General features: G+C 38.0%; 2 protein-coding genes across 5 annotated transcripts in view; both read left to right on the forward strand.

Annotated features, from left to right (window-relative positions):
- The first annotated feature begins 38,017 nt into the window (after positions 1-38,017).
- On the forward strand, positions 38,018-101,698 carry POT1 (protection of telomeres 1). Of its 4 annotated transcripts, XM_085218383.1 has the most exons (21): positions 38,018-38,285; positions 44,262-44,393; positions 50,258-50,330; positions 51,730-51,815; positions 55,484-55,594; positions 56,425-56,472; positions 57,688-57,802; positions 67,961-68,091; positions 73,153-73,443; positions 76,411-76,566; positions 85,469-85,632; positions 86,280-86,368; positions 87,338-87,445; positions 87,860-88,016; positions 92,297-92,502; positions 94,457-94,592; positions 96,288-96,382; positions 96,814-96,905; positions 98,897-99,002; positions 100,019-100,159; positions 100,314-101,698. In XM_085218383.1, exons 2-20 carry the CDS (start codon positions 44,271-44,273, stop codon positions 100,129-100,131), a joined length of 2,400 nt encoding a protein of 799 aa, XP_085074509.1. In that variant the 5' UTR covers positions 38,018-38,285; positions 44,262-44,270; the 3' UTR covers positions 100,132-100,159; positions 100,314-101,698. The 4 variants fall into 4 exon arrangements, with proteins under 4 accessions (XP_085074509.1, XP_085074500.1, XP_010704553.1 ...); XM_085218374.1 differs by having other exon boundaries at positions 100,019-101,698; XM_010706251.4 differs by having other exon boundaries at positions 38,019-38,285; positions 87,401-87,445; positions 100,019-101,698.
- Positions 101,699-141,705: 40,007 nt separating this feature from the next.
- GPR37 (G protein-coupled receptor 37) overlaps positions 141,706-144,179 on the forward strand; it is a 14,016-nt gene continuing 11,542 nt past the window's right edge. The window contains exon 1 of the mRNA XM_019611166.2: positions 141,706-142,332. Coding sequence (XP_019466711.2) covers positions 141,706-142,332 — 627 coding nt within the window. The remainder of the gene's footprint in view (positions 142,333-144,179) is intronic.

A 144,179-nucleotide genomic window follows, 5' to 3' on the forward strand; every position in this document is an offset into this window, starting at 1 on the left:
CTTTTTAAAGATCAATTCAATTAAAGATTAGAAATCAAAATTTTTCTTTTATGTGTGATGAGTGATATACTGTATTATGAGTTAATTTAGATAAAAGCAAAAAAGAGTTAACTTCCAATACTGTTTTATTAACAAGGCTATGCAGCAGACAGTAAAAGAGGACTTACTTCCTCTGCTTGCTCAGTTTCCATGCTAAACTCCTTCATACTTCGTTTAAGGAGCTACAGTATTTGAGTCAAATAAGGAGACCATCATGTAGCACTAATCTCCATGTTAGCTGAGTACCACAAAGGTAATTAGAAGGCCAATTACCAACACTCTGTGCCAGAAGAGAATGTCCAGTTGATTTCTCTGCAAGTGAAATCAAAACCGAACGTGTATATTGATTTTCTAACACATTTTGCAGCTCCCTCAGACACAAGAAGAAATAAATGTCTGATAAGTATAACATGCTACATGGCATATATTTGAGCTAAGTCAGGTTAGTGATTGAATTTGTTGGAAAAAGATCCATTAAAAAATATATTCACAACTGAAGTTGTTAATCTCACAGTGAAACTACTGCAGCTGGCATATTTCCTTCTAGTATTAAGGCCAAAATTCTAATAAAACTTTACTGTCATATTAACTTTAAATGTAGGGAATCATACACAATTTTTTCTTCACCACTAGGCTTTTGACTAGAATAATCAATTTACGGTAACACAGCTTTTTGTAGCGCCTGATAAGAAAAATGTGTCATGGTTATTATAAGTCAAATAATGGACCACTGTTCTCATCTGTGTATTAGCCTATGCTAACTTTATATAAAGTTCTTATTAGCTTTGTGAGTTAAGAGTAGGCTTTGATCTGCTGACTTCATAATGGTTACTTTGGTTTTTTATTTTTTATTTTTTCCTCCTTAAATTACCACTGCATCATTGAGAAGGCTATTTTACAACAACACCTTTCTGATAAATCAGCACATGATGAGCAACCATTTCAGTACAAAGAAGATGCTGAAGATGCAGTAAATGAAGTGAAAGTGTTTGTCGTTTACTTAGCTGGATGTAGAAAACAAATTTGATGGCCTTCCCTTTCACTGTTATATCTTTATTACCTGTTCTAGAGTTTCTTTTTTTTTTTTTTTAATTCTATTTTGAATGAAGATACTTTTGGAAATAATCATACAAAAGTCATTTACTCTGGCTTTTGTGCATGATGTGTTTGCATACTTGTTTCAGAACTTTCCCGCATTCCCGGAGCCTTCTCTCTTGAATTTGTAAGCAACAGTCAAGCCTTGAGATGTAGTAAAAGAGAGACTGAAATACTCAAACATGGTCTTTATCTATAAAAAAAAGATAAGGCAATCTGTCCCAGGGAAGACAATGCAACCTACCTGCCATACAAACTACGGAAACAAGACTTAGACTCTGGGAGAAGCAAACTCCAGCGTTCTTCTGATGAAATATTAGTTTCCAGTTCTAGCTCTGAAAATAAGCTATTTGAGGGATGTTTTAATCAAGGGCATTTTTGATTCTTTGCTGCACTGGCCTCCCTAATGGTATGAAATATCCTCAGAAGCTCTGGATCAGTTGTTTCCTAGCACTATGTGTAGTGTTCCTCTTCGTAGCACCTCTTATCCTTCTAGAATCCACAGGCTGCCTTCTACTGCCACCAGCCCATTTGAGTGTGAATCTGGCTTCTGATTTTCTATGTCTGTAATACATGAAAATGTAACAGGGTTAAGTTCTGGCCCTAAAGTATTTTCTATGGTCTTCTCATCCACAAGTGCACAAATAAACAGCATAGAGACTTCCCTTCTGCATGTCTCTGCAGTCTCCTGTTCTTCCTTTATGATTCATCAGTATTCCAGTCTGTTCACATTTAATATATTCATCCAGCCATTGTTGAACTTCTCTTCATATAAAATGCTGCCAATCTTCATTCAACGGTGAACCAAATCTTGCACTGATCTACTTCTGTCCATTTAAAGTACCTTTTTAGGACACTAATCACATTTGTTGGTCTTGGGAGTAGTTTTTAGGCACCTTCTATTCTAAACCCTTCTGCTAACTGTGCTGTTTGATATTGCACACTTATCAGATTGTATGATGACCCTTTAAAATGTCACAAGTTAAATAAGGTCATATTAAATGACAAAACTCTAGAAAGGCTGAGTATTGGAGAAATACTGCTTGTATTTAGTGAATGTTATTTATCGCTAAAATGTATTGCTAAACAAGCTTTTCAGATAAAAAAGGAGCCAGGAAAGGAAGGGATTATAGTGATGTTTGAACAGGCTGCCGAGAGAAGTTGTGGATGCCCCGTCCCTGGAGGTGTTCAAGGCCAGGTTGGATGGGGCCCTAGGCAGCCTGGTCTAGTATTAAATGGGGAAATTCATGATCCTTTGTCCCTTCCAACCCGGGACATTCTGTGATTCTGTCATTTGTAGTTAGTTGGAAGCTACTGGTGCTTCCAGTCTGTCTACCTACACTTTTCAAACATAGATGCCTTTATTCATTCCATAGTGGTCTGGTTTCCTTTTACATACTGTCTAGTTCCTCTGGTGACTGCCACTTGATATTAATTTAGAGCAAAATTGCACATCACTCTACTGCCTGCTCTTAGCTGCTCTAAGCCAGTCTGAATATGGTTGTATTCCTGTGGTGGGTGAATAAATCCTACTTACCTACATCTCCATGGATTTGTAACACCTAATTTTTGCTTGAAAAGCTCTCTGAGATCATTGATTGAAGGAAAAAAAGCCCTTCAGCCATCCCAAGAATCATAATGCAGTACTCCTAATAGTGAAAAGAACTGCAAAAGAAATGTTTTCACCATTCTAGCTTTCTTTTTTTTTAATCATCTAGATCAGTCAATTCAACTATCATAGCAAAATATCTATATATCAGACCAACCCAAAACACAGGTTAACACTCCAGAAGTGTTGTCTTCCACATAGAAGATTCAGTCATCTTTAGAGCACAAATTCAGTTCCCATCACCTCCTATCAAGATTAAAATAGATCTTTGACAGAAACCTTGTATTATGGAGTGTACAGATGGACTGCAGAAACTCCATAACTAGAGATAGGTGTTTGTATTACTTATTATAGTTGTTTTGCATACTGAAATGTCACTGCAACTGGGACTCACAAAAGACAATCATAAATTAACTCAAACTACAAGGAAATTCAAGATTAGATTTTGGATCTAAAGCTTTAACATTACTCCAGCTTTAGACATCATAGGCCAAAGAAGTGATTGCTTCCCAAGATTTCTACTGAGATGCTGGAGAAAGAATAAGGGGAGAGAGAAGGAAAGCAAGAAAAAAGGATATCTTTTCACTTCTTGAGGAAAAATTATACTTTTTGAGGACAGTCAGAATAACATGCATTGTCATCCAAACAAAATAATGCTTTATATCTCTCAAAAACCCTGCATGGGGAGAAGCTAAGTCACTGAGGTGTAATTTTGGCAACGGTGGCACTATAAAAACTACAAACATCCTCACATTGTAGAAATCTTTAGCTGGTCTGTAAGTAGATTTTTCTTTTTTTTTCTTTCCAAATCCATCAAGTCCTTAACTGCTATTTCTTAGAAGCAAACACAGTTGTACTTCATGCCCTTCCAGCTCCACCAGCAGCAGGTGTCTTTTATATAGCTCCAGAATCATAAACGGTCATAAACTTTATTAAAAAATCAGTTTGTTCCCATAACTTGCCATACTGGGGTATCATAATTACCCTAGGTAATTATGATCTTTAGCTTAATGTCTCACATAATTAGAAACAGAATGCAGATATTTGTTAGTACAGCTGTCACCTGTCACTATTTAACAGCCCAATCCATGACTTATTAAAGAAATTGACTACTCATCTCCAAAAATTTTCAGCCAGAAATCTTAATATGAAGATATTTTTCCCCTAAAACATTCAAAAAAAACTATCCTAGATTCTTGTCCTACATGAAAGTTGACTTCAATCATAGCGGGTTAAAAGAGGATATTGTTTTCTCAAAATCAATGCCTGTAATCAGTTCTCCTAACTATACAGATCTGTATATACCAAGTTATTATCTCACAAGTTTAGTCACAAAAAAATGAAATTGGTGAGCTGTCTGTCTCTTCTGCTGCACTTCTTTATCAGAAGCATCAGGTAGCCTTTCTCAAAGATACCTCCTGGTGCTGGAGGGCTGCCACCCTCAGGAATTTCTCACACTGTCCAATTGCTCTGCCTATTATGGACATTTTCTTATCATCTAACTTAGCTTTTTCTTTCTTAGCTTCAGGCTATTGCTTATTGTCATGCCACCTTCTGACACAATGTAATTCATTTAATTCATATTATTGTTACTTTGATGGTATTTACAGATTGTGATCATGTTCCTCCTGAGCCTTCCCTCTCCTAGACTAAAAAATGTTATTTTTTCCCTGCACTTACCCTTGAATTGGATTATTTGTACTGAATCTCATAGAGCTTTGTGACTCCTACTCTTCAGTATCAGAGGTGCCTCCAATTTGTGAAGCAAAACACCCAGTGACCCACTGATACATCCAGCTCCTTCAAATCCTTGTGGTGAATCACAAGTATGCATGAGCTCCTTGCTTCATAAAAAAAAAAAAAAGCCCAAACCTCTTTATGTTTATCTAAGTAATGTTATATTTTATTCTCACTTCCATCTCTCAGGCAGACAAGGCAGGACCTTGCTCTATGGCCCATTTTGTGGTGAGATGAGGTCTATCTGCTGAGTTCTGCCCTTAGTATTCCCAGCCAGGAGCAGAGGATATAGCAAAGGACGGCCCCTGGGCATTGGCCACCTCCCTGGGGGAAGGGATGGGCCCTGAAAGATGTGTGCTTCTTATCCTCTTGCCCTAGTCTTAATTAATTTATAATTTTTGGCCACAGATTTCATACAACTTTTAGTCTATTGATATAGCCGGGTCAATCTGGAATAGGTTTTTGCATCTAAATGACCTTCTTACCCAGTCAAAGTTAGCCTTTAAAGAATCTTTCAGTTTTGATGGAAACAAGGCAGAAGATTGGGGTAAGAAACAAAGTACTGAACCGTGTTGGGCTGGGAATCTCAGTTTCTCAAACCAAAGGAAGTATTTCCAAAATATTAATGTGTTATAAAAAGAATTGAAATATCAGATTAAAATATAGGACTGATAACTTCAAACATCTTTCTTTTTTTTTTTTCTTTTTTTTCTTTTTTTTTTCTTTTTCAAAAGCTCTTCTTGTATAAAATTACCTCCTTCCAAGGAAAAACAATTCAACTGGCAAAAAAAAAAAAATATTTGTTCCATTTCGGAGTGATGAAACGCTAGAAAAAGATACAGAAAGTACGGGTTAATGATGAAATAAGCCTCAAACAGTTTCACTTGGCTACGTCTCTCTGATTTCATTGTTGTCAGGCTGCAGCACGCTACTGCAATCTAAAGTAATTTGAGAAAAAAAGCATCCTTATGAAGAAGCAAATCAGCACTGGGAAATAATAACAAAGTTAAGCAAGAAGTGGTCATGCTTCTGAGCTCTGTGTTTTCTTTGCACAATAAATGCAATCGGCAAACGTTGTCATGATTTAAGTTACATTTATTCTACCAAAGTGAAATTCATTTCTTTTTAATAATCCCATTCCCATTTCTAATCTTGAGAGGTTCTCCAGTTTATTATTTCTCCATCTGATAGAGAAATATATACTCAAATCCATGCTACAGCATTTTCATTCAGCTGTGATACATCATACAGTATTCCATTCTACAATTGATAGATAGAATTCACTTACTGAACTCATTTTATCAGATATTGAGGGCAAGGGATTCGTTTCATTTGAGAAAGTCTCCTTAGCAAACCTACCTAGCTTATTAGCTACCAAGGGCCATTTTCCAAAAGTAGTTTAGACAAGTGGTCACGTCCTGGGCTGTAAGGCAGTGATGCAAAGCCCAGTGCATACATGCCTATACAGCCATACAGTACCAGTGGCATATTCACAGAACCTTCCCACCTTCTCAACATCCTTCCTTTTTTTTTTTTTTTTCCCCCCCTCTTTTTTTCTCTCCTATATAACCCATTGGTAAGGGTAACCCAGAAAACAGAGAAATCATAGATTTGTGTAAACAGAACAGAAGATTAAGCTGATCTTTCTTTACGTTTACATGTGTGGGTGCCATATTAAAGGCAGATTTACTGTAGGAAGGAGAAACATAAAGGTCAGCAACCATATCACCATATCCAGAAAAGGATGAAATTCAGCAGTGTGTGTATGTGTACATTTGTTCACTTCTGTTTTCATCTTAAAATTAGCTTATTGGAATTGAGTTATACTGACCTTTCTCAATGTCCTTTCTGACTCTCCTCAGTATGAAATATGTGTATACATGCAAGCATATATATAAATATATATATATTTCAAATATAATAGGTTAACTAAAAGAAAATAATAGAGTAATGGTTACACAATTCCATTCCATGCCTGTCATTTCAGAAATACAAACAGTACATGACTTTTTTTTTTTGTTTGTTCTCTTTTTCCTCTGCTGGAATATGAAACAGGGCAGAGGAATTCAGATTCCCACACTGCCAAACATTGGTTAGGTTGCTAGGTCAGTTATTAGCCAGACTACATCTTCAATGTGTATGACAGGCTACTGGGATAGTTAGTTGATTGCCAGAGGAATCACAGTGAGAGTTCAAACACTGCTCTATTACACAAGATGAGCATTCAACATGACTCCACTTACTTGACATCAAAAAGTAAAGCCACTGCTACAAAATTACAGCATTCTGTAGAACAAAATATAATCACTGAGCAGATGATCTCTCTTTAATAGATACACACCCAAATAAAATGTTCAAGCAAAGACTCTGATCTTCAGTCAGGTTATGCTGGCTCCAGTGCCCACTGAAGTCCATAACTGAAGTACAACTAGAAACCAGCCTATATCCTCTCTGCTCCCTGCTCCATTTTATGCTGAACACATTCACTATTTCAATGACTGGTTTTACAAATAGTTTCTCCAGTGTTGTAATGAAAGATGAAGTAGGAACAAAGTCACTGTATAGTTGTTGAATGAAAGAAAGTGGATCATATAAAGAAAGCTGCAGGGCAGAGTCCCAGAAATGCTCTCTTAGCTCTAATGTCTTTCCTCTGTTCAAAAGTTTTTGGTGTTATTTTAAACATAAATAAGTTTGAAAGTTCTCTCTTCAGTAAATACATTAGTCTAAAACAACAGCAAAACCAGTCCACTATGTTATCTTGTATTTCTTGTACTGTTTTACATTTATGGTCCATTTTCCTTCCATTCTGACATTTGTCCCCAGTGCTGCTTCCAACTTGTTATTATGTGCAAACATCAACAACTCTGTGGGACAGTGTTTTAACAAGGATGCAGATATTTCATTTAAAAGATCAGGAAGAGAACGGAAGGGAAAGTATTAGCATTACATTTTTTTTCTAAAGTTCATCCTCTGTCAATCAAAGGAAATCCACCATTGTTACTTTTTGTTCTAAAAGTGTATAATAAAAATTAGCTGTAAGTAATTTTTACAAAGGAATGCTCAATGGATTTAATTATGAGGAAAGACTGTGACACATATGGAATAAATATGCATTATATTCAAATCTTTTATGTACCCTTCACCCACCAGAGATTACAGAGTTGACCCCTCTGCAGCTGAGGAGTCAGCAGTTTGATTTTTAATATCATAATCAGAACAATTAGTACATAGCGTCTGGATTTTGACACATCACAGCATAGGCAGAAGAGGATGAAAATACATGGCCTAGAAAAACAAACCAAAATAAGATAGATAATAATAAGATAAGATAGATTGATAATAGATAGATAGATAGATAGATAGATAGATAGATAGATAGGTAGATAGATACATAGATAGGTAGATAGATAGATAGATAGATAGACAGACAGACAGATAGGTAGATAGGTAGGTAGGTAGGTAGATAGGTAGATAGGTAGATAGATAGATAGAACAACCAATCAATCAACCAACCAAGCAAACAAAGAGAATTAGAGCAATGCTGCAGAACTGATTCCACAAATACAGATGGATCAAGTGGCTCAGCTTCATATCCTGTAGCATAATTTCTGGGTGACATATACCAGGTTTATTAATTTTTTAACAGCTTTTCTACATGCTGAGTTACTTCATATTTGTTATAAACCCAAAGAACAGATTTGGAGGGCAACAGAAAATTATTTGCATGGTTTCTCCATGGGAGTACAGGACTACTGAGCAGTCTTCCATTCTTGCCATCTCTTTGATTTATCCTTTTCTCCACCTGATGAAGCATACATATTCTTATTCGTGGAAAAGGCCACTGCTTGACTTAGTATAACATCTGTAATAGGATGAGAGACTTCTTATCTCAACAACTGATAATATTCAGTGGTATATCATACACGATTAGCCAATCCTACTCAATGTTGTTATTTTGAATAATGGAGCTCTTTGCACAGCAAGTGTGTATTATAAATACATATAAAGTAATTCAAATTATTTCAGTTAAAGGGAAATGGTAGCAAATGTGGATAAATGGATACAATGCTGATGTAATCACAATTAACGTAGTCTACATAGGCTTCAAAAAAGCTTTTGACTCTGTCTCCCACAGTATTCCGCTGGAGAACCCAGGGGATTGAACAGGTATACTCTTTGCTGGATAAAGAACTGGATGGAGAGCTAGGCCCAGAGAATGGTGGTGAATGGAGTTAAATCCAGCTGGTGACTGGTCACAAATGGTGTTCCCTGGACTCATTCCTGTTTAATATCTTTATTGACAACCTGGATGAGGGGATTGAGTGAACCCTCAAATATTTTGCAGATGACAAAAAGCAGAGAGGAAGTATTGATCTGCCTGGGGGATGGAAAGACCCTACAGAGGAATTTGGACAGGCTGGATTGCTGGGATGAGGCCAATGGGATGAAGTTCAATAACACTAAGTGCTGGGTCCTACACCTTGGTCTTAACAACCCCAGGGAACTCTACAGGTACAGGCTGAGGAATCAATGAGAGGCAATCAGATCGTTCAGCTTTCCTTCTTCGTCTTCTTCTGGATATAAGGGAGACAGAGGACCAAGAGTCTTGAAACCATGTTGCAAGTCATTATTCAGGATATCTTTTCAATTCTCATCTTTCAAAGCACTGTTGCTGTTTCCGCTGCTGCTTCTCACTGAGAAAGGACTGAATATAATTTGACATTATTAAGGTATATTTTGACAGGCTTCTTTTGTCTGAGATGGAAAGTGGAGATAACAGAGCGGCCTCCATGGCTAAAACGTTATCTGCTTTTAAGTTAATGGAACTAGATCTCATCATGATAGTAGTGAGTGGGAATATGCTAATCAACACGCACTAGTGCAGAAGTTACATAACTTCACTGCTGAGCAGTTTCAGTTCAAAGCAGTTGTGGGTCCGATTTTTTATTCAACAGAAGAACTGAATTTCATTTTCAGTGGTCATTAAATACATATTCTCAAAATTATTTCAATAAGTGGTTATGTGAACAAATATCTCAGGACAATATATATATCCAAAGTAATTGGAGGAGGGAGGTCAGTTGACTAAGTTGAAATTTCATCTTCCCCTTTAAATTGACCTAATGTGAGTTTCACTCATTTAATAGCAGGATTTATTTCACTTAACTAGATGCTTAGACTGGGCTTGTCATTGTTCTCTAACTTGTGGAGAGAAATGAGCACAGCCAGAGAGAATCTGTATTGGAGATCTATTTTTGGCTATTATGACACACTCTCAGAGCCATCTAGACAAGCATCTAGACATGTAATTTTCAGGTAACTGAGGTCAGATGAGACATATCCTATTAAGCTGTCAATGAAGTTATCTTCATACCATTTTCCATTCTAATAGCAAATAGTTATCCACAAAATTCACATGTACAAGTCTGTATTAGAAATGAATGACATGTTTTAAATCAACGTTTTCGATGTTTTTCAAGGAAGTAGCAAGTTTCATGCAAGCAGCTATTTTGGAAGTCTGGAGTCCCCTGTGAATACTGGCCTCTGCTTTGTGCTTCAAGAAAATCTGTAAATTTTACTCTTCTGGATTCTTATAGTGTAACCCTTGTTTCCGTGAACACCTGAATCCTTGAAGGAGAGTAGAGGTGGTGTTTTCATACCAACGGGCAGCTGCCTGCTCACTCCACCTCCTCAAAGAGGGGGAGCAAATAGACTGAAAAAGGGATCAAGGGCTGAAATGAGGACAGGGAGATCACTCACCAGTTACTGACACAGGTAAAAGAGATTCAGCATTTTGCATTAGTAATGCATTGCCTATAACTAAAAGACTAATGCAGGGATAACTAAAAGCGAATAAAACACCTTCACCCCTTCCACCTTCTACAGCCTGCCCTCAAGCAGCTCAGGAGAACGAGGAATGGAGGCTGCGGTCTGTCCCTAATGCTTTGTCTCTGTTGCTCCTTCATCTTCACTCCCTGTCCTTGCTCCACGCGGGGTCTCTGTGCGGAACTTCCCACGGGCTGCAGCTCTCCTAGCATTGCCGTAACCCTTCAGGCCACAACCACTGCCGCACCACGGGCCTCTCCGTGGCTGCACGCAGGGATCTGCTTGGCCGCAGGGGACGGCCTGCTCCTCCATGGGCCTGTCCCAGGCTGCATGGAGCTGCTGGAGCACCTCCTGTCCTCCTCCTGCCCTGAGCTTGGTGCCTGCAGGGCCGCTGCTCTCTCGTTTCTCCCCTCTTTCTCCCAGCTGTGCAGCGGTTGTTCCCAGCGGGGCCCTGCTGGAGCTGCTGGGCCTGCTCTGCTCTGACACGGGGCACTGCGGGCTCTGCTCACAGAGGTCACTTCTGAAGCCCCCTGTTACCATCACCTTGCTGCATAAGCCCAATACAGCAGGTAAGATATTTTGTTGTTAAAAGTGGACCTTATTAACTTATTGGGAGTCCTTTTGTGTAGGCATTATGGACAAAGGCTAAAATACTTGCTTTTAGAAATGTAAGCAGGGCAAAATTAAACCCCTAAATTCCCCCTTTTTTCACCTTAGTATTTGTAGGAGTTTAAAGTGTAACACAAATCTGTTGGCTGTACATTAATCTTCTTCTTGCTGCCACTAAATCCTCCAAGTAACGCGCAGTAATTTCTGGCTGTGAAGACAATCTACAGACATCTTTTTTAAGTGTTACGGATTTCTGTATGCAAGCAGCATGCAGTGGTAGTGAAAGGTACTTTGTTCTTACTGCCAAATACAGAACAAGCTTCTTACATTTTCTCTAACCTGGTTTTATAAAGAATATCCTCTTAAGTGTAACTAATACTACCTCAGACATATATTTACATTTATACTGGGAGATTAAAGATGGAATTTGTAAGTCAAAAGATTTTTTGAAATTATCTCAGATGGTGTTTTCCAAAACCAGAAACATTATGATGCTATTTTTACACCAGCCCCTCTGTCAAATCATTTGTGCTGTCATCAGGAGATGTGCTGTCAGAAAGGAAGGCGGCAGAATACAGTACTTATTTTGTACGTGACAGCCACGTCTTAAACCTGCTCCTTACCTACAAAATGTGAAATGTTCGTCATGTTATTGGCACAAATACACCAGTCAACACAGCTCTGCAAAGATGATGACACAGGCTATGAATAACTCCTTTTTCTGTTATGTTTTCTTTTTACCCAGTAGGCTATGTATGCTAGATATTGCTTTCTTTGCCTGATCTACATAATATTTGGATTTGTTAGTCCTGAAGTTAAGATCAAGTTTTCTGATTCACGATCACAAACCTGGAAATCCAGTTTAGTTTTAGTGCATCGCAGAGTCCTTGCTCTGTCAGTACTGGGGAAGAAGAACAAGAGCAGAGGCTTTGAAAGGCCTAGGATGGCATTTTGCAAGGAGAGGGTTGTTTTTTCCCCTAGTGTTCTGAAGATGCGAAAACACTTGTTAAGAGTGTTATTGTATATGTAAGCCCTTTCTGTGCCTACTTGCACACTATGTGTAAAAGACCTACTACTGTAAGAGACTTTGCCAAGAGCTGTAAAACATTTTTTTTAACCCGATGTACCTGCTAAAATAGTCATTATGTTCATTTGAGAAGCCTGAAGACTCTCAAAAGAATGGTCATGCATATTTCAAGCCCGGTGCTGTCAAGAGGTGCTTCCTATCTTATGAAATTGCATCTCCCTTGAGCTACAGAAGTGCAATTTCCATTTAGTTCATCTGTGGCATGTCAAAGCAATATAATACTATATACTGCAAAACTGGCATGCACCATTTTCATTTATTCTTCCTTCTCATAGAAAAAGAATACACAGTAAATGTTTATGTGTTGTCTTGGGATAATGGGAGCATACTAGATGGCATACAGACCGACAGCATCATACATAGATGAAACTGAAAGCAGTTTTTTCAATCAGCTATTTCCCTTTTATTTCCTGCTCCATAAGCAAGGAGCAGACAAGCCACACTAAAGACTGCATGTGTGAATGCATATATTACTGTTTTGCTCTGAGTACATCCCAAAATATTGATTTGCCAAAATTATCAGTGCATAATGTAAATCAGTTTAACAAACTAAAATCTCGCAGAACTTGACTTAAAATCCTATTCTATGATCTGGGAAAACACAAAGACAAGCTTTCTATTACTAAATTACAGAACAAATTCATAAAAAATCTTGTAGTGTCACTTCCTGATTTGAATACAAAGGAGATGGAAAACTAGGCAGTCAAAGACACAGTGAAGAGAAAGACTTCAAAAGGAGGAAAACTGGTAGAGCTACAAGAAAAAAGGCATAGTGTAGAAACACAGTCATTCACAGAAGGTATCCTAATGTGTTTGGAAAATTTGGTGTGGGCAGTAAAAAGCTAAGAAAGCTTGTGCAGTGTTGAGAGGAACAAAACAGAAGGATCTGAATTACATCCGTAGAACATAAAAGTATATATTTTACAAGCAGTGGACAGGCAAGAATAATAAAACATAGTTTCTGAAAGATATCTATTATTAAAGATGGCTAGAAATAAAAGTGCTGAGGAAACACTAAGTAAATAATGCTACAGGGAGAAGTGATAGAGCAAATAAAACTGAGTCAAGGGCTGGAAAACAGAATCGAGGAATCTGTATCAAGATCCAGAATCAGCTTTAAATACAGAGACTGTCTGAAATCCAATGACTATTCATTTATTTTTATTAGGCAGAAGATTGAAATAATCCTGAGAACTCAGACTGGAGCCAGTGCTTTTTATGCAGCATTTTGGTGTTCAGTTCTGTCTCATTCTTTTTTTTTGGGGGGGGAGGGGGAGGAGAAGGAGAAGGAGGGGGGAGGATTTGTTTTGCTCTGAGCCTCTCTGCTGACTGTTAATCTGGAGATTCCAGAGCTAGGCACTTGTTTCCCCCAGACTGGACTGCATCTATGCATAAATATGAGACTGAGTTCAAAATGATGACTTCAAATTAAGTGACTATTCACGGGGAATAAACTTTCTTAATACTTGTGTTGTATGTTCCAGCAACATGTCCATATTCCACCAAATAATAAAGTTTTTGGTTGCCAAAGAAGGCCATCTGAATCTCATCCATCCTCAGCAAGGTTTAAAAGACAGAGGTTGTTAAGACCTTCACTTTCACAAAACTCTTTTTATCATAGCACCAACATTTCTTTTGGGTTTAGATCATCTACTCTTACTTGTTCCCCTAAGCTCATCTGCACTGCTTGTGGAGACGTGTTTGAGGCAGAAGCAAGACAGAACAAATCAAATGAATGGTAGCACATTTTATTTGAAAAGTCAAAGACAGATTAAGAAAATGGGCCATGCTCTCAAAAAAAAAAAAAAACCAAAAAAAAACAGCTTTTTACCCCTGGCCAATTGCTGATGCAATTCTTTCATTATTTTTCAAACCAGAGATAAGGAAGGTATACACTTATGAATGTGGTGTTCCCTTCTAAATTTCTTTACAAGTGTGTCTATACAAATTTGCCAATATGTAAACAACTGCATGTTTACCTGAGGTGAATCTAATAAATGTTTAATGCATTCCAAAGGAAAATAACCTTTTCAAGCCAGTGCCACAGCTGAGTCTAATGCTTGCTGACAGACTATTTTGGCAATTATTTTTAAAGGTCTGTTTCTCTTCATTTTATTAGTGCATGATAAAGTCAAGCCCTAAGGCATCCGATTTCTGAGGTAAGTGATGAAATGCAGTAGTTACTGAAGAGGACTAAATTAAAAAGATAGAAATGATATTACATTTTAAAAAAAGATCTTCATGCAAAGTGAGTTTTCAGAAACTTGGTATCTTACAAACTGTAGCTAGTATAAGGGGACAGTACTTTATTGACAACCCATTCTTTATACTTAAGTTTGTATGTCTTCCTGTTGTACCAGGCTATAAGGTACATGTTGCTGAATGCAAGGGAGAAAATTAACTCCTCTGACTTTTGGAGATAATTGTTAACTGACTTGGTAGAAAAGGTATTGACAAAACTAGTAAGAAGGGCAGAAAGCTCGCAAACCATCAGCATCTATTCTGCAAGCTATTGATGATAAACCTCTTCATTTTGGAATTGCAATGACAGACATAGTATTCTGGGCAGAAAAACTGTCTATCATTTCAGGACATGTCTTCTTGTCCAATAAAAAGACAGGTTTCACTAATTATCTACATGTTTCTAACACCAGGAGAAAAGGATTTATAGCAGAATGCTGTTTCATCTTCCTAGGACTACTTATTTACATTGTATGGAAAAGTCTTAAGACTAAATAATGTTATGAAATATATTAATTTAAAGGGAGCTTGACTGTTTTTTGGATGCATAAAAAATACTAAAGCGTCAGTAGAAAACTGATCAATACATATAAAGATCTTTTGAATGTAGATGTGATGGAAAAGCTTGTGAGATCAGCAATAATCCTTGCTTATATTAATCAAACTAAATGGCATTTAGTAATAGCACAGCAACAGTGTTTCTAAATGACCTATGAGTCATAGTATCAGAATCATTTAGGTTGGAACTAAATGATCTTAAAGGTCCCTTCCAGCCCAAACCATTCTATGATTTCCTGTGTTTGTTGCCCTGGACTTGCCTCCAGCTGGGGCCTCATGAGAGCAGAATAGAGGGAGACAACCCTTGCCCTGCTGGCCACCCCTCTTCTGATGGAACCGAGGATACCATTGGCCTTCCAACCTGCAAGCGCACGCTGCTGGCTTAATTTCATTGCATTGCATCATTTCCCACTCAAGAACAGTGACCAAAACACTCCTCACTGCAACTTCTTTTCAAGTAACTGTAGAGAGCAAGGAAACCTCCTTTCAGAGATTTCTCCCTTTTTTCCAGACTAAATAGCTCCAATTCATTCAGTCTTTCCTCATAATCACTGTTTTCTAATGCCTGCCTCAGCTTCATTGCTCTTCTATGCACACACTTCAGCAACTCCATATTTTTCTTGTAGTGTGGGGACCAAAGCTGAACACAGTACTAGATACAGTACTAGATGTGAGGTCTCACCATTGCCACATAAAAGGGGACAATTTTCATACTGACTGGAATGGTGCTGTCTTTTGGATTTAGGAGAAAAACAAAACTGATAACACACTGATGTTTTAGTACTAGCTGAGCAATGCTTATAGTCAAGGACTCTACAGCTTCTCCTGCTTCCCTTTCAGTAAAGAGGCTGTGGTACATAAAAAACTGGGAGGGCACACAGTCTGGACAGTGGATTGTGGTATGTATCATGGTAGAGTTCTTATCTTAAAATAAACTGGATCAAATATTACTGCTTTTCCCTTTGATGGTGTGGGATATATGCTGTGAACATCTCAATCATAAATGTATCCAAAGAGAATATGATGAATTCCAACTCCAAATACAATAGAATCGAGTGGCCTGTGTACATATCCATGTCCAAGAAAGCAAGAAATGAAAAACCATACCTATTTTAGGAAGCACGCACTTTCACCACATGAACACCTCTTCAACTTGAGTGAATGGCTTTCTGCAGTTCCATTAGTAGGAATGTATTTTTAAAAAGCTTCTTCTACCTCACTGACAAGTTCTAACATCTCTTTTTCAAGTAAACAGAATTATGACTTCCAAAATACGCAAACCAAGCCAGTGAATTTTGTTCAGTTATGGTACGAATTCAGCCATAGTCAGATGTTCCGATCCGAGTATTGTTCTCCAAGAAAGACGCAGACCAAATGAAAAGGTGAGAGGAGAATAACGAAAATATATAGAAGCATGCCACATAAGGTAAAGCCTGAAGAAATAGGATTGCTTGCAGTCTTTAAATATATGACTGTTGAGAAAGGAAGTAAATTGTTCATAGCTTCTGTAGAGGATAGGAATAATGTGTTTCAGTTTTGCCAAAACACATTTAGACAGTAGGCAGTAGGGAAATATTTCATAAAATCAAATGATTAAACACTGCCAGTGTAAGCTAGGTTGTTTTTGCCACTACAGGTTTTTAATTGGTCAATCAATTCCTCATCAGAAATTATTTACTTCTAGTTTATCTTCTGTTGAAGATAGAAACAAATGGATTACACGGCCTTGATCCTTTCAGGTATATCATCTGTTAGGCATATTTGCTAGACTTGAAATTCTTCCCAGAATCTAGGAGAATTTACCATTCAGAAAAGGCTCATTATTCTCTACATTCTGATCTCCCAGCAATTAAATGTCCTCAGCAAAGACAGACTGTGAATGCACTTACTCCAACAAAAATAAACAAATCTACTTGAAGAAAGAGGACTTGACTCACCAATAATGTATTCGTAATTCAGGTTCAAAAGGAACTTTAGATATCATGTAGTCCATTCACTTCCTCCAGGCAGCTACCTAAGCGCACCAACAGGGTTCAATTGCCCTGACCACTCTGTAAATCACATTCTATGTAATCTCTTTGCCAAGGATTTGCTGCCCGTGTCAGTCAGCTATGATGTGGCACAGCTGCAAAATCCTGGTTCAGACTTCTGTGAAGACAAACTGTGATAAAGAGCAGTGAGAAGCTTTATATGGTTTTTCTAATCATGCGCACTGTGCACATTGGACCCTAAACTGCACGTGACCTAAGGCTCTTGCTTTTCATCTCTGATTGAGCTATAATGTATATGTGTGCTTTATATGTTGTTAATCCTGGCCTTGTTGACTTGAGTTTCTGGCTTGACCTCAAGCATGCCTTGTCACCACAGAGATCTCTGCTGATCAATGGACTGTTGGATGAACCTGCCACTATAAGGTCTACTCTCCTATTCTCTTTAGGGTACTGTGAGACTGTATCCCACATCTGCAAGGGAACAATTGCAGTCTGCAAAAAGCGATTTGTGCCTGTTGCTTCTTGTCCTACCTGTGATCACAACAGAAAACAGTATGGCTCCATCTTTTCATTCTCTTCCATTAGGTTTTTACAAACATTGATAAGATTCCCCTGAGACTTCTCCAGGCTGAATAGTCCCAGCTCTCTTAGCCTCTTCACGTGTAAGAGATCCTTTAGTCATCTTCTTGGCCCTATAATGGATTGTTCCAATATTTCCTTCTCTTATACTGGGGAGTCCAGAACTGCACATCATACTCCAGCTTTGACCTTACTAGTGCTTAATAGATTGGAAAGTCCCTCTGACTGACAGTACTACTGTCTGGCATATCAACCACTCTTCCCACTGTATCATATTAACTTGTATCATATTAAACTTGCTGACAGTATACTTTGTCCACTGTCCAGGTCACTAATAAAGAAGTTAATTTGTGATGTTCCCAGGATTGAATCATGAGATATTCCACAAGTGATTTTTACACCAATGATCACAATTATCTGGGCCAGTTGCTTAATCAGTCTTCAATCTAGCTCATTGTCAGCTTATCTAACCTATATTTTGGCATCTAATCTGTGAGGATGTTATGGAAGACTGTGTGAAAGCCTTACTAAAGTATTGTAAAAGACTATCAGGTTGGTAAAGCATGATTTTCCTTTTGTACATCTATGCTGACAACTCCTGATCACCTTTTTCTGCTTTTCATCATGCATCTCCAAGTAGAGTCTAGCTCAACCTTCCTTATTTCAGCCTTAGCCTAAACAAATTCAGCTTTGCAGTCTCTATATCTGAATTATACGCTAACGTCCATCAGCACCTCAGTAGCCCCCCACTGGATCCTTTCCAGTTTGCTGACATTCATCTTCTACTCAGGTAGCCAAATAGGGTGATTTATCCCGGCAGATAAGGGAATGGTTGTTGACTGTAGTCTACCTAGACTTCAACAAAGCCTTTGACACTGTCTCCCACAGTATTCCCCTGGAGAAGCTGTTAGCCCATGGATTGGACAGATACACTCTTTGCTGGATAAAGAACTGGATGGTGGGCCAAGCCCAGAGAGTGGTGGTGAATGGAGTTAAATCCAGCTTCCGGCTGGTCACGAGTGGTGTTCTCCTGGGGTGAATATTGGGTCCAATTCTGTTTAATATCTTTATTAATGACCTGGATGAGGGAATTGAGTGCACCCTCAATAAGTTTGCAGATGACAAAAAGCTGAGAAGTGTTGATCTGCCTGGGGGATGGAAAGACCCTACAGAGGGATCTGGACAGGCTGGATTGCTGAGATGAAGCCAGTGGGATAAAGTTCAATAACACCAAGTGCTGGGTCCTACACTTTGGTCACAACAACCCCAGGTAATGGTACAGACCTGGGACAGAGGGGCTGGAAGACTGTGTAGATGAAACGGACCTGCGCGTGTTGACTGAGGATTGTCTGAACATGAGCCAACAGTGTGCCCAGGTGGCTGAGAAGGCCAAAGGCATTCTGGCTTGTATCAGAAGTAGTGTTGCCAGCAGGAACAGGGAGGTGACCTTCCATCTATAAGGGCAATGAAGCTGGTGAGGAGTCTGGAGCACAAGCCTAATGAAGAGTGGCTGCAGGAACCAGGATTATCTTGTCTGGAGATGAGGAGGTTCAGGTCAGACCTTACTGCTCTCTGCAACTACCTGAAGGGAGGTTGTGGAGTGGTGGAGAGTTGGCCTCTTCCATGTAACTAGCAGTGAGACTAGATGAAATGGCCTCCAGTTGCATCAGGGGAAATTCATGTTGGATGTTAGGAAAAAAATTCTTGTCCGAGTGAGTGGTCAGGCAGTGGAACAGGCTGCCCAGGGCTGTGGCAGAGTCACTGTGTCCCTGGAGATGTTCAAGAAATGTTTACATCTACTGAGAGATGTGGGTTAGTGGGAAATATTGGTGATAGATGGACAGTTGGACTGAGTGATCTTTGGAAGTCTTTTCCAACCTTGGTGATTCTATGGTTTTATGATTCTATGCTTAGTTAATAAGACATACAAAAAAATAATATAAACTATCTATTCCTTCTCACTGGTGTTTCTCATTTCCATAACAATGTGATGAGGTGGAATGGGATGGACATTCAACAAATAACAGAAACAGGGAAACTGAAATTAGAGTAAGGCAAAACTGAGATGTTTTGCTTTTTTGAATATACTTTCTGTTCCTCAGAAAGTGAAATCCTTGTGCATTTGCTTTTGTTTATTCTTTCCTTTCCAGCAACAAAAGAAAGAAGAAAAGGTCTTCAATTATAAGATTTTTCAAGATGCTTTCAGTCAGTGTCATAGGAGTCAGAGCTTTTATCACTATCAAGAAAAAAAAAAAAAACAGAAAATAAAACCAATAATTTTATACAATCTTGTTTTAATAAGTTCCATGTGAAAAATGGGACTGAAAATTTCAGGCCAATTGCTGAAACTCATAAAAAAGAACCAGGAACAAATTAAAAAAAGAAAAAATAAATAACACATCATAATAAGGAAAACAAAACTTACAGCATTTATTTGTAAAAAAATGACTGACAGCATTATTGATAATGTTCTAAAATATAATAAAAACTAAGTGAAGTGATAAAAATATATGTCTAATAAACATTTAAAACATTAGCTAGCCCTCATAAGCCATATGCTGCAAGGTCGTACATATTTTCTTTCTACATTTTACTACAGTATTTCCAAAAGCAACATTTTAGGGTTTAATAGACATAATCTACAATAAAATGGTTAAAGCAGGTAGTTTAAAATGCAAATTGTGTATTCTCATGCTTTGTGTGAAGTGGGCCCGTATGTGCAATATGGTTATGGTGAGAGTTTCCTGACAGCAAGAAAGATTTGCCCATTTTTTCAGAGGTAGTTAAGAAATAAAGCAGCAATCAAACAACATTAGCATCATGCAACATTTCCAGCCCCTAGTTTGAGGAGAGCTACTACTCTCAAGTTACAATTATTATTTCTGATTAATTTTTATCTCATACAATCTGTCTGAGATCATTGATTTTCTACAGAACTTTTCAGATTATTGTCTCAGAGGAGTACATTTAAGCTAACAGCACACTAGACTGATGCTGTGATAAAACTGGTGCCAAAGTGTTTTAAGCAGAACAACAAAAAAAGAATCAAAACAAAAGGACAATGTGCAAAATTTACATCTTTGTTCTTGCTTTTCAACAAAGAAATGCAATAAAACACCTGTCTTAGAGTCTGTTTGCTCCTTTCACTATCTTTGCCCCTTTGTCTTTTAAAAATAACTCTGCTGAATGACTCTATGCTTTGCTTTCACACTGAGCTCCTTTTTAGTTTCTTATTGTGGCACGTAGACAGCTTGGTTAAAAAATACATGTACTCATGCAAGCTCACACTTATTCCAACCAAATTAAAGTTCTCCTTTAGACTCAGGGTGGATTATTAAGAAAGCTCTGTTTAAAGCCTCTCTGCTTCCACTGCCATCTGGTTGATCATTTAAGCTAACAGATTACATGACTGCTAGTGCAGATTAAGTCTTTAAAAGCATAAAAAATTTTTGCCTCTGCTTCCATTGAAACAATAGGGATTTATTACTGAAATTAGAGGGTGCTAACTTTATATATATGCTATTTTTTCTGAGGCATTTAAAGATTAGGATAAATAATTTTGTAATGATAAATCACAGGAATAGTAGGTCATTGGAATAGATTTCAGCTTTTTTTTTAAGGCTTTCATCTTAAAATGAAATCACAGAAGGTGGGATTTGGGTGGCATTCCAGTCCAAATCAGCCTCGATGATGTGGTTGAACTGTGCACCAGGGACTCAGCTGCTCTGGGGATAGAAGTAGATCTCCCACAATTCTGTAGATCATCTGTCCTGTTGAATTTAGCTATACAAGCAAGAAACAACCACTGGATTAACAAAAGATCCCAAGACAAACCCCATTCCTTATCAAAACTACTGCTGTGGAGCAGAAAGGGGCAACTTACTTCACAAGGAGGGGAAGCCACAGGTGAGGTTAGCTAAGCAAAGGCATCACAGTCTCTATCAGTGCACAGACCCATGGTATCTGAGCAGGGTGAGCATAGCAGAGATGTCTACTGAGGGTCCAGTTAAGCAGACAAACCACAGGAAACAAATCAGGCATAGCAGCCATCCAGAAAATCAAATCAACAGCTCAGGAATGGCACTGGACAGTAATGGTAACAGGTAGCTGTACAGTGTAGCAGTGATGAGGACAAGGGGTCCAGGATTTAGGTGAAATGGGGTTCGTGGCTGCGGACAGGTTGTGTGGTTGGGGGACCCAGGCGTGGCACTAAGGTCTCTCAATGTCCTCAGGGTCCTGTCAGCTATTTCACGTAGGAGTTCAGGAGCCAGGAGCCTCAGCAGATGATATTTTCACTGCTAGTAAGAGGAAAATGTTCTCAGCAGGGCCTCTAAGTTGTCCCCCTACTTCTGTAGCAAAATATCCCAGTCTCATTAAAGTTAGAATTACCCTGGGTAACAGACTGTGAAGGAAAAGTAAATGACTGTAGATAGACCCATAAAACCAAAGAAATAATTAAATAGGTCCTTGTGGATAAGTAGCATTCCAGAAAACACAGCAATGGTTCAGCCTATTTATTATTTGGTAGATGGTGTTCTGACTTTATGGGAAAGTGCTTATTACTTCTCCCATTTTCAGTATTGATCCTGGTATTGTAAAAAATAGTACTTGGATTACAATGCCAGCTGGTTCCTGGAAAGATAAAGTACACAAACACATACCATCCTGGTCATTTCATCCATGATTAAAGTTAGTTAAATTTAGAAAGAATAAAAACCTAGAAATACAGATCAAAAGAGATATTCCTTTTCAGCAACTCTAGACTCTTGCTTTCGATTCCATTATTTAATTCATAAGCTTGGCATCTGAAGTATTGGTGTTTTTGCCATCACTGTTTTTCCATTTGTTTGTTTTTTGTTTGCCTTTTGGAAGGGTACTACAGGCTACTTCTTTGCATACACGTAGTCAGGATGATCAAGTGCCAGCACTTGCGTCTAAGAATAAAACTTTCCTAACGGATTTTAAAAAGAAATGATTAGTTATATGACTGGCAGTAACAAGCTATGAAAAAAAAAAACACCAAATAAGTAAATGGTCAATTCTTATTCTTCATTGAATCTGTGAATGCAAAAGGATAGAACATTACACAATTGATAAGTAAACAGTGTCACATGCAGTGGGGCAGGAGTGCATCAGTGCACTGTCCTCAGAAGCATCACTGATTCACTCGAAATGGTGTTTATCAAACAAGTTAAATAAATGTTCTGACCAGGATTAACAGCTCCATTTGATATCCAGATAGCACTGAAGTTTGCAAATAACTGTGGTAGAGGGACTCTTCAGCTGACAAAAATTCAAGACAGTACAAGCTATCAAGTGAGATTATTTTGTTTTATCAATTTTGATTCACTCTCTTTGTCCTCCTCCAACTTTTCTCTAGTCTGGGGCAGAGGTATGCTAAGAGTTGCCCCACAATGGATTAACATTTAGAAGCATTTGCTTTCCTCCAATTCATAGTTAGTTCAACTATTGCACTCTGTGTTTATATTATATTTATTTTATATTTAAACTACCATGGCTACATCACCACCACCAACAGTGAAAGGTCACTAGCAGCAGCATTAGGACTGGCAAAACAGTTTGAGTGCTGGAGTAATAGATTGCTGTGCAAATTTGGATAACCTCAAGCTAGTCTTAATCATAAGAGAAAATAAACTGGCCTCTGGCTTTCTAGGATCATAGAAACATAAATTTACCTTTGAGCATTTTTCAAGGGAAATAGTCTAATACAGCTACTCATTAGTTTTGTGCAATGTCTGATAATTTTTTAATACAGTTATAAGGAGATTTATAAAAAGTAAACATCCCAAGAAAAAATGCTAGTTTCTTCCATTTGAATTGCCAGCTGCCACTCTGAATGTTGTGAGCTGGATTCATAACTTTGTGAGCAACTGCCAATATTTTTGAGGAGGGAAATCTGATCTAGGACAAAACGAAGAAAACACAAGGCTAATCAGAAGGGCTTGTAATAACTTACCTCAGCTACTTAATAAAATTATGATGGTTTCCTTTGAGGGAAATCACATTTTTACAGCATTAGAATCCATAAATTACATTTTTTAAGCCTGAAGTAAAATTTCTGAGGGATAATTCTTTTCTTTCTTAAACAAACTTCCACTAGAAGAGAGAAGCAAGATGGTATGCATTATATATACACTGATTATACAATTTATGTATATATATACACATATTGCATCATATTATATAATATCATATAGAATCATGTAATCGTTTGAATTCGAAGGGACCATTAAAAGTCATCTAGTCCAACTTCCTAGCAGCAAACTGGGACACCTACAACTAGATCTCATTGCTCAAAGAGTGCAATTTTTTCTGCATGGAAGAATTCAATGACACATCTTTGCTTCATATGCACTTTCATGTCAGACGCCATTTTGTCAGACTGCCCCTCTGCTGCCATCTCTCACCCAGTAACAAAGTAATGGAATACTGGCAGGAAGGTGCAACCACTACTGCCATACCGCCACCAACCGCCTCATTTCATGGGCCCAAATAATGCAATAGGAGACATTAATTTTGGAGCAGCCCTTGTAAATATATTTTATGCAATTCTAATACTAGAGACGCACTGCTGGCTCTTTATGTATGTAGTGCTTTTCCTGCGTTGTGGAACTTAACTGCCTGTGCTGGCAAGATTTTGGGGGGTTTTCTGCAAGATTTTGTCATATGCCATCTGTAATTCATCCAAAGACTTCCTGGGTGTGTTACTGGAGTTAGAAAATTCCAGTGAAGGCTTCCAAAAAGTAGTTTTCATGTAGCCAGTGTATTTCCCAGGATAACAATGATTAGGAGCGGGTTTTTCTGTATCAGCTGGTGGCAGGATCCAGAAATAATCTCAGTAGGTTTAATTTACTAGCATAATTCTCAAGTTCTCATCTTCCCTTAGTTTTTACCTGATCTCTGTAAAACTCCCTCTGATCTCCTACAACCCAGAATTAGTAATACTGTGTTCAGATAAAATAAGTTGGATTTTTCAAACTTCTTTTTAGTAACAGAAAATAGAAAAGGGAATGCTATGGCTCTTGTTGGCAAAAACTAGCAATGATCATTTCCTGTAGCTGTTTTCAAGTGATGAGCAGAGTGAACAGAGTACTCACATACAGGAAATCATTGAAGGCTTTGTGAACAATCTGCTTCACAAATTGCAAGCTGGAACAAGTATCTGGGACCCAAAGAAAGTAAAAAATTCATCCTTATATTATGCAGCATTTTTCATCTCAAACAACATCATGCTTTGGGAATTTACAAGCCTGCCAGGTGAAACAGTCAAATTGATTTCCTGAAAAGTGTTTTGAGAAGAGTGGTTCAATTTGTCAAATTTGGTAGTTCTCTTTGCTGACAGAGAAATGTCTGGTGTAGTAGCATAAATCAAACTACCTCCAGTAATGTTTGCATGCATGTAGCAAGAACAAAAGGATTTTGTTATTACCCTGGGCTCTCTGACACAGCAGAGCCAAGCATGCAGGTTAGTGCCAAGGCTATGAGGCAAAAGCAATTCTATAAAAGATTGAAAGACACATTTCTAGTCCTATTTGTGACATAAATCCTTCAAGGACTTTTGTGACTTTGTGAATATCAATTACACATCTCTGCCCACACATCCAAGTAGTCTCAAGCTCATGCTTCTGCTTACAACTGAAAAGAGTCCTGCTGATTTGGTCAGCACTGAAAGATCACTTACAGACCTTCTGAAGCAACACCATGTACGTTGCTCAGCTAAACAACAAATTTGCTTTGTCTCTGTTCAGAGCCCGCTACTGTTAGTCAAAAAAGCCAATGCAGTTCTCAAAAAACTGACCTAATCACTTCATGCAAGAGACCACCAAAAGAATACAGAAAACATTAAAAAAAAAGAAAAAGTTGGCATTCCTCCAAATTTCTACATCATAACATGCAACGCAATGTACTGTCAATAGGTTATATTATTTGATGAAGTTTAATGATCTCAGTGAAACTTAATTCTACCTTGGAACTCCATAGATTCAGACTTGTTATATGTGTTTAATTTTTTATTTTGCCTTTTCACTCTTTTTAGATAATTTTGCTTCTTACAGCTATTGGTAACTGTTAAAACATTGACAAAATCAATTTGAAAAAAAAAACAACAAAACACAAATCTTATATAAATAGAAAGCAGGAGAGAAAACCTACCTTTTTTTTTTATTATTTACTGCTGTATATGTTCCAATAGTTTAATACCCTTCTCTGCAAAAGGGAAATAAAAATAATGAAAACTATTAAGTTGAAAACTTTGCAAACACAAAAGGATAAAAATATTTGAGTAATGCAAGACTGAAATTGTTTATCCAGTCAGCAAAATAAGTGGTTTTTTTATTGCCTGTTGAAGTGCTTGAAGTTAAAAGCTGTATTCTCCTCATTTTTTGAACACACATGCCAAGAACTTACAGATATGGACCAAATTCTTCCTCAAGGAAAGTTTGTTGAAGCACTGTTTTGTTTTTTTTTTTCCTAGATCAGCGAGATTTTCTGAGGTAAGTCTGCTGCATGGCAACGGTTGTTAGATAATTTTTAATGAAGCCTTCCTATCACCTTCCAGATTCCTTTCTTTTGTTGAGATTTAAAAATAGCTTCCACTATTTCTGAATTAGTCACATTTGAAGCCAACACTGGAGGTTTCCTTGCAGGTCTCTCAGAATTGTTTGCTGCACAGAAATGTTGACTTCATGAACTGTGAAGAGACGGAAGAAACTGACAAATTTTTCGGGCTTGAATTGGAACATAAAGACAGATTTCTTCATGAAATAAATCAATTTCCAAGGAGACATCAGACAAGCTGTCAAGATATTGGCTGGACAAGCATTGGGTAGCACTACACAGGAGTGAGACGGTGACAACAGTGAGGAAACATCATTTCAGCTCTGTGTTCTATTTCTTGAGAACCAGATGTCTTTGGAGAGAAATCATTCTTCCTGTCAGATTGATTTTATGTACTAGAACTCTACAAGCTGACCATTTCAAGATGCACATTCACAAAGTGTAAATTTTGAGTCTGAAGTATGCGGATTCCCTTCACAACCAATGGTGAGACACACACAGGTGATTACTTTCATGAGTTCACTCATCTCTTGGGTTCTTGTTGGATCTGTCAAGATCCCTCTGAAGGAGAGACAACACACAACCACTCCTCCCAATTTTTTATTATATCCAAACTTAATGAGGGTACATTCTGTTATCCTGGTGCTGTTATCCTGGCCATTAAGGAAGATGTTACATTGCACTGGACCCATGATTAACTCCTACATCTCTATCAACTGTCCTCCTACACGATTTTATCCTGCTGATTGCAATTCTTTTAAACCAGCTCAGCCAGTCTTTATTCCAGCTGTCAATTGTCTCTGAATATATAAGAAATAGAGTTGATAACTCTACTAAAGTCAAGATAAACTAAAGTCAAGTCTCCACAAGCAAGCTTGTCACCCCACCATAAAGGGTTATCGTATTGGTTAAGTATGATTTTCCACTTCAGAAATGCATGCTGACTATTCTCTACAACCTTTTTGTCCCTTATATGTTTGTAAAAGGTACCCAGGAGGATTTGCTCCATCTTCATCCTACTTCAACATTCACAGGTTCATCTACCAAAGCATGTGTTCAACAGTACTCCTTCACTAAAGGCAAGTCTTACTTCCTCCAGATTTTCCCATTGGTTTTACCACCTGGAATTCTTCTTACCAATAAAGACAGGCAAAGGGGGCATTGACTAACTCAGCCATCTCTATGTCTACTGTCACCACGTCTTTTGTCATTGTGCCTTTTGTCACCCCATCCCAATCAGCAACATGCATTTTCCTTAGTCTTCCTTCTGCTGCTGATACATCCAGAGGTCCTTCTTGTTGCCTCTCATGGCCCTTGCCAGGTTCAATTCCAAGTGGGCTTTAGCTGTCCTCCCTTTCAGTGACTATTTTTATTCAGGAGGATTGAACTGTCAAAGAGAAACATCAAACCAGGATATATCAGCTGTATGTCAACAGGGCTTCCTTTTCCAGGAAATTTCCCAGGAAATATTTTGGCCAACTTTCTGCCATAGCAGCAGTAAAAGTTGTTCAGAACTGAGGTCAACATCTAAATTCATAATTTAAGTTTCTAAGTTCAATATTCAACATTCCTGGAAGCAAATAAGAACAGTTAAGTGTTGCTAACCTTCATTAGAAATCTCCCTGAGAATGAATAGTTTACAAGCGTCACCTTTCCTTCCTTTCCATGTCTGTTTGAAAAAAATGCCAAATTAGGACACAGACAAGCATGCATGTACATGGCAGGCTTTATTGCGCATGTTACATCTCTTGCACTTTAAAATCCTGATGAAAAATCATGAACACTTTACCAACAGTATTAAAGAGTATCATTATTTTTCCACTGATTTAAAGGAAAGGTATTATGTTAATCAGAATCATGGCCTCACCTGATGAGCTCTGACGTCTCGCAAGACCCACCTTTACTTAACATCCTTGGGTTTTTATAAGAGCCTTATAAAATAAATTCTATGGGGGGACTCTTCTGCTTAAGTAATCAATAAACCTCAGACCTAATTGTCAGTCTCCTCTTTCTTGAAGTTCTTAATCATCTGTGCCCTAAGGAATATTGTATTTGTATTTTTTAAACATCTTGCTTGCGAGGAAAATGTTAAATGTCTCTTTTACCGTTTCTCATAGTCATCTTTTTCTCGTCGTATTCACTTTCTACTTCACTTTCCATTTCATTTTTTCATATTGCTTTTGTTTGGACTTCTACATAGACATGCCTATGACAGTTAAATAATTCATATCAGGACTGCTTATGACTTTCCATAAATATCCATTAATTTCTGATATCTCACTTTGAATAGAGGTCCCGAATCAATTCTCAGGGGATAACAGGCAACACCTATTGATGTTGGTAGAAGCTGTGCTCTATCATACGTTATCATCTTAAGTGGTACTTAAAATGTACTCCAAAAAAATGTTTTCTGACATCCATACAAGAAATGAAGACTTTTAATATTCCAAGCAGTGTGTGATACTTTCTTTTGCAAGTAGACTGTGTGGGGAAATCACTCCATGTTTCAGTGATTATTATGTTATGAGTAAAATTATGGTAGTAAACAGACTACCAATTAATCAATGTCTAACCCTAACCCTACCAAATCATCATTGTATTACTACTGTCTTGCCTGGATCTTCATGATTGTCATCTCTGCATCTTCCACAGTACGAATGCCCTGAGAATACTCTGCAGAAAACCTTCTCCATAGAGGCCACAACACTGACCCTCAGATTACAGGAACTCTTGCCTTCTTGTGTTCTTTCTCAGATACCAAGAGTTTCATGAAACTTCAATGAAGAAGGCTAGGTGAGTTAAAAGGCAGAATTAATAGGCAGGGATGGTATTTTCAGTGTTTAAAGACATTTACAAAGTAATTATCCTTAATCACTATTGCATTCTTTTCCTGAAATGATCTCATTTTGTGATTTCCAATATCATTTAACCAAATACACTAGCTGCAGGGTATTTGAATCCTCTGAAATGGTTATTGGATATTGCTCCAATGAAGTTAATGACCTACACTTTTTTTTTTAATTTTGTCCAGCACAGTTCATGCCTTCTGGCTTTTTTTCCCTCCTAACTTCTTCTCATATGTGGAGACTAGTTTGTGTCAGACTAACAGGAAAATGGACAGATAACTCACTTAGAAATTTGACTGGTGATGCTGCCATTGTTCAATTTGCTGCTATTTTAAAGTTATGTCTCATCAGGCTGACCACATTACCTCACTGCCCTTCTTCCTCTCCCAGTGTTTTTCTCTCGTCTTCTGGCTGAAAGAACTGTCAGTAGGTGTTGCTCCCTTTACTGTAATTTGGTTTTAGTTCTTATTTTCTACTGTAATCAAAATAATGAATAATAATCAAATTTGTCCACTCAGAGAGAGATTTAGAGCAGAATGTCAAAAGAAATGATAAATTATTTTTTTCTATCACATAGCAATGTCTGTTGAATATCAGGTAATCTCTTCAGTACAGTGTGGTTTTTGTTCTCATTTTCTACTGTAATAAAGATAATAATCAAATTTGTCCACTCGGAGAGAGATTTAGAATTGGATGTCAAAAGAAATGATAAATTATCTTTTCTAGTACACAGCAATGACTGTTGAATATAAGGTAGATCAGACCAATAAAACACATATCTTATATATAATTTATTTAAATTAAAATCCACAGGCTGAAGCTGAGCCCATCAATGAACCTGTTGGCACCTCTGTGAATGCGTATTTAAGAAAGAAAAGTAAATGCTGGCTAAAGGAGGAGAGAACAAGGGGATAATTAGGGAACAGAGATGGAAACAGAAAGAAAACACCAAGGTAGGAGGGGCAAAAGTGGTGCAGATGTTGCTGAAGGGCTGGGACGCCCAGGAGACCCACAGCAGAAGAAAAGAGCAAAAAGGAATGGGCGACAAACAGAAATGTCTATGACATGACTACCACTTTCTCTGAGCCCTTCATGTTCTCAGTGCATATACCTGGGAAAAGGAGGGATTGGATCTCACTCCCATTCTTTCTATTTGGCCTCCAGTTAATTGAGGGTCAGGAAAATGAATGAGGCAAGGTGCGTGCTTGGCTGTCAGCCAGGGCCATCTCATCCCAGTCTTTTCAGAACTACTTTTTTTTCTATTGTTGCTGACCTCTTCACCAGTCCCTACCCTTAAAATGAAATTAACTTCCATTGAAGAATCTACCTATATAAGTCAGAGTAGCAAAAACTCACACAATCCTCACTGTTATAAGTATTTTAGAAATAGCCTGACATTTGATAAGACATATTTAGACGTGGTGTGTTTGATCAATTATGATGTTGTTCTGTGAACAGAATCACAGAAAAAAATAGTCATATTAAAATAGCAAATAAATCCTCAAATGCACTGAGGTTAAGAAAAACGTGACTACATGAGTGTTCCTGAAGAAATGTCTTGTTTTCTTAAAGTATACCTAGATCCCTCTGAACCCCATCTCTACAGCTATAAGTGATATCAACATTAATAATAATATGCAAACAAATATATCTTCTCCTCTAAGAAAAGACTGTTGTCAAGCATTGCAAGCTCCAAATTTGGTGTTCTTTTTTGCTCCTTTAGGCTTGACTACTGTCTTAAAGACAATGAAATCAGAATCAGGAAGCCTTGTCCATATTCGTTGCAAATTCAGCATCCAACTACAATTTCTCAAAATAATGAGATGCTTGGCTGAACACCTAAGTTTAGTCAGTACAGAAATTATGACACATCAGAAAACATTGCTTACAATGTTTATTGCTTTATACTACTAATCAAATTATCAAATAAATTAATTTTTAAATATTTTAAAACCACAGTTTTATCTTCCTGGGATATATAAAAGATGACAGTTAAGCCAGTAACACTAAAGCACTCAAGGCACAAAACTGAATGACACCGTCAATAGACAAAAAAGAAAGAACAAAGAAGTGTTGTGGCATGAAAATGTGACAATGAACAATGATGGAAGACTGTGTAAAATTAAACTAAATGATAGTTTCTAAGCATTTATTAACCACATTCAAACAGATGCAATGAACAAATACTAAGCCACAAAAAGCTACATATTCTAAATAGCTATTTCATGGTCTGCACAGGAAAAGACTCCCTGACTAGTTCCTGACTACTGGTTTATTTCAGGCAAACAGCTTTGAATAATGCTATCTGAGAAAAATACAGCTTTAGCAAATGAAGAAACTTGAATTAGATAAATGTTTTATATAAAATCTTAAAGAATCATAAAAAAAAAAAATGAGTTGATCATCAAAAAATGAGTTGAAGTTGAATCATCCAAAAATGAGTTGAAGTGACCTTAAGAGGATACCTCACCCATCCATCTACTCTGAGACAGATCAGCTAGTTAAACTAAATCTTCTATTAATCTGGTCCAAAAAAATCCACACATCAATACAAATTTGGGGAAAATTATTCCACACATCAACACTTTATTTTTTGCCAGAAAGTCTACCTAATGTGAATCATTCATTTTGGAATTTAAGCTCATTAACTTCCTTTTTTATATACCATGGACACAGAGAAACAATTATTTCTTCTTTAGTTCCATTTTTGTTGTAACCTACATAACTCCACATGAGAAAAAATACCCTTGTCTTCAAACTAAATAACACCAGGTCTCTCCATCCATCTTTGGAGGTCAGGTTTTCTAAGCCTCTCATCATTCTCACTGGGATCCTTTCAACTTTCTCCAACTGACCTATGTTTCTCTTGAAGTTTTATGACAGAAATTGAACACATTACTTCAGCTTATGAAAGGCCTTGGACAGGAAGGTTACTTTATGTCTCTTACAGGTTGTATATGTCATTTGTTCTTCAGAACAGAATGACATGGCTGACTCACATTCAGCTTGTGAATCAGTCCTTATTTTTTCTCTAAATGGGTTGCCATTTAGCTGGCCCTTTATCTCTACATGTTCATGCAGTCAATTATTTTTGCTTAAGTGTAGTATGTTTTGCTTGTCTCTCTTGACTGCATATTATTTTTTTTAATAGATTTCTTCAATTTGTCAAAATGCTTTTGTATTACAACAAGGAATCAACATCCTCAGTACACAACATTTTTTGAGAGCTTTTCTTCAGATTACCATGCTTTCTAGGTGTGCTGAATTTTGGAGACCACAGAAACAGCTCTGTTGCCAAAGACATCCGATCATACAGGTGTATTCTTATAATTCTGGAGGTCCTGAATGTCTGTTTTGACAGCATTATGGAAACTGAGCCTGTTAGCTCTCAGTTAAAGCTGAGTAGTTTATTAAATGAACTCTTAACACAGCTAAAAACCCTCACTTTTGCAAAATTTCAGGTGGATTTAAGTCCCACCAAGTCCACTTTACAAAATGAGGACCACACTGGTTCACTTAAAAAACTGGCCAGTAATGGATGAACTCACAAGCACTCTTAAGCAAACACCAGAAGTAAAGATGAGTGCATCATCACTAAACTGTTTTAACTGATGTTATCTTAAAGATCAGAAAAGTCTTTCCTCTTCATTCAGTTGTTGATGGACACTTATTCATTTCATCTGAGGTCAAAACTGCGAAGGTATACTTTAATATTTAGGAGATAAATAAATAAATAAATAAATAAATAAATAAATAAATAAATAAATGGTGTTTACTATGTTTTGGAAAATGCTGTTTCTCTTAGCCTAACAAAATACACTGATTAAATAACTGGAAGATTAAAGACAAGCATATTTATAAAAGTATTTTAAAGTAAGGAGGTCGGTCAGTCATCAGAGATCAAGCTCTCTTCAGTTTTTCTTAGAACACTTAAGTTAAAGAGGTTAAAAGCAAAGGATGTTTTCATTTCAACATAAGTGTTTCACTGCATTATAGATTAACTCCAGTTCTAGTGGTCCTACCTAGTGTACTTTGACTGTAAACCTAGTGGGGTGGAGACTGGCTTTTTTGTTCTCTATTAGACTGTTAAACACTAAAGGATTCTACTTCATCGAATTCCACAGTGAGGACAGTGATGCTTGTGATAATAATCAGACATTCATTCCTGAAAGAGAATATTTTCAAAACAAACTGGTTCATAAAGAAAAATGATAATAATAATTCTCAGACTTTAGTACATATCAGAGGAAAGCAATTGCATCAGTTAATGAAAATAACAGAGCAAGAAACAATTATTTTGCAGGTAATACTTGAATGGCTCTTGCAGAAATAATTCTATTTATCTGTGCTCACACAATTGGACCCTTTAATAAGTTCTCTAATGACTTTGTTGAAAATATAAGCCTAGTTTCCTATCTGCTGTTGTATACACCTGAAGCTGATTTACCAAAATTCACACACAATAAATGACATAAAAAAATTTCTCTGATATGAAGCACAAGCACTTAAAAAAATCAAACAGTTCAATGCTACCATATTCATTTTAACTATCTTCTATGTATGAACACTGCATATTATCTTTTTGTTGTTTTATTCTGTTGAACAGATATTCTTGGTTTTATTCCTGTGTTTGAAATGAAAGAAAAGATCAATACGTCAAAAATGTTGGGGTTTTCTTTCATTATCCTACTCCCAAGACATGCATCACACTAGCAGGTCAAGTTAGAGAGAAATAAGCCTTTAAGCATCAGTGAAGAAAGTACTAACCTCTACAGCTGGTCAGACAGGTGAGGTGTTAAGGTAAAATACAATCTTTTCACATTCTTAAAGCTAAGGAGTATTTCATGTAATGAAATTTAATGAAAAACAGCTACAAGTACCCATTATTTCTCATTTCTACAGAAAGTTGTTGGATGGCTGCCTCACCAGAAAATGAAATCCTATTGCTAAGCAAATTACCTAAGAACACAATCACTAAGCAAGCATACTTAATGAGTGTATTGAATTTAGAAAAGAAAAATGTCTCAGATTTAACAATAGTAAACAAAAGTCTAATTTTCAGTATCTCTAATGATTCAACGGATAGAAAAGCTTTGAAAACAATGGAAAAACTTACAGTGACTTTCAATAGCTTTGGGTCAGGCTTCAAACTTTATACCAATTACAATAACTCTTCATATGCTATTAATGTTTATTTTAATGCTCAAAACCCCTGTAAGTTTTGAAGCGGCCAGCAGGCACAAAAGACTCCATATAGCATATAAAACCCTCCTTACAGGAAAACTTGGAGATTTTCAGACTTTTTTTTAAAGCTGCTGAACTACAGAACCGCCACAAACAGAGATATCTCCAGAATCATAACAGTAGAGACCTTCCTTCTTCACACCACTGCCAATATTCAGCCTCTTACTTTTTCCTTGATCATCTCCTATTTCGTTTACTTATCTTGTAGGAATGGGAGAAAATTGTTTCCTGCCCTGAATCTTTCTTCACCCACTGCTTCATTCATGAGTTATCTGAAGCTGGCTTCTTCTGGCCAGGGTGCCAGTTACGATTCTGCAATGTGAGCCAGCTACTGAAACACCAGCAATAGTCTGTGAAAGTGTTTCATTGCTATTATACAGCATATACAACCCCTACCCTATGCAATTTGGCCTAATAAAAGGCATTATCCTTCTTTGCAAAATCTTGTTTCTTAAATTATAATAATTTATCCATTAAATACCCATTAAATGTATGCTCTTTTTTTCACATCCATATAAGCTATAACATAAGTGAACTCAAATTACGCAGAACAGTATTGTAAAACAAACAATGAAGAATTAATTATTTGTACTTCTTGTACACTTATTTCAGAAGACTCTCTTATCCTTGGTCTTTGCATTTCAGGCTTGCCAGCAGTGATAACAAAAACTTACAGATGTGACTATCTTTTAGAGAAGGAAAAACATTTAAGCACAACACTTTGTAGGCAGAAGTATGATATAGTCATATGATTCCTTATTGATTCATTGGACACAAACTATATTTATAGAGATGCAATTAATCAAAGTGTTTTCTAGGAAATCATTAAAATTAACTAAATACTTACACAGCCATCATCTTAGTCATTTTAATAAATTTGAACTAGTGTCTATTAGTCTATCAGTTCTTTTAATATATAATTCTAGATGTACTGCAAAGGATCTCTGCCCAATAATTGATTGAACTTGGCTTGTGTCCATAAAGATCTACTAAAAAATCAAGTGCTGCAAACAAAAGCAAGCATTAAAGGAGCTGAAATGGACTGTGTTTAGGTATGGAAGCAGTTAGAAATAGTTTTGATTATTTTACTCTTTTACAGTAGCTCTAAAATGAAATCAAAGCTGACCCTTTTTGAGATCTGCATTATTTCTCATCTGTGTATTTCACATTTAACATTGTATCAGCAGCCTATAAAATGTCTCATGTTCAACATAGAAAACATATACAGAGACAACTGCTATTAGACAATTCTGCTACTATTTAATAAGATATTGGAATAAAATAAAGTTAGGCAGCATTTTCAATATTGCTTATGGACTTGACTGTCACTACAACGTGTTTTTTTTAAAACACATTTGGAAATCATAGAATAACAGAATTGTCTGAGTTGGAAGCAATCTTCAAAGTTTATCTAGTCCTACTCCTTGCAATAAATAGGAACACCTGGACACGGCTACATCATGTTGCTCAGAGCCTCCTCCAGCCTGACATTGAATGTCTCCAAGGATACGGCATCCACCACCTCTCTGGGCAAGCTGTTCCAGTGCCACCCCACCCTTATAAAAACATTCTTTCCTTATATCCAACCTCTCAAATCTCCCCTCTTTTACTTTGTAATCATTTCCCCTTGTCCTATCACAACAAGCCCTGCTGAAAAGTCTGTCCCCTTCCTTCTTACATTCTCCCTTTCAATTCTGAAAGACTGCTCTCAAATCTCCCTGGAGCCTTCTCATCGCCAGGCTGAACAGTCCTAGCTCTCTCAGCCTGTCCCTGTAACGATGGTATTCTACCTCTTGGATCATTTTTGTGGCCCTCCTGAGCTTGCTTCAATATGTCCATGTCTCTCCTGTACTGAGGACTCCACACCTCAGGTGAAGTCTCACCAGCGCAGAGTAAAGGGGCACAGTCACCGCTCACACCCTGCTGAACACTATTCTCTTGATGCAGCCCAGGATCCAGTTGCCTTTCTGGGCTGCAAGAGCGTATTGCTGGCTCATGTCCAGCTTGCTATCCACCAGTACCACCAGGTCTTTTAGCAAGCCCGTGCTCCATCTTTTCATTCCCCAGCTTGATTTGATAGTGGAAGTTGCCACAACCTAGGTGTATGTCTTTGCATTTGGATTTTTTTAACCTCATGAGGTTCATATGGTCCACTGCTCAAGCTTGTCTAGGTCTCTCTGGATGTCATCCCATCACTCAGGCCTTTCAGCTGCACACATAGCTTAGTGTCATCCACAAATGTCATAGTTTCCTCATCTAGGCCCGTTTCCTTGCCTTTTCCCTTCTCCTCCCATCTCCCCGGGGCATGGATCTGTGGGTCCCTTCACCCCCTTGTCACGGAAACCAGGCCAACCATGACAAACAGTTTGCTAAGGAAGCACTCAATCCTACTGTCAGTGTCACTGATGAAGACATTAAAGAGCATCAGTCCCAGAACTAAACTATGAGGAACACTACTGATTTCCATCTGGACACTGACACATTGATCACCACTCTCTGTGTACAATCTTGCAACCACTTCCTCATCCATCAAACAGTCTGCCCATCAAATCCATATCTTTCCAAACTGGACAGAAGGATGCTGCAGATTCAAAAACAGAGGTCATAGGACAGAAAGTACTCCACTAGAATTTCACAGCATTTCATAGTAAAGTATGATTAAATTGATTTCTCCACAACTTTTAAGAAAAGCAAAGGATGTGGGCAAGAGATACCAATTTTCTCAGCCTACCTACTCTGCTGCGTCTGGATTTTCAGATGGCCAGATCATTTGCCCTCCTGGCAATCAGATGTGCTTAAATTTTCCATTACTTGTAAGATTCCAGTTACTTCAGCTTCAGCTCATCAGGCAAAGAAGCTGAGAATCTACTTTGGGATCTACCACAGTTTTTATTAAAAAGTTGAAATTTTTGGCCTTCCATATCTGAATAGGGACATAAAAACATGCATGGAAATTATTCATCCAGTCAGCTCTAATTTGCTGTATGCAGATAGCAAAAAGTATTTTCACATGAACTTGATGAAATCAGAGGACTACACTGATGATCTCCAGAGGTGCTTTCCAACCTTGCAGGTTCTATATGTAGCCAAGAAAGGCTTGGTAACATTAAATACACTATTTTTTCCACATTGCAAAAAAAAGCAATGACAATTTTTTTCTATTTTTTTTTTTTTTTTTAATACAGTGGGCTTTTTCGAACCTCTCCTGTGATAGCAAGGTCTAAATAGCATTTTTGCTTCTAAACAAGCACACTACATTAATGTCCAGTGGAAGCTACAGGATTAATCATAGAATATCCTTAGCTGGAAGGGACCACAAGGATCAACTCCTGTCCCCACATAAGACCAACCAAAAATCAGACCGTATGCCTGAGAGCACTGTCTGAACAAGTGCTACTTGACCTTTGGCATCTTGATATCATGACCACTGCCCTAGCAGCCTGTTCCAGTGCCCAGTGAAGAACTTTTTCCTGATATCCAATGTGACTGTTCCCTGGTTCAGGCTGGAGAACAGTGAAGAATATGGAGAACAGTGATGATCAAGGAACAGGAATCTGTTTCAGGAAAGGCATTGAAGATTGGTACAGAACATAAACTGGTTACAAACCCCTTGCTAGAAATTTCCTGAACATGAACTGACAGAAGAAGTTCCAATTTTTGAACCACCTTTTAAAGTGATCAGCAACTTAACTAAATGAATTCCAAAAGAGCATGGAGAGGGGATTGTAGTAGAAGAATAGCACAGGTAGGAAAAGGAGAAAATGATTTCCTGTGGGATTTCTGGCGAGGAGAAGCAAACAAAAGAAACGAGAGCCAAGCTCCCAGGACTACAGAGATGAGAAGCTACAAAGGAACGCCACATCCCGCCGCTACTACTCACTTCCCTCCCGCCCACCCAAGACCGCCCCGCCCGCCCTCCCGCCCCCTCTCGGGCCGCGGCTGAGGGCAGCGCTTTCCTGCCTTCTCACAGCGCATGCTCTTACTACCCATCGGCAGTACGCATGCGCGGGCAGCGGGCGGAAGCGGGAAGGCGGTGGGCCGTTCCTTGCCGCCCTCTCGAGCAGGTAGCGGCGGGACGCGGAGCGCTGTCCTCACCGAGGGCTGAGGGGAAGAGTGCAGCTGCCCTGTGCTGCCCGGACTAGGTTCTGCTTTCAGCGTGAGCCCTTGCACTTCTCTTCTGCCTGAACTGCCCCGCAGCCGTTATCTATGGAGACCGAGTCCCCGCTGTGACATACAGTGTTATAACGGTTAGAAGTATCCATATGCTATTATTTCTTTTCTCCTAATCCTGTTTAAGCCAGTTTGGCCCTCAGTACTCAAAAGGAAAACGTTTATATCATCAATACTAATAACCTTGTAGTCCTAATACTAAAGTAGCGCATCCAGGCCGTTGGTGTTAAACATCGTGGTTTCTGGCAGTCGTTGCTTAATGGTCCTCACAGTTGGTGCATCGAGCTTCCTCTCTCTGCCTTCACAAGATGCGTGCGTAGTGCAGTTCTGCTGCTTCTCAGGGCTGAAGTGCTGCTGAGATAAATGGCAGTAACAGAACATTTTCCAGCAGAAATGCATAGATTTGGCCTCTGTTAAGCTGTATAATTAGTAGATTACAAATTGAAATGAACAAATGAGTTTGTATTAATTTGTAAGAATTCTAATTGTATGCTAGTAGTCAGCTGTGTTAGAGCAAAAATGGGCTGAACTTACTACTTTTCATGTGCTTCTGAAGACTTGTGCCAGCACGTGCTAAAGCCCAGCAGCTAAGGGAGCGAGGTGTCACGCTGCTCTCTTGGCTTTTCCTTCTGTTTAGTTAGCTGATGTCGTGTTTTCTCAGGTTACAACATGAGGGGAAAAAAACTTCCAGAGATCTTTCTTCTTAAGTTGTCCTCTTGGTTGTATTAAAACTGCAGTACAACAAAAGATTGCTCCTATGAATGATGGGAGGACCCACCCAAATTGTAGGAGTTCTGTTTGTTTGTGGCTTTTATGAGAAAACTGAACAGAAACTCTGAGACTACATTACTGTCTCTACATATGTGTTTGTGTTAAAGGTGGACCATTGCCTTCTTCAAACTTGTTTTAGATCTTGCAGGGTGATCCCAGATATTGTGCTGACTCCTTTGTGTGTTTATAGGGGCTTCAGAAATCTACCATTTTGGCTCACCCCATCAGTTACATGCTGATGTTTTTGGCTGTTTGTTCATTCTTCATGGCATTTTGGTGAGATTTCCTCCAAGTCCACAAAATCATGTGTTTATTCTCTGATTTGGAGAATGACTTAAAGCACTTCTCTGCAAGTAGCATCTGCTTTGATAGATAAGGAATTTCCTTGTGCCTTAAACTGCTACAGCTTCCTTGTCCCAAAATGACATTAATCCTCTTTATGGTATTTTCAGTGAAATGTTTCTTAGTTACAGAGAAAAAAAAAGTAATCTTTCCAGTTTATCTATTGCTTCTTGAGATTTCTTTATTTTTCTGCTCAAGAGTTAATCTCATTTCTGGAAAGAGAGTACAGAGGAACAATCCATTGGTTGTAGTAATGCCTAAAAACAGGACCCAGTAGTGCATGCGCACATCTGACTTGAACAAAAGCTAATATGTTGGATGGGTCTGTGTAATCCAGGTAGAAATGTAGTCCTTTTCTATCCTGTGCTGGATAATCTATCCTGGATTAATGTACTGGATACAACTTCGGTTTCCTTCTGCTTGAACTTAATTCTAGAGTCAAGATGAAGAATATCAATGGATTTATTTTTCAGTGTTGTTCTTTTCATGATTAAGAGCAGTTGCATTATTCACACTTGCAGTGTCTGCAAGCTACTTCTATTGTCACTAGTATGTATTTCATATTCTGACTATTTTAATATAAGCAGTAAGCGGTAAAGGTTTTCTTACATCTGAGGATTGTATTATGAGCTCTTGTTTTTTTGTTTGTTTTGAAATGTCTTTTGACTCCCCTTCTGAAGGTAATAACAGAATTGTGTTTCAGAGAACTAGACATGGAAGACAAAAGTGATGGACCCATTCAACAAATAAATGCAGCATGTATTTCTTCCTTTGTAATCTCTTTGTCATATTTTTGAGTAAATGCTTGTTTCCCTTGATCTGGAGTGGGGAAAAAAGTAGGACATTAACTATGATTGTCTTTACATTATTTTCTTTATATTACTGGTTCCTCATATTTACTCAGAGGTATAAGGTTTTTTGAGTGATAATTCCATTATTGGTAAACTGAGTTATTTATAATTTGCTATGATTGTAAAAATTCAATTGATCTTCATTGCATCCTAGAGATTCCCAAAAAGCATTTTCTAAAAGAATTCAGCAACCTTTATATCCAGAATGTATGTGAAGTGATTCTTGATCCTAACAGGAGGTTGACTTGACCTATCCGTCATGGCTGATGTGTTTTCAACTGCAAGAATGTCCTCTGTTGGTATATTTACTTTAACATCAGCAGTATATGAGACTGTTTTTGTGTACCAAGCTTGCAACCTGCAGTTTTCTGTGTTGAAATACTGTAGAAAATTTTTACTCCTTTACTATGCTAGCTGAAGTGTAAGATTTGCTGTTTTGTCTTTCTTAGAGATATGTGGAGGAAGATTAGAAGTAGTGATTAATTCTTTTGATGATAAGAACAAATTTATATTTCTTCTGTACGTTTCTTCTTACGTTTTTCTTAGTAAGAAAAATATTGCTTACTTTTCATTTGTTACTCTCTCTCATTCATGCTGTGATACTGTTCAGATCAACAGTTTTGTTTGTGACTGTGTGGTGTTAACTGCATTTGCCACTGCAGCTTGTGTTGTCTTAATGATTTGCAGTGTGCATTAAAGGATTATAGAATTGATCTGAGAGTTCAACTTCTGGTGTTTTTCTTTTTTTTTTTTCCCAAGCACATTTAAGATCTTTCTCTTTTAGATGTAACAAAAGTTTAAAAAGCCTGCAGGGGATTAAAAAAAAAGAATATGACTTTCACAAAAGGACTTCAATGCTCAGGCTCTGCCTAGCACCCTATTTTGCAGTGTTCAGTTCAAAAATTACAGTCTTTAAACCACATCTAAGCTACTGCTTGATTCTGTAAGCGCATAGGCTTTTGGTTATATACTTTAACACTAAAGTTACCAGGCTCTCAAAGCTTGTTTCTGAGGTGTGTTGCAAGTAAAACGAAAAGCTACTTATTTTGCCTTCTGTCTGAATTGATGGAAAGGCTGTGAGCCTGACAGCTTTTCTTGTGCCTGCACCCCAGACAGCTTCTTAGCTCCCTAAATCTGAGATTGTTTAAGTTAAGCTGCAAGAGAAAGGAATCAGGTGGAGTCCTCTTTATTAAAACTTACTATTTTATTGTAGCATATTGTTTTCTTTCTGAACCTTGAGATGGAGACGTCCTATGATTGCATTATCTTGGTGGAATATGTCTCAATGCATCCAAAAGAACAAATTCTAAAATTACTGCTTATTTTTGTTGAAGGTTAAACCTTTGTTTAAAGCTTTTTCTACTAGGCAATTGTTCTCTGGTGTACTGTGGTTTAAGATTTTTTTATGTGCTTTTGGAACATATCTTAATATTCCCTAGACAATTAAGATAGAACTATTGGATTATAGTAGACTGTTCCACTATCAGAAATATAAAAGCTAGAAAATCATTCGGTAGAAACAGTTATGGGGTAGAGCAAGAATGTGAGAAGTTCAGCCTATAGCTATCTTCAAAGTTACATTTCACTTAGTAAGGAAGTGATGATCTCTTTTTCTCTCTCTTCTGAATTCACATGCAAGATGAAATCATTTACATAATTGTTTGATTGCTGAAATTATTAAGTCTTTACAGAGGCTGATCTGTGTATTTGTCACTTTTAGCTTTTGGAAGGCAATAGAGGTTTTTAGTTCATTGCCTTTTTTCTTTCTGCTGTGTGTGTTTTGAACCCATCCCCTTTTTCTGCTGTTCAAGGAGCGCCCCATGATGCTTTCTACCTATCACAGCCTAATGAGTGACTGTGCACGTGCCACTTAGAGAATTCTACAGCAGCAGACTCAGATTTGAAGGGATGCTTGTCAATGCTACGCAGTTAGCCTTTTGAGAACAAGAGACACCTGGCAGACTTATTTTCACTCAGCTGCTGTTAACACCGAGGAGAGCACTACAGGCATCTGCATCTAGATTTGGGATGCCAGTGCTGTATCAAATTGATCTCAAAAATGTAGCTCTTAGAACTACAGCGTATACATGTGTGCACGCATCCACACTAATGTCTTTGTGTTTTAATTGCAGAGAACAAAAACCTGGGAGTGTCAGTGATTATTAGTTAAAATACAGGAACTGATTTTTACATGTACAGAAACTTAAGATTTAAAAAAAAAAAAACACCACAAACCATCCTTGTTTTCAACTTGTATATTATTTACATAAATTACCTAAATTGTAGGAGTAAACATGAAGTAGTGGAAATAATATGGCTATGTCCCACTGCATCAATTGACATATGGCTTCTTTTCATAAATTTTCCTTTCTAACCACAGAGACGCTTGCAGAATATTTGTCCAATTGACATAAATGGCAAAATCTTCTGTTTCAAAGAAAGCAAGGGGGCTGCAAAATTTGAAGGAGGTTTTTAAACCTGAATTTCTTTCTTTGTTTTGATTTAACAGCCATCTTTGAACTGTAACAAAATGCATCTTGCTGTTACACATCTCTGGGAAAAACAAACATCTCTGTAATTGCTCAAGTACCATAACTGCAAGAAATTTAAGAAGTGTTAATTCATTATGTTGTACATCTTCCTAGCTCATTATAGTGCTGCTGAATGAAAAGTAATGTTGCTGATTAACTCTGAAGTTCACTGTTTCTAGATGAAATAGATCAGCTTGTCATCCTGCTAGGATATAGTATGAAGTAGAATCATGGAATGGCCTGGGTTGAAAAGGACCACAAAGATTATCTAGTTTCAACCCTCTGCTATGTGCAGGGTCGTCAACCATCAGACCAGGCTGCCCAGAGCCACATCCAGCCTGGCCTTGAATGTCTCCAGGGATGGGGCATCCACAACCTCCTTGAGCAACCTGTTCCAGTGTGTCACCATCCTCTATGTGAAAAACTTCCTCCTAATATCTCACCTAAACCTCCCCTGTCTCAATTTAAAACCATTCCCCATTGTTCCATCACTATCCACCCTTGTAAACAGTGATAAGTAGATACTCCCAATGAAAAGTTGAGGGTTTTTTTGTTTGTTTTGGTTTGGTTTGGTTTTTGTTTGTTTTTTTTTTTGGATCTTTCTTGTCTTGTGCATGCTGAGGTGGAAGTTACAGAGAAAAAACTTGCTGACCTAAAGTAGAGAAATGTATGTTGTGAGCAGGTAGGATGCATGGCACTGTGACCTTGTTACAAGTGGCTGCTTAATTTTTTCTGAATTGCTTTTGTGGTTCTGGGGTCCAGAGAAGGCCGCTGCAATTAATTTTAGGGATCACTGCATTGCATCTTGAAATCAGTGTGAGTACTGCCAGGCGAGGCAGCCTATCTGTATCTTGGGCAGCATCACGAATGGAAGTCCTCAGCACAGGGATCTGCTGTGTGACTGATTCTCACTAACAGCTTCCCATTATTGTAAGGATCTTTTACAGCCTTCTGGTACTCTGATTTCTATAAAGTATGTGGTAAGCCTACTCAGTTAATATGCAGTATCTTGGCTGTTTTTAGTTTTGCAGAGTTGAAATCTTTGCTAAAGCACAAAATATTCTGAAAAACAGAGCAGTACAAACATAATCTGTCACTTGTGCACCCTCTTCTCTAAATTGCTGAAATACTGTACTGATTGAGCTCTAGTTTTATGTCTGCTTTTCAACTGGCAACATGATTCTGCTTTTGCCTTTCAAAGACCCTGCTTGCTTTTTAGCATGTGTTTTGTATATAAAGTATTCATACTCTTTATCCTTTATATTCACCAGTTGCTATTAATCATGAGTAAAGTAATATTTTGTTGCCATTTTCAACACGATGGAATGTTTTCAAAATAATCATGGAGGTCTAGCAAATGTTATCAAATGTCTAGCAAATGTTACTGTCTCTTCCTGATGTATTTGGTACTGAGACTGATCCCTCTGAACTTTTTTAGTCATTTAATAAGGCTCTCCTTTTAGAAAATAGATTTCCCCTTCTGAGTATGCTGGAACTTCTAGTAACTCTTAATTTGGTCTATTTGGGTAACATCAGGAATCTGTTTCTTGTTGTTTAGACAGCAACTATGCCTGTTCAATTGCTAAAGATCATTAAAGGAAAACCTGAGACTCAGCTTCCAAGCCACTTGCAGAGGGAGGAGTTAAAACATTTGCAAATAGGACTTGACCATACCAACAAATATTTCCAGGTAAGTTACTAACAAACAAATTTTGGTTTGCTCTGAGATAGCTCCTGCCTAATTTGTAAAGTGTCTCCATATTTCAGCTGTGTTGGTGACTTACTGGTGCTCTGTTTCTGTTCATCTGTTGCATATCTTTTTTGTTGGCAGTGTTGAACTTAATTGCATTGTTGCTATTGACTTGATTGGTTTGCAGCTCTGCCTCTTCCTCTTAACTAATTATAGTAGTATGTAGAAGACTGCTGAAAATTGAGGGCTTAGGGGAGGGTGTAAATATGTATATTTAAATAGCAGTAAGCACTACTATCCTCCTTATAGATCATATTTCTCTGTTATGACCATTAAAGCAGTTTTCCTTGTATGAAGCAACTGAGTATCCATTTTTATGAAAAGATGTCTCTGTAGCAACGCCCTGCACCAAGGTGCTATTTTGTTATTTATTATCAGTTGCGTACTGTATTTCTCTAGGAGTCCCAAATATATTTCAGATTCAAAGTACAGTCCTAGTGAAGTGCGGAAGTAATATTTTCATTCCTAAAACAAATATACTGTGTAAAATGCAGCATCAATTCTTGAGGGTTTTCTTTTTCAACCTGTTTAATTTTTTGCATGTATGCTACTGAAAATCCTCTTTATCATCTCTGGTACTTAAGAGGCAGAAAGTCAACATTATGCCAAGCTTACCTTCTGACCAGAATGAAAACAAATTCTGGAGAAAACCTTAGGCGACTTGCATCTTAAAGAAAATGGCACAAACATTTTAAAAACATAAACTGAACCAGTTTGTATGCGAAAAGTACATCTTGCTTCCCCACCCGTGTATTCCAGGTCCAGCCCTAGTGCTTTTCTGACACTGTGGTGAGTCAGTTCAGGGAAATAAATTGCACAAGACTAATCATATTAACAGAGAGAGGGTAGTTTTCATCTATTCTTATTCTCTAGACTGATTCACTATGGTGTCAAAGAGATGCCAGGAGTACTGCAATTAGATAAATTAGAAAGGAGCAAAACTGCCTTTTTTGGAAGCACAGCAGCATGTGATAGGAGGTGATTTGATGACATAAATGAGTAAGAGTGACCCAGTCTCCCTTGGGTCTTGTAAAGGGACAAATGGAATTGTCAATAAAGACTGTTGCTTGTAAGCAGGGTTTTTATTCCTCAGGATATAGTTTTCTGTCCTCGTTCACCTGCAGGACATACAGGCTTTCCTACTTTTAAAAGCTCTTTCTGCAAGAACAGTTGGACATTGACAGGGATTCTCGTTTGCAGAGGAAATACTGAAGTAGACAGAAACTGAATTAGAAAACGATTCTGCCAAAATAAATGTTTCCAGTAGGTAAGCAGAATGATTATTAACAGACTAAGCATACATGTGATATTGTAGTTGATTGCTGAAAGTGCACAGAATCTTTCTCAGAATTTTGCTTGAGAAAAGCTTCATGCTGCATGGATTAGTAGGTGACTGAAACAGCTTGGCGTAAAAAAGAACAACTGTAGGGCTGATAAAGCTTGTGCTAATACACCGTTAAATGTGTTGGAGATTCCAGTTCCACAAGCCAAGCTTGAAGCAAGTGTGAGAATGCACTGATTGCAGGTTATCTTAGTGATGGCACAGCATGCTGTTACTCTAGAGTTTCAAAAAATCAGGTCCTGATATGAGGAGGAAAGAAGAGTAAAGGAGGATTTTATGAACTGCGTTCTTGGAAAAATATGAAAAATATGACAAAGATCACCCCCAGTGCTTCTCTCTGGCATCTGTATCTTGGTACTTTCATTCCTCTGAAAATTTTTGGTCTCTAGAATCTTTCTGAAGAATATAGAGTTTAATCTGAATTTATGGGAAAACAGTACAAGAAAGTCCTTACCTCCTCAGTTGAGCTGTGCCCTGACTGAACCTGATGCCACCTCCTGTTAACTTACTATCCTCTGGACTTTACCCTGGCCGCTGAACCGAAAGTTGAGAATGTGCTGTCACGTCCCTACAGCACTGCTACAGCTGCCAAGTCAACTGCTGGACCAGACTGAGGAACTAGGCTGTGGCAAGGAGGGAGACAGATTCACTAGAGGCATTGCACATAAGCAGTGTGAGGGTGAGTCTAGTGGCATATGGAATGAAGAGGGATTTGGAAGAAGTTTGTTGAGTTTTGATTGTTTTCAGTGAAAAGGCTCCCCTGCAGGAATCCCACACCCTGGAGGTTAGGGAGAGGGTCTGGGGAATGGGAGACTTCCCTTTAGTCAGGAAAGAGGATGTGCGTGAGCGCCTAGGCAGTACTAAGGTCCACAAGTCCATGGGACCTGATGGGGTGCATCCACGTGTGCTGAGGGAGCTGGCGGAGGTCATTGCCGAACCGCTCTCCATCATTTTTGAGAGGTCTTGGACAACAGGGGAGGTCCCTGAAGACTGGAGGATAGCCAATGTCACTCCGGTCTTCAAAAAGGGCAAGAAGGAAGATCCGGGTAATTATAGGCCTGTCAGCCTCACCTCCGTCCCTGGAAAGGTGATGGAACAGCTTGTGCTGGATACCATCTCCAGACAACTGGGAGAAAAGGAGGTTATCAGGAGTAGTCAGCATGGGTTCACCAAGGGGAGGTCGTGCTCGACCAACTTGGTGGCCTTCTATGATGCTGTCACATGCTGGGTGGATGGGGGAAGAGCGGTAGATGTAATCTACCTTGATTTTAGAAAGGCGTTTGATACTGTCTCCCACGACATCCTTATAACAAAGCTGAGGAAGTGTGGGATAGACGAGTGGACAGTGAGGTGGGTTGAGAACTGGCTGACTGGCAGAGCGCAGAGGGTCGTCGTTGGTGGTGCAGAGTCTGGCTGGAGACCTGTAACCAGTGGTGTCCCCCAGGGGTCTGTGCTGGGTCCGGTCTTGTTCAACATCTTCATCAATGACCTTGATGAGGGGATAGTGGCCACCCTCAGCAAGTTTGCTGATGATACGAAGTTGGGAGGATTGGCTGACACGCCTGAAGGCTGTGCTGCCATTCAGCGAGACCTGGACAGGCTGGAGAGCTGGGCAGTAAGAAACCGGATGAGGTTCAACACAAGCAAGTGTAGGGTCTTACACCTAGGGAGGAAGAATTGCATGCACCAATACAGGCTGGGGGATGAGCTGCTGGAGAGGAGCTCTGCAGAGAGGGACCTGGGCGTCCTGGTGGACGACAGATTGGCCATGAGCCAGCAGTGTGCCCTCGTGGCCAAAAAGGCCAATGGCATTCTGGGGTGCATTAAAAAGAGCGTGTCCAGCAGGTCGAGGGAGGTGATCCTCCCCCTCTACTCTGCCCTGGTAAGGCCTCATCTGGAGTACTGTGTCCAGTTCTGGGCTCCCCAGTACAAAAAAGACAGGGATCTCTTGGAAAGAGTCCAGCGGAGGGCCACAAAGATGGTGAAGGGCCTGGAGCATCTCCCCTATGAAGAAAGGCTAAGTAAACTGGGTCTGTTTAGCCTTGAGAAAAGAAGACTGAGAGGGGACCTGATCCAGGTTTATAAATATCTGAGGTGTGGCGGCCATAGTGGTGAGGCCAGTCTCTTTTCAGTGGTACGTGGAGACAGGACGAGGGGAAACGGACATAAGCTGCAGCATAGGAAGTTTCGCACGAATGTGCGTAAGAACTTCTTCACGGTGAGGGTGACGGAGCACTGGAACAGGCTGCCCAGGGAGGTTGTGGAGTCTCCTTCTCTGGAGATATTCAAGTCTCGCCTGGACGCCTACCTGTGCGACCTGGTGTAGGGAACCTGCTTTGGCAGGGGGGTTGGTCTCGATGATCTCTAGAGGTCCCTTCCAACCCCTACAATTCTGTGATTCTGTGATTCTGTGATGTACAGTGAAAGATTTGTGGGGGAGGATTGAATTCGAGCAGGTTTTTCCAGGGCAAATTTTAGATAAGTTTAGAGCCCAGGGGTTTTAGGTGAATTAAGAAAGCAGTGGGTGGTATTTCTGCTGGGGAAAAGGATTAGAGAGTAGGTGTTCAGGATACAAAGAAAACTGATGGGGGCAGGCAGTTCTACATAAGAATGTGGTCCCAGAATCTGAGAAATCATTTGAAGATACTGGGATGTAGGAGGAAAAAAGTGGAAAGTAAAAATGGTCAAAAAGCAGAGTCCCTTTCTCATAAATGTATGCTGTTCTTTAGTGGATTGAATGTTCTTTACTAAAAGAACACAGTGTTCCTGAAATGATTTGGTTTTATTGCAGATTTCATTACAAGAAAAAATCTGTAGAATTTCTTTTACTGGTGAATGCAGTTCAAGACAAATAATTGCAGCAAGAACAATTGTACCTAGTAATTGCAATTCTAAAGTTGTGATTTTGAGAATGAGTGAAAAACCTGCCTTTAAGTATTCATACACAGATCTCAAAACATTATTCTGTGGATGCAGATTGCTAAAATAAATATTTGATATTTCAGTCCCTCTACAAAATGCAACTGTGTTCCCTGTGAAAAGCGGGAGCTTAACTGCTCAAGACACGTAGGCATAGATCTTTGACCTTTATTTTGGTCTAAGTTGTTCCTACTGTCTAAGAAACAATAAAGCAATACGGTAAATATTAAATTAAATTCAACATAGGGTACTTTGTTTGTTTTAGAGTAATAAAATTGATATGCTTTGGGTTGGAAATGGAGAACTTGTGAATTTTAATTCTTTATAGAAAATAGTCAAATAAGCTATGTTGAATTTTATTTCGATTCTTCCTTAGTTAATTTGTTACTATAGTGTTAATGCTACCCTGAAAAGCCTTTACAACAGCAATTCACTGCTGTATATTTTATCTTAATGTGGTTTAAGAGATGCTTACTAACATTTAAATCATGTTTCCCACAGAATATGTGCATTATAAGATCACAGTGATCTACCTGACTGTTGTCTTAGTGTTACCTTTGTGCACTTATAGATGATTACATCTGCTGTCTCCCTACAGGAACCTTCATATTTTATTTGCTGTGTTGTTTTATAGTTCTCTTAAATGTTCATAGACTCAGTTTTCAAATTTCTATATTTTTCTTCATTGAATCAATCTCTATGCTTTTATCTTTGAGGTAGATACAGTGCTTTATCTACCATACTGTGTAGAAATACATTTGGCTGACATCTTTGTTTCTGCTGAAGATGACACTTTATTGATGAGTTGCCATGTTTCTGAAAAGCAAAATAAAAACCAACTTATTTATTCCAAAGGAAAGTTAACATAACAAAGATTGCTACAGTTTGCTTCAATGCAAGTTGGAAATTCACTGTAATGATTGAATATATGTACACACACATACATATATTTGCATCTTTTAGAGAATTAGTGTTATTGATAAATCAATATGTTGCTGAGTTTCCAAATTTTGTGATGCATTCTTTGTCATCCCAACTATTTTTAATATTACAGGATATTGTTTATGTCTTTTATGTCTTGACTGTGATTTTGTTTGGATATTTATGTTGTAATCCTTTAACAATAATTTGAGAAATTGCTATATCTTTTAAGATTTTGAATGTCCTATTTATTTTAGCAACTTTTTAGCCTTTGTGCAAAAAGTGTAACTGTTGTGTTAGTGATGTAAGCAGTAAAAAGGTATTTCCATAGCTACAATTTCTGTTTACTATCCAGGCCATAGCATCTAAGTAATTTAGACTTGTACTATTTCATTCATAGTGCTTCCTTTATATCTCTAGAAGCTCGTTTATGCTGGCTTGTGCATGTTTCACCAATTAAAACAAAGAAAGATATGTTCTCTTTTTTTTTTTTTTTTTTTTTTTTTTTTTTTCCTTATAGACATTTCATTTGTTATCAGTGTTTTTGTAACCTATAGGCTGATTGTATGGTCCCAGTTCATATATTTATATATATATATTTAATTTTGTTTTTACTTTTTAGGGAATAGTTATTCTTTCCTACCCACTAACAAAACTTGGAGATGGTACAGACTTTTTCAAGATTGTTCTTCAAGGTACTCCATCTAAATACACTTTTGTTTTTGCTAGACTTCTCAACCTTTTTTTTTTTTTGGTCATTATACTGTTCCACCACTACTTGCTTTGTTGAGTATTCAGTAAAATTTTTATACTTGAAACATGTTAATTCCCCATAAAAAATAGGTTATTTTAAACTGTCACATATAAGTTACTGAAAGCTATATGGTCTTTGGATTTTTGGTTGACTTCCTTGTTACAGAATCTTTTAAAATACTTTTCTGAAAATTCATTAGTTACGAGTACAGCATATTTTTAAATTTCTTATCATAGAGAAGGTCTAAGAAAAATACAGAGTTAACAGTTACCCAGTATATGCTATTTCAGTACACATTTAATATAGAACAGTATGCTAATTTGCAGCACTTGTATTGCATTGTTTTAGACTAAGCAGTTCAGAAAGGGATTTTGAGATGGTTTGAGGAACTTGCTATTTCCTTGAACTTCTTTCTCAGCTTCTTCTTTCTGTTAGGGAATCATCACTTGCTCCTTATGAACCTTTTTGATTATATAAATTCTTCTGTGACCCAACTGAAGGCTAGGGAGTTCAGATCCTACCTGAAAGTGCTGCTTGTGATTAGTGTTGCCAGAGGTGAATGAAGTTGACGAGAACAAAGTAATTTATCTTCTGGCTTTGGGGGTTACTGAGGACAGCAACAAAACTTCTTGAGCCGTGCTAATTTCACAAGGCTTTTCAAGAAGGTTAAGTTTTTATATATCCTGGACAGTCTCAAAAATAAGTTCACACATCTAAATCATTAGTGTTATTTCTGAAATGATAACGGCTAGAATAACCTTCTAAAATAACTTGATGTCTGCTTCAGTCCATTTGGAGGGCTACTTATTTGATAGAACCGTGCAGTGACTTGGATTGGAAGGAACCTTAAAGATCATCCAGCTCCACTCCTTCTGCAATGGTCAGGCTGCCCAGGACCACTTGAACACTTCCAGGGATGGAACATTGTCTGGGCAACCTATGCCAGTGCCTCACAGCTATCTGAGTAAAATGATTTCTTCCTAATATCTAAATCTCACCTCTCTGAGTTCAAAACAATTCCTACTTGTTCCATAATTATCTGCCCATGTAAAGAGTTGGTTTTCCTCCAGCTGATAAATTTCCTTCAAGTACTGGAAGGCCACAAAGAAGTCTCCCCCCCAGAGCCTTCTCTCTTCACCTCTCTCACCATGCTGGCCACCATCCAGATCATTGATTTACCTATAGTTAGCACACAAACCCAAATGCACAGCTATTTATGTAATTTTCTGCTTGTAAATTAATTGGAATGAAAAACGTTCTGTAAATGCATTTATTTTGTAAACCTTTTCCCATTGCTGTTTTGAAGAAGGAATGATAATTGGATGCATTTTTTTCCCTAGATGACACATGTTCAAGGATTAACAGCCTCAATATTCTAATATATGGAAAAATGGCAGAGGATTGTGCAAAACTTATACGTAACGGGGTAAAATATACTCACTTTTTCTTATATTATGGACTGTTTTCCAGAGATTTCTTACCTTTTTATTTTGTCTTCATATAGCTATTACCAACATTAGAAATAGTCTATTCAGTCTGTTCATGTTTATAATTATAAACTCAAAAAAAGTATTTGCTTATGTAAATTTTTTGTCAGTAATACTGAAATAGAGCAGTTCTTTTTGTCTGTGCGTGCTGTTTCCTTTACCTAGCAAATAAAGGATTGAGAATATGGATGAAAGAGAAACCATCCATTTATGTTTGTTAGTCAGATATCTTGCCATACTTTTGATAAGATTTTAAATTTTAATTGATTTAAGCTTTAAGTTACACTAAAACTTTTCTTTTTTATAATTTGAAACTACATACACAGGTTTTTTTTATTGTGTGTGTTGCTGGCATCTTGCTTCATTAGAAAAGAAAGCTTGGTTTGATAGCTCCAGGGTAAAGGACATCAACAAATCAGTCTGAGTTTGATGAGAGTGTGTTGCAAGCTGAAAACAATTACCTCAACTTAATAATTTTGATTAGATTGCCTGTCAGTTTGCTGACAGATAGCCAGATATCAACTTAAAGTATACTGTATTCTATGGGCTCGTGCTAGTGCTTTATTATTTATAGTAGAAATTCACATTGAAGATGGAAAGTTATTTAGTAAAGAAAACTGGTCTTTGTTTTCAGGTTCATAGAAACATTTTTATGAGCTTTCTCAACCATGGAAGTAGAAACGATTAAGTTAGAATTTTATCAAAGCTTTTCAGCTCAGGTAATAGAACCACAGAATGTCCTGAGTTTGAAGGAGCCCTCAAGGATCATCAAATCCAACTCTTGGTTCCATGCAGCATCACCCAGAACTCAAACCATATTTCCTGAGATGATTGTCCAAATGCATCTGGAACTCCAGTAGTCTTGGTGTTGTGATCACTTCCCTGGGGAGACTGTTCCAGTGCCTAGCTACATTTTCAATAAAGAACATTTTCCTACTTTCCAGTATGGTCTAGTATGCTTGGAATTGAGTTGATTTGAAAAAGCAGAAATTTCAGCAGAGAGGAGAGCCTATTAATTTGACCTTGAAATTGATGCACAGCTAAGTTTAGTCGTATGTGTGAACTTGGGGAAACGATACAGAGGATCATCAGTCTGGATGGTAATGTGTGCAGGTCAGAGAGTATTAAGTTGTACAGGAGATTCTGTGAATCAAAGCCTGGTCTTGATGTTTGTCTCATGCCATGCTGTTCTGCTTACGAGGAAGCAAAATTGTTTCTGACAGGTTTTTGGCAATACCAGGCAAAGTATTTGCAGGTAGGGCAGTAATCAAATAGGGAAAGAAGAGTTGAATTTACCCAACTGGTAAAAGGGACCTCTGACCATGCAGCACTCCTTCCCAGGAAGCAGCCTAGATCTAAGAGATGTTCTCCTTTCAGTGGCTGGCCATCATGTGAGCCGGGAGTGGCTTTGCCTTCTGGTCACATGGGGAGCACAACAACAATCTGTCTGTGCTCCCTGGGCCAGCCACACCCCTTCACTGGGTGCTTAATCACCAGTTAAGGCTCTGACCTAACGGTTTCCCTACACATGCAGAAGAGAGGAAACATACCTTGAAGATCAGCAGTTAATTTGGGACAGAAGATCTTTCTTTTGCAAATCTTAGATTCGTATGTGAAATAACAACTGTCAGTCTTTATACAGATTCCTGCACTCCAAGAATTTTGGCAGTAATTCCTGGTTGGGATGTCTTTGAATTAATTTGCTAAATATACAGGATGCAGAATTTTTAAATATGAGGAACTGACTATTTTTATTGTCCTGATTAAAACGCACATAAAAGGCCCTGAGCAGCAGTGAGAGGATAGAAAGATGGGTCCCAGAGAGTGCTGTAGGAAACAACAACTCTTAGCAACCCTTCAATTGATAGTAACCACCAATGATCTATCATTGTTCACAAGAAAAATCCTCAATTTATTATCAACCTGTGTACACATTTGAGTCTATGTAATGCTAAAGTTCCTCCTGACAAAGGAGAACAAGTCAAGTCAGCTCTACAGAGCTCCGATCCTGACTCAGCAGCCAAGTCCCAGAGCCTTATGCCTCCTGTAATCTAACAAAATGCTGAAACAGGAATAATGCGTGAAGGTTAATTGCACTGTTGAAGGAACACCATGAAAGACCATCAGCAACAGAGAAAGGAAAGATGTGCTGAACCTGTTTTCTGCAAAAAAAAAAAAAAAAAAAACAAACCCTAATTTTCCTGAAGTTTGTGTTTCTGTACATTGTTTCTGTCTGTATATGAAAAGAATGAAACAACTTTAATGTACATTAGCTGAATAGTGTGTTTCAGGTGCAGAGAATATTAATCCATGTAATTGTTTTCACCTGTTTTAATTTATTTAGTTATGAGTACATCTTACACTTAGGTGACTTGCATGTTATCTTGTAGTCAAAAGACACATTTTATTCCTATTTGTGACACTAGTTGGAAATAACAATGGCATTAGTTTCGTGTATTAAACTGTCTGATCAAGCAATCTTTTTTGTAGGGTTTTTGTTTATTTTAATGATAATATTCATAAAACCTAATGTAACAGCCTTTTTTTAAATTAAAAAAAATAAGATTTTGGGTCCTTTATTATTGAGAGTAACATTATCAGATTGCTGAAAGAACTAAAGGAACTACTGTAATGCAATATTTGACAAACTGTTAGCTTTAATCATATATATGTTGTAATCAAATAAAAACATGAACAAAAGTCATTCATTAAAAATTTCAGAAAGTGCTTTTGGTAGAAGCTTGGATTAAAAGGACACCAAGTCTAATATGGTATTTCTCAGGTGTGTTTGTATGTGTGTGGAAGGTTTTGCAAGAGCAGGTATGTTGGAACAGGTTTGCTATATTGTCCTGACAAGAAAGCAGTTGACTCTAAAGGAACTTCGTTTTCTATTTAGTTCCTAGTATTGTATTTCTTTTGGTCAGAAATTAATTTCTTAACATGTCTGTCTCCTAAATGTGTTTTCCTTTATCTGTCTTCTCTCTCTTTTTGTTTTTTCGTAAGGTTACTATTAAAAGGTGATCTTCTGCAGGAACTTAAATCTTTTACTGCTTAAGTAATTATTTTTCTTCTTTGCATTGTGATGTGTGAGAAATTTTATATCAAAAGTGAACATGCAGCAGCAAATGGATTTGCTGCTTGTGCCAGATTAACAGGGACACCACCAAAGTTTGTAGTATCTCTTTTGCTACCCCAAGTTTTGTCATTTACTTAACTGTTGGACCCCTGAGGAATAAATTGGAGGATATTGATCCAACTAAATTGAAAGTATCTATGAGAAGACTATCTTTGAAGTGAGGCTGTAATACACTAACAGACTACCACTAAGACAGGAATGCTTTCTCGATATTAATCAGATGTGTGACTGCTTTTTTTGGCTTAGTTAATTTTATGCAGGAAAGAGTCAATGTTCAGTATATTCAAAGGGTAATGATTCTCTTTGAATTAGAATTAGGGTAGAACTGCTACATAGAGGAAATTAAAGGCAATGTTTGGATTTTTTTTTTAATTGAATGTCTTAAGACTTGAGAGTGAAATTTGACATTAAATCCTCTTTTAAACATAATGCTATGCACAACACTCATCTGTTTATCACCTGTCTCCGTAGGACATCTTCGTGGTTGCTGGATTTAAGGTGGCAGAATCTCCTACAGCAAGAGAAGATGGTAGACATGCTTGCCACCTGCAGGTGTCTGAAGAAGCTGGATCAGCCATTTATGTAAGTGGGTGCCTAGATTTTTTTTTTTAACCTCTTTTTTCCAAATACCGTCATTAAAATTATGCTTTACAGTAGAGAAAAAAAATCTGTTAGAAGTTGAAGTACTGCAGATTATTACAGCATGACCATGAGGAGATGGTCTGGACACATTTGTGTGTGTGCCTACAATTATGTAATACATTCTTCCATCCATTTTGTCAAAGTAGTGTATGTGAATGAAACATCTGTATTTATCTCTGATGGATGAGAATGGGTGTTATCCTTTCTGCCCAAAATTCTGTAAGGTCTGGATGGGGATTGTGTGCTTGAAAATCCTTCATGGTAATACTCTGTGCAGAACAGTTCACGGCAGTGATTAACATTTTGTAGTAGATGACAAACTGAGAGTACAGTGTCTGTGAAGTACTCAGTGTCGAAGTATACAATATAGAAGTGATGCAAGGTGTTGCCAGATCCAAATTATCATGATCTCCGAGATAAATTTCTACTTGTTGAGTGCAGGAATTTGACATTAGTTAGCTTGAGATAGCTCCTTAAATCTTTCTGAACTGCTCTTGCACATAATGGAAGGGAATAATGCACATAAGGTAAGGGGTGCAAGAGGGGTTTCTGCTTCAGAAACTGTTGTTTAAAGTTGTTTTTGTCTGAGTGTAATCAGAACAGATATTGTTTATTGTATAGAATAAAGTTTTACTAGATTCAGAGGTGTCAGAAGTGATTCCAATAGCAAAGGTGCTTATTGCTGCAGCTGTATGAAATGTTACAATGTTTGTACTGTCTTCATTTTTGTAATCAGTTAAGTTTGTGTGTGTTTTTTTTTTTCTCCTCAGATTTGTACACAGCCAAGCGTAACTCCTTTTTCAGGAACTACATCTGCAGTGAGTTTATATTCAGGTTATTTTTTAACCGGGGAATTTTTAAAAATTCAGGATATTTTTAATATGAGGTGAACTGCATGTAAATAAGAATATGTAGAATTCTTTTTCTTTCCTATTTTACATCCATGGTCCTATTCCAGCAGTCATTTGTTTAGCTTTTATTGCTACAAATGGCATGCCTAGAAAACAGAATGAAATATGAGAAAGTAGTATTTCTGTGATGTAGTTTCTGTCTGGTTCTCAAAATAGGCTGCACATTTGCTTGGGAAATATGAATTAATGAAGTACCTTCTATACCAAACGAGGTTGTTTTTTTTTTTTTTTTTTTAAAAAAAAAAAAGGTTAATCTTCCTTTGATTAAAATCAGGCTTAGTGTTTTAAAATTTCTTTTGGTTTCTGCTAGGAACACGGCTTTCCCTATCTAAATTACAATTCTACAGGAAGTAGTACACTTAAGGCCTAAAATTTGATAGATGAAATTTAATTGTTCTTTATCATCAGGTTAAAGATTTAGTATTGAACATAACACAGCTTGACTTTGTATTAATTATCTGAGAGGTTTTTTTCTTCCACAATTCAATCAGTGAAATGCAGTTTTCAGTCAGTTTTGGAGAACTTGCGTTCTTTAAGAGAGTCGTGTTCTGTAATCCTAAATTGAGAAGAGAGTTGTCCTTAGATAGTAGAAATTAGTCCTTGATTTCTTTTAATCCTCTGACAGGTGTGCTACTACAATATAAACTTAGGCAGTAACTGCAAGAAGTAGAATGCCCAAAGTAGTTATTCTGTGCAGCAACACTGCCAATATTAATTTAAAATTTGTGGATTTAAAAAGCCATTTGGACGGATGTGTTAATACCAGCCTGTAAAAACAAACAAACAAAAAAACATTATTATGATGACTTTCATTTTCTTATTCATGTGTCTTCACTTTTGTATCTGACTTGCACCTACTGGCTGACTAGTTTGTTGTAAGAAATATTTCACGGAAGAAATGGAATGAAGTGTGCTTTTTTGTCTGTGAATGAATGAATAAAATTCTAAATAACATTTAGAAAATCTTAAGTGAATAAGCTAGGAAAAGAATAGGTAACTTTTAGTTATCAAGACAAATTAAAAACATATCTGAGTTTGAATGGTGTTAAAAGCACAGAATTGTAGATGAACATTTGCATAATTTTTTTTCTTCTGTCCCCTAATTTTACCATGCCTTTCTAGTCTGTTGCACCAAAATACGTGTATACTCCTTTGAATTGCCTTAAAGATGGGACTGTAGTGAATTTGTACGGCATTGTGAAATTCTTCAAGCCTCCTTATATAAGCAAAGGAACAGGTATGTACTACTTTCAAAAAAATTTAAAATCTCTTTTCACAGAACTAATTTCATAGTTGTTTCTGTTAAAATTGACCACAGAAGTCTGGTGATCCTTTGGCAGTGGTTCTCAGATAACATCAAGAGAATAGAATAAGTAATGGATATCTGAGCCAGTTTATACAGACTGGTGCAGATAGCAAGTGAAGTAAATATTTATCAGGCAGATGACAAAATTTGCTCCTAGAAAACCATTCCCTGCATTCTTAAGAAATGTTGGTGAGGCAGTAGTATTTCTCAAAAGAACTGTGAAACAAAAAATAAATCTGAAGAACATAGGCGATCTAATTTTAAGCATTAGAATTTAAAAATAGATGTTCATTTTGGAATGGGACAAGTGATGGTCTATCTGTTTTGTAGAAAATACGGTGCATGTGTTTTTATCTTCTTGAAAATAAAGTGATTACTGTATTTTACATAGTCGTTTATGCACAAAACTTATTAAAGGAAATTATACACTGCAAATGTTTCAGATGAAAGTCAATTTTCGATTTGTGTAGTAAGAAATAAACAGTTTAACATTTTGCTATTTGATCAATTCTAAAAACTTCCCTTGTATTGCCTGTGAGGAAAAAAAATTTTCTCTTCCAGTTACTCTTATCTTTTTCAACACATCTTAAATGGAGGCATAGTAGAGAAAGGAGGAAAGCATTTGGAAAGGAATCTGTCAATTTTGGGTTGCAGTATGATGGTTTCATAATGCAAACCAGTGGAACTTTTCTACATATCTAGAAAAACAACTAGGAATATCTGTTTGATCTGCACTATGTTTAGACATCTTAGTATTCATTTTAATTTAGTAATTACTTTTTTAAATTTACTGATCTGTAGACAGTTCTCATTTTCTGAATGGTTGATGAATGTGGCCCGATGTTACAGTTAGAAACCCCTGCCCAAGGTCTGATTAAATTCTGCTATTTGAGCAGTGAGTTGTGTTTTCTGAGAAACAATGTTATATACATCTTAATTTTTTCTGATTGTGAAAAATGTTTTCTTTACAGTGCTGGCAGTGGCAGGTTGCTTTCCCTCTTCTCTTAAACATTCTAATTCTCTTTTTATAATTTAGTTGTTGAAATAATTGTTAAAACCTCATCAAACCAACACAAAGGCCAGCTTTGGTTTCTAGTACCTCTTAGTGATTGACAGACAAAATAATTGTAAAGCAGTGCCTCTGTAAAACAAGCTCTATTCATTTGTTTAAAAACATGCAGAGCTGAAAAAGTGTTTAAAATGGACTTTGTAAGACATTACCTGATGCTGTTCTTTGCAAGTATGGCTCTTTAAGGCAGATGAAAGATAGTAAATTTATATGATAAATTCAAGCTACTGTCTTCCCACACAAAGAATGTCATGTTATACAATTTATTGTATATGCATACTTGGACTCCAATTTGAGACAAATTATTGTGGGGGGAACACACTTGCAAGATTCTTTTAGGTTTCATAGCTACAAGTGTGTGTGAACCAGTAATTGGAAAGCATGTGTGGTGCTGGGGGAACTCGTTTGTCCAGGAGCAGTATTACCAGCTTGCCAAGAGGTGCTGGTTCTTGTCGTAGTCCGCAAATAGCCTTCACGTCAAAGAGGTCTGTGGACCTTTCAAGACTTGCTCCATGTAGTAGTTCAAGGCAACAGGTAACTGAAGCGTTCCACTATGCAGTAACAGATACTCCATCAACTGCTGGTAGGTGGGAGAAATACCTGTCAGTCTTATTTTTATGAAACAGAGCAATTACCTTGCACGTTTTGACAAGAGGAAAACTTACGTCAGTTATCAATGGAAAGCATCTGACAGTTTGTTCCAGTGAAGATTTACTTATACTTCATGATGTGTGACAACACAGAAGTTCCACTGTGGAATTGCATGTTCCATCAGACCACTTGAAAAGTATGGGTGTTTTCAAAGTGCTGATGTGTAAAGTACTCTATGCCAGCCCATTAAAAAAGTAAATGTTCTTGTTTCTTGTTCAGCTTGAAAGTACTTCTTTTCTTTTTTGATTTTATATATATATATATATATATATATATATATATATATATATATATATAAAAAATATATATTATATACACTATATATATAGTGTTTGCATGTATATACGTACATATATATTTATGTATGTACATATATATGTATATTCGCACACATATATGAAAATACATATATTTATTTTAACAAATGTGATTTATTGTATGCTCATGCTCTTTCTGTAACTTTATTTTAAAGAAGGAAGAGAGGGAGGGAGAAGAAAAAACTAATTGAAACCTAAGGCAGCATTTTAACATTAATTATGCTCTAATACCTTGCTTAAAGACAAAAAAAAAAGTTAAGGAGAGAGTAAAGGAAAAAATAATTTGAGTAATTTAATGTCATTTTTTAAAAGAAACAAGGACTGAGAGATGAAACAACTCCAGTATATGAATGAAGTATATTGCATGTAGAAAAAATCTGGTTACGTTTAAGTCTGTCAGCATATTTTGTAAGTATTTCTCATGGCATAGTAATAGAACAGCTAAGTTTTGTGTTCTGTGCCTTCACTCAAAAAAAAAAAAAAAAAAACAAAAAAAAACAGAACAGAAATTGTTTATTATGCCCAGTTGTTTGTTTCCGTCACACTTCAGCACAGATCTTAACATTTTTTTCAAATATTTGTTGTGTTTACATAGAGTTTTTTTTATTTTTTTTAAAGGTAGTTAACTAATATGAGGAAAAAATAGATTATATTAAGAGGTTATTTTTTAAAATTACTAAATTTTCATATTCCTCACGGATAATTTCAGATCCTCATAAGACTCTACAAACTTTATACATCTTGAAGGTTCTTCTGTAGAGTTTTGTAAACTGCTTTTCTTACTGTGAGTTTTCTTACTGTTGCAGTTGTGATTCATTTCATACTTCATCGTGAAAATCTCTGAAACACTTTTAATTGATTTTGGTTTTTGTGTAAAAATGTTCTCAGTTAAATATTTCAATTTTTGTATGATCCAGGGCTGTATCTGCTTGAGAAGGTGCAGAATGCTTTGATGATTGCTCTGAGTTGCCAAGGCATGAAATAGCTCTTGTCAGAAAATTCTATAGTCACATTAGGTTTGTCACAGTCCTGCACTAATACCTTCTATTTCTGACACAGTGTTAATGGAATCACATAGCTTTAAGCTTGTCCCTGCTGGAAGTATGGGTGGTGGAGCCACTCTTGCTTCATCCGCCTGGATCTTTATTTACTACATGGATATTCCCCTAGATATGTTTCTCCTTAAGTGTGTTAGAGCTTAAAGCTGAAGCTTTGCTTCCTGTTCCCACTGAAAGCAATTTAGTCTTGTCATTTTATAATTAAAGCATCCATTTAGCTAGATGCATCTCATTGTTACTAAAAGTTTGAGTACCTCTTAAGTGCAGTGCTACATTACAAATAAGCTGCATTAAAGTATCTTCCATTTGATTATTTGGTTTGACTTCAGCAGTATCAGTGTGTTTCTGTGTTTATATTGGAAATTGACAAGTGCGTGATATATGTACGTTCACATGTTGTTTTGCTTTTCCTATTCTGTTGCACATATTTAGTAACTTAGCTGCTTCAGCTGTTCAGTTTTAGACTGTTCTCAGTAACACTGGAAAACGTTATTCATGATTAGTGTATTTTTGAAGAGAGAATAGCTTGCTACAGAAAAATCTTTTTTTAGTATTGCAGTATAAGAAGCAGAAGGTAATCTCTGAAGTCCTTCCTTACCAGCAACCTTTTTATCATTTTTGTGGGAAGAAGTTATTGATCCAGGATAGTCGATTTTGTAAACTCTGAAGTTTGTGAATGTATATGCAGTTGACCAAGAGGGGATTCATAATTTGATCAACGCTTCCTACCTTTAAAATTGATTTTACGAGCATATTTGTTACGGACTGCTGAAATCCTAAATAAAACCAAAATAAATGCATTTAATCAATAAGTACTGAACTGCCTTTTTACAAAGCTTTTGCTGCAGTTCTGTTTTTTGTTTTTTTTTTTTAATGACTGTGAGTGAAACTGCATTTTTTTTTCTGGTATTGCTACTCTGTGCAGCGTGGTGTCTTTCTGAGCATGCTAATGACTACTGTAATAGTCCAAAGAGGAATACAAGTGCTAATGCATTTTATAAAACAAAAACTATAATGTAGAGAGCAAACTTGAGTTGCCGTAGCAGTTGAGGAAACTTTGGCTTTTCAGTGACTGTTAAAATTACACAGACAACACATTCATGTTTTATGCTATTTTAATTTAGGGTTCAGAAGCTTGGAGGTTAGCACCCTCCATATCCTTAATGTAACTTTCTATTGCTGTTGACTTGGAATTTTACTGATTTTCGGATGGTCCTTGTAGTAATAATGAATTCCTTTTGTTTCCTAAAATTTTTTATAAGAGCTGTTTTCACTACACAATTGTTTTTTTTTTTGTTTTTTTTTTAACAAGGTGAAATGAAAGGCAACTTCATCTTGTAAAATTATTTTAACAAGTCAAAGTAATTGTCTTGAAAGAGCCTTACAGAGTAGTCTAAAAGAGTATGGGGAGTGTGTAAGGCAGATGATTCACTCTGTGCTTCCATTTAAGGCAAATATGGCTGTTCTCTCCTTGTTACTTTAATAAGTGCCAATTCTGAGGTGTTACAAGCATCCTTGTAGGTTAACTGTCCATTCCTGCTTGTCCATCACTTGCTGTTAACCTCCTCAGAATAAGTATATTAAAAAAAAAAAAAAGAAAGAAAAAAGAGAAAAAAAGAAAAAAGATGCAGTTTGGAGTTATTATAAGACCAATCTTTTTGCTGAATCAGTCTAGTATTGAAACTTAATAAACTTGGTAATTTTCTACCATTCAGATTACTGTATTATGCCCGTTTTTATATTGCTTGAGCTAAGGTGTTGCTTCAGCTGACCAGCTGATCACTTCTCTGAACTGAGCAGTATTGAACTTGCTTATTTAGAAGTCCAGAGTTTAAATTTTGCTCTAGGTGTTTGCAGACACAATGCAACTCTGAAGTCCTTCTCTTTTACTGAAAGCAGATATTGTAGTATGTAATAGTTATGACTGAAAGCAACAACTTGAATTGCAGCAGTGTTCATGCTGCCATAATGATTCTCTCTTTCCTTCTCCCTGTTCACTTCTAACTTTCTGATATTGTAATACTATAGATCTGAAAAACAATAAGCTCGCCCCTCAAATAGTTCTCATTATTTTACACATCAGGACAATTTCAGTTCCTGGAAAAGTAATTCAGTTATGCCACAGGTGACTGGCTTTTATTTCAGACTTTCTTACTCTTTCTTTACTCTTTCCCTGTACTCAGCACTGGTGAGGCCGCACCTCGAATACTGTGTCCAGTTTTGGGCCCCTCACAGCAAGAAAGACATTGAGGCCCTGGAACGTGTTCAAAGGAGGGCAACAAAGCTGATGAGGGGTCTGGAACACAGGCCATATGAGGAGAGGCTGAAGGAGCTGGGAATGTTCAGCCTGGGGAAGAGGAGGCTCAGGGGAGGCCTTATTGCTCTCTATAACTACCTGAAGGGAGGTTGTAGTGAGCTGGGGGTCGGCCTCTTCTCTCATGTCATTCGTGATAGGACCAGAGGGAATGGTTTCAAGCTGGACATTAGGAAGTATTACTTTTCAGAAAGGGTTGTCAGGCACTGGAATGGGCTGCCCGGGGAGGTGGTGGAGTCACTGACCCTGGGGGTGTTCAAGGAAAGACTGGATGTTGTGTTGAGGGACGTGGTTTAGTGGGAGCTATTGGTAATAGGTGAACGGTTGGACTGGATAATCTTTTAGGTCTTTTTCAACCTTGGTGATTCTATGATTCTATGAAAAATTCAGTTACACTTTTAATAGCTAAGAGACTCGTTTCATAATCTTTTGTTCATTTAAAAAAATGGTTTCAGCATGCAGATCCTAAACTGCAGAAACTTTAAATTCATTTGTGTTGTTAAGAATGATTTCATTATTCATTTTGTTAGGAAAATTCAGCCTGTAAATAAACAGTTGTCAATATTTTGGATTTACTTTCAAAACAGTTTAAAACCTTCACTATTTAAAATGTCCTTGATCTGGATGTGGTACAATATGCAAGTAGCAATCAGTAAGTTTTTTAAGCTTAGATTTTACGCATCTGTGGTTTTTTTTTCATTAAGGACTTCAGTCAGAAACACCAGAAATTTTTTTTGTGTGTAATAAAACTCCAAGCCAATTAGCACTTCATCACATTGAAGAAATTAACTGAATTCAACATTCCCTTTAATGCTTAAAAGAAATCTTCAACCATCACAAAACAGCTGTGGTGAGAAGAGACCTCCAAAGTTCATCTTATCCAACACACAGGGCCACCTAAAGCTGCTTGCCCAGAACCGTGTCTGGATGGCTTTTGAGTATCTCCAAATATGGGGGCATATATCAAACAAGTTAAAGCATTTTAAAAGGTTTAAGCTTTCTTTTGTAGTATATAAATGTGCTGAGCTTTAGATCTATTTTGCCTGCTTTTTGGAAGGTATCTGGTGCAGGGCCCTTTTGTGAAACAGTAAGTACAATAAGTCAGGGATGCAGTAAACCATGTGTGGTCAGCCGCACTAATTTGTGAGAGCATATGAGAATGTGGGATTTTTTTTATAACAGCAGGGTTATCTGATGGAGGTCATCTTGGTTGGGAGACAATCTCAAGAGACAAACCTCAGTCACTAACTGGCAGACTCAGAAGCTACAGGCACCACTTCTAGCATCACTTGTTGCTGATCATGTTGTGAAATGGGGATCCCGGACTGGGAGGATGCAGAAACTGCAGAGCTCTGTAAACTCATATGGGCATGCAAGGGGAAGTGGGAGAAGGAGGAATGTGGAGGAGATAGGTAAAAAAAAAAAGAGTGTATAAGGGCTGCATGTAAAACACGGCTGGTCAGTATACCTATCTGGCTGAGCCCTGCAGCTGAAGACTGCAGTTTGTCTTATCCTCTTATTTTTCTTAAGTCTTTGAATTCTCTGCATGTGCACACTCCCTCTCCTTTGCATACACAAGCTGCAAGGTGAGCCTGAGATCCACGAAGGGGTGCAGTACAGATGAGGGGCTGTGTCTCTGCTTGAGGGATCTGTGAATCTGCGGCTGGAGAAGGCATTCATGCTCTTCACTTCACTTAGGTGCCATATTTTTAAAGTGAAGTGTTATAAGTAAATTACCAGTAGTGAAACTTCCTATAAGAGAAGAAAATTGTCCCCAGTATGTAAACTTCTTTTTTTGGTAGTTTGGTAACTGAGGAGTTTTTCTTCATTGGAAAGTATGTTGTAAAATAAAAAAAATCAGAAGTCTTAGCAATTACGTTTATAATGTTGTTCCATCTGACACTAGGACACTATTTTATTATTTAAATTCATCAGTTCTCTCTGGAGTTTGACTTACCATTTGTACAGAGAAGTGAATTCAATCACTGAACTCTCATACTGCTTTGGAAAGCAGAAAGTAATTTTCACTTTCCACATGGAAAAGAAAGGACAGATGACTTTTTATTTGTTCACCTTTAAAAAGGACTTGATGGTTAAGGATTTCTTTAAAAGAAAATCAGTCTTTATGCTTTGTTCTTGAAGAAAATTAGTTAGGTTTATTGTAGAATTGGTGTTTTGAGATCTTTCTTGAGAATGAAAGACTATAATCACAAAAGCAGAGAACCTGTATTATGTAGAAGGTCTTTTCTGACTGTTTAAAGTGCAGTATTTTATACTGTTTAGAGTAGGAGGATACTGACCTTTGGGTACGCTAGTTGCAAAGAAAATGGAGGAAATGTGTTAACTTCCTCCCCCTTAAATAGGCAGCTGCAGGTGTATGAAACTGACTAGGGTGTATAATCACAGCTTCAAACAGTAGCAACAATTTTAGTGTGGTGTGGGCTTGATATTTCACTTTGGATTCCTGGTTGAATTATATCAATGCACTGTAATGTGCTGTCGTGTATCTTTATAGAATTGTAAATCAGTGAACCATAAGTTTTTCTTCTTTATAGCCGATTTTGCCCTTGTCTCTGTGCATCTGAGCTGTTCAACTTAACCCAGAGAAATAAAACAATCAGTATTTGGATTACAGCAGTAAATACTTGCAGTTTCGTATCAGCCATTAGCTATACTTTATTCATGTCTGCTTATCCTAGCACAGAATATTGGCTTAGATGATACATAATATTGACCTTGTGTCTTTTGTGGGAGTGTGCAAAAGAATGATGCTTAGCAACCTCTAAGCGCAACAGATCAGAATTTATCAGTGTGAGAAAATACTTGAGAGGAAGAGGAGCATCCATTTTATGGAAATACGTCAATTTTTATTTCTGGAGGAAAATTAGTTTTATTTCTCATCTTAGTAAGCCTTCAGTGATTTTTGTTCTTTGAACAATCATTCTGATCAATAGAGAATTTAAACTTTTATGTTTAAATGATAGTATGATTTAGGGATATATTTGCTGGATACAGTGGTGTATTTCTTTTGAAAGCACAGTAAGTATACAAACAAGCATGTATTCTAATTCAGTTTAACATATCTGTTGTCTTCAAGTTTGGGGAATTTTTCATATGAATTTACTCATGATGATCATCCGCTTTTGATTGCATTCCTGTAGTTTTTTACATTATACTAATCTGTCAGTTTCAGTAGACTGATAGTTTTTTTCTTTTTCAAAGCTGCCTAGAACAATTTATTTATGCTTGTATCTTTATAAAAAAATAAATAATGGGGATTTTATCAGCTTTGTTTTAATGCTTATAGCATCTTTGTTCAGTTCTTGCATTTTTTTCTTTTCTTTTTTTTTTTTTTTTTTTACTTTTTGAGAGCTGGGGAAATTTAATTCATTACCAGTTTACATGAATGTTTAATTACTACTTCAGATGTTGAGAAACAAAGAAGACAGACATTTAAACTTTTAGGGAAGATGTGTTTTCTTCACCTTTCTCAAGCTCATCTTCACTCTAGATATCTCTCCTTGTAGTCTCCAATCTCCTTTCAGTTCAAACTTTAGAGTTCCAACTTCAGAAGTTTTAAACTTAATATAAAAATAAATTATTTATTACTGTTAATTTAATGCCTAAAAAGTGTACTTTTTGCTGGAGGATCTTTACTAGCTTTATTAAAGCCAAAATGTCGTGTACCTTAATGTATAGTTAAAAATAATAAGTTAGGATGCAACATTCTACAATTATTTATCTGCTTAAAAAGTTGTAATTTAGCCCTGAACTGTAAATTTCAGTAAAAGCCAGCAGAAGAAATAACCAAAGGAAAAGTACTCCATCTTCTTGATTAAAACTAATTAGGATGAGATTTGCAAATGTTTAAGGTTCTGAACATATAGCTGAGTTAATACTGGGTGTTTGAAAAGTTATCAGGAAAGTTAACCAGCTGCCATACCAAGAAAGAGCAACTGCATGTTCATTGTACTTCATATATGGCACAGAAGAATACGCATTCTTCTTTAATGTGAAATGGCAAATAGAGTTTTGTTTTATGTAATCTGTAAATACTGTCCTGTACTGGACTGTTTTGTTCTGTCCTATTTGTCTTGCTTTGAATTTGATTTTGTGGGTCATAAATAAAAATAAAATTCTGTTATGAATGTTTACCCTTAAAACGTTTCACATTCTCACTATACTTTCTAATAATTACTTTGTGACTGTGTCCTTGCAGAAAATACCTTGTTTGCATGTTTGGGGCACAGTTAATGCTAAATAACTTATACTTTAATTTGCTTTTCAAACTTGTTGAACTCATTGCATCTTCAGAAGATAGTGAAAACAAGTCTTTGAAAAGAACTGGATAAGGGACGTAAACATGTCCTCCTCATTTTGTAAAGAAGATCATTGGAAGTTTAAAAAAATAGCATACCTGTCAAGTACTGAAGAAAATGTTTTGTGTGTTCCTGGCTCACAGACCTGTGCTTAACCACGCATTTTGTTTTCAGTTACCTGTGTTAATTATTTGCATGGTTGGCCATTTCCCAGTTGTTCTGCTTCTTTAACTTTGGGAGAATTACAGAGATGATAGCAGAAAAGATTTGTCCGTATGATTGTTCATTCCAACTATAACATCTATGTACCAGTAGCTTATGTAATGTCTATTATTCATTCAAACACTTTCATATTTTACAGATTATTGCTCAGTTGTAACACTTGTGGACCAATCGAATGTGAAGTTAACATGCACTCTTTTCAATGGAAATCTAGATTCTCTACCAAAAATTTACAAAAACGGAGATATTGTTAGATTTCATAGAGTAAAGGTAGGTATTGGGTGTTTTGTTCTGTTTTTAATGTGTTGTGGTTTTGTTTTTTTCTGTTTTTTGTTTTTGTTTGTTTTTTTCAGTGAGAGAACTGTAGGAAGAATTTAGTTGTTCATATCTTGAAATTCACGCATGGAGGTGGAGGATAAAACAATCAGTTGATAAAAATGAGCTGTGGTTATGGTGTGAGCCAAAACAAAATGAACCATCAAATTCTTAGAACAGCAACAACCAAAAAACCCAGTGTTCTACAGATGGTTATGTCAACTCCTGAATGACATCTTCTGTTTTGAGACTCATTTGTAAATACCTAAATAGAGACAAAAGCTAGCTAACCTGTTCCTAGTTAGTATAAAGCTTCTTTAAAGGCTTCTTCATGTATAATTAAAGTAGAATTAAGCTATAATTAGGTTTTGATGCTTGTATTGCTTGTCAGTACCCGATGTGTTGTCAGTCTTGGATGTTCATTGATTTTTCAGATAGTAGGAAAGTCTAATGCTTAATTTCAAATTCTCTCTGAATCCTGTAGGATAAGCGTTACAAACATACTGGTTTCTGAAATTCAGTGGAGGTAGAAACATGTTTCTTGCATCTGAAGTAAAACTGTGTGTTTTATAGGGGGGGGTGTGTGTGTGTGTGTACAAACAGGAGAAAGTAATGCTTAAACGAATTGAAAATTGCATGGGCAGTAGGTAAATAATGGATTATTTTTGAGATGTGAAGTACAGGTTAGAAAGTCCACTTCATGGAGGTGTTATGTATGCATCTCTGTTATGCAAATCTAACAGTGTTTCAGCTCAACTACTGATAAAGTATGAACAAGAAAACCTTATTCACCTGATTTGGGAACAGATTCTTGGGTGTTGATCTGAAATACTTCTTAACTGATTAATCATTTTCCAGGATTGTGTCAGTATTTCAGTTTTGTTCCAGAGTCTCTTAATGTTTCTTCCACACAGCTTTTTTCATCACTGCTGAGCTCGTTTAGGTGGTTTCCAGCCCCAACACTTCCAGCTGCCCACAATCCATATCCCCTCAGTTGCATAAGCTTAACAGCTTGTCTAATTACTTATTAATTTAAAATGATCTACAGTTAGTTTAAATAGTTACATTTTTCTGGACAGGCATGTTTTGACTATCTTGAGATAACAGTAACTTTGCAAGTTTTGTTCTCCAATCTGAGCAGGTAAAATCTGGTGTAGGAGCCTGTTGACAGCTGTTTGGAGATGTGGGACTACAGCCAGTTCAGGATTTATGATTGCTGTGTAACACAGTTTTCAATAAAAACATGAACAACAACAAAAAACTCTAATTAGAGTTCTGAGTATGTCTGCAATTCCTCATTCACTGTCGTCTCATTTTGCTTTCAGGCCTTTTCACCCTCTCATAGCTTGCCAAATGGAAAGCATTTGAGAGTAGCAGAGGCTCTAGCCTGTCACAACTATGTTTACCAGCGAGGACAGATATACATATTCTTTACAGTGTTTATTCACATTTCTATGTCCCAGAAATACTTTGAGAGACTTCCAGGGAATTGATGTTTGATAGCAAATGCATTTTAAAAATGGCTGCTCTGAGCTACTTCATAGTAGCTGAAGTGTTGGCAAAGTCCTGGAGGAGATTCTGTTGGTGTTACTCTGGGTTGAGAATAGATTTATTTGCTCAGTATTTGTTTAAGAGAATGAATATTTTAATTGTCTTGTTAGCTGGGTGGAGTGATAGTTCAGTTTTAATTACATTTCTGTTAATATTTCTTGAAATACATTTTTATGATGACTAATGATGATGTTTCATGAATTATAATGCTTACTGAATTACAGTCCCATATTTGGGCCTTCAGCTGTAGTCAGTACTCTGACAGTGTGGGGATCTTTTTTGCCTCCTACCATAAAAACTAGGCCTGCGGTTTTTCTATTCCCCCTTTATCTATATTCCTAAGAAGGAATTATTTCAAGTCTCTTTCTTTTTTTCTTCGTCACTGTGGATGCTCTAAATAAATTAGACTTAATGCTTACTACTTGAGCTGCTAAATGGAGGGAATGGTCATCCACCTGCTACTGACTAAATCTGTATGATTTTATCCTCACTTGTCTTTGAGTTTTGGCTTGTGTTCTGCATTCTTAGCATTAGACAAACCCTGCCACAATGATAGAATTGTTCATTTCCTCATCGACTTTTCTTTCATATTCCTTATTATCTCTGAATGATTCTTGAACAAGAATTTATTTCCATGCTCCTGGTGAAGTGAATTGCTGTTTTATTTCTATTTCGATGTTTGGGGATTGGAGAGCAATGAGATTGAAATAAATCAGAATACACTTTTGAATACACATCTTGTTCAGCTTGTTCTCCTTCAGTCATTTATTAGAGTCACTGGACATTTTCTGTTGACTTTTTTTCCAGGATGCGCAACATTATTGAGCACTTTGCATTTTCAAAACACTGTATTCTTTGACATCTAATACAGTCATCTAATATGTGAGTGCATACTTCTACTACTCCGATCTACTACTCCGACCGTGTGTAATTTAACTCATGTTGAATTCTTAGAATGATGAACATAATGAGATGACCTCTCATTAGAAACTCTACTTACTTGACTTCCTCAGCATAACACAACCTGTAATAATTGTGATTAAAAAGATGAAAATCTTAACTCTCTTTCATAATATTGCTACTATTATCTTTTCATGCTTTGACTTCTGTACCTAGGTTGAAGTTAGTGCAACAAATGAAATGGGAGTCTTAAAGATGACAGCTTCTTCATTACACATCACTTCGTTTGTTACCACTGGCTTATCAGTCATGCACTGCATAAGATGTTCTGTAGAAATACGCCTAGTGGAATGAGTATCATAAAATAATTACATCATGAGCTGAATTGTGCTTACATAGACAACAACTGTGTCATTTCAGTACTTTGGAATGCATGTGGTTTAGGGTTTTAATGTTCTAACTTCAAAGTTAGATGGAGGAAAACAGCAATTAAAAAAAAAAAAAATCTCTATCAAGTGCATATTCAGCTGTTCAGATTCACAATATAAACACATTGTTCCTTTGAGCAAAAGTACTTCATAGCCATGATATGTGTGACTATACCATCTGAGTAGGTCAGTCAGTTCAGTAGAAGAAGATATGTTTTGCTAGTGAGTTTCAAGGCTGTTTTCTTGTCAAGAGTGGAACAATACTTGGCAATCTGATTATCAGACATAAGAAGCTTGCCTTCATAAATACAGCAGAGTCAATCACACATCCTTTCTAATATCCCTGCTAGTTCTATCTCTGTTCTTGAACATCACTTTCTTTAAACTCTGTAATACTTAAGAAACATTTGTTCCATTATATTACTAACCCTGGTCTAAACCAGTTGGCCGTTATTTCCAGGAGCACTCACCTCTGCACTCGCGTAGTGATTTTCTTGTCTCAGTGTATTCTCTCTTTCAGTTTAGTCAACATTGTCCCATTAACATTGGTTCCTTCTCTTACTGCTTGGTGCATTATGGAAAGTACTGAGAGACCAGCGCAGAATTATATGCTTGCTCTTCATTCCTAGGCAGCTCTGACCATAGTTGTCAAGTTGTAAAGCATAATGAGAAAGGAAGGCAAGTTTATGTCCTTTAATAAATAACGTCAAGAAGTATTAACTCTAGGCAATTATAGCCTTCTTCCGTAATTAGAAGTTCTTAGAATTTCACATGTTTTCTGAAATTTTTGTTCTGAGTTATATTGGATCAAGTCACCAATCCTGTCTTAAATACCCAGAGATTTTTCCAAAATACAGTAATTTATTACATTATCCAAATTTGCTCAAATATACCGGGCCACTTTCTCTGTAGAATATTTCTAAAATGGGATCGTAATACCTGCTGGTTTTGAAATGATAACCAAAGCAGAAGTTATTTAATCTGGTTTAGGTATGTACTCTTTGTACATACAGTTTTTGTGGACATCATGTTTTTTGAACTGGTAAATGAAATGTGCAATGTATCGTTGATTGTTTCCTTTCATTTGTGTTTAATTACTACAGAAATTTCGTCTCACATTTTGAGCACAGCAGTTCACAGAAATAATAGAAGTTATAATCTATGGTCTTGGTATCTCTGTATTTTTATATTTTCATTAAAATTGATTCTGTTTCCATATGACTTAACTTTTCATAGGAAGACGTCTGCAGTTTTTGTAACTCAATTTCTTGTTGTATTTAAACATGTTGAAACTGGCTTAATTCATACGACACACAGATTATTTATGGTCTTATTTTAAATTGCTTCCTTAGTTTATTGCTGCCTCTTTCTCATTGCAGCTGAAACTATGTGCATACTAGGAGTACAATATTAAAATATAAGGAAAAGTAATCTATGTACAGTATTATCCAAACTTGTTTAGACTGTAATGACTATACTTGATGTGAGAAAACTATTTAAAAAATATAAGAAAATACTGAAAATTTGTTGACTCTTTCTCTAACACGGCGTATTTTTCATTTGAATAGAATCAGTGATAACTTTCAGACTTTTACAGCAAAATTAATCTCTGGATCTGATAGAAAGTTAAGGTGCAGGCTCAATTATCTGGCATATTTCTGAGCAATAAATTATTGAATTAGTTACAATTCAAAAATACTAATTTTTTTGGTGCTAGAGTAGTTGTTTGTCTGTAGGTCTCTTAAGCTAGCTTGTCTCACAAATGACATAGTCAGAAACCTGGATGCGATTTCGATCAGCTAATTTTAGTTTTATGAGAATGGGTCAAAACAACTGGTTGAAAATCAAGGTTTGAGATTTCTGGATGCTAAAAAGATTTTGAGACTTGTGAGTGAAATAGTCTGCACCGATGCTGATTCTAGTCTGCCTCTTGAAATAATTTTTGATGTTAGAACTTCCTTCTATATGCTTTGCTTACTTGTTAGTGTGAATTTGCGTTTTCCTTTATGTTTTGTCTCTTCTACTGGCACCAGGAATAAAAATGAGTAGTGATCCATTATTTATGCACGTGATAAAACAGAAGCATAAGCATACTTCAGTGAAGTACAGTCATTTTTTTTTTCATGTTTTCTTGTAGATTAGGGAATACAATGGACAAATGCAAGGAATTACCAGTGCAGGATTTGCGTCATTGACATTTGATGGAACCGTAGGAGCACCAGTAGTTCCTCGAGCCTCAAGCAAAGTGTACACCTTCATAGATGAAGAACAGAAAACAGTAGAAGAATTGCGTGTTTGGGCAGCCAGTAATCTTTCTGTCTCTGGACCAGAAGCAAAATTGTCTGATGTTAAGCCAATGATGTTCTTCGATCTCACTTGTCAGCTGGTAGGGAAGGCAAAAGTGGATGGATCATCTTTTCTTCTAAAGGTAGATTTATCTTCTTAAAGTAATTTGTTATATTGTTATGTGGATTAATATGTAGAGATTAAGGAAATATATGATACTGTACTATTTTATTTCTGTGGAGACAAAACAGGAATCTCAATTCTTTTTATCTAATTTATTTATTTTGAAAATTTTTTAAGATGGCATTGGTATGGATGGTAAGTACTACAAACATTTCTAGGTAAATATTGTAAGATTTCTTAAAGTTGAGAAATCATTTTAGTTTTGAATTGTAACCTTGTTTTCTACTCAGTAGCAATTATTGCTCATTTTTCTAGATCTACAGTATATAACTAATTCAGTGCGTAGTACTCTCTAGAGCTCTAGGTAGCTTCTTGTAGTTACACATAAGCACTTTGGGGGATCATTGCTTAATGAAAGCACAGAATATAACTGCCACACAACAGGAAAGTACTTTCTGAGGTGTGATCCTTAACATCAGGTAAATATAAACTACCTCTCCTTATTTTTCTTAGTTTAGCTCCCTACGCATCAATTTGATGTTATTCTGAAACACATCTGTATTTATTTTCAGTTTTTTAAGTTGATTGTTAAACTGTGAGCATCGAAGAGCATACTACAAAGTTATAAAATGGAAAATAAATATTTAATGGTACTTCTGTATTAAGCCTCGCTGATACAATCTTTTTAGAAACAAGTTGCATCGTTCTCTTAGTAAGGCAGGAAATACTTTTTTATGTGCTATACAGAAGCAAACCTTGAGTGTCATGTTATTTTGCAACTGTTACATTTAACTGTCTCTTACGAAATGGTTGTCGAATGGCATGCAGTAAAATTTCAGAACTTTCTAGCTTAATTCTCGTTCACTAGTGTGTGTTCAGGATTAAAAGGCCCTTTACAAGGAGAAACACAAGCACTTTCTTAAGTAAATATTATTTATTTTCCCTTTTTTTCTGTGTTGTAAGTTTTGAAGACTATTTTGTCAACTATGTATAGTAAGGAGGTGAACTTTGCAGGGTGGAGCTGTGTGGAGTCAGAATAGTAAAGTCTTAATGAAATCCACTAGTACTAGATCAGTTTTTCTCATACTGAATCCTCTGTCAATATCCTTTTTCTGCATTTTAAAATATTAAGTACTTAAATTTGTACAAAAATGCACCAAACAAGCTAAAAACCGATAGATTAACATTGATGTGCTGTTGCTAATTTCAAACAGGCCAAAATTCTTTCCTTCCATATAGAATGTTGATAATGCTGTAAGAGAAGCCTTTTTATAAATATTGTCGACAGAGGTCTGATTATTTTGTTGATTCATTAAACAAAGAAGCAAAGCACAGCAAGTTCATATCATTTCAGTTACATATCGTATATTATTAACTTTCTGTTCTTGGGTTTTTTAACAATGATGTACATTTACAATGTCATTCCAAGACAGTTATTTTCATGGTTGATAATACAGCAAAGTATAATGACAATTTTAAGCACCGAGCTCAGGTAAATAGTGTGATTGCTTCAAACATAACTGTAATGAATCTTGGTGATTTCTGTGTATCACCCATAGCATAACCTTTAATATTACACTCAATAAGTTATTCTGTGTAAGCGTGGCTCCTTAAGCTGATGTGACATGAAGCTGTGTTGCTTGTCTTATGAAAGTAAGCTTAAATTGAAATGAGGCGGCAGTTAATTATTTCTGAAAGTTTTAATTTCAAATCAGAGGAGGCTTCACACAGAAGTGCTGCTGTCATTTATCCATTTCATAAGGGTTTTATTACTATTCTTCTGTCAGTTATCTATTTATCTGTGTTATATCATACAATCAGTGTATTCTGTTGGAGGGCCTTAATGAGTCAGGAAAGCAGGGTTCATGGTGCCTCCCCTTTTTCAGCATTTTACAGCATGGTGGTCAGATGTCCTCAGTAACTATTCTGTAATTCCTGTTTGTTCATGATTAGTGATGAAACTATTTGTTGTTTCTTATTCAGAGTTTGATTATTGTTGATAAGAATGAAGGCATGAGGATAGCTGTTCGTAACCATGGCACTAGCAGATACGGGAAAATTAATAGAAAGCCATGGCTCCTGTATTTTTATCTACAATTTAAGTAGTATGAAGCTGGTAAGCTCCCAAAGTAGATGTGCTCTTACTTGTACAAGTTTAAAATAGTAAATAAATAAAAACACATTGAAACACATAATTTTCCATAGAACTTTCTTTTCTTGTAAAGAATGCTTATTGGCTTAGAAATTCTTCCAAAATACGGCCTGACATCAGCCCCATTAGTTCCTCTTGCAAAGGAAATTGTAAGCTTTGACCTGACAGGGCACACTCACATTATTTCAATCAAGTGCGGAACTACCAATGTATCCCAAGCAAAGCCAGTTTGAAAAACAGTAGGAAACTAAGCATCTAATTTCATAACATATGCCTATAGCATTAAGTCTATGTTTCTCTAGCTCAGTTCTGGAAAAGCTTGGCTAATTCCAGGAAAGAGCAGCATCTCAATCAAAGGTGGTTTTAAATGTTTCATAACAGGCTTTTTTTTTGTTTGTTTGTTTCAATCTGTGGGGGCATGTGCAAGCTCATTATGTGAGTCCTTCAGAATACACTACACTCTTATTTGGGAACATTAATTTGATGTTATGGGTCATTTTAACTGTAAATAATTTCCCCTTTTATCTCTTGATTTGGTATGAGCATTTCAGCCATGAGTTGTTCTCTGTGAATGTACACATTGCTTTGCTGCTTCCTAGATCTTTTCCTTTGTGTCCTTTGATTCATAGCAATTAAACATTCAGAAAGGGTTAGAAATCCTTTAAAAATTGACCTTTGGTGTCTTCACCCTTCCTTGTCCCTCTTTCCACCTCACCTGAAGAGCATAACTCATTGGTATTGTAAGCTGTCTTATTTTCTGTTGCACCAGTATGTATGAATTCCTGTGCATTAATATTTTGAGTTGAGTATTGAAATAGTTGATTTTGATTGCAGGTATGGGATGGCACAAAATGCCCCTACCCAACATGGAAGGTACCTGTGGAAACAAAAGAACTGGAGGGAGACAAAGTTCTTCTTCATCATCTGCGAAATCTAACAGTGGATGTTTTAGTCTATGACAACCACGTACATCTGGCAAAATCACTGAAGGTAATGTACAATTCATTGTTTCCAACTCTCAATTTGTGGTCTATTTTCTGCCTGGAACTTGCTTCAGAGAATGTATCTGTGCAGTTCAGTTCTTAATTAGTCTCAAATGTTGCTCTTCATTGTTCAGTGTATTTCTCATACCTTTTATTTGAATTCAAAACTTCTTCAACATGTGTAAAACAGCCTCGTTACCCTAAAATTGCCATGAAAGAAATTCTTCCAATTAAGCAGTTCTCTCCAGACATTGTAATACCATACATACTCTGCATGTAGTGCATTCTGAAAATGTATTCTGTGCTTCAGAATTATTTTTAAATGATATAAGCAAGGATTGAATTTATTGTACCACTAAAGGCCTGTAATTCTGAATAAAACATTTTATCTGTTCTGTAAATTCCTGCAACTTACAGTGCTGTCTTAATTTAGTGGGTCAGTAATGTTGATTTTGCACAGTTAGAGAAAGCAACAATGTAATTAAGCTCTTGATCTTCATCAATACTGCCATCTTGCTTCTAAATACAGCAAATTAGCCAAAAGTACATCTTTAATTTTACATCTTGTCTTCTGTACCCAAGCATAGTTTTTCAGGTAGTGTTTGCCACTAAAATAAATAAAATAAAGGTACGGTGGTAGACATTTCTTAGGCTGTGGCTATCAGCAGACATGAAATCAATTTGACATATAATCCCCAGTCATAAGTAAATGATAGCAACATAACTTGCCTTTGTGTAAAAATTTGTAACTAACATTACTCACAGAAGTAATTCATTACCTACAGGTCATCTTCCAGAATTTTTCTTTTGTTAAGGACACTTGAGAGCACAGGAGCTCTCTGTCCCTCAGTGTAAGAAACCAAGCCAATGAGGCAGGAAACAGAAATGACCGAGCAAGGGCCTGCAATAAGAAAGGAAAATACGGGCAGTAGAATTTGGAACATGTGGCCTGGGAAGAATACGGGGATGCCACCTCAATGTGCAAAGCCAAGCTTTTTTGATTGAGGAAATTTTTCAAGAAAAATAATAAGAATGTGTTCTATAGATTACCCTTTGATAAATGAGAAAAGAGAACTGGCTTGAACAGGCACGGAGAATGCTGCCATGCTCGAAGAATTCTTTGCCTCAGTCTCCACAGGCAGTCCGGCTTCCCACGCTTTTCATGTCCTGGAACTTCTAGGCAGGGGCGGGGGAAGCAATATGCCTCCTATTGTATGCAAAGAGCAAGTCAGAGACTCCCTCATGAGGCAGAATGTGTACAAGTTTGGGGCTGAGTGATTTACATCCCGGTGTTCTGAAGGAACTGGATGTTGTGGTTACTGAACCACTCTCTATCATACTTAAAAAGTCATGGCTGTCAGGCAGAGTCCCTTTTTGACTGGCAAAAAGGAAACATCACTCCCATTTTTAAGAAAGAGAAAAGAAGACTCAGAGAACTACAGGCCAGGATGCCTCCCATCTCTGGCTAGAAGAGCATGGAGCAGATCCTCATGGAATGCGAGATGAGGAAGTGATCCATGATAGCCAGCATGACTTTCACCATCCTAACCAATCTCTGCGCCTTCTGTGATACAGTGATGGCATCAGAGGACAAAGGAAGGGCAAGTGATGTTGTCTACCTGAACTCGTGCAAAGTCTTTGACAGGATTCCGCACCACATCTTGATTTCAAAGTTGTAGAGATAGGGATTTGAAGGCTGCGCTTGGATGGTTGTAGTCAGAGAGTTGTGGTCAGTGACTCTGTATTCCAGGTGGATGTTGGTGATGAGTGGTGTCCCCTATGTGTCCATCTTGGGATTGTTCTCAACAAGCTCTTGCACTTCGGTTGGTGCAATCCTAGGTATATCTAAAGACTGGGGACAGAACTCCTTGAAAGCAGCCCTTTGGAAAAGAAGTTGGAGTTCTGGTGGATGTAAAGCTGGATAGGAGCCAGCGGTATGAGTTTTGCAGCCTGGAAGGCCAAGAGTATCCTTGGCTGCATCAAAAGAGAGGTGGCCAGCAGGGCAAGGGAGGAGGTTGTTTGCCTCTGCATCTAGGCCTGGGGCCCCCAGCACAGGGATGATATGAAGCTGTTGGAGCAGGTCCAGAAGGGGGCTGCAGTGGTGATCAGAGAGCTGGAGTGCTTCTTTTTGAAGACAGGCTGAGGAGCTGGGCGTATTTAGCTAGGAGGAGGCTTTGGGGAAACCTCGTTGTGACCTTCCAGTACTTGAGAGCTTATAAACAGGAGGGAAAACAACTTTTTACACGGTCTGATAGTGATAGGACAAGGAGGAGTGGTTTTAAACTAGAAGAGAGACACCAGCACAGCCTGCTCAGAGAAGCTGTGGGTGCTCCATCTCTAAAGGTCTTCATGGTCAGGTTGGATGAAGCATTGGACAGCCTGATCTAATGGGTTGCAACTCTACTTATAGTGGGAGGTTGAAGGTTGATGATCCTTAAGGCCCCTTCCAACCTAAACCATTCTATGAAAATGAAGGAGGAAAATATTTAGTGTTAGAAATTTTAATTAATATTTAATGAATGCTATGTATATTCAGGAATTCTTGTTGATTACGTGCGACATGGGAGTTTTCCATCAATTCTCTTTTTTTTTTTTTTTTTTTTTCAATCTTACATGTTCTTTTTTAACTGTGAAGTATCTGTGCTTTTGTTGGATACTGCTTAGTGTAGCTGAAGTTCTGATGTGACAGTGTTCAGGAACCTGAGTTGACCTGCTGGGCAGCACAGACTGTTTTTCTCCACCGAAACACAGAAGGTGTTACTTTCACTCATGTAAACTGTAGAAGTGTTAAGATATTCGTGTTTTGTGGGGGTTTTTGTTTGTTTGTTTCCACTTTTTAGTGGATTGTCCTAGTAAGAGTTGTTGAAGAAAAAAAATAATGATACCCTTATAATTAAACTTCAGAAAGATTTACTGAGTTCGGATTACAATTTACACAATTAATTTTATATTACAGAAGAATCTAAAGATAAATTGCTGAGATGGCTTATAAAATTTAGTATAATAAAAGGTTTGTTTTTAAATACTAGTGAAAATCATATAGCGTTATAAGAAAGTATAACTAAAGTACTCTTATTTTACCCATATAATATTTTATTTCAGAGTCTTATTATACAAACATTTTTAGAAAATCATTTTTGTGTACTATTGAACTGGTGGGAATTTACTGCATCCGTGTCCACCTTGTGAGTGTGAACACAAGAATAGTGTGGACACAAACTGCGTACTGAGTGTTTTGCTAGTTTATTGTTTCAGAAACAATAAAAGTGCTCGATTTTTGAGCCATCTCTTCTGCATCTGAATGTAACTTAGAATTGCCTTTTTATTGCATGTTATTGAGGAGCTGTTAGGTTACACTCCCATGTTGTACCATTTGCAATGACAGTTGCACTTCTGAAATGAAGTTTTATGTAGGAACAATACACTTTATGCAGTTTTTCAGTCTGCAGAAGGGCAGAAAAAAAACAATCAATCTGAATTATTTGTTCTTACATTAAAATTGTATGTGTAGGTTACATGCTCAGACAAGAACGTTGTAAATAACCCATGCACAGTGTAGAGAAACTGGTTTATATATTATAGTCAGCTGATAGTAAATTCTAGAGCACAGTGTCAGAAAGCAGTCATTTGTTAAAGTCTCTTTTAAGGGATGCTACAGTTGATACTGTAAGTGGACTTTTTGTCACCTGTTACTGCCCTCCCTTCATGCTAATAAAAGTTGTGACTTTTCAGCATTTGCTGCCTTAGCAAAACACAAACAAAATTTTCAGAAGTGTTATCTCTCTGACTAGATTATTTACTGGGACAGAAAGACATAAACAGAGCTACAGCTAAGCAGAGATAATGGTGTTCACTGCTTTCTCCAGAATTTCCCTCTCCTGTGCACCTTGAGTGCAGGAGTCTTTCCCATTTTTCAAGGAACCCCAGCCTGCAGCTAGCTCTGCAGAGTACCCTTTCTCCCTTTAGGTCTTACTTCGTTATCCTTCTGTCTTTTATTCCTGTATTTCTAGAGGTTCTCAGGATTCATGCAGACTAAACTACTCAAAAATTAGATCCGTGACATGCATTTCTCCATTGTTGGTATTTTGCTAGGTACTAGATACCTGATTTAGTGGGTGGCAACCCTGCCCACAATATGGGGATTGGAACTAGATGACCTTTAAGGACCATTCTGTGATGCTGAGTGTCACAATGAGTGTCAGAGATCCATCCATCAGTGCACAGTAGGAGTCCAGTGTCCACACTGGTTAGAGATTTCCTTCATATACAGACATTCATTAATATGTGGTACTGAGCATTCCTCTCATGAGGAATTGCCAATTTTGTTTTACAGTATATTTTCTAATTAGCATAATAAAAATAAGCATATCTAAAGGTCCTGGTCTTTCTAGTTTCATGACATTATTTATGTTGTTTATGTATGTTCGGGTGCAGACTTTGAATATTTTCTCCTGTTCCTCCAGCTGTATAGAATCTCATGTCTTTTTTGATGATGCTTTAGACTAAGTAGTCTTGCTTGCTTTTCTAGTGACTGAGTCACATTTCTAACCTGTGACTTAGAGGTGCATAACTGTGGTATCTAGCTTCATATTTTTCAGGCCTGGGTGGCATTCCTGTGACCAGTCTGGGGTATTTTCTTTACTTCTGTCTTTGTACTCAAAAAGAACAAAAACAAAACAAACAAACAAAAAAAGCCAACTCAGATTCTCCAGAAATTTCACTGTCCTTTTTCTAAGTTGATCGTATTCCTTTCCTTGGATGTGAAGGACCATATTACACATTACAGTGTATGTGATTCCTGTCATATGCAAGTAGTGCACAATTAGTGAAATTGAACTGCTGATAGGATAAAATGATCACAAAAAAATCACCTTGAATATCTGCCATAAAATATGTCTAAAAATCAGTACAGATGAATTTAAGTGATTCCTATGCATAAAGACGAGTTCTGGACAGACGTTGGTGACAAAACATCAACATTTAGCTGCCGTGACAAATCACTTTCTGGAATTCACCAGTGCTAAATGTAAATGCAACCCTTTGTTTTGAAGAAATTGCATGCTAAAAAGTGTTTTTAAGTTGAGTAGTTACAGGGAACTGTGTATGGGACTTGTTTTTTAATTTTCTTTAGCTTTGATATCTATTTTTAAAGTAGTCACGTTTGAATTGTCCTGCAAATAGGGTATCGTTACTGTTATATTTTATGATGTTGCCAGATTTTTTTCTTACTGTTTTAATTTCATTTGAAATAAATTTTCCCTGAAGTAGGCAGATAGTTTGTAAATAGAATTGCTGTCGGGTCAAATAATTAGGGTACTTTTGTACTAGATTTTAGTGATGACTCTGTAAATCATGGATTTTGCTTTAATTTAGATTATAATTTGGTCTCAGACAAGTATACAGTATTTACTGTGATCTGCAGGCATTCAGTAAACAACAGAAATGCAGTAATGTTTTAGCTGTAAGACCTTCAGTAGTTACTCGCTGTTACTAAGAGTGAGCAATGCTGCCCCCCCAAGGAATTTATGGAAAACGCAGGTCTGTCTTGCACAGTTAGATCTGTTACTTTGTGTTTGCATTTATACCTTCCTGATTTTTTTCAGTATTTGACAATGCTGATTATAATGCATCTTTGTAATACAGTTGTGAGTGATGTTAAAGTATAAAATAATAATAGTGCCTACAGAAGAGATTTAGTAAAATGCAAATGGAGAAAGTAATATTTCTGTAGTGATCATGCATCTTGGGAAGTTAATTGTTGTATTGAAACATTACTTTTTGCATTAATTTCAGCATGCAGTTTTAGAAGACAAACACAGCATTTTATGTTTTTATTTCTCGGCTCTCCTCAATCACAAGTAATGTTTTAAGTTTGTGCATGTAATTACCAATATTAAATACTTATTTTTTTCATAAAGGTGCTTCTGAAACAAAAAGATCTTCGATTATAGAGCCCTTTTTCTGATGACATATACACAGATCACTCCAAAAGTACTACCTGCTATTTATTTCCATGGAAACTACAGCAGATACAGGGAGCACAACAGCACTGTTTTGATAGAGCGAGTACTCAGCTACAAAACACTATTTTTCAATGTAGCCACCACCAGTAGCTGTGCATTTTTCACCAGCAGTGAACAGGAGCCTGCGTGCCACGCTCATAAAAATCTTCACCAGCAGAGGTGACCCACTGTCACTGTTGCCACCGCTGAAAGACGCCATTCACCCCTCATTGTGCTCACATCCACTGTTTGGTCTCCATAAGTATTCAGTAGGTGTCAGTGTCACTGGGAGCAGTTTTTTCCATATGGAGGAATTCAGTGACACACCTTTGCTTCATATGCACTTTCATGTCAGACACCATTTGTCATACTGTCCCTCTGCTGCCATCTGTCACATGGCAACAACATGTATCTGAATATTGTCAGGAAGGTTTGTCCTCTACTGCCATTCCACCAAGATCTGCCTCTGACATAGTGAGCCAGTATAGTAAAACAGGAGGCATTATTGTTGGAGTAGCTCTTAAATTGCTTTCTGAAAGAAAAAAAGTTTGACATAGGGTTATTTTATAAGGAGAACTTAGCTAGGAACTGAGGCTCTTTATCCAAAAGCATTTGTCATAGTCATTGGTTTAGTTTTAAGTTGTCTGTCCCTTTGATTTTTGTTTCTTCAATGTCCAATAAGTCTCTTAACCACCACCTAAATGTTGAAATTTTCCTGTTGATATCAGCAGGCCTTCTTGCATGCTTATTTGTATCTGTTGGAGATTAGCAATAAAAAGGAAAAGAGGGCTTGAAAAATGCAGGGAATTTTTCTGGCATATTGCCATAGATGTGTGCATTACTGTATTGATACAACTGTAAGGAGTGTTTCTGTTTCAGGTTGAATTAAAATGATGTAATGATATTCAGTAGTGTGACTGAGTCATAGTCAAAAGCCCTTTTTTTATAACAAACATAATGCTAGATATGGGTTCAGTTACTGCAAAATGGCTTCAATTCAGCAATGGCTTCAATTGCATGCCAAGTCCACTACTTTCTTGTAAGTTTATGTATTTAAGTTTCTTGACAAAGTTTACAGAGATCTACACATCTACTCTAATTTGGGAAGAAGAACTGAAAAGTGAATTATTTCATGTAGAAGTTAAGACAGGAAGAACGAAATAAGCTAGGTGTGGTGCTTTCTAAGCATATATTTAAAGGAAACATTTGATAAAAGGTCAATGATGTGATGCTTTATAATGTGACTGTAAGATTTTTTTGTCCGTTGTCTGGGAGATGACATGAGTACCTCATTTCTAGCCTGTTAGTGGAACACGGATGCTACCAGTCTGTCACCAGTAATTTAAGTGGTTGTGGAAAATACAAACAATGAGTTGTGTGAAATGAGCGTGATGCTTTGAATGAACAAAATGAGCAGCTCCTTACTAGTGCACATCAATTAAAACTCCATGCTAAAAGCCAAGTGCACTTTTTATGTCCCAGGTGCCTGAATTTCAAAATATGCTACCTTTTTCATATGTAATTATTGTTTAAACAAGCAGTTTGATACCAACATTATATAGTCATAGGCTGTTCTGTGATACAGAGGAGGATTCAAGAATCAAGATGCTGCTCTATCTGATTTTATGCATCCACATGTATGTCTACATGTAATCTGTAAGACCTAGCCAATTCAGTCTAATAAGCACTTCTTCACTTTCTGCAGATTAAAGTTACTCTGTCACTGGCTGTTAGTGTACCTAAAGTGAGAGCTGAAGCTGAAATGAGACTTAACAGACTGGCTGCTGTAATATTAATGCTAATGGAAGTCAATTTAAAATAATTTATCATTTATATAGTGCTATTTAAAAGATACTTAAAGCAAAGGTAAATCCAGGTTATTGAATATAACTTGCCATCTATCAGCTGAATCTTTGATTATGTTTTAAAAAAGTTATTTGGGTGCCAGTAAATTTGTTTCAAAGGCCTTTATACTACATCAAGGGTAAATTAACAATATAATTCAGTCTCTCTATTATCTCTGGATAAACCTCTAGAACACTGGGTTGGGGATTTTTGGAGAGGGGATGGTTGTGCGAGAGATAAAAGGAGTGAAATTTTGAAGTAAAAGCAAAGTTGTAAAGTTATATTCAGTGATCACCACTCCTTAATTTCTTTCTGAATAGTTTGTGTAAGGTAGCATAAAGTCCCTTTGTGTAACTTGACACAGCTTTCAGAGAGAACACAAAATGACTAAGCAAAGCAGGAAGCGTATGCTCTATGGGCCTGAGGAGTAAAGCTGAGCGAATCTGGGATAGTGTCAGAATCACTGAATTTCTAACACACATCCTTTTTTTCTGACACTGAGAAATGTTACCTGTAGCATAAAAGTGAGAGATGGTTGATAAATGTGTATAACCGGATGTGTATGTATACCTAAACAGCATGCCATGCATGATGATGGACATGAGGTAAATTGCTGAGTGTTCATCATACCTGGGAAGATAATGGCACATCAGTCGCTGGAAGGCTGAACAGTGAATATAGAAGACAAATTGTGCCCTTAGAAAAGGAATACATTGGCTTCCTTGGTCTGTCTTCCTGTTTGAGGATCAGATTTTGTAAGAACACTGGTTCTGAATGCAGCCTTTGCTGCCGTTAATGTTGTCTGATAAAGCAAAATACACAGGTCACCCTGAGAGCTTGTGGAGTTTCCATGTTTGAAAATATTCAAAGTCCAGCTGGATAAGGCCTCGAGTGACCTACTCGAGTTAACTCTGCTTTGAGCAATGAGTTTGGTCCAAACAACATCCAGAAATCCCTATCAACCTCAGGTATTCTGTGATTCTGTAAAAACAGAGAGAGCTTTATGAATTTTCAAATTAAGTAGCTAACTTTGTGTTATCAAATCTTTGTTTTCTCTTTAAGATCGGAAGTTTTCTGAGAATTTACAGTATCCATACAAAACAGGCAAGTGCTAAAAATGAAGATATATCATCACATATAGAATTTCATCTTCATGGTGGCACTTGTTATGGTCGAGGAATAGGAATCTTACCAGAAAACAACCCAGATGTTGAGGAACTGAAAACGTAAGTTCTATATATTTTTTCCTAGATGATTCTGGACAACAGTTATAACTATGCAGTTCAGAATTATAAATGGGTGTAAGAACTGGGAACTCTGGAACAGAATACGACTTTAGCACTGTTAAGATGAAGAACAGGTATTTGGGAGGGTAAGTAAGTGAAAGCTAATTTTTCAAATGGAAGATTAAGATTTTATCTTATAGTGCTATAATGATAAATCCAGGGCACAATAATACACTGTTTCATAGCGACATAATTTTTAGAAGATGATCATCCAAATGATTTGAGGATATTTTGAGCATGTGCTTATAAGTGCTTTATTGAGCTGAATTTATACATGAAGAAAAGGTAAGTAACTGACATCTCTGTTTATTGGGAATTCTGTTTCCAGTAGTACAGATTTCTTTTGGCACTGTATTGTGTTTGAAATTCCAGGAGTGCTTTGGAAAGGAAGCTGTTGCCTGCATCATTAATACACATTCTTCCTGCAGCTTCTGATTCAGTTGAGTTTTTTGTCTCTGTTGAAGAATTTGTCTGAGCATTTTACTTGTGTGTTGATAAATCACAGGTTTCATTTATGTGTAATTTATATGTCTGTCTGTATTTGAAAGTCTTCACTAGACTGAAAATGTGTTGCCCTTTATTTTTAGGTTCTTAGAATGTGTGGAACTGACAGACAGTCAGAATATGGAAAACATGTCTTCATCGGAATTAGGTGATGCTTTTGACAACAATGCAGGTAAAAGCAATTAAAAACTCACTTGCTCTTTCTCCTTTAATATATATACATATATATATAAGAATAATATAGTCGAGATATACATATGGTCCAAATAAGTGTGTGATGTTAGTTTGACAAAACTTTAGGGAATTCTTTTGGATTATTAAACCGGACGTTGACGTCACTGTATCCATCTCGCAGCAGAAGCATTTCGCATATAACAAGAAATACTTTCCCGAGAGGGAGTGAGTGAATTATTAAACACAAACAGTGTCCTTAAATGTACTATATAAAGGTCATAAAGTGGAGTGTCATGACTTCCTTACTCTAAGGGAGGATTCCTCAAAGACAGATGCTGAAAGCACCACTAAACAGTTGCTAGCAGCTGAGAATCCTTTCTAAAGCCATTGGATGGAAAAGTTATGGTAGGGGCAGAGTTTCAAGGTGCAACACCATGGAAGATTAATTGCACAGGGACAGTTCTCCAAACTCATTCTTACTTTTTAAATGGTATTTTAATCTTAAAAATAACTAAACAGTTAAACCCTAAAGCTAGAATATAGTCTATGCCTTTGTTGCTGGCTTTTAAAATCCTACATTACTTAGCCATCAGTAAAATATTTAGAGATTTTTGCATAGATTTGCTGCTCTGTATATGTGTAATATAGGCTGTTCAAAGAAGGGACTGGGCAATCTTTTTTTTTTTTTTTTTTCCCATTAATATCTATATTTTTTGTCCAGAAAGATTGCAGAGGTATAAGTACGATTACTATTAGCAGCTATTCACTGTATACAGTCTGAAAGTGTTTATTTTCATGGGTGTTGCTATTTAATATGTGCACTAACTTCTCCCCAAACAGAATAGCTCTTAACATCTAATATTTGTCTCTTGCATGCTTTGCTTTTATATATTATTTCCATATGTTATTAGGATTTTCATTCTCCTTTGCTCAGCTTTTTGTTTTGTGTGCACACCTGTCTGTTTAGCTGGTTTTGTGTGTCTACACGATAAAGACGTAAAGAAGGAAAATAATTCCTTCTTGATTTCAGATCTTGAATCACCGTTACAGAGATGTCAGCAATTATCTGCTACAGGTAGGAAACAGTTTGTTGTCAAAGTAAACTTTATTTTTACTAGAAAAAAAATATTTCTTGAGCTCAAATGTTGAAGTAATGTCCATTACTTACTACAGTAAGAACAATTATAAAATTGGAATCTTACAAGTTTATGAATTGTTTTTATTTATGAAGGAATAAAGCATATTTATATATTCTGTTTAAATTTGGTTCTTTCTATATGTTGAATTTCTACACCCTGAAGTACACCACAGCTTATTATGATTTTATTTAACGGCTGAAGTAGCATGTTGTATTAATAAAACTGAGGCTGCCGCTGAGGAGAAAAAGCAGGGAAGTAGGGCAGTATGTTTACCCGTGCTGATGATTCTCCATGTTCCAAATATTATGTTATTTAATAGGTATATATGGGGTTTTTTTGTTATTTTGCAGTATTGACAGATCATCAGGATATGAGTAACACAACACTGAAAACTGTTCTGAACAGCAGAGCTCCTCAACAGTTTCGAATTAAAGCAAAGCTGAGATCTTTTAAACCCCAGAAGCTTTATCAGTCTGTTAAACTTCATTGTTCCAAATGCAATACTTTGTAAGTGTTCTAGGTAATAAAAGTAATTTAGAAATTGTTGTATATGTTTTAGGTTGTCTGTATTTTCAGTGTATTTCAATTCTCTTTTTGTGTAAAACAAGCTGCGTTTAAATGTATTTCATTTCAAGCAGAGATTTGAAACTTACTGGTAATAAGAAAATTGGAAATCATCAGGTGATGTGCATTTGCAGAATCCTTTGAGTGCTTTCAAAACAATTTTTCTTAATTTTCAAATTTGACAGTGAAGTTTTTCCCTTACTAACACTGCATTAAGTACTTGTTTCTGTCATGTAGTTTTAAAATAGGATATGCAAAAAGATGTGATACTCTCCAAACTATGGTCCACGTTAATTAATAAAATATCTTTGACTAAAGTGAATCTTCCAGAGAAGATATCTTGTTCTGGTCCAGAAAAATAAGAACAATACCATTCACTTCAGCTTTTTGGTCTTTTTTCTAACTTGAATCAGTTCACTTATCCATTTTATCAGGTGATGTGGTTTCTCATTGTGACAAATAATGCTTTCTTAAATAGTCTTACCTAGAAGTTTCTGCTAATAATGAGGGAAAGTTTGCTTAACGTAGCCCAATTTTGATTAAAATATTGAATAATATTCTTTATAGCACTATTCTTGATCATCTGAATCCTGAATCACTTTTTTGCCTGGCTTAGCTTTGCATAAGCCCTAAGAAAACAGTTTTATAGCTACTGGTGTAAATTATTTTCTTCTTTAGGTGATGGCGTTTTAGCATTCTCCTGTCCATTTGAAATTTTTTGTATAATTGGGTTTTATTAGATGCACATTGCTGAGACAACAAAATGCTCCTGCTAGCTTTCTCATAGTGCTCTGGGTGCAAAGTAGTATGTTTGCTGCTTTAACTATTTCTCCTTGTCAGATGTTATTGCATTATCTTGGTTGCTAATGTGAAAAGTGCTTCATTGTCTTCACAGTACACAAGTACCTGATCTTTATTACCAAGTATTAATAGAAAATAATTACTATCTCTCTACCATTTCTGTCACTTTTTTGGATATAATTGCCAACTCTGTATAAGCCTATAAAATTGACAGGAGTTTGTTTGTTCATTATTAACTGTGTACTTACAGTTTTCCTTGACTTTTTATGTATTCTTTACTTGTCACATTCTCCATTTGAATTCCCACTTCTACAAATTACTGCCTTCTCTTTGCCACAGAATTAGGACAGATTTCAAACCAGAAAGTTTTGCAAGACTTCAGTTAGCATATTTCTTATTCGTACTACCATCCTGCTGCAATAATTGGACTACTTGCAATTATATTCTAGAAATTTGATTTCTCTTTTCTCAGCTGTATGCATTAGGTGAAAATATTCAAGAATATGTTAAGCTAACAGGCCAGGTAAGAAATTACAATTTGAGCTGCTCTCTCCTTTCTCTTACACATTGTGCTGGGGCGGAGAAGTTCTTTGTCTGTTTTTGCATACTTAGCATATTAAGCAGGAGCTTGACTAAACGAAATTCAGTGAGAGTTTGAACCTTTAACATTTTATGAGTAAGATGCATACAACTCTTCATAAAGTCCTTGAGAGAGGTGTATTTTTGTTTTTCAGACTTGTACTGAAGTCTTCCCTCTAAATACCAAAATGTTCACAGAATCACAGAATAGTTGAAATGGGAAAGGACTTCTTGAAGTCATCTGGTCCAAGCCCCTTGCTTAACCAAGGCCACACAGATTATGAGCATGTGTCTTTTGAGCATATCCAAGGAAGGATATTCCACAATCTTTCTAGGCAGCCTGTTCAATTTCTCAGTTACCTGCACAATAAAGTGTTTCCTGATGTTCAGACAGAATCTCCTATGTTTCAATTCATGCTCATTACCCTTTGTCCTGTCATTGGGCACAACTGAAAAGAGCCTGATTCTGTCCTCTTTACAACTTTCTGAATATTCATATATGTCGATGAGATGTCCCATTAACCTTCTCCAGGATAAACATCTTCAGCTCTCGTAGTCTTTCCTTATAGGAGAAATACTTCAGTCCCTTTTTTTTTTTTTTTTTTTTTGGCCCTTTGTTGGGTTCTCTTCAGTATCTCCATGTCTCTCCTGTACTGGAGAGTTGAGAAGTGGACAGAGAACTCCAGGTGTGACTTCATCAGTGCAGAGTAGAGGGGAAAGATCACATCCCTTAACCTGCAAGTGATAATTTACAGCAAACCAGCATACCGTTAGCCTTCTTTGTGGCAAGGGCACACTGCTGACTCATGTTCAAGTTGATGTTCAGTCAGGACCCCCAGGTCCTTCTCTGCAGAGCTGCTTTCCAGCTGGCTGGACCCCAGAATGTATTGTGTATGGAGTTATTTTCAGAGAAAGTGCAGCACTTCTTGAATTTCATGAGGTTCCTGTTAGACAATTTTTCCAGCCTGTTAAGGTCCTTTTGGATGACAGCACAACTGATTTATCTGCCACTCTTCTGAGTCATCAGCAAATTTGCTAAAGCTGCACTCTACCCCATCATCTAGATCATTAATGAAGATGTTAACAGGACTGTGCTCCATATTGACCCCTGGCATACTTTGCCAATTTCTAGCCTCTAGATAGATTTTACACCCTTTACACCACTGATCACCATCCTCTGGGCCTAGCTGTTCAGCCAGTTCTCAATAACCTTGCTGTCTACCCATCCAGCCCATTCATCAGTGACTTGTTTGTGAGGATCTTTATGAGTGATAGTATTAAAAGCCTTACTGAAGTCCGGGTGGGCAATATCTGCCGTTTTCCCTTCATCTACTAGACTGGTCATTTCATTGTAGTAGCCTGTCATGTTGATGAAGCATGACTTCTCCTTGGTAAACCCATTCTGACTACCTCTAATTATTTTGTTGTCCTTCACGTGACTGGAAATGTTTTCCAGATTTAGCTGCTGAGTCACCTTACCAGAGTCTGAGGTGAGATTGACATATTGACAAACATTTAGTTCAGTGAGTCCTTCTTGCCTTTCTTTTTTTTTTTTTTTTTTTTTTTTTTTTGTAGCTAGGAGTAACATTTGCTTTTCTCTGTTACTTATAAAAATTGAACTGGTTACATTTGTATATCTGCACTAAAGAGATTATGACTCCTGCGTTTCATTTAGTTCAAAAAATAATTTCATTCCATTCCTGCCTGTGCAGGAAATCTACAAACCATAGAAACGAGGACGGTTCAATGGGTATATCAGGGATAATGACCTATTATATTAGGTCCATTGTTTTCCCATTTAAAATAGTAATCCAGAAACAGAGATTGAAAGAGTTCATGTGAACAGCACTGTTTTCATATAATAAAAGTTAAATTAAAAAAAAAAAAAAGACTTTTTGTATGCTCGTTTTGCAGTTATAGCAGAAGAATATCAAAGCTTGGGTTTTACACACAAGAATTATTCTCCTCAGTGATGAAAGCAGATGCTCTTGGATTTGAAAGAGAAATCATCAACATAAATTTCAGGAGTTGTCGTTATTTTCTTTTTGACTCTACTCTGAAATTTGCTATCTACTTTCCTTCAATGTTTTATGAAATAGCCCAAACTTTTACTTTTTCTGTCATTGTCCGTGCCACGGTTAAGACAGCTCAGGCAGGTCTGAGGGGAAAACATTCTAAAGTATTTTCTTTTTTTTCTCTCTATGCCAGCTGCTGTCTCTTTGCCTGTTTTTGGCAATAGTGGTAATTTTTGAATTTCTTGTCTTATTTCTCTGTGGGTGAAACAAAATATACGAATGATGCATCTTAACCTGATAGGAAAGAAACTGTTACATGGAGTTGCAGATTTTCCATTTACAGTGCATATGTGAAGTTAAACTGCAGTTTTTCATTTTTCTCTAAGCTACACAAAGTAAAATACGCTGGAACATGGATGTTCATATAACTAAATGTTATATAAGCTTAAGTGGTCATTCAGTTATACTACAGTGAAATGCAATTTTCTGTGTTTTTTTATTTTTTGTTGTTTTTTTTTTTAATAGCCCAACTGAAATCTCTTAAATTTGTCATTTGTTTTTCCATGGCTTTGCATATGTGTGAACATTGCTGCCATGCTGCCTCTGCTCATAAGTAAGCTTATGTTACTTTGTTAAAATGGAAATGAATTATCTTTATATAATTTGCTATATAACTCTAAATGTCTTAACTGATATAAAAACAAAACTACTATTCCTTTATGTACTTTTAAGTTTTGTGACTACACTGTACCATTTATTTAGAAGTCTGCATTCCTTTTTGCTAGATTGTTGTTAGCATTTACTTACTAATTTTGGAAATGGTTTTAGGCAAGAAGTTCCAAATGGAGATGCTTTTGATTCCATTTTGCAAGGCTGTGAAGCTACTGCCCCAAACCCAGAATTACAGAGTATGTCCTGGTATGAGTCTGTAATGTGGACTACAGGAGATGAGAACCAAAGGAAAATAACTATTCATTTTGTAAAGCATTATGAAATGCTTCAACGTCCTGAAAATACCTTGCTTATGATAGAAGGTAAGATGAAATTGTAAATATATCACTTTTTATGACAGTGCCCACTCTGAGTTTACAAATAACTAAACAAAGTTAAGACATGCTAAAGTTGTATTCAGTATAAGTATCAATGATCATTAAGGCATTTTATAACAGAGAGCTAAGCTGGAAATTTGTTACTGTAGTGTACACACAGGAAAAAGTAATGAATGTTCATACTGGTTGGTAAGGTACTTCTGTCTGTTTCAAGCAATTCCCCAAATTAAAATGTAATATGTTATTTTCCATATGTGCTTACTGATTTGCAGTTCAGATTTGGGTTGTCTAAAGGTTGTTTTTTTTTTTAGTCTTGATATGGAAAAGGCTTGAAAGACTTCTGCTGCAAGGAAAAGGTTTGGAAGGCCTACAAGCCTACAATTAACTTTGTCAGCCTCTGGATGTCAGTGTTGTTTCAGACAAATAAGACATCTTATAGCATGTTTTTGTAGTTCTGGTTTTGTTTTGTTTGTTTTTAAATCAGGTTTGCCTCAGGGAAGAGAAATACCTACTGATCTTTAGACAAAGCAATTTAGCAGTACAAATAAGGAATGTTTTGAGTAGAAGAAGAGCAGTAAAAATGTATGCATATAGTACCATTCTGATTCCAGAACAAAGTCCTCAGTTGTGCCCAAATATAGAGGTGAATAAGTAAATCTGAATCAGGGGATCCTTTGCATAGGGTTTAGGACAAACCTACTTTTATTTCCTGCTGTTTTATGTTTGACTGGTTCTGATAGCACGATTGTGTCTGATGTGTACAAAAAGGGCTTTTTTTTTTTCTGTGTAATACGACATAATCTTTATGAAAACAAAATAAAAGAACGATATAACATAGTAAGTCTTTTTCAGATATTAAAATGCCAGCAGCCAAATATCTTTGTCTGTAAATTTAAGTACTTCATGTTGGAGCATAATGAGTGTTTGGACTCTTTTTTTTCCCAACACACTGATTATGAACTTTTCCCATGCCACGTGTTATTTTAAGTTTTTGGAGGTTAAGATTTTGAAGTCTCCCTAGAAATCTTCTTGACACTTTTCTGGATACTGACCATGCTCAAAGGGCAAATACATTACATCACTTTCAGGGCAGATATAATCAAGGTTATTTGTGTTTGTTAAACACAAGCAAATTGCTCTTGTTCAATACAAGACTCTATTCCTTCCCATAATCTTTATCAAGAACTTCTCACCTCGAGCTTGGCACTTATTTGTCTGCAACTGAGGAAAAGGATAAAGGACAAAATTTTTAAGTGGGCTTCCAAAGGGAATGAGGAAAATCAATAACTAGTGCTGTAGATTAGTTGAACTGAAGAACGAAATGTTTCAGTTAACAACAACTAGTGTAATGTTCCTTGCATATTCTTAATATTTCTACTTGAAATCAATGTGATTCCAATCGCTGCTAACCCCTGCTTGATTCTCTTTTATACTCGTCTCTTGTGAGTCTGAGTTGATGCAGCTTTATATTAAAAAAAAAACAACTCTGGAGGCCTCTTAGCAATGCCATAGTTAAAACTACTCTGAATTTTATGTATTAATCTCTGGGATGAGAGTTCAGCTGTATATGAAAGGTATGAACTGTGTCACTGGACTTGGAAAACCTTTTCGGAAGCAATTTCAAATATCTGTGTGTTTTTCTTATTTTTTTTGTAATGAGAAATGCATTTTGGAGACTCCATAATATTGAGCATTTTACATCAGTAGTAATAATGCACCTTTACTTATTTCATCTATAATTACCTCATCAATACAAGTAAGAGATATATACCATAAATATTTTACAACCCAGGGCCATAATTACTTGTCATAAAGTCTTGATTATACTTAGTGATAAACATCAGTTGTCCTCAAATGAACATCTAATCACCCAAGAAATTCAAGTTCTTCTATTTACTTTTGATTACAGTTTAAGAAAACATTTTTCCATTTTTAATAGGTGGAACCTTAAAAGAAATCTGGAAGCTTACAAGAAGATTTAAATGCGTTATTCCTGTGAAATCCAAGGAAGATAATCTTGAATTATTAGATCTTTCAGCTCCTTTTCTTTTACAAGGAAACATAAAATATTATGGGTAGGTTAAAAGTATTTATTGATGAGAATTGGAGTAATAGAGATCAGTAATTCAAACTGTAGTGCTCAAGGGATAACTTATCTAAGAAGTCTTTGATGCAAAGCAAATATCAAAGCCTCCTTTTGGCTAAATTGCATTTGGATTTTATCTTGCTCAATCACACTGTAAGTCTTATATCTTTAAGTGCACAGCACCCCAGCTTCAGTGTTGCCTGCAGTCCATGGTTAGGGCAGTAATTTCAGAGACTGAAACATGTGCATGAGTCTGTACTGACTGCGGAATGTCCAAATCTTCCATTTTCTAGACAGACAAATAGCATTTTTTTGGTCTTTCATGGTAGACAAAAATCAAAACATAAACACATATGTTGCTTTGAAACAGTAAGCTGTGGGCTTTTTTTCCACATAGATAAAAATAGAGGCTCCAGAGGATTAGTTCAGTCTTAAGTCTTACTCTCTTTTAAATTCCCAGTGTTGGGAAAGCTTTCTTTGCCATAGCTATTTATTGAGATTCACAATAGTGTAAAATAAGTTGTCAATTTATAGATGCTGATCTCTACAGGGAAAGCTTCAAGTACCTTCAGGTGTCTGAAATTCCACAGTTCACAGAGAATGTGGAATGTGATACACAAATCTAGGTCTGGTATCTGTGCCATAACTTTTAATACTGTATTCCTTTTCAGTGAGTGCTAGCTAGTATGTTTTCCCAGTACTGTGCAGCAGCATATAGTTCAGAAAACTCAGCAATATGTAGGTCTCTCTGAAAGTAGTACCTCCTGTTTACTTGAAAATGACAACAGATACAAAGAGAACGATAACACAATTTGAAACCTGAATTTCTCAGCTACAAGACACTACTTCTCAACATAGTCACCACCATTTTTGCCAGCAGTCAACAAGAGCCTGCATGCCACACTCATAAAAATCTGCACCAGCAAAGGTGACACACTGTTGCCACCACTGAAAGTCACCACCCACCCTTCACTGTGCTCACACATGTTGTTTGGTCCCCATAGAACTTTAAGCAAACATCAGTGAAGGTCAGTGGGTGCAATTTTTTCTGCTTGGAGGAATTCAGTGACACCTTCACTTCATACATGGTTCTTTGTCAGATGCTGTTGTGTCAGACTGCCTTTCTGCTGTCATCTGCCACACGGCAACAAAATGTAACAGAATACTGGTGGGAAGGTTCAGCCTCTACTGCCATACCACCAACATGCACCTCCAACATTGTAGGCCAACATAATAACATAGGAGGTATTACTTTTGTAGAAACCTTTTTTACTTTTGTAGAAGCTTGTATTTAATATGTTTGAACATAGGTAAAGACAAATTTCTCTTCTAACCCTGTTGTGCTTTTAGAGCCTGCCACTAGTTCAGATTCATTCCATCTTCCGTAAAATAAGATGTTGTCTGCATTGCTAAATGACAAGTGGTGATATACGAATTTATGCTTAGCTACGTAAAATGTACAGACCAAGTTTATTTCTACTCAGGAATGATTGAAAAGCAGCATTAAGGGTTTTGATATGGCCTAAGTCTCTTGTTTCCAGTAGAATAGTTGTTCAAAATAGCAGAAAGTTTAAGCTGCCACTGATTAAGGAAATCTGAATTATTTCTTTCTGTGCAGAATGTATATTCTGGTATAAATGTTGCAGTGCTTGGTTAGTCTCACTATTCTTGTTTTAAATGCTAGATGTAAGAAGTGTTCAACTCCAAAGAGTATCAAGAATCTAAGTTCCCTAGCAGAAAAACGGGAACCATCGTGGGAACCAACTGAAATAGCACAAGGTCAGCTGACATGATACTGTCCTGAAACAGTTTTGTGCCTTGATTCTTAAGTGTGTGTACATAATGCCTTGGTTATCACTGACTGAAGACTTTCATCTTGTATGGGTAAGAGGAGTAGGAGGATCTTACCAAAAGGTAGAATCTAACATCTAAGCTAAGGTTAGCTGTTCTATTACTAGGATAAGATAATCTTAAAATCTTCCTGTATTTTTACAGTCTCACCTGTTAAAGTGTTTCTAGGCAAGTTGCAATGTACTCTCAAAATACAAACCACTCTTTGACATTGAGAGCCTTTATTTTTTTGGCCTATCAATTTATGATTTAATTAGAATATTCAAAGTAAGTTACTACTGAAAGAGAGGTATTGCCTGCGTGAGTTATGATTTATCTTACATATTCACTGTATAAAGCAGATCCATCTTTTCCTTCAGTTTTAGGTATTGAACCACTCCAATACGTTTTCGTTATGAAGTTCACACTGCTTGATGGAACAGGAGCACTAAATGCATATCTTTTTGATTATGTAAGTAACCCTAGGTAAAAGTAAGCTATATGGATTATGTGGATTTGAATTTCATTTGTTACTAAAATAGCAAATGTATGTATAGAAGTATTCATTCTATGTTACCTGCAGCATTTTATGGTGTCCATTGCAAGTGTTATAGTGTTATTGATGCTGCTATCAGTGAAGATGCTTAGGATGCAGATCTAGTTATTTTTCAATAAAATGTATAGAATATCAAAGCATAAAGACAAAGCTGAAGCTTGTTGATAATTTTGTATCTCCACAGACTTTTATACTTTTCTGTGCCTAAATTTTGCTTTTATTGCAGCCTGAATGCTGCTTGAATGAATTTCAGGATTTATGCAAGTAATTTATCAGTTCAAAATGTCATTACTTTTTTTTTTTTCCAACTCCAGATAGAATCTAAGTTGTCCATTGAGTAATTCCCGATTGTTTCGTAAGACCATGAACTAGAAGAGACCTTTCTTTCTCTGATACTAGGTTATAGCTATAGTCATGCAAATATATCTTTGATTCCAGAAGCACTTTAATACCATTACTTTGCTTATGTTAGAATTAATCCACTTCCAATCTCCTCTGAAACACCTTAAGACCACTGAGACATTGAAGAATACATACTTTGCCTGAATACTAAATGCTGTAAAACACAGTTAATTTAATCTTCTTCCATCTAAAAGTTTTTTATCAGTATCAGAGGTGGGTTTTTTCTTCCGTATCAGAGTTTTTTAAGTTCTGAACATTCTCACTTTTGTTCTGAGTTCCTCTCTGTTGCCCCAAATCTTCTATGAGTACTCTGGCATGAGTCATTGCCATACAATGCTTCTATTCTGTAATTATAATGGGGATGAATAAATTTCTTGCTTACTGATTCTTGTTTGCTACATTCTTCTCATTTCTAAACAGAACCTCAGCTTATATAATATATAATACATAATATACAATATATAATATACATAATATATATAATATAATGAGACATTTTCTCATTCTTTGTGCAGTTGATTTGTCTTTCTTAAAACACAGTGTTTTGTACATGTATCTAGTGAAAAGTGCTTGTCATCTTTCTACCGTTCATTTTCCTTTTATATGGAGAAACTAAAATGCAGAAGGGAGGTGGGGGAAAAGATTTTAAACTGTCTCTGCATTTAGAATGCCAGAAATCTATAGTTTACAGTAGCCAAGAGTCTCATCAGATACTGTTTACAGCTCAGCTGCAGGAAAAAGAAACAAGTTTCTTCTGAAATAACAGCTGCTAGCATCTCTGCTGGTGGTAACTTCAAGGGCAGGCTGTGCCTTCCTAGCCTAAACTTCGGTCCTTCAGCATCGCCTCAGAAGAAGCTGGGCTACTTTGAAGTACAGCTTTACACTACCTTCCAGTCACGCTTTTATTGGAATGTTGTTTTCAGTTCTTTTTCTCATTATTTGAGTTTTGTAAGAAAACATTGTAAAGTTGTATAGTCAGAAGAACTCAAGGAGGAGAAAAAGTAGTTACCTGTGTCAGTTTTGTCGCTGGATTATCTGCTGACTTACAGTAACTTAAGCGTCTCATACAAAAATTTCACAAATGGTAGATTATTGAGTATTTTTATATTTTTAAAATATGATAAATTGCCATAAAAAATTTAAGTTCACTTTGTGAAACTCTAAAGTGATTAGCCCTGAGGGATACAAAATTAGGTAACAAGCATGGAAATTATAAAATTGGAGTTTTGTCAGTGATGTTACTCTAAATAATATCTAAAGAAAAGGTTTATCTAACATCTCCTCATTCCATTATTTACTTTACTCTTCCATGCAGAAATGCATCTGGCAGTATCAGCCCTTTGCCATAGTTTTTTCCTGTATCTTGACTGTAGAAGTATTATTTTTTTCTATTTCACTAACTATTTGGATGATTTTTACTTCTTTAAAGGGACAAGCAGTCAAAGTTCTTGTTAATGAGTTCATACCCTTCTTCCAACACCTCACTCTCTTCTGTTCTCTTCCAGGAAAAGTTTTTCCAAATTCCTGCCTCTGAAATCTTAACTAATAGTTTTCTTCAGCAAAAGATGGAGATGACCATGAATACACTTTCTCCTCCAGGAAGAAAATTAGGTCAGCTTGCTGTTTTTTAGAGGGAGATGAAAATGGAAAGGATCTTTTGGTCTGCTATTATGTATACAAAGTTTTAGAATTCAACTTATGCTTGAGTAAAAATCAGAGATGAGAAATGCTGGTTTCTATAAGGAGAGTTCTAATCAATTTGTTTTGATACGTTTCTCTAATGGTAGAAGTCCCTGTTGAGAAAAAAAAGTAATGATTCAGTAAATTCTCACGTGGAATGCAGTGATGTGTGAATACAGTCATGTAAAGGTAGACACTAACTTGTCATTACAGTTCATATGGAAGTGAACCAGAACACCCCTGTGCTGAGTGTCACAGCACGTTAGGGAAGACTGTAAGAGAATTGAGTGCCTGGCATGTGCACTGAGTGAGATTCTGTGTTTGCATGTGCACATTCTAATTTAGATCATCCCTTGCTGCAGGAAACCCTCTTAGAAATTAAGCAGAAAACTTCAGTCTAGATCCAGATGGGTTTTTATGTAGTAGTTTTGTTGTGACAGAAAGTAGCTGTGTCCAGACCACATCCATGCAAGGTATCTGTATGTCTCTGCCACAGCTTCAACCTCAGAAGTATGCTCCCACAAAGAGTATCAATGGCAACCACACCAAAGTCTTTTTTTTTTTTTAAAAAGTGGTCCTTTTGTAAAGGGTGTAGAGGATTCCCTTTGGGACCTGTTTCATTAGTCTTAGTATCACTGAGATTTTGTTTTAGAAAGTCTTTATAAATGCTATAGTACCGTAGAAGTAGTGTTATCAAGAGCTTTCAAGGTGGAGGTGCTCTGGGAGGCTGCTTGTCACTGGTGATGCATTTCCGGTGATGCGTGAAATTTTGAGATACAAACTGGAATGCTAGTTATGAATTTTAATTTCAAATGAGTAATTAATTTTTCTTCTCTTTAAATATTTTATATGCTTAAGTATCATAGTTAAGAACTTGCTCTAGTTGTAATTTTCTCCTATAAAAATTAGAAATGAGCTTTAAATTATAATTTGGTTTTGATTTGTAGATGACTTGCCATGGCTGGAATGCTTCATCAAGTCCTATAATATTGCAGATGGAATGAAACATCAAGTTTATTACCAAATTTTTGACACTACAGTTGCTGAAGACGTTGTATAGAAATGTGATACTAACAGGAAGTAATCCAGTAAGAATCCAATTATTTTTTATATATCAGAGACTACATAAAAAAAAATCCATGTTCCATTCTTATCAGTTCAGACTGTATATGTGGCATTTTCGTTTCTGTTAAGGTGAATGGAAATAATGTTTCAATGTATTTTCTACATTTCTACATGCAGTGATCTGACTGCAACTGGAAGAGGCTAAGCTTCACTGGAGGCTGCTCAGCTCAGGGTGATGGAAGAAATCTAATACCCAGCTATCCTTCAAAAAGGCAGCGATGAGGTTATAAACTGATGATTTTCCTCAGAAAGTACAATCAGAATTATGCTGCTTTGTTCATTTCTGTATTAAAATAAATGATGTTGGTAGAGATAGAGAGAAGAAGCTCTACAGTAAATTTTGAGACTATTTTCTGCAAGTATTTTGATGGTGTTACAAATCTGACTGTGTGATGCTTATCACTAAAATTGAAGTCAGGTCACGAAAGTAAGAGTTTAAAATTATAAAATGAATATTAAAATTCAGTAAACCATAAAGATTTTTAAAGTTGGCGACCAGAGTTTATTACCTGGGTTTGTGTTTTCAAAGGCTCTCATATCTAGGTTAAATTTACTGTCAGATTAAACTGCCAAGATCTGCCTTTTCTATCTTACATAATCAGATTGTTTGACTAAATTTAGAGATACCAAACTAATCTAGTGATATCATGGCTTGAAAGTACTGCTGGAGAAATTACTTGATGGTTTTATTTTGCATTCAGAAGTACGTAGGAGAAATTCAGGACATGTTTCTCCACTGATAATTAATGTAGAAATCCCTGTCAAATCAAGTGCTTCCCATCAGAGAAAAATCTCATAATATTTACAACAGCTGTTTTTAAAGGAGTTCAGAAGCAAGATACAGTACTTGTAAGCAGATAATTATTTTAATAATAGATGACACTTTCTTTTTTAATTTTTTTCAGAGCTTGTTAGTAATTATGCAGTTTGTCAATTTAAAATTTCACCAAATGTCTTCTGATAATTTTCAGATATTCTAAAAGATTGTAGTGAATTTATGTGCCATAACCCCAGAGAATATGCACTTTATTGATCAGTGTGTAAGGGGAACTACTACTAAAGGTGATTAGTGCATATTTCCTTTAAAGGAAAATCTGAACTTCAGAATGGAGCTGGCCATTTACTAAAGAGCAGTACTGGTTCATGAAACAGTACCTGAATCTGTGAACAACTGCATAAGCAAAAATATTGTGCTATTAAAGGTGTATTATTAAACCTGAGGCACTGGCAGGATCCAAATGACTTCAGAAGTTAAGATTTAAACTGAAGACAATCTTTTGTAGCTTTTCTTGTATATAATGCATGAAAGTATTGGAAGGAGATATTTTTGTTATTTTATTTTATTTTTGTTACCAACTGACAGCAGTAATTGATAGTGTATGTTTTTTGTAACGAAGTCTTTTCACTGCATCTGATGTCAGAGATCCCTGCCAGAAAAATGAGACTTCTGTGCTGGTGAATGTTGTAACTATTAAAATGTTTAATAAAATCTTTTTCAAATACTGAGGTGTTTTGTATTTGACTTTCAGTTTCTAGTCCATAAGATACTGAAAACTTTGCTGTCAGTAGCCTTGCTTCAAATGAATGCTTAGAGTTTGTTGGGTCGGAACGCGTATTTAATTCTCTTTCCAAATACGATTTGTAGAAATAATTGTAATTAGTAATTAATATATATATATATATATATATATTACAATACTAAAGAACATTATATAGAAAAGAATTAGTGCAGAGTTGAAAATTAATGTGAACTCTGTTCCTCCCCTACCCTACCGATTACACAGGTGAGTGCATAGAAATAATGAAAATGTAATTAAAATAAGGACTTCACAGTCTTCTGAAAAACCAGGCAAAAATGTAAAATATATGTAGGAATGGTGTTTTCAGGAGTTTCTGTATGATTGGGCTCCTAAAGTCCTTGTTTTAAGGTGGTTTAAACAAGATTAGATGGTTTAGATTGGAAGTCTTTCAAAAGTCATTTGAATTTAAGCTCTTGGTTGCCTAAAACCCTCTTGAAATTTCCAAAGAAAATGTCAGAAAGTACCATAAACACACATTGCAGATGCAAGAAGGCATTTCTGATGGGTGACCTGCTGTTCAGTGGTGATTGAACTTTCTCATCAGCTTTAGCTGTTACAGGATCCAGAGATTTACAGACAAGACTTTGAAATGCTTTGCTTAATACTAATCCTTTGGCTACTGAGCAGCAGGAAGTGGGATTGAAAACACAGTGGAGCTGGGTCTAACAAGCAACAGAAGGAAGAGAATTTGTTTTAGTAGGGATGAGTTCTTATCTCTTCATACCACAATGTTTTACATTGCAGTGAATTTATTCATTATTCAAGTATGTGAAACTGGCACGAACTGGGACATAGCAACTGCAGAAAACTTTCTTCAAATGAGGAGAAAGAAAAATCGAGTAAGCATTAGTTTCAAATAAGTATTATTCCAAGTATACGGAACAGTGAGCACAAAGAGAGGAAACAAGGAAATTCAACAGAAGATAAAGGAGAGAAGGAAACTTCTCTTCTAAAGAAGAGAACAGCAGCAAAGGCAAGATGTAGTGATGGTAGAGAGGCTTAGTGAGACTCTTTGCTACACACCCTGCTCAGATAATTTCCTACATACTAAATACCCAGGAAGTACTGTGGTTTGTAGAAACCTTCACCCGATGGAGGATCACTAAGTCTGAGTTGTTTTAAAAATGTAGAGCAGAATTATTTTATGATAATATAATAAATAATATAATTAGTAGGGGTTTTTTTGTGGTTTTTTTTTTTTTCCAGCAAAGGTAAACAGATTTGAGTACGGTCTTTTGCTTCCTCCTGTCTACAAATGACTCCTTAAGCAACTTGAAGCTCCTCTGAAGCAATGTTTCAAGCACCAAATACGATCAGTCATACACAGGATGTGTATTACCTGGGGGTATTGTTTTTAACTGGGGAAGGCAGCAGTGTTTAATGCTATTATGGCATAACTGTGCTTTAATATGATACTTCATCTTGAAAAATACTCTGTCACCATTTACTGTGTTAAAGGTGCAAAATCCCATAAGAAGTTGGAGCAGTGACTGAGCTTGACATAAATCCACAATTTAAAGAGAGGTCAAAGACCATACTGGCATGTCACTCTTTAGATACTGTACTGTGCTCAGGTACCCTTGCATATTTACTGTTGTCTGTAAGATCTCACTACTCATAATGCTACAGTTTTCTTAAAGGTAGAGGATTGGGTTTGATTGCTTTCCTGCTATATACTGTTCTGTTGAGGTGTGCAACCAGCAAAGCAAGTAGTGGTAAAATTAAGGAGAAAGGTGTGGAATGATCTTCCCCTAAAGGTCAGTGAATTCATTTATTAGCAGTGTGCCGCTGCTTAGGTTCTTCTTGCAGGGGAAAAAAAAATAAAAAATAAAAAATAAATTGAAGAGCTTTGTTTGAAAGCATGGGAAAGGTCAGAACCTTCACATTAAACTTTGAAGGACAGCTCAGAATGAGGAGTGCCTGTTAAATATCTAACAGTGCACTTCTAAAAAAAAAAAATCAGATACTGTAGCCTGAAAATTTTGATGCAAACCTATTGCTTGCTATGAGCTATGTGATTTGGTAATTTTTAACTTCTTTAATATTATTCCAATCTGTATACAAGTGATTAGCTAGAATATTAATTCACTAACTTGTTTGCAAATTAGTTAGATTCTTCTGGATCCATTTCCTGGAAATTGTTTCTATTTGACCTGAGAGAGATCTGTTTGTTTTTCTATTAAAAATTGAATAGGAGGAAAAAAAAACAACTTGCAAAAATACCATATCCTCTGTTGACTAGATACATTCTTGTACTTATCCAAGCAACCAGAACAACTCACATCAAGTCATTTCTTTCATTACGAAATGATACCTCACAAATGTATCTTTTCACAGCAATCTTACAGCATTGTAAAAATAGCAATAGTTTTCAAAGCTCATTTAGCTTTTCTAAGGCCTGGAAAAAATGGGAATGCCTTTGGCCTACTTTTCAATCTGGGTAAAGAGATGGCTGATCTGATGTGATGGGGCAGGGAATTCTTAACTCATTTCTTCGTGGCTGTAGTGAAGGTACTCATAGCCTCATTTTACATATTGAGGTCATGGGCTAATATGTGTCAGGAAAGCATAGAGCTGTACCAAATACTGTCAAGAGCACATGCAGCAGTGCAAATCAGAATTGGAAATCAATTCCAATTGAAACTGACACAAGGAAAACTAAAGCAGAGGGAAGCGTGACGGGGATATATTCTGCTTCTTGTAATTCAGCTTTGGTAGAGAATTCTATTCTGAAATTTAAACCAAATAATAACTAAAAATTCACTATGACATAAAGCTTAATGAAAACACTCAGGCCACAAGAGACAGTATACTGAATGTGTTTTTAGTTTTGAAATCACAGAACGGCCAGGGTTGGAAGGAACCTCAAGGATCATGAATCTCCAACTCCCCTGCCACAGGCAGGGCCACCAACCTCCCCATTTAATACTAGACCAGGCTGCCCAGGGCCCCATCCAACCTGGCCTTGAACACCTCCAGGGACGGGGCATCCACAACCTCTCTGGGCAGCCTGTTCCAGCACCTCACCACTCTCTCTGTAAAGAACTTCCCCCTGACATCCAATCTAAATCTTCCCTCCCTCAACTTCAAACCATTTCCCCTTGTCCTGCAGTTATCAACCCTTTCAAAGAGTTGATTCCCCTCCTGTTTGTAGGCTCCCTTTAGGTACTGAGGCAATGAGGTCATGCTGCAGCCTTCTTTTCTCCAGGCTGAACAAGCCCAGCTCCCTCAGCCTGTCTTCATAGTGGGGGAGGTGCTCCAGTCCCCTGATCATCTTCATGGCTCTCCTCTGGACCCTCTGTGTACTGCTCCAGACCTGGACACAGTATTCCAGACAGGGCCTTGCAAGAGCAGAGTAGAGGGGGACAGTCACCTCTCTGTCCCTGCTGGCCACCCCTCTTCTGATACCATTTACTTTCTGAGCTGCAAGAGCACACTGCTGGCTCGTTTTAAGCTTCTCATCCATCAAGACCCACAGGTCCTTCTCTGTGGGGCTGCTCTCAAGGACTGCTCCTTCCAGTCTATAAATGCCTGGGATTCCTCCAGCCCAAGCGCAGAACTTTGCACTTTGCCACATTGAACTTCATCAGGCTCACCCAGGTCCACCTTTCTAGCCTGTTGAAATCCCTCTGAATGGCATCCCTTCCTTCCACCATGAAAATTAACTTGTTTTCCTTAAGTGTTTTCATTCTTTTGGCATTTTTCTGATAGTCAATATTTCTAGGTTCCCAATCCAGCCAGCCTTTGGATTTTCCAGTTTAGCCTATCTAACAAGGCTGTCAGCTAGCTATTTTACAGGAATTGAAGTCTTAATTGTTGTGTCAGCACAGAAGCTCCACTGCCTGGAGGCTGATTGCTTTGGGATCTAAGAAGCCATCCTGATCGCTTCAGGTGATAAGAAATGCCACCAATGTTCATTCACAGCTCCTCCATGCAGTTTTCCCTATCTGTATTGATGCAGTTGGAAGACTATATTGTACAATGAGTTGATGTGCATGCTTGCTGCCTTCCCACATATACAGGTGCACTCTTAATAGCCTGCAAGTGCTTACCAACAGAGTAATTCAATTAGAACACACCAGAACTCACCTGTTTTTCCTCAAATCCATTCAGGAAGGTTGAATATTAATAAAAAAAAGGAACAGTTGGTCATGATGAAAATAACAGAAGCATATTAAAATCTAGTTTACAATAGCTGTGTCTGCACAGTTGCAAAACATGCATTTGAGTAACATGTAACGCCAGCTGGTGCAGTGCCTTAATTCCTCCTTTTCAATTTGTGCTTACTTTCAGGTTTTGTATTGTAGTAAAATAATTTTATCCTCAGTTTAAAAAAAAAAAAGTTCCTGATTAAATGGTATTTCTGATCTTGGTCTGGGAGTAGAGAAAAACAATTGCTAATTGTCACTGTTGGTTTTTTAGAGGACAGTAGAGAATTAGGAGCTGTAACAGATGGGATCAATGGCTATATTTTCAATAAACCTAGCCACTATGCCACCATATTCAGTGGCACACTAGAGTAGGGGGTGGGATATGTATATGCAGTATTGTTACTGCAGACAAGTGTCCAGCAAGGTTATGACTTACTTAGACTGTCTTCACAAATTACTCCCAAGCAAGGAATGGAGCAGTACTTCCAGTCTTCTACAGGAAAGGAAGGTCCTATCTGAAAGGACGAGTGTTTTTTCACTGTCCTCTTGTCATACTATAACTGCTACTTTTTTCAATTAAAGAAAAAGCATCGAAACTTGAGACTTTTGTAGTTGTGGTGGATCCATAATGCTTAAGGCATACAGCTAGAGGACTGATAGAAAATACAGAGGTGCCTCAAAACAGTATGAAATCTTGACTGATACTCTTGCTTAATGGAGAGGAAAGACATTGGTGAAAATAACAAATTCAAATATCTGATTGAAACAGTGAGATTTTATCAGTGTTAATTTTGTGATGGTACAGCCTCCCTGCTCTGAAGACCTGAGACTTCTTGTTTTTGTTTTTGTTTTTTTTTTTAACCAAATTAGGAATAAAGAAGTTTATTCAACTTTGCTGAGAGTAGCAAAATCTACATTTATCCAAACTTCTGCATCTTTGTGCTGATGCTACAGTGGAACAAGATGGAACAAGAGTGCAAAACCCATTTCTGTGTCTGGCTGTGGGGGTTAACAGAATCACAGAATGGCCAGGGTTGGAAGGAACCTCAAGGATCATGAATCTCCAACCCCCCTGCCATAGGCAGGGCCACCAACCTCCCCATTTAATACTAGACCAGGCTGCCCAGGGCCCCATCCAACCTGGCCTTGAACACCTCCAGGGACGGGGCATCCACAACCTCTCTGGGCAGCCTGTTCCAGCACCTCACCACTCTCTCTGTAAAGAACTTCCCCCTGACATCCAATCTAAATCTTCCCTCCCTCAACTTAAAACCATTTCCCCTTGTCCTGCAGTTATCTACCCTTTCAAAGAGTTGATTTCCCTCCTGCTTGTAGCTCCCTTTAGGTACTGAAAGGCCGCACTGAGGTCACCCCACAGCCTTCTTTTCTCCAGGCTGAACAAGCCCAGCTCCCTCAGCCTGTCTTCGTAGTGGGGGAGGTGCTGCAGTCCCCTGATCATCTTCGTGGCTCTCCTCTGGACCCTCTCCAACAGCTCTCTGTCTTTTTTGCACTCCGGGCTCCAGACCTGGACACAGTACTCCAGATGGGGCTTCACAAGAGCAGAGTAGAGGGGGACAATCACCTCCCTGTTCCTGCTGGCCACCCCTCTTCTGATGGAGCCCAGGATACCGTTTGCTTTCTGAGCTGCAAGAGCACAGTACTGGCTCATGTTAAGCTTTTCATCCACCAGGTCCTTCTCTGCAGGGCTGCACTTAAGGACCAGTCCTTCCAGGCTGTATGGATGCCTGGGATTCCTCCAGCCCAAGTGCAAAACTTTGCAGTTGAACCCCATTAGGTTCAGCCAGGCCCACCTTTCAAGCCTGTCAAGGTCCCTCTGAATGGCATCCCTTCCTTCTATTGTGTCAACCACACCACTCAGCTTGGTGTCATCAGCAAACTTGCTGAGGGTTCACTCGATTCTGTCATCAATGCCATTAATAAAGATGTTAAAAGAGCACCGGTCCCAAGACAGACCCCTGGAAGACATCTCTTGTTACCAGTCTCCACCTAGAAAAAAAAACATTAGTCATCACCCTCTCTCTGCAGCCTTTCAACCAATTCTTTATCCATCAGGTGGTCCTCCCATCATAGAATTAGAATCATAGACTCATAGAAGAATTGCTGTTTAGAAAAGACCTTAAAGATAATCAAGTTCAACCTCAACCTAACCATACCACCCTAACAACCCTCTGCAAAATCATGTTGTACAATCAGTGAATATAAAGATGCTATAGTTATGAGGTATACCAGAGAGCTTGGCTACACAGTTATTACACCAAAGCAGAAAAGACAGGATACTTACCCATATCCTGGGCTCACTTACAACACTCCAGCAGAGTAGATCTCCAGATGAGATCCTTCCCCTCTGGTAGTCAGCTCTTAAATGAGTCTAGGAGAGGTGGAGCCAGGCTCCACTGCTACCGGCAGCACAGGTGAATTGCCTTCACCTGTACTCCCGGAGCTGACTCATTGCTCACCTCAGGTGATCAATCAGAGGTTCAGGCCGTGATTCAGCAGTTCCCATACACATGTCATGAACACAGAAAAGACATTTAAGCCAGAAATACTGTAGATCATCCACAGGCACAACATATTACAAAATCTTGCTAGTGCTCTTTAAGTTTTGCTGTGCTAAAAACAAACAACCAAACAAAAATAATGCATAATTATAAACTGCTACAGATGATAAGAAATATGTCGTTTATTCCTGGGACGGGAAGGAATTTTGGTAGGTAAAGTTCCCAGCTGATACTAGGAAGAGGACCACTATGGAATACACAAAGTCCTAAGTGTCTTTGATAAAATGACCAAGCAAATAACTTTTCGTGACTCTAAATCTGGTGAGTAAGATGAGAAGGAGAGAGTGGCGTGCTGACCTGTGACTGGTGCTACTAGGAGAACCAATGTACACTGCCCCTGCTGTCTATGCCCCTTCCAGAGAAGTAAGTAATGAAATGCACCCAGAAGCCAAGTAATTCAGAGGAAAAACAAAAATGAAAACAAAACAAACAAAAAACAACTACAAAAAACTCTCCTTTGTTCCCCATCCCTCCAATTTGGAGATAAGGATGTGAGTTGACCTCGGCTGGCTGGCAAACGTCCAACACATCTCTGCTGCTCCTTCCTCCTCATACAGATCTCCTGCTACAGGTTGGCTCCTTCCCACAAGTTGCAGTGCCTGTCAGAAGCCTAATCCAGGACATCTGCTGGCCACCATGTTTTCAGGAAACATCCACCAACTCTACCTTGCTCTCCTTTGTAGGCTTCAGGGGAATCTCTGCTGCAGAGCCTGCAGCACCTCCTCCTTTTCCTTCTTCTCTGGCCTTGATGTTCACAAGGCTGTATCTCGTATCTCTAAGGCACTTTGCCTTTTCTTAAATACATTTTTTCCAGGGCACTGCCATGTTGGCTGTGACACCCAGCTGTGCCCTGTCGCAGGGCCGTTGGAGCTGGCTGGATCCAGATGTGCCTGGCACAGGGCAGCCTCCGCCACTCTTCACAGATGCCCCTGCATCCCTGCCAGCACCTGGGCACGGACACAGCACTCTGTCTAAACTCTGTAGACAGAGAAGCAAGCTCACAAGCTCTCTGTGAAGCCTATTTACATGTCCTTAGAGTGACCAGGGGTACGAAAGGCTGATAGTCACAATTTTCTTTCTGTACCTCTGGCAATATTCAGGCTCTCAGGCTGATAAGATACTGACATCTTGCTATTGCTGGCTCGGTTATTCTGATTTAGTTAAAGAGAACAGCATGAAAATTGACAGTGTAATAAATAACGTTAGAAAGCTGTTAATTCGAAAATCTTAGCCTGTTCAGCGATGGAGCTGAGCCAGGCCGTTAATGAGAAGCATGGTTTCGGTAAACAGAAATACATTTGGTCATGATCCATAAATGGCTTTATTTCTCAAATTGAGAGCAGAAATTATGTGGGACAGAAATGTGCAGTATTCTACACTTTGTTCAGCTGTCTGAAAAACACATTATTAAATACTTACATCATTCTTCCCTGTAATAGATGCACGTAACTTGTAGTTGGCAGTAAAGGACCTGGACATTTTAATGAAGAGACGAACTTAACATCTAAGTCCTAATTGTGCGAATAACCCATCTGGTTTGAACAGTTCAGAACCAAAGCGAAGTTTTTAAAGCTAAATCAAGCCCTTAGAAATTAGACAATCTGTTGCCATTTCTACACAGCTGTACTTCAAGCGATGGCACTATTATCCACTAACTCATCTACTACTAAGCAACATGCAAGTGGAAGGGCTTCAAATGACTGAGCAAATATTGGTGGTAGATGTACAGTTGGACTGGATGATTTTGGAGGTCTTTTTCAACCTTAATGGTTCTATGATTCTAAATGATTATCACATTTCTTTATTTAGTGGTACTATCGCAGCCCCTAGAGGTGATACTCACTGAATGTTGTTTCACTTATAAATGCGCAAAACAAGACATTAGGAAATTTTCCACAGCTTGGACATGGATTTTATCATTACTTGCAGATACTGTGTAGTAAATGCTTTTCATTTAAGTAAGATCTTCATGACAAACACTCTAGCACAAACCTTTGACTCTTCATTCTGCAATGGGAATGTTGTCGTCAAGTATCTGAAAGATATTTAAGCTTTTCTTGTTTATTCTCATTGTTCAGGTTGTAGTAAGATGTTTTCAAAGGGAAACCAAATTTAAAGACATATGTACTAGTTAAGGGAGATGACTGAAAGTTGGATCAACAGAAAAGAGACATAAAAACTATCCCAATTACATTTTCTAAAGTTCTTCTGCATTATCATCCAGCAAAACTACAACATTTATATTATGTTTTGCCATAGGCTCATTCGTTTGGCTAGCCATGTGTACACCTAGGTAACATCCGAAGTTAAATCCTATGCTTCAAAATTTACGAATAAGTTGTGATATTCAAGTGGAACAGATGAATTAAACAAGTGGTTGAGCACAGTTCCTCAGAACCTGAAGAAATTACTAATATCTGAAATAAACACTAACTTTAATTCACTATGGTCATACTTCAAAATTAGCTGAGAAGATACACAGAAAATGAAGGAAAAAAAATCTCACACAAGAAGCTGAAAGGAAGCAAGTATTAGTTACAAAAATTGTCTTTACACAATTAGTATATATTTCATTGTAATTTACCTATCAGCCTGAAAAATCATGTTTTCTTGTTAGAATTATATCTTAAGTATTTTCTATTTGATTTCCATGGACAGAAAATATCTAAAAAACATTACTTTTGAGGCAGCCAAGCCAGGGACCACAGCCAGTTGTGAATCCTTTGTCCTAACACTACTCACAGACAGCTATGTAGAGGTAATTCTTACCATAGATTGGGTATGTTTATGATCAGATGAGACAGAAATGAAACAAATGAAAGCAAGGGATATGAAAGAGGGGATATCAAGTTAACAGTGTAATTAACAAACTTGCATTGCAACTACAGAGCAGCTCACCATGTTCATATTCCCTGAAGGGGCATCATTCTGTTTCAAGTCTACAGAACACAAGAGATTTTGGTTTCCTGTCTTAGCTTTGCTAAAGATACGTAGTCAGTGTTTCAAATATTGCTTATCCCCCACTTGAGAAAGTGCCTATATTTTAAAAGGCACTTTTGGAAGAGCTGTTCGGCTTATCTTCCAGAAAGCTGGCTATGTTCTTGCACTACGACTTTGTTAGAACCTGTCATTCAGAGCTCCAAAGCATTATTCCTTTTCCTGGTATGGGATCAGATGTAACGAGAATTTATATTGTCTTTCATCTTATTATGGGCTAAATCTATTCAGATGTCAGGTGGTATAATAGAGTTAACACTATTTAACCTCAGCACTTCACCTTCTGAAGATAAATCACTGACATCTCTTTGCTAGTCTTTTAAAAGAGATGGGTATATATATCTATTTGAATCTTCAGTGCTAATGCAATTCATTGATTCGGTTAATTGTAAATTTGCACTTAAGGAAAGACCAAGATCCAGATTTCTGAACATAATGAATAGTATATATCAAGCCACTGTCAGAACCGGTTCAAATTCATGTAAGCAATTACTGTGTTCAAGAATTTCAGTACTTATTTGGGCTATCACGAATAGTGGATTGGTGGTAACTGGTATTTGTGATCTCCTTTTAAATCGATAGGCTAATATGAATGCATTTGTCTGAGGCCTTCACCTAATCTCTAACAGAGAAATGTGACAAACTCACTACCTGCAAAATCCTGATTCACTTAAAACTTGAAGGTGATCCTGGACCCTCTGAGATTATAGTACATAGTCTTCATATTGTGCATAATGCCGTGTGGGTGTGAAAAGAAGCTAAGAACTTGAATCTTTACAACTTTTTGATTGTGTTCTGTGTACATCCAGGTCAGGCAGGGATCAATTTTTGAAAGTTTGCCCAATGTTTCCAGTGCTGGTCTTCATTTTCAAGCAAGCTGAAGACGTTTTTTTTTTATGCCAACAATCCTAGAGTTTGAGTTGAGATTTCTTTGAATGCTAATGAATAATCTTTAACATTTTATCTTTGTAAATACAGTAAAGTGTCCTCTTGCTGCTTCCTAAAACTCAACAGGTCTTATTCATCCTTTCTATAATTGTGGTGGTTTCAATGCAGTCAGACTACAAATAGGTTGGACAACTCATGTGAATCAGATACACTGTTTATGGGTCTTTCTAGATAATGAATGAAGACTTAAAACTATTGTATTTAGTAATAAAGATTTACTGTTTTCTTCAAAGTGTTCCAGCTGATTGCTGATTAGACATTTGGCCTTAACAACAAAATTTCATATGAACACAAAGAAAAGCTTTAATTAATATGATGTTAATCTTTTTAGAGTGACAGTTGCCAAACTATCATGGGAAAACAAGTAAGGATATTATAAAAGTAAAGGGAAAATAACTTTGAATTTTATTTAATTGGCAAAAGGCTAGAGCCCAATTCTCACACATCACTGCTGGCAGCCTGAATTGTCATCACTGGATCCTACAAACAATTGGTGCCCTCTCTAACTTCTCCACTGAAGGACGTAAGCATTATCAGGCTATGCATACATACAATTATTTCTAAAGATGCAACTTCATAAATCATTTATGCTCAAGGTAGTCCATAATGCCACCCAAAAGATCAACTCTGGTCATAAATTCCCAAGCCCTCCTTCATTTTAGTAATAAAAAGATCTGGCTAATCAATTCAAAGCTAAGCTTACCAGAGAGAGGAAAGGAGGAAAAACATAGAAGTGATCTGTGCTGATGTAGGGAGAAACCATCTGTTTTAGCAACAGCACTGTCTTAAGGTCTTAAGCACTTAAGACAATTAAATCTGTACCCAGCCAGAGGTCACTACAGGAGAAAAAATACTTATAATTTTATCTCCAGAGCTCCTAGAAAGAGATCAAATTTGTCTCCACTTCCTGCCAGAAAGATTTGCCATTCACAGTGGTCTGTGCAGATTTTGGCAGCATGATTTGTCATTTTAGTGTGATTTGATCAACAGTGAAGTCATTAAGAGTATGACCATAAATTGCTCTCATTGACTGGTCATTGCTAAGATGAGTGTAGCTTTTATGTCTCAGAACTATTATTTCAGATTTTCTCCCTGCAGACTGAAGGAACAGCTCCTGTGCTTCTTAATATTTACTCAGCTTCTGCTTACCAACTACTTTTCTTTATTACTGATTTATTTACTGATTTATTGGGGTTGTAGCAGGAAGAATTTAAACTTTGGAGGATAGTACACAGGAAAATATTCTTCTTGCACTGTGCTTCCTTGTTGCACTGATGGACAAGCAACTAAATGTGCCTAAATCCCAACATCAATAGATGACTTCTGAATATAGGAAAGACAGATGAGTGAGTTCCAGCCTAGACTGTTTACTGCCAGTTCCAAAACCCATTGCTGTGGCCTCAAAATCCATGTGGCAAAGCCCTTACTCAAAGAACAGAAAATATCCAAAGCACCTAGATGCAGATGACAATTAGAGGCTGGAACGGTGCCTACCAGTTAGCTCCACTCCTCCAGTGGAACGTAGAAACACACAGAAGTGCTGCTGTGTGCTACTGACCCAGTACAAACGTAGGCTATGATGTGACAAGAGCAAGCTAAAAATTGCTCAATAAAATGGAAAATGCCAAATATATTTAAACACAAGTATTTTGCAGAAACTCATCCCATTCAAGCCCTTCTGCCAGAATGCAGACAGTGCTTAGCTGGACGCCTGATAGTTGGCTGAAAAACCAGATGCTGAAAAGCCTTGAGGGTCTGTCCTCTCAGGCTGCATAACCCTATGGATGGCTCTGGGCCTCCAGGGCTCCCAGATTATCTGCTTCCATCATGGCATCTGGAAATCAAGAGTTTTTACCTAAGGTGAATGTCTCAAGAGTTTGCTTTCCTCTCCTTAGCAAGAAGCCCCCCATCCACAGCGTTTTCATCAGGGATGCAATGTGTCTTTTTAAATAGCCAATTTGGAATTTTCTGTGCATCCAGAAATTTTCATTTGCTAATAATAAATAAGTGGTTGCTTTGAATCCAGTGTAAACCAGGATTTCAAAAGGCCGTCTAGTGCTTCTCCTTCCCCCTGCAAGGCCAGCTATGCCTAGGCCACTCCTACAAATGTTTGTTTTGACCAGCTATAACAGACCTTACTTCTCATGGCAGAGTTCAGAAAACAACTAGGACAGTGAATTCCATGAGGTCAAGTAATGCAGAATGGCAGCATTTATCATGTAGAAGTTGTTGTGACAGGCACAGCACTCACAAAGTTTCTTTAAGTTTGTAGTACTGTATAGCCAGGATAACCTACAGCCAATCAATACACCTTCACATTTCTGTTGGGGAACATTGGATGAGTCATCTCACATGTATGTGCATGAAAACTGCAAACTTAAGTTTATAATGGAGATAATCCATGATGAATTTTATGTAAGCAATAAGTCCTAAGTAATAATTTGCTAATTAAAGAAGTGAGGAGGATGAAGGAAACAAGAAAGAAGGAAGCAAATTACAAACATGAAAATGCTGAATAATACTTCAGTAATCAGGGCATAGCATATTGCATGTCTTGTATGTCTTTTTTTCTTAATTAATCTGGAGGAATTTATACATGAAGTAGGTTTCATTCACATATTCTAAAACTTGGCCTATTACAAGAAATTGTTCAGAAACAAAAGCAGCCTTAATATCTCTTCCCATCTGTCTCTAATGAAAAGCGCTAAATCACTAAGCAAAATCTTGCTTGGGAACTTCTTCTATCTAACCATCAGCACTGGTGATTGCCTCACGTTTCAATAATTTGACACATTCTTTGTGAGATTAAAACTGCACATTTGGAAGTCGAAATAAGAAAAGTATGTTTGTTAATAATCTGCATAAGCCTTGATTTCAGACAAGAAAGTGCATATTTGTTGTATTTAAAAAAGCCCTGCAGATTGATGTGGATATTTTGGGAAGTGTCAAAAATAAGAAACACGAGCAGCTAAAATCTTACCAAAAAACTGTATTTACTTTAACTGTGTCAAATCTGTAGTTGAATTTGAGTGACATCTGCTTCTGAACAATTAGATGGCACAGCATATTTTCACAATGAGAGAACTGACTTAATTTCCCTTTTCTCTCACTGAAAGTTTATTAAGTGATGCATCCATTAAAGTGCTTATTTATTAGTGAAGCCCAGATAGCCAAATACTATGAGTGTAAAGAATAGCTGAGCAGTGTCAGGCCTTAATTAAGTAATTACAAATTAGAGGAATATCACTCAAAGCACAGAAGCTGAAATTATATCCTTTTTTGCTACTATAGTCCCATAATGCTTAGTGGGGAGAAAAAAATATAAACATTTGACACATTCTGAATATAAATATAACCACAACAATGTACAAAAATGAGTGACATTTTTTACCCAAACTCTGTCACTGCTTCTGTTGAATGTACCTGAATAATTTCTTATGTGTATTCATTAGGAGCTTTCACTCCTGTGTTTCATGTGCTGTCAGTGGGAATAGAGTTACTCAGAAGCTGCCATACACACTAAGCTATGTCCATTTTCTTTCCTCTCTCTGGAAGGAAGTGAGCATATAATAGTCAAGCACACTTTTTTCCCCTAAATGTAAGTAATGGCTGTGGAGTGTGAGACTGGGAAACACATGCACTGGGTTAGGCTAATTATTTTAATGTGTGCCAGATACTGTGGGTCTGTTTTCTTGGGTGAACATAGAGCAGAGATTCAAACCCTTCCAGCTTAGCAGTTTTTTTTGTCCTAAATTACCTTCTATACAAAGGATGGAGAAAGATGTAATGGTTTAGGCTGCAGGGGGGTTGCATTTCCTGATGGATAATGCCCAGGCCAGAGAACAGGCTTCCTTGGGCAAAGCTGGTGGAAGAGACAGACAGAAACCAGGTTTATTAACAGAGGATGATGACAACATTAAGCCCTTTCTGTATAAGGTTTTATGCATAGGGATCAACGGCAAAACTACCACAGCTTAAATAACAAATGTGAATTTTGGGATGTTTGAAGTTCCTCTGTAACTCATCTCTCAGAAGTGTAAGAACAGTTTCTATAACAAAACATAATTCTAAACAAATAGAATAACTGTTACAACCCAGGCATTCAATACAAATGTTATTTAAATAACTGCAGATACTAATTAGGCCCACTGTCCAAGCTAGTGCTCAAATACTGAAAATCAATTTAAGCTTAATGTTGCACATAACTCTTCCTAGTGTAAAGACTGCAAATCTATAACACAATTTCCTTTAAACATTTAGAGATTTTCTGGTTGTTGCCATCAGCAAAACAACTAGAATGCAGCAACTTTTAGTTGTATGTGGTCATGATACAAGCCCACCAGTCCTTCTGTTCCCAGAACAGAGTCCTCAGTTTTTGCAATGTCACCAGCAAGGATTTATCAGGGGACAGAGCTGTCCCATTTGATTTTGATTTCTTTTATTTCCAAAGGCCATAGGCATTGCAGATTGCTTTGCAGCCAACAGTGCTATGCCACTGCAATTACTGCACCTCACTGCAGGAAGCACCAAAACATGCTTCGTTGGCTAAACTTTTAGCGTTTCACTCTACTGAATTGAAAAATCCACTAGTTGCACCACCTTTCCAGCATGAAGTAAGCGGTGAGTTTCACAGGGGATCCACTAAGGATGAAAAAAGCAAAAGATCATGGACAAAATAGATGATCAACTGGTGAACAATGCAGTCAGTACATTCCTGGTGTAGCTGAAATAAGTAGGCGTGTATTGCTATTAATTCTGCAAAAGGTTGGATTTTACCAAAACTTGGCCAATGCCTTACTCCTGGTAGGATTTATGACTAGAGTTAATTGCTTAGCAGTTCTTTCTTCCAGTCTGTAATCGACTAATTGTAAATATGAACGCTCCGGCACAGGGCATTTCTAAACCACGAAGGTGCATCAATGGAGATTTTTCTTCACCCCTTTTTCTTACACTCCTCCTCAGCTTTTGAAAGATGAAAGAAGTAGGGCTATATCTTATCAGACCTTTGCAGTTAAATGTCTTGAAACTCTCCTGCAGTTCCATTTGGAGGAAAACTGAAAAAGTTTAAGGTTCACAATTCTCACTGCAAATTTATGATGACTGAAAAAATATTCCTTTAGCTCATGTTGATTACAATGTCTCAGCATACTCCATTATGTCTTACTACTTGTACTACTTGGGTCTTGTAATACAAAAATATATAATTTTCTTTTTGTTTTACAGGACTGTAGTGTATTTATTCAGCAATTAATATCCTCAATGGCCACCCATCTTTTCAATCTTCCCAGTAAATCCTGCCTTTGTCTTAATAAGATGGATTTGGCTTCTTGTTTTAATAACTATCCTCGTTATTTTGTCTTTGATAAAGGAGTATATTTGAAAGATCAGATAACCAGCACTGGAAGCTATACATATTTACATAGTTTCCTCAGCTATGGGTCAGTCCATCATTTGTAAGAAACCGAGACAGCACAATCAGTCTCAGTAAGGCTATGCCCCTTGATGTGGCTGACTCCACAAATATGCTGTGCAACCCATCAATACAGTACCACCGACACCAAAAAGTAATTGTGTTTTAAAATATTTGCTGGATGAAAGCAGAAAAGGGAAGAATGAAAAGTGCATCGACATTTCAGTGTTAGTAATTCTGCTAGATGTATTTCTCTTAGTGAAGTGATAATTTGTGGCCAGATCATAAGTCCTGGTGTACCTTTGTCTAGAAAGATTCTTTGAGGAGCAAAGTATCAGCAAAGGTTTCATAACCTCAGTGACAGATGGAGACCTAAGTGGTTTGTGCCCTATGCTCAGCCTTATGCCCAGTACTCAGGGAAACAACAGAGATGAAAACTGTTAGCTTGTCTTCATCTCTTTACAGATTCTTTTAGAAGGCTCATTTTATCTCATCAATTTTTTCATAAACTCATATGCAAGTGTGAAGATTTCCTATTTACTGCTCTCTTGTGCCATATAACACGGTCAAAAAAAAAGAAGCCTAGCAGTATGCTTCATACATAAGCATGCCTTGATATATTGTAGATCAGATGCTGAAAAATGGTTGACATTCAATTTTGACAGACATATTTAATACCTTCTTATTAAAACAACATATGTCTGGATTTACTTTTTTAATACTAATGGATTGCTCATTTATATAAGCATATGTTGAGAATGATGTGTTTAAACACTGTGAAGATTCACTTTAGAAAATAAGGGAAGAGGATCTGAAATTGACATTTATCAACTATTCTACCATCATAGAATCCTCAGAGTTGGAAGAGACCTTTAAAGGTCATCTAGTCCAACCACTCTGCAATGAACAGGGACACCTACAACTACATCAGGTTGCTCAAAGACCCCTCCAGCCTGGCCTTGTATGTCTCCAAGGGCAGGGCATCCACCACCTCTCTGGGCAACCTGTTCCAGTGCCTCATCACTCTTACTAAAAAACTCTTTCCTTATATTCAGTCTAAATCTCCCCTCTTTTAGTTTGAAATCATTTCCTCTTGTCCTTTCAAAACAGACCCCACTAAAGAATTTGTCCCCTTCTTTCTTACATGCTCCTCCTTTAGATACTGAAAGATTGCTCTCAGATCTCCCTGGAGCCTTCTCTTCTCCAGGCTGAACAGCCCCATCTCTCTCAGCCTGTCCTTGTAGGGAGTTGTTCCACCTTTTGGATCATTTTTGCAGCACTTCTCTGGACGTGCTACAGCAAGCCCACATCTTTCCTGTACTGAGGATTCCAGACCTGGACATAGTACTCCAGGTGAGTCCTCATCAGCGCAGAATATAAGGGCAGGATTACCTCCCCTGCCCTGCTGGCCACACTGCTTTTGATGTAGCCCAGGATACAATTGGCTTTCCGGGCTACAGGGGCACACTGCTGGTTCATGTCCTGCTTGCCATGCACCAGTACCCCTGAATCCTTTTCAGCAGAGCTGTGCTCCATCCTTGCATCCCCCAGCTTGTATTAGTAGTGGGGATTAATGTGACTCAGGTGCAAGACCTTGCACTTTGTTTTGTTGAACCTCATGAGGTTTTTCTCCTGGTCTCACTGTTCAAGCCTGCCTAGGTCCCTCTGGATGCCATCCTGCCCCTCGGAAGTTTTTTCAATAAAGCAGATGCACTTTCAATTTTTGTAGCTGAGGAGGATGTTTAAAATTTCTAAAGGTAAATAAATGCTCCTTTACCATCACCCTTTCAGTATCAAAAGAAATATTTTAGAGGGAATAGAAACAATGCACTCTTCAGTAAGTACTATATAGCAAGGTTAACAATCTATTCTACAACTGTGGGCTGGCAAGATAAGAGAGAATCAGGAAAATTTATAGTGTCATACTAATTTTTAACTGCAGTTTACAAGTAAACTTTTGGTTCAGTTTTAAAATCTGAGTGTCTCACTCTTGCTGCTCCCGCTTTACCCAAAGGGATGGGATACATTTTAATTCTCAGGTTCTCCAGTGAGAACTCTGGCTCTGCTCTGGCTGCTCAGGATCTTAATTCTGCTGTTATTTGAAGTTAATGGCAAAACTTCCCCAGATATCATTGCAGTACACTCAAGATTATAGTCTTGTCATTTGAATTCCAACTCTGGGAAGGTCTTTGATATGACACACCAATTCTTGATGAAGAATATATGGATGGAACAGAATGGTTTTAGGTAAGGGCTTACAAGCTGGTTCTTGGCAAGCCCAGAAAGCATGTTGGGGACCAGAATGTAGCTATGGGCTACTGAAGTGTAATCACTGCACGAGGGAAGAGAAATGGGCTCTTAATGCTGTGCAATATTAACAACTGCTGCAGTTCCATTTCAGATGTACTTTAAAAAAATGAATGTGGAAACATGTTGTGATTTGTAGGACAGAGAGAAAAAGATCTGCTGGACCACACAAATCAAACCACCGATAAAAACCTCCTCTCAGCTGCTGCCCTGAGTTTATCTTGGCACCTTCAGCTGAGCATTAAAATATATTTATAAATCTACTGGATAAAAACAGAAAAGTTTATTATTGTAGATGTTATTTGAATTTGAAATGCACCTCAGTGTTTCTTGTAGCTTCATATCATAAGCTTAGCACTGGGGGAGGAGGAGGATTTTGATTAATGCTCACATCATTTTTATTATTTGCATTGCTGTTGTACTCAGGGAACCTGGGAAGCTTGGATATTTCCAAACATGAGTTGAGCAAAAGCGAGCAGAAAATAGTTTCTAAAACACTTTTTCTCATCTTTGGTAAACCCATTAATTATGTCGCTTCTTATAAAAGACTGCAGGACATACCTCTTATAGAGGGTGCATAATCTGTTAAATTGCCTCGTTCTTGTAAACACAGTGTTAGAATTGATCAAAATGGGTTCTCAGGCATCAAGCCCTGATCTTGAAGAAAGTGGGACTCTTAGGAAAAGATTATTCTCTGTGTATGCTGATCTTATGCTATTTTTGAAGCACTGGACATCAAATACTTTTTGAGGCAAGATATTGTGATGGATAGACTGACCGAGCACCTGCAGTTCTTGCAGCTTTTTACTTTTATGCCATTATGCTCTCTGCATGCTGACTGTAAAACAGATGTTTCTTTTATCTCCATTTTACTGGGAGAGCATCTCAGCCCTCCAACCAGAAAATATTAGTCTAAGAGATGCAAAGTATTTTTTATTCTTAGGGAAGAATTTCCTTAATGAGCTGTTTCTGTTGAGTGTCTTAAATACTCCTATTATATTACATTATGTAAATGAAGTTACAATCAAATGTCTGACTATAATTACTCTAAATAGAGGAAATACTGTACAAATAGATCAGCAGGTGCTGTTTGTTGCTGTAGCTCAATTAAAAAGGTCCCTGATTTTTCCCTTTAACACTTAAGGAATAGGTGTGAAATTGCTCCTCTCTGGCTTGCAGCAATACCTTCTGCTTTGCAGGGGAGGGAGCTATTCCCTACGTATTTTTGGATGTGATGTGTAAAGTCATTTAGTATGCTAAAGAGAACTACACAGCCATGTTGGATAAGCTAGAGATACTTACAAAACACATTCTGTATTGTTCTGCCTCCAAGATTAAAGCAGATAGAGATGACCGGAACAGAAGTGCACTTTCCTACAGATTTTCAGCTGAACAATATTTTCCAACCACTCTCTCTATCTGTACATCCCCACTTCTTCAAGGGGAATGGTTTTAAATTGAGACAGGGGAGGTTTAGGTGAAATATTAGGAGGAAGTTTTTCACACAGAGGGTGGTGACACACTGGAACAGGTTGCCCAAGGAGGTTGTGGATGCCCCATCCCTGGAGGCATTCAAGGCCAGGCTGGATGTGGCTCTGGGCAGCCTGGTCTGCTGGTTGGCGACCCTGCACACTGCAGGGGTGTTGAAACTCGATGATCTTTGTGGTCCTTTTCAATCTAGGCCATTCTATGGTTCCATGATTCATCTATATGTATAGGACTATTTAGCTGAGCCTTCCAGTCTGTTTTTAGATGAATGTCTACATACATTTTATGGTGATAATGCCACAATATTCTCCTACCAGTACAAATGAAATACAGAGTTAGAACAAATCCTACAAATCCTGGCTATTTGTTGGCATCTGGTGAAAGATTTCATCACAGTCTTGTGCCCTGCCAGAAGGTGAATTTCCCACAGGGAAATTGTACTAAAGATCCTTAAAATATGAAGTAGAGTCACAAAGTGGTGAAGGAGTAATCCATAATTGGTAGAGACTTTATCTGCAGTACCAGTAACGCAAGACTCTGGGAAAATTACAGATGTTTCTTGCAGGGCAGATAGTGTGTGCCTTCTGATTGAGTTTGAAAGTGGGCAGTGCTGGCTGAGCAATGTATCCATCAGTCCATCCACCTGTGTTGAACCTAGGAGAAAGAATATTAGAGCTAAGAATGGCTTCCTGTTTTATCCATATGCAACCTTAAACTAGTTTGTAACATGGAAGAATTATGCTTAAAAATAAATAGAGACACAGATAAATATATATAGTAAATAAATAAATAAATAGATGGAAATACTGACACTGGCAGCCGAAATTATCTCTGCCTCCTCTCATTTAGTTTCCAATTCAAATTTCCATGCGAGTTCCATTTATGCTGCATAACATTGCACCACACGAGTGAAACATGCAGAAACATATTCATACATTAACTAGATATATCAGTCAATCAAGACACCTTAAATTGAAAATCACAATAGGATAGATTTTATTAGCTAAACACTATGAAAGCACTGAACACTCTCTAGATGGGAGGCAAGGGAATATAAATTAAATACTTAGGTTTGCAGCATCCCTCCCATCCTTCTCTTTCCTCCTCAAGATTGTATTCATTAGTGTAACATGTTGGTAAATGACACCTACCTGCCTCTTCATGCAAAAGGTCAAGCGAAAAATTGAGCATCACTCAAGTTTATCAAACCTCAGCAATTTCAGATTAGGAAGACACTGCTGAAACTGGCAAGGCTGGAAGGTAACTTCCCCAGTTCTTTTTTTTTCTTTTGTCTCTGCAATGCTCACATGATTTTAAAATTCTTAGTTTAATTCTTACATTTCAATTAATCTCTTTTTTTCTCCTCCTTTTTTGCAAGGGAGAGATATAAGTGCCAGAAGCCCACCAATTTATCTCAACAAGTCAACACGGGCACAAAATTGATCAAAATCATTGTAATAAAGAATACAATTGTCTTTCATATCAACTGATGGTTGTTATGGAAAACCAGAGAAAGAACAATTTTTACAGTGATTGTCATTAGTTTGAATGGCATCTTCCTCTTTTTTATCCCTTTTCACTCTTGAGCAATTGTACTTATGGATGTTAATAGACTTTTTATTTCTGTTCAGACTCCTTTTCTGCAAAAACAGCTACTGTATAAATTGTCTGTAAAATCCTCTTTAAAGCTCAATTTATGTCTGTAGTGAACACATTGATGTTGAAGAAAAATACAAGAATTCTGCTCATTATTACACAGAGAGAGAGAGAGAGTGTTCCGGCTAGAGAAATAGCTGTCCTTGCCTCTTTATTGGAACCTAATGCTAATCATCTGCTAATATTATTTATTAGTTATTTACAACTACTTTTGATACAACCTTACATTTGAAAGGCTTTATAGTCTTCAGAGGTTGTTATATTCTTATAAGACAGACTCATGATCAATATTTGCATTTTAAAAAAGATATTTATGTGCCATCCTTGGCACAGTATTTACTATTCAATTTTGCAACAATTCACTCAGTTTTATGACAAATGTACTTGAACAAGCTCTTTTACTTTTGTGTTGTGGTTTTTCCAGACTGAGGGATAGCAGCTTCAGTAGCTTCAAGGCAATCTGATACAGTTATCTCAGCCCTTGCTGTTTTATTGTGATATGAAGCTGTTTATTCCCTCCTGTCAGTAAAATCGATAACAGCAATCTAATAAATAATCATAATAATACATCAGTTTAGGGATTCCAGAAGATGGAAAAATAATTAAATATCATGGCAAAAAAAAAACAAAAAAACCAACACGTTGGCTAAATTTCAGCAGCTCGAATCTGATTTCACTCAGAGTTATTTGCCTGAGTGAAAATAAGGAACATAGCCTGGAGGCAATGAAGAACTATATCAACAAGTGTCAGATCAAGTGTCTGATCAGCCAGATACTTTTCTTGTTTCTGTTTGTTTTTCTGTCTCTCTGAAAGGCCTATTTAGAATGAAGAAGTACTGGACTGAGTTCAAGCCAAAACCAAATACTTTATTCTTAGAATGGCGCCTTCAGGGCCATGGGTTCCACCAGGAGCTCAGCAGAGCTTAGTAGTTCCAGGGGTTCCTGTACTGCCAGAAGAGCAGCACTCCATTTTGGGGTGCAGCTTCTAAAGCATTTCATATGCTCCATCACAAACAAGTTTCCATTCTGACCCACACTAAGATTCCTATTGCAAATAAAGCTCAAAAGGCACTCCCTCCTGCTATTAAGGGGATAGGCAGCATCTGCTCAACCACTGCTTGTTCCCAGAAGGCTCCTACAGGTCAGGGTTTCACATGGCTGCTCAGGATTACTTCTCAGTGATTAGATAACGCAATGTAAAAAACTTCCCTGGGGTATCAGTTGCTGCTTACTTCCAGGTGAACCATCACCATAGGAGGAGAGGTAAGCAGGGGACAGACGTCTGAGTGACTCTGTGCTGAAGGTGGGCAGCTATTTCTTGGTTTGCTCAATTTCCTATTTCCCTAACCTGTTATGCAAAAAAGAGAGTGCCTACGCTTTCCATTCTGGAGCCCCTCTTTCCTTTTTGTTCCTGTAACTTCTACATTCTTGCCTATAAGAAGGAAGAAGCTGCACTGGGCTGAGGACAGTCATCTTTCTGGGCAAGAACCTTAGAATATAGAATATATATTAGAACATAACAGAAAATTTGGCTGCTATTGCTACAGTGTCATCAACTTCAATGGGTTTGGATCAGACATCTAAGCTTTACTGCCTGTCAGCTGCAGAGCCACTAAACTCTCTTGCTCCTTCAGTAATTATCTATCTTTGCTGCTTCAGTTCTCCTGCTCATTATGCCCTCCCCAGCATTCACACTGCATGCTTCTTGCTAATCTCTCTAATACTTGTTGTTGCATTCTGTTAGTTACAGCTATGAATCGCTAGACTGCAGCATATTTGATGATTTCAGTTGATGTCTTATTGTTAAATACTTAAGTTGCAGCTCATCAGTTTAATTTTTATTCTTCCTACGGAAGGACTGCTGAGTTTTCAATAGTAATAACAGTAGCATCCTTAGAGGATGTTCAGAGATGGCTATGCTAATGGTACTCAAACTTCATCAGTCTTGCAATGACGTAAATATATTTTTTTAAGTGAAAAAGTGTCACATGAAAAAAGATTGTCTTTTAAAAGTACATCTCAGCAGAATGGCTAAAAACTCTCACTTTTATCCTGACTGCTGTTGTGCGATTTATAAAATGTGTGAATTCGTTGCAGTGATCCCATGGAAAAAGAAAATCATGTTACTTCCCTTTCTCATTTCAATATTAATTTTACATCAGACTTCTAATTTACTTCTCTTTTCAACCATAGTCAGTCTTGTCAAGTAAAAACTTGTTTGCAAGATTGGCAAGTGGGAGCACATTTCAGCAGCCTCTGAACATCCTTGGTTGCTTGTTAAGAGAGAGGTTATCTCCTTTCATCTTACTGTAGCCTCATTTAAAAATGTGCGTGAGGTGGAAAGAGTTTTCTACAGATATATTATATTGCTTCAGGACTGGTGTCCTTGCTTAGTCATTGTCTTCAAGATATCCAGCACAGGTTCCTTTGACAACATAATGTAAAGTAAATATCCTGTGCTTTCTGAGGTTGCTAACACACAGACTGGGAGATGTTTGCTGGACAGTTTTAGAAATGTCTAGTGGAGATAGTCATCTTTTATCCTGCCTCATTGGAGAATAAATTAGAGTTTTCTGAAAGTCTTTCTTCAGGCCTTGGCTCTAGAGATGCTATAGTGGCATCCCACCACAGCAGCTTAGGACACGAGAGCTTTGTGAAATCCTCCCTTACAAGATCTGAATGTGAAGATTTCATAAATATTTGAACAACAGGATAAAAACGGGCATTCCTACACTTCTTGTGATTATATGCAGCAAGGGAAACCAGCAAGAAAAACTGAAAACTTTGGGTCTCAGTCACACTGAGCTAAGTACCAGCATCTGTGAGTGACACAAAATGTCCCAGTTGCAGAAATATAAAAGACATATTTCTACAGGGGCAATGCAGCATTCATATTTGTGTGTGGTCAGCATTGCCTTTAAAACATGAAACACTAGGGCATGTGTTAATGAAATGACAGACTGTGCCAGGTCATCCAACTCAACAATTACTCCCTAGGATAACAAATTACTGCAGACCCTGCACAGATGGCACCAAGATGCATCATCAAATGTATTTTCAGAAATTTGCTGTCAATCACAAAAGTAAAAAATCAGAAGTGCATTGAAAAGTGTGAATTCAAGTTGAATCAGTAATAACATCAGCTGAAATGCTTTGTGAAGAGCAGGTACTGTGTTATTGCCCCCTGGCTCTTTTGTGAATATACAATTAGCATAATAGTTAGCATTCTCATATTAATAGGCCCCAATAATTTTCTCAGTTGTTGTCTCCTTGCTCTGATAATCTACCAAGCTATTAGTCTATGTCAGTCTGATATAAAGGGCACTCTAGAACATGTGGATAGAAATATATCAAAAAGAAGCAGTCAGACACCACAATGAATTAGAATGATAGGGTGGTCACTCATTTAGCAGGCTAGTCTCTAAAATAACAGCAGGCCCTCATTATGTTATCCTGCATATCGTTCCAGGGAAGGACTGCAGGGGATGTCAGCATAAGGATTTTTAAACAGCTCTCATTGCTGCCAGGCCCCTGCTTCTTCTTGCTGTCAATACTCTTCCCTCTCTTTCCATGAGTACCAATCATGGAGATAGAAGAAAAAGATCTTTAGCAGCAAAGACGGAGAAGATGGAAAAGCATTTTATTAAGAAGGGACATGATTTTATGTTTCACAGGGCTTGGTGTGTATTCCCTTTGTCCAGCAGGCACAGAGTTAGGGGAGCTGCCAACCCTTGAGGGGAAGCTACTAACTGAGCATTTGCAGTTCTGTCCTAAATTCAATGATGGGCATTTCTGCTGTTGCTACCAGTAGAGATGCAGTGTAATTTCCTGACAGGGTACATCAGGGCAGAATACTCAAAGCAGCCTTGTCTATGTCTCAATGCGTGCGTATGAGTGAGGGGAGGACTCCAAACACAGACCTGCCGGGAGATCACACAAGGTCCTGCCCTTATCTCAGAATCATCAAATCATAGAATCACCAAGGTTGGAAAAGATCTCCAAGATCATCTAGTCCAAATGTACACCTATCACAAGTATTTCCCCACTAAAAATTATGTTCCTCAGTATATCATCTAAAAGTTTCTTGAACATCTACAGGCACAGTGTCTCCACCACTCCCTGGGCAGCCCATTCCAGTGCCTGACCATTCTTTCAGAGAATAAATTTTTCCTAACGTCCAACCTGAATCTCCCCTGGCACAACTTGAAGCCACTCCCTCTAGATCTATTGCTAGTTATGTAGGAGAAGAGGCCAACCCCCACCTCACCCTTGTGCCTGTTCAGAGCACAGGCCCCTCAGCACTGCTGGAGTCTCTTGGGGTTAGGTGGGGCTCTGCAGCAGCAGCCAGCTGTTTTAGGGGTTGATGCTTGCAGCAGGTATTCACAGCCATAAGACCTCAGACAAGAACCCTTCCTGCTCCTCTCATCCCTTTTACTGTTGTGCAGTAAAAACCTGGCTTCAGACAGACATGGTTGGAACTAGATGGTCCTTAATGTCCCTTCCAACCCAAACCATTCTGTGATTTTGTGATAAAGAAGACAACATTCACTATTGCAATAATTCTATGTCTGTACAGGGCTACAACTGGTATTTTTGGCTGAAATATTTTTAAATGCAGCATATTCTGTATGAACATTTTAAATGTAAATAACTGGACTTTTCTTGTGCAATTCTGAGACCTGACTGGGGAAGGAGGGTGCAGTACCACAGAGAAACAGTGATGGGATAAGGCGTAGGAGTTCCTCTTTGTCCTCTGTATCTCAGTAGAAGTTTCACATAGAACAGCAGCAGATCTTTTGTTCTCTTAATTCTCCTCTGTGCTTGGTGTCCCAGCTCATTTAACTGCATGGCTGTGGACTGAGAAATGACAACCTGACCCCACTTCTTTGCCATTATCTGTTAACTGCCCTGTCTGAATGGACAAGTAATGAGTTACACCACTCCATCTTCCCCCTGAACACGTGGCCATTCAGCATGAGTGGTGCACCCCTCTACTGCACTCCACATTTGTGCTGTGCCATATTGTGTATGTTGTGACATTTTTTCTTCTTCACTGTGACAGGTGGCACAGAACTCACTCTCTAGCTCCCTTGAGGTTCCTCTTCTGCATGCTCTGTCTCACAGAGAAAGTCTGGAAAGCAGAAGAAAAGTTACTTGAACAGGTTTGATTTGAACAATCCTGAAAACATATGATCCCAGCATTTCCTGATCAGAATTTTCACAAAAGCAAATCTCTGTGAGTGCTGTAAATTGGCCCCACGTCCAAAGTGGGACCTCTTTTAGGAAGGTCAAGATTCCTCCTCAGAGCTCCAGAAACGGCCTATCATCAGACATTGACTGGTGGAACAAATGGCTGGGCAAACCCAAGGATTGGCAGTCATCATTTAGGTAAGTAGTTCATTCTAGAAATGCACATTTAAGTGTGCAACCAGTTTGAAAAGAGCCTTTTCAAATCTCAAGGTTGGAATTCCACAAGAAATGTGAAATGCTAGCTTTGCTGTAAGTCCATTAAGGAGCTCAATAATGCATAGGCTGGAGGTGGTTAAGAGTGGGAAAGTAGCCTTCATTCAAAAATCTTCCAAGCATGCAACTTAATATTATCAACAATATTTCCGAAACTAAAATGCTTAGAGGGTGAATTCCCCTGAAAAAGTCTTGACTGGGAACAGCAGTGCTCCTGGCACAATTCTCTGGACTTGAAGGACAGGCAGCAGTAGAAGGCTGTTATCCTCTATAATGCTTTCAGGATGTTTAAGAGCAACATTTTGGACAGCAAAAGGCTGCCAAGATTTGGGATTCCTGAGCCCTTCTCCAGATTCTAGAGATTTTTGCCCAGTCTCATCCCAACTTTCTTCTACCCATCCATGTCTTCTCCACCACCTCTTTCTTTTTTCAAACCCCAGTTTTCCATCCAACGTCCCTCTGCTCCCGACTCATGAGTTGTCATTCCCTCAATTTCATCCTCTCTCCTGTCCTCTTCTGTTCAGTCCTCTGACTCCTGCTTTCCCTGCTGAACTCCTGTACTCTCTCCCTTCCTGGTGCTGTTCACTCAGATTCAAAGCACAGTGGTGCTGGCTTATGTATGGCTTGGTGAGAGTGCTGGAGTATCTGTAGGGAAAACAGGATATGCAGTAGGCATCCTGCAGAGATAAAACACAGCAGGTGGAATAGCACTGCAGGGAATCAACAGAAAGGGACCTTTCTTTGCTTTTCTTAAATGTATTTCAAGCTTCTGCAAGAAAGCTTCCAAAGGAGATGGAATGTAATGATCAAAACAAGAGATGGATTGCTTAATACTCTGCTCAGACATTTTCTAAGGAAACAGCCTAAAAATTCAGTCTGGTGCAATTAATCCCAGTTGGCCAATTTCTAGGAAAATGAAAAGCTCCATAATGACAGTTAAACGCAACATTATAGATGCTTCTACCTGTGCTGTCCCTAGAAAAATTTAGTTTTGCTTTCATTTTCTTTTCAAAATAAACTGTATTTCTAACCAGTAATATTTCATTTTATCAGCCAAAGGAAATTGCTGATGTTCTAAAGCTGTTCTCCTGTGGTCTGACTTGCAGTTTGGCAGTGCACACAGGCCCAAACGGCATGGGGACATTGTGTGTTCAACATTTTATAGGCGCTTTGCTGCAAATCAGTCACAGCCTTAAAAGCCTAGAAATAACAAGTCAATAAAACCAGAAAGAGTGATCCTCTTTTGTCAATAATGGGCCCTAAAGAGTGGCCAACTGAAGCATTTCCTTGAGGGCACACTAAAAGAAGTCTCTCAGAGTCTGTATCTCTCAAGGCCTTACCCAGAATATCCTTCCATTTCTATCTGTCTAAGAATGGGGGAAGATAACTGGCTTTGCTGGGTTTTATTGTATATCAGAGTAAAAGAATCTGAAATGTGGTACCTTTCAGGACTTCCTTTCCCATTTCCCATGCTGTAAAATGAGGTCTCTTAGTGGGATCATCACTAAACACACCACAGAATACCACCATTACATTGATGAAGCTGTGCTTTTACGGCCTTGTAGATGAGGGGCTTGCCTTTAGGGAAATCTTGAAAGATAGATACTGCTATCTGAATGAATCAGCAGTTATCAGTCCCCAAAACCTGAGAAGATCCTTGCTCTCAGCAAAGGTCATCTGCCTCAAGAGGATGCTCAAAAGTCTCCAGTCTATCACCATGCTGTGTGTGCTAATGGAGTCTTTTATTATTTTTATTCGGTTTCATTATTCTAAGGCCCTGTCACAGGACTCTTGGTAGGGCAGCTGACGTCATTGCAGCTGTACATTATCTCAATGTGATGGGCTATTGTGACACATTACATCCATCCAGTAATTTTTTTTTTTCTTCAGCTGCTACTTATTATTTCTGAATCTTTCACCAGGCTTTACTTGGGCTATATTTAAGAACTACTCACTGAGAAATATGCTTGTTTGCCTCTGTGCTCGTACACCACCCACTGTTCAAAGTTTCACTTTTGAATACAAAGTCAGCCAGAGACCTTAATCTTGACAGTGTTCCAGAATAAAATTCCTTCTACATCACATCGTTCCAGTTTATCCATTCAAATAGTTATGAATTTAGAGTGAAAATGCATCTCTGCTTTCTTGGTTTTAATACTGATGTACAAAACAACACAGAAAGTGTGATGAATATACCTTACCAAATCATCTATGGCATAGCATGCGCTTGTGTGGAACAGCATGTTTGCATATGTGTATTTACAATATGCATTATTATACAAATGTAATGGATATTAAATTGGAATATGCAGTCTGTACCCCAAAAAAGCCTATAACTATATTTCAGAATGTTAGTGTTATGAGCTTTTATATTCCCATAATAATTTTATAAGCACAGTATGAAATACTGTGTAACATTTCTATTTGCTCTTCTATGTTCACAATTGCATTCCAAATGCTGTTTAATATTATACTATCTTGTACTATGCAGATGTCACAGAATATGTGAATATTTTATGATAAAATGTACATAGTGCGACTTGTCCCCCAAAGGGAATCCCTAATTTATAAGTGCTTGATGAAGATGTTTAGATTTTACTTGATATTATTTATTTTTGATAGCATAGCAGGAAAGCTACCGTGCAGGGGACAATCTTGATGGATCTGCTATGACAGATCTGGTGTTTTATAATAAGAAGTTCTACCCCAAAGAAATCAGTTCTCCCATAGCGCTGGCTCATGGGAAACTCAGCTCCATTAACAGCCATGCGTTGGTAACATTGCTGCATGCATATGCTGGAAACTTATTTTAGCTTAAGATTTACACAGCAAACATAAAGAAAGCACAGGGTTTTGGATGGACTCAAACTAGCTGCCATGGATTACTTCCCCACACAAAGTAACTGCAATATTTATATTCTGTCCTTTGTTTTGCCATGCCGGCCTTCCTTTGCACTGTTCCATCACCAAGAGCACCACATGGCTCTCTGAGGAGAAAGCCCTTCCCCCACACACGGCCTGAGACTCACATCTGTCTGTCTGAAGTCATTAATCCAAAGCCCTCAACGAAGGCAGGAACCCCATCACTAACAAGCTGGCGCCTTCCCTGCCAGCATAGCATCAGGATCCTCACAAACATCACAGCACAGCCTTTGCCTGGCTAAAATATTCATTAAATACATTCTTAAAACTCTTCACAGAAACCGTTGCTGTTGCAGTGTTGGAGGTGACATGACAGAAATCTTTGCTCGCAGTAAAGCTAAATGATGCACGTATGCACACTCATATGTCTCACTCTGCAGCCAGCCAGCTCTCCTTCGTCCTTATTGACAACACCCGCATGAAATACAGTTTGACAGTGGCTGCTAAGAGCAAGAAATGAGCATATCAAAACAGATAACATTTCTTTCATGAATTAGACTAAAATAATTCTTAACTTACAGCCTGTAAGTAAAATCAGAGAGAAAAATAAATGCCATTATCTTTCTTTCCATTCATAGTCATATAAGAAGGGATTCGTGGTTATCCAGTGGATTTTGCTTTATTTTTAAAGCAATTTTAAACACCCTAGTAATATATACTCCTTCTGCAAGGCGTATCGCTTCCTCTGTTCTTCATGGTTCCATGGAATTAAGTTCTTTGGTAGGTCAATAATGCATTTCTAAAGCTCTTTATACCCACCAAAACACATTCTTGGCCTTTTTCTCCTGATCCTTTTATGCTATGAAGTATGCATTAAAAAGCAGATAAAACAAAACAAGTGAGATTTTCCTGAATTAAGAAAATTGTTGCTTGCCAAACAAGATGGAGGAAGGCTCTGTGAGCCCCTCGGGAGGAAAGGGCTGCAGACACCACTCCGCAGCACGCCTCTTGAGCAGCCCTGACCCAATAAGCTGTGTTTAAAAGCTTTAGAATCAACGTAGGAAAGAGATAGTTTGCTTTTACTCCATCCCTGTGTATCCTCTGGCCTTATTAGCATAGAACAGCTGCAGCCAAAGATCTGGACGTTGTATTGGTCATTTATCCACTGCTCCACGGAAGGTATTTCTGGTGCAGGGAACGACAGCACTCTCAGCGTCAAGATATGTGTCTTGTAAAAAGTATCTGCAATCTATTAGTGGATACAGCTAACCAGTATCTTCTGATCATACGCCATTTGACAGAGAAATCCTGTTAATGATTGCGTGTGCTTCATGTAGGGCATTCACAGACTATTTAAAGGGAAGAATATACCAGCTCATGCTTCAGGCTGAGGTGCAGGAACAGTGCTGATGCAATTTAGGTAGAAAAAAAGCATAGCCTAAGATATCATGACCACAAGCAGAACTTGCCAGCACTCTCAGAAGCCTTGTGTGGCCCAGGACATCTGTGAATCATATGACCAATGACAAAAGAGCTGGCATCCCTGGCTGCCTCTTCTCCTCACTGACCTTCTGACACTACCAGACACTTCATACTATGTCCTTTTTAAGAGATGGTGATGAATTCTATCAGTGCTAAGGAAGGAGAGAATTTTTGGCTGTGAAACAAATACAGAAAATTGTGCAAATATAGAAAATCAAGCAAATCAAGCTACCTCTAAAAGAGGTAATAGATGTGTCCCTCATAAAGGCGTAACATGAAAATGCACTGTAAGTAACACTCGAGCTGCTGAGATGCAGTTAGTAGCTCTCTAGTAGGAATAATTGCAAACCTTCAGAAGCTATCAATTTCCTGTGGAATATAAAACCAGAGAGACAGGAGGAAAAAGAGAGGGAGAGAGAAAGAGAAAGGAATAGAAAAGAGGACCAGAAGTTAAAACAAGATATGAAATTTGACAGCTAAGGGACTGATCCAAATTAATTGCTCTGATTGGGAATATTCTCACCAACTATATATAACACATTGGATCTGAGGGTAACTTAGAACAAAGAGGACACAAAAGGGAGAATGTGTATGAGATATCATAGATCTCTAAATTACTCATCTCCCCAAGGCAATGTATTTACTTGTAAAGAAGAAAGCAAACAAAATATACAGAGTGGGCTAGTATTCAGGGAGAAGATGAACTGTAGAAGAGGATTTGTATGAGCAAGAGCAAAGCATAAAATCTAGTGCTTAACCTGAATCTGTGAAGATTTCCAAAGAAAGCTGATGACTTTGGTGATTAGAAGTAAATATATTCTTGTATGTTTTGTTAGACTGAGGTCAAAATGCTCAACAGCTTTCAGAATAAATCCAATAAGTTTATGATACCTAAGGGGGTTGGTAAAACATATAAAATAAATGCAAACGTCTCAAAGTAGGGCTACTTTAGTATGGGAAGGGCAAGCAAAACTCATAATTTCCACATGCATTTATTTATTATTCGTCCTTATTGAAAGCAGAAGGTTGATGGAAAAAGTAGAAATTTGCTATTCGTAGTGCAGAAATAAAGAAAACAGCAGCATCCATCCAAACAGCCCAAGTTAAAGACATCCCTGAGTGCACATGAAAATACAAAGCTCTTGAAAATTATTTCTGAAAAGTTACATAATATAGTAAGTATAGCCTCAAACATCAACAAAGAAAAGAAGAGTAGTTTACTAAACATGGAGTCTAATTCCAAGCATACTTTGTTTTGAGAAAGAACAGAACAAGTGCTGAGGGGAAAAAGAAAATAAGCAGAAAAAAAACAACAAAACACTTTACTAAACATTCAAAGGATAATGGAACTATAAACAATAAGCAGCATGGGTTCATAAGGAACATGTCGTGCCAAGGAAACGTGATTGCTTTTTTGATAGAACTGCAGAAATCCTGGATGAAGGATACACAGCATGATTTTAATAAAAGATTTAATACAGTCTCACTAAATCTCCCAAAATGAATTCAAATTGCTTTGGACATAAGCACTGTCATGTAAATTGAAAACAGGTTGAAGGATCACAAAGTCAGGCTGATGAGAAATGGCAGTGGGTTGCACTGTGTTGTTGGGAGGTGTGCAGTGGGTCTACTGCAAGGTATAAAGTTGTTTCTTGTTGTAATAACTTCATTAGTAAGCTGGAAGGAAAGGTAAATAACATGTGAATGAGTTCCGCAGATGAAATTACAGCTGGAGAAACTCTAAACTGAGCAGAAAAGCAGGCAGAAAATAACAAACCAGGGTCTAACTCAAAAAAAAAAAAAAGAAAAAATTAGAGTGAGAAGACAGCATAAGTCTACTTCATTAGTGAAAGGACAGTCCACTGCAGAAAAACAAATATCTCATATGGGCAAAGCAGTGACCCAGGCTTAGCAATAGGAATGAAGAGCAGCATACATATGAAGGTTTGAAGTGCACTTCATTAGACACAAAAGTGAATGTATGTTTAGGCAGCATGTTCAGTAATTTCATGAGGAACAGGGAGAAAATCCTCAGCACATGGAGCCAACACAAGGTTTTAAGTGTTTACAAGCAAATACATTCTGGCATTTCAAACTTGAGAATAAGCCCAAGGGCCACACATGGTGTGAGGTGAAGGAGACCACAACACTGAAAGATAACAAGAGTCTAGCATCAGATTTTCTCCTCTCCGCTCTGAAGGCGTCAAGCTGAGTCTACACCTCCCCTGGAGGATCTCACACCGTTTTGTTCTTTAGGCTGCCCTTCTTTTCTCATATTCTCTCCAGAGAATTACCACTTCCTCACTGATTACTTTTTTTCTTTTTTCTTTTCTTTTCCCTTTTTTTTCTGAAAGCCTTCTTGACTCTTGTCCCTCTTTTCCTCATTGTCTCCGTTTTGCTTTAGAGCTGTACTGGCTGTTAAAAACCAACTTCTGAGATGTCATTCAACTGCCTCTGCCAACCTGAGACATGAAAAAAAATGGTAATCAAATGTAGAAAATGATACCCAACTCTTGATAACAACGTGCCATCTCTTCTTTGTCTCATGGGGAAATGCAAGAGTTGACCACCGCTGTCTCCATCTGGACTGGGATGCAGGTGTTGGGAAGATATATTAGGCACTCAGGGCCATCCTAAGCATAACAGTGCTTCCAAAATCTTTTGAACCTATGAACTACTGCCATTACTTGGAATTTCCCAGCACTGGCAATAATGGAGATTTCAGTCTTCCATTGGGTTTCCCATATCAGCTCTGAAACATTTGCTATGGCTTCCCACGTAGCAAATCCATTCTTAATTCAGTTCTTAGAAGCCCATACTGTTCATGATTTTTAATTTCCTTTGAACTTTAGATTTTGATTAAATAATAAACTAGTACAAGCAATGACTGGAGCAATGTTCCTGACAATTATCTATATCACAAATACGGAGTGACTTGGAGCACTGAACATCAGTTTGTGTCAATGTGCCAATCCAAATGAGATGAAATATTCAAACTTGGAAATGAAAAAGAAGAGGAGCACCATGGCTATTTTTCTATATTACAAAAGTAAAAAGATCAGAAAGAATAGGAAAAAATATTTTGTATAAATCATGTTGCAAAACAAGCATAAACCATCTAAGAATTTTCTGAAATGCAATGATCAAAAGAATTTCACTATGGTGAATATTGCAGAAAATCAGTGATGTTGAAAGCTAATGCCAGCTAGCATTTGAAAAGTCTGTAAAGGTTTAACAAGCATTCATAAGACCTTCATTGCCCCTTTACATTTCTTAACGTCTGTAATTAAAATCTTGAATAATAGGTGAAATAGGAAAGGTTTTATTCTTTTCCCAAATTTGAATTTCAGACAATGAAAAAAAAATCTTTATATCTTACCTCTAGCACCATTGATTAGTGAGATCTTTTATCTGCTTGAATACTATATATACTATTATATATAGAAACTTGTGAAGATGATCACAGATAATAGGGATGATGCCAAACATAAGACCCTGAAATAAAATGATTTGATGTGGATGGGCATGACTTGTGGCTTTGCCTTCTCCATGGCTTCATCCATGGTCTCTCAAGGACATTCACTAATAATAGCTACTCATTTCTCCCAGGTTCATGCTATATTCCTAACCTGTTCTCCAAGTAATTCACCTTTAAAAAAATATTGACTTCTTCTGTCTCCAACAATCAATGTTGCTAGATATTCTATATATTGCTCTGCCTTTTGAATAAAACAGAACAGAAAAGCAGTAATGCAAGTATCAATCACATTTTAGTTTTCCATGTGATATAGATCACTTGTCTTTTTATCGCTAATAATAACAGAAGGGCTGCTGGAAATTATGTTTCAAAACGAGGATAACCTTAAAAGCAAATCACTTTGGTCTATGTGAGCATCCACTGCTTACCTTTGAAAGCAGAACTCAAGCTTCAGAGGGAGAGAAAGGTTAGAAGGGAGAGTATTATAATTTTAAATGTGAAGCAAGTCAGAAATAGCAATCTGTACTCGAGAGCCATCATAAGCTTTCCTAATGGACCTCAATAAATGCAGAATCACAACAGTAATTACAAAAAAGTTCCCACTTTTATCATCAAACTTTGATTTTCTTTTTGAATTTCGTCTTCAACCTTTCCAACATTTATTTACTGAGCATGGTTCAGCCATATAAGCAACGAAGTTCAACAGTAAAAGCTTTCCATTGACTGGGGGATTTGGGTCTGCCTGAAATAGTACTGGATCACAGAAACTATGTTCTCTCTGAACTCAGTTTTTTCTGATCAGGTGATACATATGAAAACTCAGGGAGCTGTAAGAAGATGGTGTCAACAGATCAGTTTATTGAATGCAAGGAGAAATTTTGTCCTACTGTATTTGCCTAAATATTGAAAGAGGGTGTAGTGTGAGGCAGCCAAGCACACTGTAGTTTAAAACCAAACAAGAATAGAAATTATTTTTGATTATTTGCTCTTTTCCTTCTTCATTGATGAACTGTTGCATAGCAGCGCTGAGGAGGACTAAAAAAAGGCAACACTCATCCCTTCCTGTGCAGCACCACAACATGCTCAGGCTGGGAGTACTGCAGTATCACGTATTCTGTTAATGGCTATAGGGGAAGTCAAACAAAAAATCACACTGAAGCATTGAAAGCATATTGATTTCTTTATAATACTTAAAATGTCATGGAAAACCAACAAGAAGAATGTAGACTTGGAAATTTTTCAAATTCTGTTCTTTTTCTCTTTTATGTAGGAACACATTTATTGGTTTTCCTATAACCAACTTCGGCTGCAAAAACATCTCAAATTTTAGTTTTCATTTCTCTATCTAACAGAAAAAAAAGCTGTTGCTGTTTCCTTCAACATGTTATGAATCTAATTGTCTGCTGGTGGCTCTCAAGGCTGTTTCCAGGCTGATGCATGAATTGGTGGGAAGGGCTGTCAATGCTTCACAGCTCCTTCAGCAGCAGTGCACACTCTGAGCTGTGAAAGCTGACGGAACTGGAGGCGGCATCATGACAGAGCAGAGCTTTGTCCTGGAGGAAGATCTCACTGCAGGAAATAGCTAACTGATCTGAAGGAATAAAGATATATGCAAAACAAACAAATGAAAACACAGATAAACAAACAAACAAATTATACAGATTGCAGCAAATTTGTAATTGAATGTTTGAGATGAAAGAAACTGGGAAAGCCAAAGCTTCAGATGCTGACTTTCAGCACCGAATAGGGTAGCAGTAGTAAACAGGGGACCATTCTGACAGCAAAGTAACTGTTTAGAGGCAACGAAGGGAGACCTTTGCAGACAGCAGAATGAAGTCATCGCAGTGAGGTGCAGAGGCCATCTGCCAGTCCTAAATCCGCACAGAACTGTGACCCAATGAGGTAGGAAACCACTGGGGAATATCATTCTTCTGACACCCTTTTATGTAAAGGTTTCAGCAAAGCAAAAGTGCAGAAAAGCTCTTTCATCATTCCATACAAATAAGACAAGCTTCTCTGTTCCAAGCAGGGCTGCATGGCCACAAGCTACAAAACACGATATATATATACATATATATATATATATATATATTTGGCCAGTGCTGCTCTTTGTAACAATCCAAATAGTTAATGAAATAAGAGAAATGTGACAAAACTGTAAGCAGAGAACAATAATTTATGGGACCTTTTTTGTGTTTAGAAATCAATTGTCTCTGTTATAAACAGGCAGACTGCTGACAGTGGGAAACTGATGCAGGACTCAGTTCTTATTTCACCATTAAAGGATCACTGATGTAAACCGAGTGCTGCTTAACCTTCTTCTTCAGGATGCATAGCTCTTCCAGGAATATGAAGAAGGGCAGTGCATCTGCTGACTGCTGTCTGCTTCTCCATACAAAGCCAGGAGCAATACTCCTCGGTATCCTTTAAGAACAAGAAGTGAATTTATCATATCTGCTTGTAATGCCCTTTGGGACTGTTGAGGAAGAAAGGCGCAGTAAATGTGAGCTCATTAGCATCATTAACTCCTTTTATACACCAGCTGAGCTCCAAAGAATCAAATGGGAGAAAAAAAAAAGAAAAAAAAAGGTAAAATATATTTACCATTCCCTCATTTTCCTGCTCTTTTTCTATTCAAAGGCACTCATGTCAGATAAAAAATATTATTTATTATCTTGGCCATTAAAGTCCATGAGATGACACACTGCTAAGGAAGAATAATAGCATAATTTATATTGAGGAGCATTCCATGCAGCAGTGCCAAATATACTACACCTGTTTCCACATACTTAGAAACATCTCAGGCTGCCCACAGTTACATTCCAACTCCAACTCCAACTCCATGTGTGAGCCTGGGTCCTGAGAGCTTTCTGTTTGACAGCCATGGAAAGGCGCTGATCCTCAGAGTGGGACAAGATTCACTCCTTGTAGCCACTCTTTCGTCCTTCTGGGGTAGACAGTGTTCAGGGACACCTTCAGACAGTTATTTGCATCAGATATGTCAGATGTTCCATGCAATATCTGATCTCAGGCACTTCACCCACTGTTGAAGGCAAAGTCAGTCCAGCGAGTGCCTTGATGCAATGCTTCCCTTCTGCCACTTGGGTGGGTTCGTGTTTGTCCAGCCCAGAAAGCCAACCGGATCCCGGGCTGTGTCAAAAACAGCGGCCAGCAGGTTGAGGGAAGTGATCCTGCCCTCTGCTCTGTGCTGGTGCAACATCACCTGGAACACTCCCCTACGAGGACAGGCCGAAAGAGATGGGGATGTTCAGCATGGAGAACAGAAAGCTCCATGGGGATTTGAGAGTGGCCTTTCAATACCTATAGGGGGGCTCTAAGAAAAAACTGGGCAGACTCTTTAGCAGGATCTGCTGTGACAGGACAAAGGGAAATGGTTTCAAACTAAAAGAGGAGAGATTTAGATTGGATATAAGGAAAGTGTTTTTTAATAAGGGTGGTGAGGCAGGTTGCCCAGAGAGGTGGTGAATGCCCTACCCTTGGAGATATTCAAGGCCAGGCTGGAGGGGACTCGGAGCAATCTGATGTAGCTGTAGGTGTCCCTGTTCATTGCAGAGTGGTTGGACTAGATGACCTTCAGGGATTCCTTTCAACTCAAACGATTCTGTAATTCAGTGAAATAAATTATAAGAAACAAGCCATACAAAGAACACTTTGGGCACTACAGCTTGCCTGTGCCCCACCGCGACAAAGCAGCAGCAACGTGTCTCTGATTGCATCTGGCAGGTTGGCTCTGTGTGTGTGCAGCATGTATTTTCTGATTTTCTGTCACTGCAGACTGACATTTTCCTTGTTGGTCATTAAGACAAAAAGCCTGCAAACACACTCCTTGTGCACAAGGTCACAACACTCGCCTACAAGAGGAGCCCACAGCTCTGTTATATGCACAGCCACGAAGCACAGCTCCAGCTGCTTACTGATCTCCTAACAGAACAGCTTCAGCTCAAGGGGGAACAAGAATACTTCTCAAAGTGCTTCATAAGAAGAGTGTAAAACTTTTAAAGGTGGTGGGAAGGAGCTACACAGAGCCTCTTAAAGATGGAAACGAGAGAGAGAGAGTCCTTCAGGTTACTTACAGGGAAATAGGTGGTGTATCCAACTTAGTTAAGCTAAAAATCGCTTGAATAATATAAAAATCGGGGAAGCAAGAAGGAAGAGCTGTAAAGTCTATCAGACTGAACAAAGCCAATAAACAAAAAAAAACCAAAAACGCTTAAAAATGCTCAAAACAGGAAAACAAACAAACAAAACAAAACAAATAAACAGAGCAGCCTTCGTGGGCCCCAGCACCATCCGGGGATGCCTCCGGCGCTGTCCAGTCATAAGGGTGATGCTTTCGGTCCCTCTCGCCAGCTTCCCTCACCGATCGGAGCCGGACCCGCCGGGCGGCGCCGCGGCCACGGCCGGAGTCGGAGCGCTCCCACCGCGCCGCCGGGCGGCGCTTGCGCACTGCGAGGCCGCCGCGCTGCTCGCCCGCCTCCCCGGCGCGCCCCCGGCCGCCGCTGCGCCGAGCCGGGCTGGGAAGAGCGGGACTGAGCGGCAACGGGCTGAGCCGGGAGCGCCCCGCAGCCCAGCGCCCCGCAACTCCCGCGCGGCGCCGCGGACGCCGCCCTCTCGCTGCAGCCGGAGTCGGTAGCATCCCACAGGGGTCGGTCCCGGGACTGCGCCCACTCCGGGCGCGGTGCTCGCCGCCGGCCGGAGTTTGGCAAAGCGCTCAAACACGCTGCGCTCCGCGCGGCAACCCGTTCTCTCCGGGAGGAGCCGGTGGCCGCGCTCACCCGCGTAGGGGCGGCGTTCCCGCGGGACTTCTCCCCACCGACAGCCGCGCTGCCCGAGGAAGGATGTAAATAGGCGGCACGCGGCGGGGCGGCAGCGGTCCCGCGGAAGGGCGGAGCGCCGGGGGGGGTCCTCCCGGCTCCGCACGCGCTACATTAACTCCGCGCGGCGGAGGCGGCGGCACAACTTTCGGGCTCTGCCCCGGGAGGCGGCGAGAAGCGCGGCGAGAAGCACGGCTCCGCGTGCGGGCATGCCCCCCGCCGCCAGCCCCGCCGAGCCGAGGGGCAGCGGCTGAGACCCGCCGCCTTCCGGCCATGCGGTCGCTCCGCGCTCCCCTCGCCCTGCTTTGCCCGGTGCTGGGCGCCTGGGCCGCCTGCTCCCTGCTCACCGCAGCCGGCTCCGCGCTGCCGGCGCCTCCGCAGCGCTCCCGCTCGGCGCCGACCCCGACGCCGCTCGCCCCCCCTGGCCGCCGCGCCGCCGCCGCCGTGCCCGGGCGCGGGGCCGAGGCGGAGCCCGGGCGGCGGCGGGCGCGGAGCAGCGAGAGCGGGGTCGGGGCGGCGGCGGGGAGCGGTCCCCGGTGGCTGCCGCTGAACGGCTCTGCCCGCGGCGAGAGCGCCGCCGGGGGCCGCGGCAACGGTACGGGGCGCCGAGCCCGGCTCCGGAACCCCTTCTATCCGCTGACAGAGGAGTCGTACGGCGCCTACGCCGTCATGTGCCTCTCCGTGGTGATCTTCGGCATCGGCATCATGGGCAACATGGCAGTGATGTGCATCGTCTGCCACAACTACTACATGCGGAGCATCTCCAACTCCCTGCTGGCCAACCTGGCCTTCTGGGACTTCCTCATCGTCTTCTTCTGCCTGCCGCTGGTCATCTTCCAGGAGCTTACCAAGAAGTGGCTCCTAGAGGACTTCTCCTGCAAAATCGTCCCTTACATCGAGGTAACGGCGGGGGGAGCGGACCCCGGGCAACCCTCGTGTCGTAGCGCGGGATCCCGTGCACCGGGGGCATCCCGCGGTCAGCCGGGCGGCAGCGCCGGGATCCCCGTACCTCCGGCTGAGCGCATCCCCTCGTGCGAGTTCTGCCAAACTTTTATAGCTCCTCATGGTGCTGAAAAGGCGAGGAGTGCTCGCAACGTTTGATTTCAAGTATTAGTCTTTCTTTCTTACTTTTTTTTTTTTTTCTTAAAGTGAAATGATTCTGAGAGTGACTTGGGATAGGTTGGAGGAGGGTTGGATTCGTGTGCTGGAGCTGAGGGGTGAGGTGGAATGTGAACCCGGAATGCTGGCTGCCTCTGCTCTTTGCCCAGATCCTTCTGCTCAGCATTATTCTTTAAGTGGAAGCTGAGGAAGTAACTGTTGATTCGCTTGTAGTACAAATGTGATATTAGTGGTGTGAAAAAGGGAAGAAAAATAACCTTGTTATTAATACAGAGAATGTCAGTCTGTTGGTACAGCTGCCAACTGATAGTTTTAAGAAAGTCTTCAGAAAGAGTATGCAGCTGCTATGCTGCTATCACTTCTGTTCTGTGTGATGCACTCTGTTACTTGCAGCACTGGACAAAGAGTGGAGCTGTGCTGTACTCAGAGGAACTGAGGCTGGTAGTGCATCTCTGGCGTGATCTGGAAAGTACACTGCATTGACCTGTGTTTGGGAAGAAGTGAAGGAAGAAATACGTATTTGTTGAGAATGCTGATAGGAGCTTTGGGCAGGAGCTTCTGAGTGCTCTGGATCCAGTTCTTGGGCTGCCATGTTATCCAGTAGATGAGTAGTTCCTGCTTCAGTTCAAGTGTAACCACTTTATTTAAAGTAGCTGTCTAAGTTTAGTATTTTAGCACTTCCTCCCCTCCTCCCTCCCTCCCCCCGACCCTTCTGAATTACCTGAGCTGAAATGTAGCTGTCAAATATAACTGTACTCCTGAAGGCATCGGGCAGCTGCTAACCCCTCTTTATTCTCTAATGACATCTTAGTTTTCACTTTTAAGTTCCTCAGATGCCCACAGCTGAACTTTTATTCAAGAACTGTCAGCCATCCACTGATGATGGACCAGCCCAATAGTGTCTGTATGAGGCTTTGTCATTACTATGGTCTAAAAGCGCAGCTATTCTTCTCTTTCCAGAGGAAATTTAATTAATTTGTATCTGAGGCAGACAACTGAACAGATGAGAGCCTTGATGTACCACGTCACTCCCAGAATTGTATATGTTTTGTTCATTAGTCATTAAGTATAATACAAATGTAAAGTATATTTGTCACCCTGGGAGCAGTAAGTAGAAGAAAACACTTCTCGTTGCAGGGGAATTGGACTAGATGACCTTTAAAGGTCCCTTCCAACTAAAACATTTCTATGATGCTATGATTTGACCCTGTGGAGACAGAGGTAGGAATTAGAGCCAACGTCTGCCACTTTCTCAGTGCAGTTCCAAACTCACGGGCATTACCATCAGTGCTGACACCACTGGGAACGCTGCAGATGTGGAGCAGATCTGTCCCCTGAGCAGCCACAGCTCCACGAGCTGTGCCATCATACAGCCAGATGGCAGACACTGCCTTCCCCAGTGCAAAACACGTGGGCAGGCTCATGCTGTTCTCATGCAATGGGAGTGGAATCAGCTTCTTGAGAAGGAAGTTGTAGACAGTTGCCTTCAGAGGAACTTTCCAGACCTTTGTGGAATACTACTAGTATTGTCCTGGAGATGGACACATTTTAAGCTGTTGTCTGTTTTTTCTTTTAAGGTAACCCTATATTTTGTTCTTTTTAGTATCTTCATTCATTTGCTGCACCTC

This window comes from Meleagris gallopavo, chromosome 1, assembly GCF_905368555.1.
Source record: "Meleagris gallopavo chromosome 1, MGAL_WU_HG_1.1, whole genome shotgun sequence".
In the NCBI taxonomy this organism is placed as follows: Eukaryota; Metazoa; Chordata; class Aves; order Galliformes; family Phasianidae; genus Meleagris; species Meleagris gallopavo.

Coding starts and splice junctions, on each gene's coding strand:
- POT1 (XM_085218374.1), top strand. CDS start 44,271: ATGCCTGTTCAATTGCTAAAGATCATTAAAGGAAAACCTGAGACTCAG. Junction 94,593..96,287: donor GGAAACATAAAATATTATGG/GTAGGTTAAAAG, acceptor TTTAAATGCTAG/ATGTAAGAAGTGTTCAACTC. Junction 96,383..96,813: donor ACCAACTGAAATAGCACAAG/GTCAGCTGACAT, acceptor CTTTTCCTTCAG/TTTTAGGTATTGAACCACTC.